The following is a 144,179-nucleotide window of genomic DNA, read 5'->3' on the forward strand; positions in this document are numbered from 1 at the left end:
TTCTGACTGAACCTTTAATTAAAGTGCATTTCGCGCGCTATTAGGGTTTGTGCCTGTAATTTGGTCTTAATCGTGTCCAGCGGGTGACCAATTTCGACAACTCGCAATCCTCACGCCAGCACCGGATGAGCATAATCAGCTTCTTTGATCCAATGCAATCTTTTCTCACAAGGCGTGATGTCCAGAGGATTATGCTTGTTTAAGACTTGATTGCTTAAGGCAACGCGACACTTCATCGAGAGCAACTTTTGGCCGAAATTTGAATTCGTGTTGATTCAAGGCAGGGACTTTTAATTGGGGAAAACATCTTACTTCTTATCTGCAAAACATTCGGAATCATTCGTCCACCCTTTACAGTGTCTCCCTTTGCACTATTTTGAGATATCCATTATTGTCTAATTGACCTTAAATTTCATCTAAAGGCGCCTGTTTGCCATTATAAATTAATTTTGAGGGGGAGCGCGCGTCAAAAAAAGCAAAATTTTTTGGTCCGAATTTTTCCAAAATTGCCTAAAAACGCTTTATTTCACCGTGTTTTTAAACAAAATTTAAACTTCAGAAATTTTTTTTGAAAATCTGCCCCTTCCCCTCCCCAGAAAATCCTAGATCAGCGCCTGATTTTTAGTGCTAAAATATTTGTTTCAAAAGTAGTTTTGAAAATTTTGTACTCAATTGGGCTTTACTTTTAGTCTTCGATTAAAAAGAAATAGGTATTTGATAAACTTTGATTTTAGATGAAGTGTCCGTAACGAAGGCGTTTGTTTGAAATTAAGTTTTTGAAAAAAATTAAGTGTATTCGTAATTGATGATTTTATAGAAAACTAGAGTGAGAAACCTTTCCTACTAAGATGGCACATTTTATTGGTGCGTACCAGCAAAGCCGAGAACACGAACAACCAGAAAAATGTAAATCAAAAAAAGTTTGGGCAGATTTCGAATCACAGATATTCTCGTAATTTTTAAGCTCAATGGAGCAAAAATGTGACAGTAGTTTTTACTTTGACGAATTCGACTCACCTTTGATCTTTGTTTGTTATTTATGTTCCTTATCTTCGAAATTTTGACACGCTGGGAAAAAAATTTTAGGACTCGACAGGAAAGTTGATCGAAGCATATCTTTTGTGATTCGAGCAAGGTTGAGCATATTTTTACTCCGCTAAGATAAAGAGACCAAACATACAGACAAGCTGCTAAGACGATAAAAACACACCTAAAATGGCCGAGGAACCAAAACAGTTCTGATTTTATTATGGAATTTTGAAACAAAAACAAAATGACCACCTTGATCCGGTGACAAAAAATGATATAGTCAAATGATTACTTAAAACAGATACTCTCTTGGTTTCGATTACCATTGAAAAATATATTTTAATGATGCTTGTTGATTCTACTCAAAACACAAGCATCAGTTTGACTAAACCGCAATGTTTTGTATAGGAAATGGTCAAACTTTTATCTTATTCAAATTTGAAGTGCTAGCTACTTTAAATGCGCCTTTAAATTTATTTCAACTAAAAAAATTAGACGATAAAAATATTGAAACCGAAAATTTTGACGCAAATTAAAATTTTATTTACAAAACAATAAAAAAAATTGATAAATTTTTTCTTGACGAGAAAAAAAATTGAATAGAAAATTCATGATACTGCTGGACTTTTTTTAATTTCTATTTGACATTTTGTTACCTTAACAGTTCAAACAGTAGCTACCTTCACTGTTTTTTTGGAAAGTTTTAATTATCGATTCAACGAGGATACAAATGGCGTGAATATCATATATCCTTAGACTCTTTCTGATGTTCAGTTATTTACGGGAATTTGCAAGGAAAAGTAATAGAAACAAAGCACACTCGGAAATCGATGACAAGTTTAATTGATAAATCCAATTACATAGCAAACAATCAGTTTTCTAAGAAAACTACCTTTTTTGATGCATTGAACCTTTTTTTGATGCGTTTGCAGCCCATTGAACTATGTAAGAAACATAGTTATTGTAATTTTATGAATGAATACTAGCGGTTTTAGTGAATGGGATATATGTGAATATTTCTTCAAAAAATTTGAAATTTAGATACTGGTTGCAAAAGTAGTAACATTGCCAAAATTGTTTTTATTGTTTAACTTCAAGCAACACTTTAACAGAAACACAGATTAAGATGTTTCTAAATCTAGTTTTGTTTTCTAAAACGATTATAGAACTATTAAACTTGCTAAGTAGTGAAGAAAATGGACCTAAAAATGAAGTTCACAATCGTACACTTTGTTTGTGACAGCTCGTTGTTGGTTTTAAAATATTTACAATTAGTTAAACTGAAAATAAGCAATTCAACATTTATTGTAAAAATTGAATTATCTGATTCAAAACGTAGTTGCTTACAGATTTTTAATAAGTTGTTGATTTTGAGTCTGCAGTTTTTTATCGGGACGTTTTTTCTTCTTTTTTAAAACTTAAAACAAAAGAAACTTTCGTTAGCAAATTTCTGTTAGCAGAAACTGCAGATTTCTGATAAAATGAGTATGATCCTGTTTGCTGGAGAAAGTGGCAGTTTCCTACCAACTTATTAATACGGTGGCAATTTGATAAATATAATTAAGCTAACAAAGGGTAGATCATTTAATTAAAAACTAATGTATCAATAACTCTAAAACAAGTAGATCAGAGCAGTCAAGTAAAAAAACAAAATCAATGCACCATTCATTTTCAAAATGGCTTCCCGCACCTAACAAAAGCTTCTTAATTGGATAACAATTTTATTTAGACAATTTAATTTTATTTTCTGTTTTCTGAAAAGTTTCTGGAAAAATAACCTAAAAACAGCTAGTTTCTAGTCTCTTTTTGAATTATTTTGACAACCAATTGTCACAAAACTTTTTAAGAATGAGCTCTAATGTCTAAACTGAAAAAAAATGCCAGCGTGAACAATTGAACAAATTTTTACAAATCTTTCTATCATGCAGATTGATTAAGTTTTGGGTCATATTAACAAAAAGGCCCAAAATCAGTATTTCTGCATCTTTAATTGAAACTAATGAGATTGAAACTAATTTGTTAATGGGCCAATCAAATGCAAACAACATAGTACGCCATTTCATTTAAAATTTGAAACATAATTTTATTGAGCAAAATGACAAAAAATATTTTTTTTTGTTCCGTTGAAACCATTTTACTGAACTTTTCTCGTCAGGTTAAAGTGACATGAAATTTTTGGTAATTTTAGCCAAACTTCTTCCGTTGGAAAGTTTGAATGGAATGCTTAACAGTGTTGTTCGAATTCAATGGGTTAAAGTTAGCCAATCAGATTCAATCGCAAAAATATGCCAATCAGATTCGATGGGCTAAAATTAGCCAATCAGATTCGATCGCAAAAGAATCGCTTATTTCTTTCACATTTTTAAATATTGAGTTGTGATTGGCTGAGAGAATTTTCTGGTATTTGATCTTTCTTAGATGATAATTTTTCTCCACAAGGGTGCAATTGTTAGAGCTTAAGATGTGTTTTTTTAGTTTGCGTCCAATCTTCCAACATGAATTTCGCGCCTCCCTCCTCAGGGATTCGACCACCTACTGACCCAAAGGGTCCTCCCCTTTGTACTATTTTAAAATCTCCATTTTTGGCAGACGGAACCTAAATTGTTTCTAAAGGCGCCTTGATCGCCAATATAGACTAAATTTTAGGGAGAAGAGCGCGCTAAAAAAACGCATTTTCGTCAAAATTTTCCAAAAAGTGCCTAAAAACGCCTTTTTTGGCCTGTTTTTTCAAAACTTGCCTGCGGCGCAAAAAATTGCGTCAAATTAGTGTCACTGTAAGGATTTGTGAGAGCTCAGAAATCAATTTGGTCGACGTAAAAAAAAACGTCCGTAAAATTTTGAAATTTTTTGAAAATCCCCACCCCTCGATAAACTCCTTAGATCCGCCCCTGATTAGGTTACAGTTACTTCGTTGGCTATTCAGTGCTTTGTGTTTTTGGCGAAGTAGCTTCAGTTCAGAAATGAGGTAAAAACTATTTCATTTTTTTTATAATTTCGCAATCATTGTGACCTGGTTTTAAGCCTTCATTGGTTTTCTGTTTGCGTCAGTAACCACCTACATTTTATGGACCTTAGCAAAAATTTAATCAGTCTTCAACCACCTGCGTTTAATATAGAAATGTAGAAATGTAGAAATGTAACTTGTCTCATATAGAAATGGTTTTTACTTCGACATAGCTCTTGAGTTCCCAGTATTAATCGTTTCCTGTAAATTTTTTACTTCTTACTTTTATTTGGGTTTCATAGACTGCTTGTACTCTATGACTTCTGAGTTGGGGACATTAATATCAATTTTCATCAGAAGCCGGCATTTTTCCTAACTGTGTGGAAACAAGCCTTTTATTCCCTAACTCAATTATGATAACAATTACGGTTAGACCACTCCAGAAATCACTGCGCGTTCTGCTTGCCTAAGCAAATCGCGCTTTCGAGGCTTCCAAAACATAGTAAAAAAGCCCGGTGATCTGGCCTAAGCGTTGTTTTCAGATAAAGTGGATGTTTAGTTGGGGGCGTTCAACAGTGCCGAAGTACAACAGTGCCGAAAAAGGCGGAAAATTTTCAGAATAATTTACACGCATTTTCTAAAGAAAATCACTCCAATTTTGGCGCCAAATGTCTGCAACTGCAAAGTAAACAGTTATATTGGCGCCAAAACGTGTAAGCTGCAAATTTTCTCGCTCAAAATCTTAAAGTGTCACTTAAGATTGTAAGCGATCGCCGTTTAATTTTTGATTGCCGCACTTAATATGTTGAAATTTGTTCAAATATTCGGCACTGTTGAACAAAGTTTTCATTTTCGGCACTGTTGAACAAAGTTTTCATTTTCGGCACTGTTGAACAAAGTTTTCATTTTCGGCACTGTTGTACTTCGGCACTGTTGTACTGCCCCGTTTAGTTTTTATGTTGACTTATCAGCCTGAGATAAGAAATACTCTGAGATAATAATTAAATTTATAAAAACTCTGGCATATGATCAATTCGAATTTAAAGCAAACTATAGTACTTAGTACAATTTTCTGTACGTATGCAATTGTATGGAATTGTATGACAAGAAATTTCCCATTTATGAGAATTGTATGATAAGCATTTTTGGTCAACCCGGGTATTTCAGCAGTTATAGCAAATTTCAATGACTGCTAAGTAGTTTGCTCCAATTTAATTTTTTGAGCAAACTATTTCAGCAATTATAGCAAACATTTCAGAACTTAAGACTATCAAAATTTTATCCAATTGAAATCGACAAACCGACTAAATTGAGCAAACATATAAGCACGAGTATCAATTTGAGTCAAAGAAAAAAAGTATAAAATATGTGTCCCACAATTTTTATAAAAAGCTCAAAAACGCAATTAAGCAAACTCAGGTGCGGTTTTGGATGACCTTGAGGCTCTTAAGGTTTCTTCAGTAACCACCAACATTTTATGTACCAAACGATCATATTTATTCCAATATACCCTTTGGAATTATTTTATTTTTGGCCAACCAACCCTAACATTTTTCTAAAGGCGCCTTTGGAGCCAAGCCAATATATACTAATTTTGAAGGGGAGCGCCGAAAAAACGCGATTTTTTAGGCCAAAAAGTTCCAAAAAGTGCCCAAAAACTGCATTTTTGACCTGTTTTTGTTTTTTGCCTGCGGCGTTGAAAATTTTGTCATAATGAGGTCTTTATAGTGGTCTTGCAGCGCTCAAAGATCAGTTTGCTCGACCTAAAAAAATTGACATTTCGAAAAAAAATTTAAATCCGTCCCCTCGAGTCGAGCAAATCTTAGACCCGCCCCTCTATAGCACCCACTTTTTATTACGGATTTGTATGATCAGCATTTTTGGAACATGGAGTTCCACCGCGGGCGTTTAACAACCATACAAGCTACAGTTCAGTCAAGTATCAAATTTCACTGTAAATTAAAGTTTGAGGAAATTCGCGGCCGATCGGGAAGTGGCAACTCCTCGAAAGCAACATTCGGCCGAAAGCGACATTTTTTACCTTTTCAAATAAGCGGCAACTCGCAGGTGACAATTTGGACCAGGCAAATATTTGTAAAAATAGATTGAGCGGCAAATATTGATTCACACGCACTATTTCTGTCGTGTCGTATGCAACTTACGGTCGCTATTTGCCAACGCCTTGTTCCGAGTTGTTGCTTGTTACGAAGTGTGACATTCTACGAATTGGTACAAGTATGATAGATGAGTCCAGTAAAAAAGCAACTATGAAAGATTGGTCCAACTATTTTGAAGGAAATCTCAAAAACGTAAGAAAAAAAACAAATGCAAAATTCATTCCCAAAAATTGAAGGGGGTCCCATTTTTTTTTTAGAAAATCTCAAAAAAGTAAGAAAAAACAACTGCAGAATTTATTCCCGAAAATTGTAGGCAACCTTTTTTTTTCATGGGGCCCATCCATATTTTAGGGACATAATTATCACACTTGTACCTACGAATCTTCGCTTTTTCTAAATACTACCTTTTGTCACTTTCGGCCAGTTTTCGCTTTTGACGGTTTGTCTCTTTGTCGGAGCCACCGACTGGTCTGTTATATACTCCTCTCCCAGTTTCTCCCGGACCAGCTGGTTATTTCTGGCTCTGTCTTCTGGGTCGGAAGGACCCCAGTGCTTGCTGGGTCTGAGGTTGATGAGCACTTTCTCTCTCAGAGAGTCTCCCTCTGTGACGCACACTTTGTAGATTGCATAGATAGGAATAGGAAGGAATTCTAAAGGCAAAAAAAATACATGAATTATGGTTTGTCAATTTGATTAATAAGTGGGTGTTAAATAGTTAAACCATTGCAAATTGGGGGGACTGGTTACTACGCTAATTGTGAGTGTATGCTTCTTCATTTTTGTTCCGAATTTAAGTTAGGACGATTTATCCACAAGCGAAAGGGCCAACATACGAACTGTTCAGCTCTTCAAAGAGAACCGCTGTTGTGCCCCTGGTTAAGATTTACATGCAATTTTTTTGGCTATTTTTCTGGGCTGGTTAATGTTGTCTCACCCTCAAACAACGAGCACGGATCATGGTGGGCCTCGAACGTCCGACCTTTCGATTGAGAGGCGGATTCGTAACCACTTCACCACCGCTCGAAGAAAGTAACGGAATATGTGTGCTCATGTGTTTTTTTCTCCAGACAAGTTTCGACTTTTTAATTTGATTTTCAATATAGTTAAATTAAGATTTTTTGGATGATTTTATATTTTTAACAAAACAAATCATTTTCATATTTGCTTGAAGTTATAAGTTAAATAGTTTTTCGCTTGAATCAAAGCCTAATTAAAGCAACTATTGCATGCTAATAGTCACCCACGCTTATCTCTACCCCACCATCCGTATATTACTGGGACTGTTCTATAAGCATGTGTGCCTATTAGCATGCGTGAATGCAGTTGACCCAATCGCTATTTTCAAGATTGGTTAGGCAAAAATAAATTTTTACGTCCCTAACAATTCTAGCAATTTTTAACGTTTAAACAAAATTGAAAATTTTTGTTTTTCGGATGAATCAACGTCTAATTAAAGCATTTACCGCATGCTAATTTGGACACTCACTACACCGCCGTTTATTACGCACAGGGTGATCATGCATTATTGTGTTACTCAGAAAAGGGCATTTCGCGATTGATTGAACTTTTCCAGGTTCTTTTTCCTACCCTTCTCACTTCACATGAGCATCAACTTTCAGATGTATCGAGCGGTTTTACAAGGTTAAGAAGGAATTTTTAAAATACGTTTGTCATGTTTGTCATGACATGATTCAAGTCTATGTAAATTTTCATAACAATCGTACAATGTTTACACCAATTTTATTTGTAACAAATCCGGTGGGGCAAAGAGTTTAGGTCCATAAGTTTATTGCGCGTCTTTTCTGCTAAAAGGTCCAAAATTATCAAATCTGTTGTTTGAGCTTCTGTTTTCATCAAAACCCACATTTATTTTTGCTGATTTTAATTTCAGCCACACATATTTGAGAGTAAAGCTCAATTTTTCAAAATAGCAAAAAGATCAGATTTTGGACCGTAAACAGAAAAGACCCTTTATTGCTCCTTTCTATATATTTTTCAATCGAACTAACCCCTAATCTCTCTATTTTTTTGTTATTTTCAACAACTTATCTACATTACGATTTCTGGAGAATTCTGTGCTACATGCCCAGCAATCGACTATTCTTATGGTTCCGTCCATTTGAAAAATCGGGAGAAACTTTGTATTCGGGTGTTTTAGTTTTTTTCGCTTTGTTTTCCACGCAAAATGAGGTATCACAAAAAATCGTCGGAATGGATTGAGTGATACATCTTATTAAAGCACTTTCAGCTGTGGTTCGAACCACAATAAATTTTCAAAAAAATTCCCAGCGTCGAGAAAAACCGATTTGAAGTTTTTGAATTTTTGTCTTAATTCAAGCGAGCAGGCTTACAACAGCTAAATTATGCCTAATTTAAGACCTTAAAAATTGAATTTGAGCAAGTAAAACTAGTTTTTTAATTCTTTTATTTTCGTTTTTGGAACCAAAAACTTCAAAAAACAGGAAATTTTTTTTTAATTTTTAAATTTTTCTGGTCAGCCTTCTACAAAAATTTTTGTCAATTTTGCCTTATGATTATGACTGTTTTATATGTCTAAATTTATAACTTATTGTATTTTTACGTCAGATCCTTTTGTCAAACCAAGCAGAAAAAACTACACTAATTTGAAAAACAAACTTTCTTAACCGTAATTTTCTAAAGACTATGGTCGGAACATTCTATGCTACTTGCACAGTTAGTGGCGATCCTTGTTTGGTATTTGTATATATAATAGAGCTCAATACAATTGTTCCAATAAATTAGGATTTGAGATTATGCCCGCTCGAAAATTGAAATAGACAAAAAATATTCAGTGTCTTTTTGTTGAGGTTTTGATTCTAGCTCAATCATATAAATTTTCTGACCGCCAAAAAATAATAGAAAATCCATTTTGCCAAAACCTTACAAAAAATAAACAAGGCAGAAAAGTCGTTTTTGGGCAATATGTGGAACACTTTGATCAAAAAAAAAAACATTTTTTTTTCAGCGCGCGCTCCTCAAATTTAATAGATAAATTTGCCAAAGGCGCCTTTGGAAAGAGTTTAGGCTCATTCAGGCAAAATCGATGTCATTAAATAGTACCAAGATTTGGCAACCAGAACTGAGGGTTTACCCTCCACTCTCAGCACGTTACGGATAATATTGATTACACAATCGCACTTGCCTATGATCATGATTGTCCAGCCCAACAGTTCTGCCCACTGTGGGAACTTGTAGTCACCCAGAGTGATGCTGCTGTACTGGACCAAGTTGACCAGCAGAACCAGAAACAACACTGAGGGCGACACCACCAGCCAGCACACCTGAAGTTCACTCGGGTCTTTTATTTTATGATAGGTTAACCCAACACCCCCCCCCCCCAACCCAACGCTTAACCCAAAATGTTAGGTTAACCCAACCCAACCCAACGCTGACGCTGTTTCGATGGAGAGTTGAACTTAATTTAAGCTGAATTTTTCAATCGATCAGATTCGAGAATTTTACTCCCAGCGCTTTGAGGGGGTCTTAGGACAGAAAGACGGTAGGACTTCAAGCCGAAAGAAGTTGAGGTCAAAATTTAAACGTTGCAAGCCTTTCACGGGTTAATTTTTCATTTGTAAAAGTTAGTTTTCGATAATTGAGGCAAATTTACTCCATAGTAAGCGTTATTAATGAAAATGCACCACTTAGGAGGGGAATCCATTAGTTATATCAGCCTGTTTTAGAAATTCATGAAAACCCCTTAAGCAATGCTTACACTTTTAACATTCCTTAAGATCGATTACTAGTTAGTAGAGGCTCAAAATTTACGAAAAAGCCAATATTTAATTTATAAAAAAAACCATAAAATTAAAAAATTCTCCAAAACAGTTTTCAAGCTAATCATATTTTATGACTTTTTGAGAAAATGTTTGGCCTGAAGTCCCTGTATTTTTTATTCGGCTTGAAGTCCCTGTATTTTTTATTCGGCTTGAAGTCCCGTTGGCCTGATGTCTGACACCGGCTTGGAGGATTTTAACTTAGACTTTCAGAGGTGCAGGGTGTTCACTTGATCCATTTTCTGTTATAATGCCCAAAGCTGATCTTTTTTTATAGTTCGATAATTGAATGGTAAAGTTCAACTTGATAGGTTGAATTTTATTTCAGCAAGAAAAAACCCGGATTTTCGATACCAACAAAAACTTAATTTCTAATTTGGTGATTTTGTGTTGTATAACCGAAGACACCCGGTCTAAAACAAATTTGATTCAGCTCAAAAAAATTGTATATCTGCAAGTTTTTCTTCATAAAACGAAAAAAAAATTTAAAGTCTCGATGGCGTTGAAATCTCAAGATTTAGTTGAAAGTTGATTGCAACCAAGAAAAATATAAACTTAGTTAACTGGTTTTTGTAGTAATTTTGAGCTTTTTTGGAGCTGCTATAAAGTTTCAGATCTGATTACTCTACAATTGAATAATTTATACAAAAATCCATTTCTGTGTTTCTTTTTAAACAATTTCAGATTCAAAAACTAGCTCAGAAGTTTTCATGCTTTAAACCAAAAAAAAAAAAATGCCAAAAAACGGCAATTTCACAACTCAACAACCAATGATTGGAAAACATAATACCTTCCAGAACATTCCGACTGGCTTCCCAGTCATAGACTCGATGTCGACAGAGAAGCGACGCACTCCGTAGATGTATGCGATCACCACCCCCTGGATCAGTTCGAGGAGGAACAGCGGGTACCATGCGGTGTACCAGTCCAGAAGCGAGAACCAGTAGATGCCTATGATGACACGAAAGAACGTGAAAATGACCAAAAATTGCATCCAGTAATTTTTGAAGTGAAATCTGCATCTAAAATGCTGTAAAAATTTTAATCAGGGGCATGACACTAGATCCTAGTAATAACTGAAACGCCAACTGATTTCAGCTAGTTCTTCAGCTCTTCAATAAATCTTAAATATTAGATACTTTATCGGAATTTATGTGAGCATTTCAGATAGTGCAAGTTTACGCAAAGGTTTTAAATATTTTGATAGACATGCGCTGTTGCCCCATTTTTTTGCATATGGTGAGCCGCCCCAATTTTACGGGATAAGCGTCTAATTTCCAGACAAAATAGTTCATGAAGACGTCTAGACAATTAATAGACGCCATTTAACGAGTCAAATCAGTCCCTACAGCTTAAATTTACGTTTTGAGTTTTTATCATTTAAACTACACCATTACCTCACTTAAAAATCTTGGAGGGACATCTTTAATGCTTGGAGGGACATCTTTAATGCTTGGAGGGACATCTTTAATGCTTGGAGGGACATCTTTAATGCTTGGAGGGACATCGATTGTATAAAATACTAGGTTATTTTGAGATAGTTATTAAAATTTATTACAAACAGTGAATCATGAGAGTAACAATCAATTAATAAATAACAATCAATAAGGCAGAATTCGGATACATACTGGAAAAAATAATAATAATAATCAAACTTACCCGAGGACGTGCTGGAAATAGGGAGAGCGATTATAGTGATGATGAGAATACACACAGCGGTGACATATTTTCTGTGGGGTTTGAGTGAGGGGAACTCGTCTAATAGGGGGGCCACTATTGTCTCAACACCTACAAACACTGTGTCCAGGCCTATGTTCACCATCATCAGGAAAAACAGGATGGCCCAGATGGGAGCGCCTAAAAATAACAGGTTCCTGTTTTCACAATCATAACAAGAGATTCCGTTACTGAGCAAGAAGTACAGAATGCGAATATAAAAAACTTTGAAAAAAAAAATGACAAAAAAATAAATCCATTTTATTCTTCGGTTCGAATTTCCTATTACTTTTTAGTGGGAAGAAACTTATTTAGATATCAAAAGCAAGAATGAGAGATAAAAAAGACCTATTTTAAAGCAAAAATTGTATTGTAGACCAAGTTTTCTCGACAGAGACATTTTTTTAACATTTTTTGGAATCTGAACCACCATCAATTGGGTTATTATAAAAATAACCCAATAACCGCTACTGAGCTGTTATATACTTGACTCTGTACGAGGTTCCAAAAAAATGCATAGTACAAATTCCTTTTGTCTTCGTGAAGTGTCCGGATTAATAAAGTAATTTTTTTCAAGCTAGACAGTTCAGCAATTGTCGAGGCAACTAGCATGTATTTTTTTTACATTCTGCCCTTTTTGCTGTGTTTTCACTAAACGGTCGCTTGCGTTTTGGTTAACTTATTCTTTGCATTGAAAAAACAAGGCTTCGAATCTTGAAAATCTTTGGATCAAAAGACTGACAAAAAACACTAATAACTCGCAAGTTTTTGCTATATCGAAGGAAACTAATGACGACTTAAGGTAGAAATTGATATAATATCGAAACTAGAACAAGATTTGTTCTATCTATCGAAAGAATTAAAGAAGTAAGAACGTTATTCAAAAAAATGCGCTATTATTGACAACTTCCTACTTAGAAGCCGAGTATCTTATGTTATTGATGCTATCAATATCTAAAAACTAATTTGCGTGAGTTTGGGTAAGAAAGGGATCTACAATTTGACCATGTCCTCAACCAGTTCAGATCATAGAATAGTCCATCCAGTGCTAAACTTGTGTCTGTTTCAAGTCAAGGATAGTGTGTGTCTAGGGTCGTGAATATATGCTGCAAGGTAAACTAAATTACTTGAACGGTATACCAATTTTTTACGCGAGTGGCTAACAAAAGTAGACCCAGATTTTATGGATATCGTGCAAGAGGACTTGGATGCAAAATTTCGTCAAGCACTTCTAAGCCTCAACTATTAGTCAAAAATAATGTGATTGTTAAATATCATAAAAATTTTGACCGCAAGGATATCGATGAACTGTACAAAATTTGAAAAAATTGAAACGAGATTAGACAAACATGAAAAGAACAAAAATTTCTTACAATTTCATTAGAAAAAAATGTAAATTTTGTTTCGAAACTCAGCCAAAATTATAGGCCAAAAATTTTGAATTTTTAATTTATCAAGAAATATGCTGAAACTACAGTGTTAAATAATTGAAAAAGCTACATCAAAGGAAGCCAATTACACAGCGCAACAAAGCTTTAGAATGGTAAAAATTTCAAAAAAATGCGTTACACGTTTGAAATTTGTTTTTAGCCAAAAGTTTTGATTTTTTTTAGTACAACTGACCTTGTCTGGCTATGAACCAAAAACACATTCTCTTATACAAGTTTTTGGAAGTCTTATCGGTCTACAAATTTGCTGGGCTGCGTAAAAGTCTTCTTTTGATATAGCTGTCTCATCATTTAATGAGGCAGTTTCAGCGCAATTCTTGATTAAATAAAAAAGCCAGAATGACCAAATTTTGGAGTAAACGTTTGGTAGAGAAGTTCGGGAAAAAATTTGCACCATACTAAGTTTGGTGAAATTCTAAGCAATTTTTGTTCTGCTTTTGTCTAATTTTAAGCATTTTTGTCTAATCTTACCCAGTTTGAGAAAAACACGTTTGTCCGGTTAATTTAAATCAGCACTGTAGTCCAACAACAGTTTTATGATTTTTGTGGCAATTTTGTGCTACTTGCAGGGCAACCGACATTTTTTGCTTTGAGTTTCAAGACAAATTGAATCAGGAACAATTTTCTTGGGAAATGCACGAGATAAACCGATGATGAAAAAAGGTGAACTAGAGTAAGAATTTTAGATTGTGCTGTTGAAAGAAGTTCTCATTCGCTGTCTGTCAGCATCATTGAAAAAATTGCTTTTTGAAAAATGTTCGGGGCTAACCGGGTAGTTGAAGAGTAACATCAGGGTATGCAATGAATGCCAAGCCGAGTCCGTCTTTCACTGCGTGTGAAACAGGTGCATCCAATTCGTAGGCCAGGAATCCCATTATGCTGAATGAACACATACCATATGTTACTATGACTGCAAAATTTATGAACTTAGATTTTATCAAGCAATAAGGAACATCACTACTATGTTTTCGGTTTTTAGCGTTATGAAAAAAGTAATCTTTGTAAGATATACTTAAGATCAGATTTTTAGAGAATACGTAAGAATAAGTAAGATATGTGATCAGATTTTTAGGGAATAGCCAATTGTAACTTGTTGTATATGCGCTGCAATTATCGGTAATTTTTAAAAATAGTCAATTCGTCGGTACTTTGTGGGTAAAAATAGCCTTCTGTTATTCAAATATCACCTGAAAATAGTGAAGCCTGCAAACACGCTGGTGCCACAATTACTCAGTGATATAATCCAGGTATCCCGTTCACAGTTTGTGGAGAACTATTGATGAGATGAAGATGTACAATTTTATCCACCTCGAAAAAGATAATGATACGTGTTCATGTAAAAAAAATGGGAAAATCAAAAAGTTTACAAAAAATTAGCTTTTCATTTTAAAGTCATTTTGTAAGTTGAAGATTAAGTCACATAAGTGTTTTCCTCGTGTTGGTCCGATAGTCGACTTCGTAATGATCTGAATAATTTTCCGTTATCGAAACAAGCTGCGAAAAAGTAAAGGTCAAACTTTTAGGGATAACTTTGTTTTTCTTCTAGTCATTTTTGGTTATCTTTGGAGGTTTTATTTAAACATAGAGGTAAACGAAATCTTTCATGGTAGCTTTTTCGGTAAAGATTTGAACAACTTGCCTGGCCGGATTTTTTTTTCAAGGAAAAACATCTGTATCTTAAGGTTGCCTAAAGAAGGTGGCGTAAATTATAATTCATCGTAATTTGTTCCTTTTTGAAACTGGAGATAGTCTGTGTGCCGCCGAAGCCGAGTCCGAGCGAGTATACAATCTGATTGGCTGCCGAGCCCCACACTGTGACGTCAGTGAGTTTGTTGAAGTCGGGCTGGATGAAGAATTTGAGTCCGTTGCTCATTCCGGGAAGAGTGAGACCCCTGATGAACAGGATGAAGAGGAGGATGAAGGGGGCGGTGGCTGTGACGTAGACGACCTTGCCGGAGGATTCGACACCTGAAATCAAAACAGGTAGTTTTTTTCAAAAAATCATAACAATGCATTCCAACTGCATTCCTTGATTCCAAGAGAAAATATATTGGCAGTTTTGCGCGCGCTTCGATTCGGCAGTTTTCAGGATGGCAATTGTACATTGCGTATAAAAGGTCCTGTAAATTGGGCTTAAGTCAGATTTTAATTCAGGCTCTTATATTCAACCTGCAAAAAACCACAATTCACAACTATTTTGAAATTCGACCACAATTCAAAAAGATTACATGATTTCCTTTGATGATTGTTTCAGTTATTGTTTCAATCATTGTTGTATCAGGTCATAAATAGTTAAGAGTCACCTTTGATGAGAACGAAATATATGAACAGTTGAGCCAGCACAAAAGCCGCATACTGGGGAGCTAAGAAGTCCCCAATCTGATCTATGCCTGAACTCTTGCTGAGCACATTGTTCAGCCAGAACTCCTCGGCCGATGAAGTCCAGTTGTTGTCGTGGTGGATGAAGAGTTTTTGACGCTCGGAGAGACCGTGGCGACACACATATTCATCCATCACTCCATCCTAGACAAAACCAACACTGTCCTAATAGATTCAAGGAACATTATTTCCTTCCTCTCCGCATTATGTTATATTTCATCTACACTTCGTATTCGGCGGAGGAACACTGTATTCGGGTGTGTTTTAGTTTTTTTTGGTTTTCCAAGCAAAATCAGATATCACAAACGATCATGGGAATGGGTCAAGGCCTATATCATATTAAAGCCCCTTCAGTCTTCGAACGACTTTAAAAAATGTTTAAAAACTATCGACAAAAACCGATTCGAAATTTTTGATTTTTAATCTAATTTCGAGCTAATAATACAAGGTTTGTCAAAATAAGGTTTGCAGGCTTACAATAGCTTATTTAAAACTTAATTTAAGACGTAAAAATTAGTTTTATCCGAGTAACGTCAGTTTTTCAAAAATTTTGGCACCATTTTGGGAATCCAAAACTTTCAGCAAAAAAATTCAAAAATTTCAGCAAAAAAAAATTTCTTAAATTTTATTTACAATTTTTTTTCCGTTTTTCGAATCATTTTTCTACAAAAACTGTTTTCCACTTGGCCTGTTTGGCTATGACTGTCAAATATACCGAATTTCTGTTTTTTCGCTCTGATCTTTTTTATTGTTTGGACAAACTTAGAGTCAGCCGACCAATTTTGGAGTTGTTCGAGCTCATGGTATTTTTGGGAGACATTTCCTATCGGGTCCCACTCCACCCAGGCATATCCATTCGGTCGCTGCGGCATCACCAAAACGGCATGAATCATAAATATTTCATTTTATCTAATTTAAATCGTCCATCCGTCCTTTTTGCCAAACATCAGCTATTACAAATTTGACTGGCTAAAATTTTGTTCAATCAGAAGGATAGATAAAAACTGTGGTAAAACGGGACTGACTTTTCATTTTGGTACAAATAAACGTTGCAACGAACGAAACTTTACCTTAAAAAGGTTTTTTTTTGTAATTTTTGTCTTAACTTCTCTAGTTCACGAAGATGGGTTATCTTTCAAAATCTGCAAGGATCCCAAAGTATAAGACAGCAGAAATGGTAGCATAGTGATTTTGCGACCAATCAAAACTGTGGACGTGATTAGCAATTACTTTCGAGATGAAAAAATCAAAAATAAAAAAAACTAAGATAGCCAGCGGTTGTGCAAGTAGCGCAAAATTGTCCAAACTGATTAAAGAATTTCAAAAACAGAGAAAAAATTTTGAAAATCTAAACAAATTTGAATGCTATTTTTATTAAATTCAGAAAATGCTTTCGAAACAGGCAAACAAATGCTCAAAAGATAGCTAACTAACAGCTAATGAAGCCTTGAAGCTTTAGAAGAATCTGATTTAGTATGAAAAACGAAAAAAAAAAAACAGAGCATCGTTTTCTCAAACTGAGACACTTTTTAAAATTTTACTAGAATCAGAATTGCAACAAATAGCACTTTAATTTGACACCACTTTTCATCACGCACAACTTTTTCAACAAGAAGTTAAGAACAGCTGGAAAAAAATTAAAAAAAAAACAGACCCCAATCCATAGTTTTTTCACTCTTTGAGAATGGTTGCAAATTTTAAGGACAATGTTGACGATCCAATTATCAGTTGTCATGCACAAATTATGTGACCTGCCCAAAGTCAGGATGTGAATCCCTGAGATTACGGGTTTTGTGAATTTAGTTCTGCATTGACTCACCGCGATAACTTTTAGACAAATGCCGCACCGATAACATGAAGTGCGGTATGTATGTAGACAACCGCGTATGCATTCTCGTCAGTTAGCAGACAAATACGATATTAACCAATCAGAGTCGAGACAAGGAAGAAATTATTAAATAATGAATATTTATTTTGTGTAATCTCATCTCGATTCTGATTGGTTGAAATAGTATTTGTCTGCTTACTGACGAGTATGAATACGCGCTTGTCTAAATACTGCCACGCAACGCGACAGCATGCAGCGAAACGTTTTGCCGTAGTCATTCGGGATCAAGTTTTAGCAGCCACAGCAACAATGTACAAGCGCATGATAAAAAGTAAAGAAAAAGGCGGGGAATATTGCTGTTAAAATGATTGTTTCTTTGAAAATTAAAAAAAAATACACAATTCACTTTCCATTTTGTAAAAATTCACGTGTGTGCAACAATTCAGTTGTAAATGACATTTTTTGTTACTCGTCTCATAGCTTATATGAAATACCTTGCTGTGTGGACTATGCTCATAAAAGTTTTCATTGGAATAAATAGATCAGATTATTTGATTTATTTATTGCAATTGATGAATTTTATGAAGGTTTAAAACGGAATCCTGGCCAAGAATAGCACCGGTCTTTAACCTAATTAACCTTAAGCCGTTTTATCAACGAGGTAAATGATCAATCTACAAGCTGTCCAGCTCGCCGTACAGCGGCATTTGAGCCCCTGATTAAAATACTTACCTGTTCGAGACATTGTTTCAGTGGTTGATTGCACTGGTCTGTGTTCCAGAAGTGATCGCAGCCCTCCCAGGGTAGTTGGGTGGTGAATGAATTGATGAGGTAATACATCACCCATCCTAGCACTACATTGTAGTATATGGCCACGAAACAGTTGAGCAGAAACATGGAGTAGCCGATGCCCTTGAACAGAGGACAGATCTTCCAGATGGCTGTGGGACCTGTAAATAAATATACAATAGCTAGGATAACTGGTATGGGGATCTCTATAACTCTAAACCCCCCCCCTCGGGTACCTAGAAACGAATATCCTCCCCCTTTTGCAGAAGGGGGATATAGTTAAAGAGATCACAAAATGTTTCTTGCACGGCCAAGGCTATTATAAAGTGTTAGATGAAAAAGAGATATTTTTCTGCTTCTCATATCTTTTATAAGTATGAACATTTTTAAATGTTCTATTTTTCTGTTTTTTTTCTAGATAAATCTGTACAGTTGAAAAAGTTATATTGTAGAAGAATAAAGAAGAGATAGCTATCTTTGTAGAATAAAATCAGATTTCTCGTTCACTTCTTCAGCTCCCTGCGGTAAATTGCGGAGAAAAAAGAATTACTACAATAATTAACAGAATAGTCAAAACCCATCAAAACTAAATCCACTGGAAAAGTAAAAAAAAAACAGAGTCGAGGTTTGCGTTTGACTCGATCAAATATCGGTAGGTTTCAACCGCCTGGACTCAGGCTTGATATGTTTCGACCGTCTCGACCAAACCCAAGCTTGATATGTTTCGATTATATTTGGCCGAAGAAAAAAAAATCGACCGAGGCAAAGCGTTTCGTCTGATTTAGATGGAGGAGTTTTTTTGACCGAAGGGAAGTTCGACTATGAAAAAAATTTTGACCATTTCAACTGAGGAACAAAATTTCCACCGTATCTACCGAGGATTAACGAGGAGTTTTTTGACCACAAAGAAGTTCGACTATGAAAAACATTTCGACCATGTCAACTGAGGAACAAAATTTCGACCATTTTTTATAGTATATAACACTACATTGTAGTATACACTACATTGTAGTCTATGGCCATGAAACCCTCCGTTGTAATATATGGCCACGAAACAGTTGAGCAGAAACAAGGAGTAGCCGATTTCCTTGAAGAGAGGACAGATCTTCCATATGAATATGGGTCCTAGAGGTAGAGATGTAATATCTAGGATAAGTGGTAGATATTCAAGCAACACAGAATTTTCTCACCACAATCAAACTATTAAAAACTTGAACAAAATAAAGTAGATTTCTTTTCAGTTTTTGATATTTAATTTTTTCAGATAATTTTATCAAATAAAAAAGGTAGTACTGGAAAACGCCATAAGCTAGACGAAAAAAGAAAACATAGCTGACGTCATATAGTAAAATTCTTTTTCTCATTCACTCTTTCAGCTCCCTGCTGAAAACAAAGAATTACCACAATAATTAACAAAACAGTCACAACCCATCAAAACTAAAACCACTTGAAAGTTTAAATGAACCCGGGTCTAGGTTTGCGTATTATGTTTTGACCGACGCGAACAATTAATTATCGGTATATTTAGATTATCTCATCCTAGGCACGATATGTTCCGACTGTCTCGACCCAACCTAAACTTGATATGTTTTTACTATATTTGACCGAAGAAAAACAATCCGACTGAGTTCGACCAGGAAAAAACGTTTTCACTGATTTCGACCCAGGTGTTTTTGAAGAAAAACATTTTGGTTGAGTTCGACCAAAAAATATTTTCGACCGAAGAGAAATTCAATCGAGGGAAAGATAATAAAACCAAACTAAACTTGAGAAGTTTTTTCGACCGAAGAGATGTTTGACGCAGCTGATGTTTGTTTCGACTCAACACTCTGAGATTAAGGTTTTCCAATGAGAGGGTTTTTTGGATTTTTTCACAGTTTTTGTGTTTCGAAATTGAGTTCAACTTCATAATTTAACTTTATGTTTCGACTTTGTGCTCGACTTTATGTTTGCACTTTGAGTTCGACCAATAGGCTTTGTCAACTGTGGATTTTTGGAAAATCTGACCTGTGTTCGACCCGCCTCGGTCAAAAATTAAATCGCAAGCCTCAACCCGGAAAGCTAAAATTATTTTACTTCAGCACACTTGAAGGCCTCTAAATAGTTTTAATTTAAAAGAAAAATTAACAGCCTCTCCCCTTGAGCATTTTAGGGAGAGAATGATAATTGGTTCTACGTTGAATTTTTCAGCCAATTGGAACTTGGCAGTTTTCACGCAAGGCTAGGTAATTTCATTGAAGGTTGGAGGTTGTAAGTAGATCTTTTCACGTGGAAATTTTAATACAACCTGAATAACGAATCAAAAATTTTCAATGTGATATATCATTCATTTTCCTATGAAGTGTTGCATGTTACCTGATATCGCATGTACAAAACTCGGTTCCATGACAATCCATCCCGAGCAAAATTTACGGGATAGTTCGGCCTGCCAATTATCGTCGGGTTTTTGGCCGAGAGTTTCAGAGCACAAAAAATAGATTTAAAGCGCCTGAAGTTGTTTCACCGAGTGAACATGCAAAAGAATCACCTATTTATGGCAAGTTTCTTTTTAAGCATTTCATCGAGATAGCAGTGGCTAGCTTATCTGACTTCACTGTAAGAGCTCGGAGTTTCGAGACTTTCTGTCGTTCGTGTTACGTTTTCTAATTCCTGTTTCAACCAATGGGGTATTGACAAGGTCAATGTTAACCAAAACTAACTTTTTCTGTACGTAAATAGTTCAATTTATGTATATATTTGAACTTTAGGGATCTCTAAATAGCACCTAACATTTCAGGAAAAAGACACGAGTAAAATAGCTGTAGCGTATCATTTTCACAGCCCTATGATTTGATTTTTTCATTCAAATCTTGAAAAAGTTTTTTTTGTCTGATTTTTTTCACGAGTCCGATCCTATTTTTTGTGAATACTCCAAATCGAATGGCATTTTCCAAAGACTTCTTTTTGTAGATGTTTGAAAAACAACAATTTTTTGAAATTGTGGAGTTAAAAAGAGTTTTTTTCTCGGTTTCTACTGTTGAAACAAAAGTCAAGTAACTGTAGATAGCAACTGTCCACTGGAGCGTTATGCTCCTGGAATTACTTTGAAAGACCACTGACCTCGACTGGAGTACTGAGCTAGAGCCTGTTCCAGGAAGTAGTATGGAATACCCACTGTGAACAACATGAACGCGTATGGAATCAGGAACGCCCCTCCCCCGTTGGCGAAAGTCCTGAAAAGGGAGGTGCAGTCGGTCACAATTTACCCTCAATTATTCAAACGAGAAACAACTGTAAACTTCTTATCAAAAGGAACTGGGACCAGTTCAAAAACCAGTCGCCATACCTTTGGAGGAAATGTCGCTTGTTCCTATACTTTTAAATGCCGAGTCAGTTTTTTTGTAGAAGTTGATAGCGGCTTGTAACAAAAGGAGGAATTTAATGTACTAATTTTGTGGGGAAAATGCTTATATTCAATCAAAATCAAATATTTACTGCTTTTCAATTGTTTAAAAACTTTGATCTTTACCTGTAAGGAAATCTCCAAATGTTCCCGAATCCGATGCAGTATCCGATCGCCGACAGGATATACTCGAAGTATGAACCCCATTGGCCTCGGTCGTTAATCGCAGTCTCGGGTTTGTCGTCTGAACTTGAAGCTTGTGAATCGTTATTTCCAATTCCTGTTTCGGATCCATTCATAATTGTTGAGTATTTTTGGTGTTCTTAGAATATCTAGTTAGTTGGTAAACGTAACCATTAAAATATTGCCGGTCTGGCTTAAGTTCTAATTTCAAAAACGAAACTTTGTAAAATCAAAAACAAAAGCATGAAACAATCGCTGATTTAAAAAGAGACAAAGTTTGTTTGCATATAATTTAATCGAGTAAAACGCTCATGCAACTGAGTTTAGGCCAGAGAATGGTCGTACTGCGATCTGCAGCTACCAGAATAAACGTGTTTTTATTGATCACACTGTTAAATCTCAATTATCGTATTTGGTTTCATGCTGAAAACGTCTTTCGTTCGCTTCGCAGGTTCAAACCGAATCCCACAAAACTTTCTGGCTCCGGAAATCTCGAGCTGCCGAATATCCATTAGCAGCTCAAAAACTGTGTAAACGAGACTTTCAAAATACCAAATCACGTTGCATTTGGAGTTGTTTGTTTTTATCTATGCGGAGAAATTTGAATAAGAAAAACACGTTGATGATTAAAAATTGGTGTCTGTAACCACCAAGTAATAGGTATGAATGTAGAATTCAAGGGTCTTTAGTTCACGCGAAGTCAAGCTCTTCAAAAAACTTTGCAATCGGAACAAATGATATATTGTTTTAGAAACCTTTTAATCGAGCTACAACAAAAAAATCCAAAAAAAAACAACAATTCAGGGATAAGTGCTTAAGTTTTTCGAAGACTAAGACTTAAGTTCTAGTATGTTTTGTTCAGGCTATAATTCATGCCGATCAAATTTTGAATTTCAATTTGATTTTTTTATTTTTTCCAAAAATCATTGCTAAAAACTTTCTGCGCTACAAAATTTTTTAAAAATAGCTGGTTGCAGCTGTCTAAAAACGCTCCTACTATGGGATGACATCCAATCTGATTCATTTTATTAATTTCTAAAATTCTAGCTTTGCTTTTTGAGTTTTTTGAGTACTTTTTTTTTACTTAAATCCCGGCAAAATAGCGGATTTTCAATTAATTTCATGAAATTTTGAATTGAAAAAATTGCAAATTCAATGCCGATTCAGCTATAATGTATAATCTAGAAGATTTATCAGATAAATGAAAAATGGAATATCTTCAATTATTTCCCCTTCTAGGGTACCTAGTAATAAATTGCCATCGCTATAAAGAAATAATTCAATGGTTAAGCATATGTGAAATTTGTACCTACAAACAAATCTTCCTCCCTTTGACAAGGGGGGAAATAGTTAGAGAGATCCGAGAAATTTTGCTTTCAGATCTATAGGTAAAGCAAATTCGAAATAAATACTAGAAAAACATAAAAGTTAAGCAAGAGAAGCAAACTGTAAAAAAATATATCAGACAAACAGTGACAAATAAAATGATAAGAAATATACTCATGAGACTGCTACATGAACTCAGAGGTTTCCAGCGTAATTATTCTTTAAGTAGTCAAAAACCTCGAAAATTAAATTGATCCTGAAATAATCGGTACAAAAAAAAATCTTCTACTCAACTAATTGCTCATCAATTTAGATCTTTTTATCAATAAGTTTTCTGAATTTGTTTATGCTTTTAGCTCAATTGTTTTATTTAAAAGTTCTCATTCAAAAAAATATATCAATGGAGATGAAAACTGCTGAGTATGGAATTGTTTGTTGCCAAGGATACAAAGATTTACTCCAACAAAAAAGGAGTACAAAGATGTAACGTAGATATTTGAAGGGGCTTAGTGGTGAGGAAAACACAAAACTGCTCGTATCAGGGCAAAGCGCTGAATCTTCCGACTGCATTTCATTTTGTATGTAGTTCGAATTGAAAAATTGACAAATTTTTCGAACAAACTCCAAGGTGACTTTTTTTGCAAATAGAAATAATTTGAAAGGAGCAAAAATCAAACCTCAACCCCATTTGGAACGATTTCTGAGACGGAATAAATTCCGCTTACGCTTTAATAGCATGAAATATATCGCGCTTAATTGTCCCAAATTGGCAAAGTTTAACTTTACAAAAAAAGATCAGAGGTGTAATTTGAGCTCAGGACAACAATACTGATTGAATGTTATCAGTTTACCGAAAAAATTAAGTTGACTTCAAACAAACGCATATGCATTTTCTTCTTCTAATGACACAAAAATCAAATAATGTTTAATTCAATTGCGCCAAAATTTTCAATGCAAATTTACAGAGTTAGATTTGCAAGAGACCTACGATCAACATAAGGTATTAGGATGCTGTGCTCTTTGAATTTTCATGCAGATGTCACACTTCTAGTCTGCCTTGGACATGCATAGTCTACCTTCTGACATTTTACCCTCAGTAATTGATAAATTTTGCGAACAGTAACAATCTACAAACAGTTGACTAGCTGGCTTTGTGCTTGAAGAAACCTGGATTTAAGGAGAGTTAAATCAAAAACAGCAGCATGCGCTCAGCTCTCTTGAATCACTTTGACATTAAGACTACAGGTCTTTTTGGTCCCATCCCTGCGTTAGAAGGCTGGTCCAGCGTTAAGACTTGTCTTTTTCAAGGCAACTGCCTTTCTTTCACCTATTTTTGGAAAGAATTCAGCTTCATTTCATTGAACTAAATAAAAATATTGGAACTTTTCACTTCGAGCTGAAGTTGACTTTACACGCATTTTCATAAGTGAGCATTGCATCAAATGCACTCTATTATAAAAATCTGAGTCCAACAAAAGGCCGATTTATGAAAAAAAGTATCTTGAACTTAATAACCTTGATCTGTTTTTAAATTACCTGTATATATTTTTTTGTTCACTAAGTATATATATTATTTGAGGCTAAAAAGATATTTGGGTTATTGTTGAATGGAACGGGACATGCAAGCAGGGGGAAAATGAAAGAGATTTTATGTCTCAAAATCAAAAATTTTACTCGTGAACCATCAAAACTCGAAAAAAAAGCTGAAAAAGAACTCTTCATAATTTCGAACTCTTGATTCTTTATCGTCCAAAACATACGATGATGCGGGAAAAAACTTCAGCTATCTAAGCTGAAAGAAGACAATTTGAAAAAGTAAATTCAAGTTGAAAAGTCGACTGGATGATTGGTGCACCATATGGAAGGGTCCAAATAGACAGGTACTTGTCTAGACGGAACACATATTGTACAGAAACTGCATTTTTAAAATTCACTCATAATACTCATTGTAAAATTATATCGAAATATACGATTGGGAATGAATCAGAGAAGCGACTGAAAAAAAAATGAGTTCACATCTTCAAAAAAAAAGATGAATTCGATGAATCAGCATAGCCTACAGTTTGTTCGTTTTTGATGTTTGTCGGTGTTTTTCAAGTTCAAAACTGTCTTTCGCTCTTCGGTTTCTGCGTACCACATGGATTTTACCAGACTCTCAACTGCCTTTTCCACGTTCACGCCATCCCAAGCCGACACTTCAAAGAACTCCATTTTATTTTTGGCAGCCAGATTTCGGCCAGACTTTGCCGACACGAAACAATGTTCGTTTCCATTTTGTTCAATTCTGCTTCTGCTAGAATCATTTAGAAATAACTCAGAAGTGTACACATCTGATTTATTAGCGCAGATAATAGCTGGTAGGTTGCTTCCAGAGTTGACTAAGCGGGATTGCTGGATCCACCACTGGATGTCACTGAAAGATCTGTGGTTGGAGCAGTCGTAGACGAAGATGATTCCGTCGGCTCTTCTGAAGTAGCTCCTGGAAACGGGGCAGAACTCTTCGCTTCCAGCTGTGTCGAAGAACAAGAGGTGCGCTAAGTACTGGTTGTCAAGAATAAACGATTTCTCAAAGAAATCACAACCTAAACACCAAAATTATGGGCGTTTTTACAAACTTTGCGAAAAGTAGCAGACAAAAACTTTGCGCGGGAGATGCTTAATGTAACTTTGGTTTGACTGATCACTTACCAAGTACAACTAGATAATCTTGTTTTTTTTTCTCTTTTTTTTGCAACGTGAATTAATTGTTCTTGTTTCCAATCTGAGTTATGAAAAATCATTAAGTGGTTTATTGGTTAAGCATATAAAAAAATGTTAGTTATGTAAAAACTCGATCAGAATTTTTACAGGTTTTTTTTTGTGCGGCAATTGATATTATATTTACCGATAGTTGACTGAACTTTTCTTTTCACAGTTCCCCGACAAGCTCGCATCAGCAGACTAGTTTTACCCACGTTACTATTCCCGACAACAACCACGCGGTAACTCCTCTCCTCCCGCGGAGTACCTGACTTGCGCAGTCTTATGATATCTCCCTTGTAAAATTCAGGCGGCGGAGTATTGATTAGATAAACCTTGTCTTTGTCTGTATTTGCGTATAGTTGAGATATTTCATCAAATGATGAATCCAGAGATCCAACATCTGCTTCGGTCAATTTTTTCTGGGCATTCGAGTTCAAAGGTGAAGCGATCTCTTCGCTTTCGTTTTCAACGACCGGCAATTCTTCGTCAAACTTGTTTTTATGCTCAACTAAAACAAAATTAATGATTGATCTAAAATATAATTTTTTGTATTTATGTCCTCGTGATTTAGGAATGGATTTGAGATCTCCGCGAAATTATTGTTGATGCTCAAATTTCAAAAAAGTAAGATTTGATTTGATTTACTTAGCGTGTTTATAATTCGACTTTTTAGTTTTAGTTTGCAAGTAAGGATTTTATGTCGAAATTGATGCTATCATTGCCGACATAAGAAGCAGAAAACTCGATACAAGCAGAGGTGGATCACATAATCACCAATACAAACTCCGACGCACTGCTATCTCGATGAAATGCTTAAAAAGAAACTTACCATAAATAGGTGATTCTTTTGTATGTTCACTCGGAGAAACAACTTCAGGCGCTTTAAATCTAGTTTCTCTGCTCTGAAACTCACGGCCAAAAAGCCGACGATAATTAGCAGGCCGAACTGTCCCGTAAATATTGCTAGGACTTACGTCGAATTCCGGGTAATTGTCACCGGAATTATTCCTAATAGAATATTTTATTCGTTCACGTCTGCGCGAAGACCGCGGCTGAATTGATTGGGTCATTAAATCAAAATTATCCTGAAAGATTTGTCTTTGTATTTTGTTTGGTGCGTTATCCATTTCGTTCATTTGATCGTTCAATTCATTGGGCGGATGGTAGGTACTAGCTAACGACATTGGACGTGCACACTCCGTCACTTTTCTAACAGTTATAGGGTTCAAATTGTTGAAATTTTGGTTTCGATTTGATTTAAGCGTAGCCGGATTTTTCGATTGTCCGAAGCTGAGCTCCGAATTGTTAGTGTCAGTTCTAAGGTCGGAATCAATTTTTTCCCGATTGTTTTGATAGCTCGATTCGTGAAATTTCGAATACTGATAAGCAGCGTTGTGATAATTAAACGAAGTATTCGGTCCCGAGTATTCATTCACGAATCGGGAACTCCCCGAATCCGAGTAGTGAATTGCTTGCTCATCGGTCAAATCCTTGCGAGTATTTTGATTAGGATTTCTTGTTTCGTGAGTTTGAGTTTTCCGAGGGCGACTATCTGCCTCGTTACTTGTTTGACTCATATTTGGCTCGCCAGTGCTCAAACGAGGCTCCGAACGGCTTCTGGCGGGCAATGAAGAAGAAGCTCGGCTCTTGATGATACTTTGAGTTTCGTTTATCTAAAAATGTCACAAGAGCTTATTTCACAAGAACTCGGTTACGTATTAGTTGATTCGCAAAGCAATGAGGCCGGTACAAGCTTCCCAAACAAAAACAATTCAGTTGGAAGAAAAGCACAAAAAAAACTGCTCGTATCAGGGTGAAGCCCTGGATATTCCGACTGCCTTTTAAGGCCTATAGAGCAGTAATAACATTTAAAAAATAAGTGTAATAAAATAAAATGAAATCTTTTTTTTTCTAAAATTTGAAATTTTTTATGAATATCATCCCCCACACGCCATATAAAGTACAAAAGAATAGATTTTGCTTCTTGTAACAAATCAATTATGGTAAATAAACTTCTTTTAACCAATTTGCAACGATTTCTGAGACGGATTAAATTTCCGCTCACGCTATAATAACGAGAAATATATCGCGCGTTAATTGTCCCAAATTGGCCAAAATGGCAATCTTTAAACCCCCATAATTTCACAAAAAATAATTACAGGTAAAATATATTTTCATATTTGGGCTCAAGACAACAATACCTTATGAACGATATTAAAAGCCACGTCAACATGGCTAGCTAACAAGTCGAAATTTGTCTGAAGAAAAAACCCACCCCGAGCACAAATATTCCGTTTCTTTCGTATCGAAAGCCGAAACAACAATGTATCATCGTTAGAAATTTTATCTTTGACTAAACCACTAACAGCATTTTATCACTTGAGACGTTAACGCTCACAGAAAACATGTTTTTAAGAAAAACATTTAGCCGACCAAAAACAAGTAACAGGAAGTTCATTGTTTTTTTTAAAAACTCAAACTTCGGTTGGACTTTTCAAAAAATGATTTAAAAAGCTTTTCAAATCAATCACTTAGAGAATTAACATTTTTGATCTCACTTGCCCTCTAGCTTGCTGTAATAGTGGTACTACATAACCATTCCAGATACAGGAAAAACCTCAAAAATGGCAAAAAAATAGTTTGGATCAACTAACTACTAATTCTGGAATGTGGGGATAAAGTTACTATCTTTAAATAACTTTTGATAAATCCTCTCCAAAATGCACATACGACAATTTTTTGGTGAAAATATTTTTATTGCAGAAAAACAAAAACTTTTAGAAAATTTTAGTGTGAAAAGTTAATGAGGGTCCGCTGAGCTAGAACAGTAAATCTGAAGCCAAGCACGACCGACAGCAAGTAAACCTATATAAAATTGGCAACAAAAGCAATTCAACTGTCGTAAACAGCATCAGAGGAAAACTTTACCAAGAAACAGTATTTTCCAATATTCTTGAACTTTTGGATGGGAAACCTGTGAACCGCAGTGTACATTTATCAATTTCTAACATTCAACATTTGTAGCGACAAAAAACACCAAGCTTGGGCTTAAAGCTTAGCAAACGTTTTCAACACTCCCACTCCCCCCCTCCATTAAACCAAGTCTAGATCCTCCACCGTAGCGTTCAATTTAAATTTATAGAGCACTTTAAACCGTTGCGTGTAAAGTGCTCTATATGGATTGGCTGATAATTCGAACTGGGAACTAAGTTAACATCCTCACCCCTAAATGACTTTAAGGGGAGGGGGAGGGTGGAGATGAGAAGATTTACTTAGTCCCAATTTTATGCGTTCTTCTTCTCATTAAATTAGCATGCTTTCAGGAAAAAAGAATATGAAATATTTCAAAGGTTTTTGGTCTTTTTGTTGACATAATCTTGTCAGCCTAATTTTTTGAAGTTTCAGTCGACATTTTTTGAATGATACCTGATCTTTAAAATACAGCAAAAAACGTTTCAAGTCAGTTTTCTCATTTTATGGTAGTCCTAAGAAAACATCAATTTTTGAGAAGAAACATCATTTGCCAAAGACAAAGTTTGGTTACAGGAAAGTTGCTCGAGCAATCAACTGGAACTATGAATTGAAGAGGTAATTTTTGGATCTCTTTAACTATTCCCCCCTTTTTCAAAAGAGGGAGGGGAGATTCAATACTTGATACAAATTTGACATATGCCTAACCATTGAATTATTTCTTTATAGGGGTGGCAGTTCGTTACAATGTATTCTCGGGGGGGGGGGCAAGTAAGAAATCTGAATTAATTTTTCTGAAGCTTTAGCAGTTTGAACTGTTTCTTAATGTTATTTACTTGTTCCATTGTGCCAATCTGCCTATGCAAGGAGAGGATGGTTTTTCTCAGTTCTTTCTTCTTTACTTGTTCCGCCGAAAGATCTGAAAAACAATTTAATCTTCAATGTTTTTTTTTTAATTTATTTTTTTCATTTTTGCCTTTTCAAGATAATGTTTTCAATAAATGTCAAAGTTTTTTCCACCGAAAATGAACTAGCTGTCAGTCAAATTTTGTCCACCGAAAATGAACTAGCTGCCAGTCAACTTTTTTTTCTACCAAAAAATGAACTAGCTGCCAGACAACATTTTTTCCTACCAAAATCGAACTAGCTGCCAGACAACATTTTTTCCTACCAAAAAATGAACTAGCTGCCAGTCAACATTTTTTTTCTACCAAAAAATGAACTAGCTGCCAGACAACATTTTTTCCTACCAAAAATGAACTAGCTGCCAGACAACATTTTTTCCTACCAAAAAATGAACTAGCTGCCAGTCAACTTTTTTTTCTACCAAAAAATGAACTAGCTGCTAGACAACATTTTTTCCTACCAAAAAATGAACTAGCTGCCAGACAACATTTTTTCCTACCAAAAATGAACTAGCTGCCAGACAACATTTTTTCCTACCAAGAAATGAACTAGCTGCCAATCAACTTTTTTTCCTACCAAAAATGAACTAGCTGCCAGACAACATTTTTTCCTACCAAAAATGAACTAGCTGCCAGGCAGCATTTTTTCCTACCAAAAATGAACTAGCTGCCAGACAACATTTTTTCCTACCAAAAATGAACTAGCTGCCAGACAACATTTTTTCCTACCAAGAAATGAACTAGCTGCCAATCAACTTTTTTTCCTACCAAAAAATGAACTAGCTGCCAGACAACATTTTTTCCTACCAAAAATGAACTAGCTGCCAGGCAGCATTTTTTCCTACCAAAAATGAACTAGCTGCCAGACAACATTTTTTCCTACCAAAAAATGAACTAGCTGCCAGACAACATTTTTTCCTACCAAAAATGAACTAGCTGCCAGGCAACATTTTTTCCACCGAAAATGAATTAGCTGCCAGTCAAAACTTTTTCCACCGAAAATGAATTAGCTGCCAGTCAAAACTTTTTCCACCGAAAATGAATTAGCTGCCAGTCAAAACTTTTTCCACCGAAAATGAATTAGCTGCCAGTCAAAACTTTTTCCACCGAAAATGAATTAGCTGCCAGTCAAAACTTTTTCCACAGAAAATGAGTTAGCTTTCTGATAGATAATTCGCTTCACAAAAAAAGTCGCAGTCACTTTCCAACTTTTGTCAAAACAGGCATTTAACATTCAGCCACAAACAAAAGTATAAAGTTTGTTTAGTTTTGACTTAACATTCAAAAAATTAACCGTTCTGACTATCTTCGAACTTGATTTGGAGACTAAACATTTCGTCTTGCAGATCCAACATGCTTCGTTCGGCTACCAGAGCGATTTCCCTCAAGTTCTGATTAGCACTCTCAAGTGCACTTAGCATAATGTCTGTTTCGGATACTTCATTCACGTTTGGAGTTTCTTCATGCTCGATTTTCATCGAGTCTACTTTTTCACGGATGTTTTCTAGTTGTTGATGCAATTTCTCTTCAATTTCTTTCTGTTTGGCACCTGCAGCCTTAAATCAAAATGCTACAAATTGGATCTTTCATATTACTTCTAAGTAATAAATCATTATTCAAGTATATTTCAATATATGACTTATTACTATTTTGATTCCAATTTTTCTTGACACTAACATTTTTTTGTGAATTTTTTTTTGGAATTCGAAAAAAGCCAATAAGACTTCAAAATTATACCACACGAGTTTTCAATGCGTTAACTAAAAATGACCGGAAAAACACGTCAAACTACTAGTTTCTGTCCACTGTGTAAAATGGTCGGAACAAAATTCTTGTTGAGTTTGGAGAAAAAATGTTTGAAAACGTATTTTTTTTTGTTTTTTTTTGTGGACAACATCAATAGTTGCGGTTTCTGCGAATCTCAGACAATCTATAAAAAGCTATTCAACTTGTCTAAGCATAGTCCATTTCTATTATTTCCCCACATTCCAAAATGAATTATTTTGTTGAGCAAAGCTTTTTTTTTGCGACTCAAGGACGTTTTTGGGGACAAGGACTTCCACGTTTTTGGGCTCTGGGACTTCCACTATTGCAGTCGAGATTGGTCAGTCGGTGGTGAACCTGAAGACAGAGGTGACGTGATATCTCGTCCTCACACACCATCATTGCCATTGTAAGAGATTGCATTCACGATTTAGCAATTTTACTATGCTAAAAGCCTCTAAAAAGAAAGTGGAGACAAATTGTATGAAACTTTCACTACTATTACCTTGTGTGCGACTTCTTTGACAACTTGTTCTGTCTTGTCAATGGAACACTGCAGCTCGTAGTGGAGTTGGTCGACAGTCTCACATCGCTCGTGAGAAATCCTGCAACAAACCTAGTCGCATGTATGGCCTCACTAAGACTCATGAGTAAGAAAAGATCATTAAGACTCATGAGTGGCTCATGAGTACTGCAAAATCATTAAGACTCATGAATGGCTCATGAGTATTGCAAAATCATTAAGACTCATGAATGGCTCATGAGTATTGCAAAATCATTAAGACTCATGAATGGCTCATGAGTATTGCAAAATCATTAAGACTCATGAATGGCTCATGAGTATTGCAAAATCATTAAGACTCATGAATGGCTCATGAGTATTGCAAAATCATTAAGACTCATGAATGGCTCATGAGTATTGCAAAATCATTAAGACTCATGAATGGCTCATGAGTATTGCAAAATCATTAAGACTCATGAATGGCTCATGAGTATTGCAAATTCATTAAGACTCATGAATGGCTCATGAGTATTGCAAAATAATCAGGACGAATGAATGGCTCATGAGTAAGACAAAAATAATATAGGAGTCTTTATTTGCGAGGGAAAAGACCAGGGGCGGATTTAGGGGGGCAGACGAACCCCCCTCACAAACCTAAGGAGGCCCCCTTTGGTATTATTTTAGGACATCCTTTTTAGACCGATAAATCGTTAAAATTGTGTCATAGTATCTAAATTTAGTTCATGTTTCAATTCTAGTCGTGTTATCTATTTCAATTATCTGTCTGGCGCTAACCGGTATTTAACCTACGGAGTTTGTCTGTCACCTTCGGATGACAGCTATCTTATTGTCTCCGACTTACTTTCTGAACTAGTGTTTGCTTATTAACAAGACATTTAATTCATACATCGAAACCGTCTTTTCACATGGCGCAGCCAACAGGCCAAAGTGGGGGGAAGAACCCACTGGGAATTACATCGTTTTGGCCCTCGACGCTCGCAGAACCACCAATGCTATGGGAGTTTTGGTTCAATCGTTTTATATGGGGGATGGTGGCCAAACATAGCATAAATCCACGGAACTTCTATTATGCCAGTACGTTAACAGCAGCGCAACTTGCAGATTTACCAGAGGAGGTCGATGGGAAAAATCGCCTGGTGTCGGAGCAAACGCTTATCTCGAATTTGTATTTGTGCCTGGGGGAGAAAGGACAGGATGAGCTACATAAAAGAAAACCACACCTGGATCTCGCTGCAACAAGGTATTCTCGAGTTTTGGATACTATCGAAACCGAATTTCGGAAGGAACGAAACGAAACTTACGAAACATTCCAACTATTGGCACGAAAGCAACAAATAGGAGAATCGCTGGAACAATTCCACTCACTGTTGAGTGGGTTAGCCGCTCGATGTAATTTTGGAGCATTGGAGACCAGGATTTTTCGGGATCTGTTCATCGTAAATATGAACAATAGGGAGGCCCAAAATGAGCTATGCCGCTCGACGAAGACACCAGAGGAGGTGTACCGTATTGCACTTTCATATGAACGTGGATTCAAATATGCTAAGTCATACGGATCGATAACCGGGGGAGGAGCTAGTGGGAATGCCGGCGGAGCTGGTGCGTTCCAAATCAAGACGGAACCAGTGGGGGCCATCCGAGGTGGTTACAGAAACAACAGACAGCGGGGCCGCGGATCGTTTAGGGGTAGAGCAGACATGAGAGGGGGTGGTGCCAGAAGATGCTATAATTGTGACCAACCCAATTTTACTCCGGAGCACCTCACAACGTGTCCAGCGAAAAATGCTACGTGTAACTTCTGCAGGAAGACGGGACATTACGAGAGGACTTGTAGGGGAAAGCGAAATAATCGGGGAAGACCGGCAGTGGGACTGATTCAAAATCAGGAAGATATGGAAACTACTGAAGTAGACGACGCGGAGGATACATATTCCCAGCACGAGAATTCCGTCGGCTGGGTTAATACGCCGGTCAAGAAACAACCGGACAAGAAACAACGATCGTGGGATTCGGATAGCTCAGGGGATTACGTTGTTATGGCCATCAAATCTCGGAAAGAAACAGATCTAAAAGTGGCCGGCCCCCGACTACCAATTAAGGTAAACGGAAAGCAAACAAACGTGTGGATAGACAGTGGATCACCGATTTCGATATTCACCATTGGGGAATTGAAACGGACATTGGGCACCGCAGGCGTCAAGGTGAAGGCACCGGCACCGGAGGATGAGGAGTTCAGGGATTACGGAAACAACCCATTACGACTACTAGGAACGATGGACGTACTATTAGAAACAAACGGATGGGTGGCCAACGCAAATATCAGAGTGATTGGAGGAAGCAGACCATCAATTATTGGACGAGACCTAATGCCAAATCTTGGATTACAGATCGTGCAGAAGGCACCGGAGGAAAATGTGATGTCGGTACAGAGCGATCAAGGCACAGTTGAGGAGACGGATGTGGAGGACTCACTAGACAACTGGCAGATCTACTTCAGTAAGCAGTTTGAAAATCTTTTTAACAGAGTCGGAAAAATTAAGAATTATAAGGTACACGCGGATTTTTTCGAAACGTTAACGCCAATTCAACAAAAAGGACGTAGAGTGCCCATCACGTTGCAAGAAAAGGTTGATAAAGAAATTGATAAACTTTTACGGCAAGGACACATTGAAAAGCTAAAGGAATGTTCGGATAAATATTTTGTTTCCCCGATTGTAATAACAGTGAAAAAGGACGGATCAGTAAAATTAGCGCTAGAATCAAGAGTTAAACAAGCAAGTCCACAAAAATAAATACCAAATGCCGAATATAGAGGAGCTTATGGATACGGTAGGACAAACGATTAGCGAACGGAAATCAGGGGACATATATTTTTCTACTATGGATCTTACGTACGCGTACGGCCAATTACCACTTAGCCCGGAAACGAGCGTTCAATGCAATTTTTTGCTGGTGGGAGGAAAATCAACGGGCACGTACCGCTTTCGTACGGGGTTCTACGGTCTTAATACCATGCCAGCTGAATTTCAACGAGTAGTGGACACGATTCTTGCGGAATTTCCGCAGGCACATGCTTTTATTGATGACATCTTGGTGGTCACCAAAGGCACGGAGATCGAACATATCTCGACAGTTGAAAAAATTTTGCGAAAGCTGGATCGCGAAAACATGGCACTTAAGTTCATTAAATGCCAATTTGCGCGGAAAGAATGTGAATGGTTGGGACACAAAATAACCCGTACAGGAATAACACCACTCGTCCGGAAAACAGATCCGATCGAATCGCTGAAAGCACCAAAAACGGTGTCACAACTTAAATCGTTCATGGGCTCCATTCACAGTTTGCACAAATATCTTCCGGCGCTCGCGGAATCATCAGCGTCATTACGCCCATTATTAAGCCGGAAAAACGATTTTGTCTGGAGCGATGAATGTCAAATATCATTCGAGAACCTGAAAAAGCAAGTGGCTAATATAGTGGAACTTCGGCACTTTGATATACACAGAGACACAAGAATTGTGTGTGACGCTAGTCATAATGGGCTCGGAGTGGTCCTTGAGCAACTAAATTCCGACGGTTGGCGGCCAATATCATTCGCATCCCGGTATTTGAACGCAGCAGAAAAAAATTACTCAACGAATGAATTGGATATGTTAGCAGTTGTGTGGGGCGCGGAATACTTCCGAAATTATGTGCTGGGAAGAAAATTTTTAATAGTTACGGACCATAAGGCATTAGTGTCATTGCTAAATGGGAACAACAAAAAGAACAAAACAGTGTTCAGCAGATTAACAAGATGGTTAGATCGTCTTATACCGTTCGACTTTTAAGTGGAACATAAACCCGGAGCAAAAATAGGACTCGCTGATTATCTTTCAAGGCACCCGTGTTTAAATCCTAAACCGATTAGCACCTACGATAGTATGTTTACGGTCGCGAAAATTAGTAGAATTAGATCCGCTCTCGGATTTAGAAATAAACTCGAGTCTCCATCGGTTACTAATAATAGACGCATTTGTAATATATCGAATAGAAAACGACCGGTAGAGGGCAAGCGATCATGCGACGGAAATTGGACCAATCACAGAGCGACGAATTGCATTCCCGGCAGGTCAATTGAGTTTAGCAAAAATTCAGTTGGGACTATTATTGAAGCTAACTTTGGTTACTCAAAATCTTTAAACTCGTCAATCAACATTAACAATTCAAGCTATTTAATCATGGAAAGGAAACTCAAGAAATTATTGGAACGACACCCCAGCATTAGCAGTAGTGATGATATAGAGGAGATTGATGTAAATATACAGGCGGTTACAACAGAAGTCCGGAGCACTAAAACCAACACCATTATTTCGATTCCGTCGGTTTACCCTGGTGAGAGTTATCCACCGGTCAATCCGGAAAATAAAGTCATGTCTATTATACCAAGAAATTATAAAGTAGTCAGCAAACAATCCGCTCTTCCCGAATTATTTAATCTTCGATTTATAGAATCGCAATACCAGTCTGATCCACAGTTACAAGCTATTATCGAGTTAATTAAATCTAAAGACCCCCAGTTACACTCGAAAATTGCAGCAATGAGTAAGTACTTCGCACAGTATACTCAGGACTTCCACGTAAGAGACGGATGCCTGTGGATGGACGAGAGGCTAGTGATTCCTAATACTGTGCAGACGGCGGTGGTCAATAGACTCCACTATTATCACCACGGGAAATCCAGCATGATCGACGCCGCTAAGGACGTCTGGTACCCTTACATGTTTGGTAGTCTCGCAACTATCGCTGGGAATTGTCCGGAATGCACATTAGCGGGTAAGAACTTGAAAAACATGTGTTCGAAGGACGATATAGGGAAAATAGCTGAACCAAAAGAGCCGAATGAATCAGTCCAACTGGATTTTTGGGGACCCATTAACTACTTGAAGGAATCTAAAAAGTATGTTTTGGTGGCGGTGGACCGGTTCTCTCGATGGCCATCAGCTATGGTCTGTAATTCGAACCGTTCGGATAAAATTATAAAATTTTTAAAAGCCTACATAATCGCTCATGGAGTTCGGCGCCAAATCAGAGTTGACCAGGGAACAAACTTTATGTCTAAGGAAGTTAAAACATTCTGTCATGAACAAGGAATTGAAGTCCTCACTTCGCCAGTGAATGATCATAGAGCAACAGGATGTGTTGAGCGCACGATTGGTAGCATTAAAAATTCAGTGCTGACGTATGCGCGGGAGGATAAACCGGAACCCTTGGATCGAATGGTTGAAAGAGCCCTCGGAGCCCTAAGATTTGTGAAAAACGCATCCCTCAATATAACACCGTTCGAAGCGCACCACGGCCGGGAAGCTAATACTGTCCTCAGGAACTTGACTAAAAAACCTACGTTACGGAATCCAAATTGGGAAAATGTAATACGATCGAAATATGAATATTTAGATGAACGAGACACGATAGCTCAAACAATGCCGAAGCCGATGGACACCAACTGGGGAATCCGATCGGATACTGAGTATGACCGGAAAAATAGACGGGGACCACTAAGATTGGCCGAGGAACAGGCAGCTAATCAAGATGATGAGCCTGGGATTGCACGGGCACCAAACGACCCTGTGGAGGTACCACCGGCAGTGGTAATGCAGAGGACCGGGGAGCGAAACATGAATAGGTATAGACCATTAAAGTCCAAAATAGTTGATCAAACTGAACATACTATTAAAATGAGTAACGGTGCGGTGCTTAGGAAATCAGGAGTAGCACTCAGGAAGGCCAAAGTTCCGAAAAAGTGGGTGCCGGGAGGACCATTACCTACACCACCAACGCCGTGGGATCTGAAAAGGAAGCTAAAATTGAGACAAAACCAACCAGGCAGCTCAAGAGGCACTAAGGAAAGTCAGCACAACATCATGGGAAAGGGAGCAAAATTCCAAATTCTGGAATCCGCAGAAAATTCCGACTCAGAATCGGAGGACCAGTTACCACTGAGTACAACCATCCTAGTGGCGAAACCAACAAGAGGGCGGGAAAACAGTGGAGAAGATGGACAGGGAACATCTAGTGGGGGACGGGATCCAGTTCAACCAGAGGCCATCGGGGTTCGTCCCAGTAATAAGGAGACGGAACAAGGAGACACGTTGGCAGGTGAAACAGGAATCGGAAATGACTGGGGGAGAACAAATATCGAAGGAGCCGAACCACAAGAAACAAATACCGAAGGAATCGAACCACAAGAAACGGAGCGCGAACCAAAGCATATATCAGTAACCGGGGGAAAGAAACGGGGCCGGAAACAACGACTTGTTTCCTATTCTAGCCAAGATTCGGCCAGCTCGTTGGATGAAACAAGCTCGAGACGCTCGGGCAGGAAGCGGACGCAGTGACCAAGATGGGGGGGGGGGGTCATGATTGACAACATTAGAAAAACGGACAAAGCCGGAGCAATCGAAGAAAAAGAGTGAAAAGATGATGAATAAAATGGAGCTCAAAACAATCTATAAAACTTTGCTAAAATGGGAAGGTCCAGGGAGAGGGCATGCTGTGTACCAGCAAAAACTCAAAAGTTTGTGTTTAAAAGAACTGTAGTTGATTTGAAAAACTTGATTTGAAAACTTGTTATTAACCCTATTGTTTACGGTTAACATAGATATTGGATATTGGATTTGAGTATTATTTATTACAAGGAGGGAAATGTCATAGTATCTAAATTTAGTTCATGTTTCAATTCTAGTCGTGTTATCTATTTCAATTATCTGTCTGGCGCTAACCGGTATTTAACCTTCGGAGTTTGTCTGTCACCTTCGGATGACAGCTATCTTATTGTCTCCGACTTACTTTCTGAACTACGGTTTGCTTATTAACAAGACATTTAATTCATACATCGAAACCGTCTTTTCACAATCGTTAAAATTTTTCTAAAGACGCCTTTGGTGCCAATATATACTTATTTTTTAAGGAGAGCGCCGAAAAAAAACGAGGCCAAAAAGTTCCAAAAAGGGCCCAAAACCCCCTATTGGTCAAAGTGGGGTCTTTATACTGTTATGGGAGTGTTCGGGAAATCAATTTGATTGGCTTAAAAAAGGGGTTTTGAACCCCTGACTCCCTGCGTAAGAACTGAATGCAATTTTTTAAAATTATATATCTGGGCTCGAGGCGAGAGCGGACCATTGAGGGCCTCGAACCACCGACCTTCCGATTGGACTATTTTTTGCCAGAGTTAAAATCATTTTCGATCATGAACCATCATTTTATCACAATTGGCATGAGCAGCGAAAACGACGGGTGTTTATGATACTGTTTGTGCCAGAGCAAAATCGACGAAATACATTAAACAATATTTGCGGGAAATCCTATCCTTCCATGAAATCAGATAGTTTTCAGATAAGAAGAATTAATCGAAGCGCAACATTATTACCAACTTCATCAAATCATGCATGAAAACAAAACGGATCAAACATCAAAGCGAGATTCAGAAACCTTGAAAATTGCAGGCTTGGCTCGTTAAGCAGTGCTTGTTGCCAGCTGTTTTTTTTTTCAATCAAAATGTAAGCTTCGACGTCCGTTTTAACCTAAAAAGATTTATTTTTTGGAAATTTTCAATGGCGTTTTGCTAAAGTCTTAATTGAAAATGGTCTGCATTATTTTCTTAAATTGCGAGTGAAAGTTGATAGATAGTTTTTTTGAATTTAATTTTTTATTGGTAGTCAATTGGGAGTGTTTCCTAGCGGTAAAAACAAATAGTTTACAGAGAATATTGCGATAATAAGTCACCAAAATTTTATCTGCTCTGAATCTTCCGACTGCCCCGTAAGACTTCTGCAGGATCAATTGAGCAATCTCTCACCCCACCCCCCCTCTCATGTGGGAGAGGGGGGAGGTGATAGCTCAATACCCGGGTTGACTAAAAATGCTAATCATACAGTTTTCATATATGAAAAAATGCTAATCATACACTTTTCATGCTATTCCATAAATACAAAAAAATCCATTAAAGGTCTATGATTACTGATTTTTAATATATGGAAATTGTATGAATAGCATTTTTCTATACACCAAAAAATTTCTATAACCGAACACAAGTGACAATACCTTGGTTACTCAAGTAGAGTAACCAAAGGTTTGCACGTCTAGCATTGAAATGCATTAGAAACGGCCTGAAATGTCATAATAATATTTTACAGAATATTTCTAACTTCATATTGGCAAAAAAATTCGACAATGATGATTTTCAAAATTTGAGTTTTTAAATGATCAGACATTGATTAACGCATGCATAAACATGCCAAACAAAACAAAATAGCAGTTTTTAGAGTTTTTGAAAAAAGTTTAAAAAATCAAAAAAAAAATTAGTTATACAGTTTCCATATACGGAAATTGTATGATTATCATTTTTTTGAAAAAAAAAGTTTTCCTTTTTTATTTGGTGTGATACACCAAATTTTATGCCAAAACAAGAAAAAAGTTCTTCAAAAGTTCGGTGACACTACTTTTGCAAAATGTATGAAATTTGTATCATTTGTGTTTTTTCATAGACTTAGTTTATCGAATTGTATGACTAGCGTTTTTGGTCTATGTAGGTCAGCCCGGGTAGGTACTTGAGACAAGTTTATAACCACTTGAAAAACAATTGATTGATCTAAAATTATAAAGCAGATTCTCTAACAAATGTCGAACGCCAAAATTTACAAAAAAGCTCAAAAATTACATTCAGAGTGAAAAAATCAAAAAAACGGAAGCTCAAAACGCCACTTTTTTTTGTTGGAAAAAACTGCTGCGTACATATTATTGAGGCGCTGCGGAGATCAATTTTGGTATCCAGATAGGATAGAGCACCAACCCTGCTAACTCGCTTTCCTGGAGGAGGCAATAAGCGCACAAACAAAAATTTGAAGAACAAAAATCCTTATAAAATTCAATTTTTTCTTTTTCAAATTTTTTCTCGATACTCATAGAAAATGAACTTCAGTCGATTAGTTGATTGCGTGCTTTTCACCTATCAACCATCTACTTGCGTTTGCTGCCATCTTTTTGTAGCGTCTTACCGTTTTTGTTTGGGAGAGACAGCTCAATTGGTCATTGCGGGGGAGGGGGGTTGATCGATCACTTGATCCTATCTGCAATATTTTGTTTCCAAAAATCTGAAAAATTTGTGGACAAAACAAAAAGTCGCAATTAAAACATTTTTTTAAAATAATTTTGAGCTAAGATTTTTTTCAAATCGATCAGGAAATCTCTGTCAAAAATAGTTAATAAAAAAACTAAAAAGGTTTTAAAGAAGAGAAATTAACCCGGAGCGTATGTTATTCCGTCACTTTCTTCAAAACTAGGACAAATAAAGAACAAAAAGACCAAAAATTGACCGCATGCGTTGAAAGATCAAAAACAAAGCAAAAAAATTCTCAGCGATTTTGTCTGAGCAGTTTTTGGCTAAGTTTGAGAGGGGCGAAGACGTTATTCATATTCATGAACCGAAGTATCAAACGAAAAAGGAAACGATTAAATGATTTTCAAGATTTCTAAACAATTTTGATTGATTTCTAAACAGTTTTGATAACAAGTTGCTTACAGCTTTATTAACGTAGAAAACCATTCTTCCGTCTATTTGCAACTGCCGATAGCTGTGACGGAATCATTGATGCGTAAAGACTTCAAATTATCTTTGCTTTGAAATTGTTTTAAAATAAATATTTTCAGTAGCTTCTTCTTGCGATAAAATTTTCGAACTCTCCACATAGCGATTTAATCACGACTATATGGGTTTCGAGTAGATAAGCAAATAGTCTTATACGGTGCAACTTTTTGAATATTTTTACGTGGATATTGAAAAAGCTGATAGTACAAACTTTTGTCTATATGTAGGCGGACGTGAGTTGATACATGATTCCAACAAAAACGAAAAGTTAAATCCAGAAGCGGATTTGAAACAAGTTGGAAAAAAGACTACTAACACCCAATTTGACCCAAATTGTCTGCGCCGCACGAAAGTTTTGAAAAAAGCGCAAGAAAATCTAAAAAGAAAAACAAAAATCATTTTGGAAATTTTTGACCAAAAATTGCGTTTTTTGGCGCGCACTCGCCTTTGAAATTAGTATATATTGGCGCCTTTAGAAAAACTTAAGGTTGGTCGGCCGAAAAATGATGTCGTAAAATATTAACAAGGCGAAGACTTTTTGTTTTGTGAGTGGGTCGAATTCCCGATGAGAAAGAAGCGTCCCCCCACCCACACTCCAACCCCTCCCCCAAATCGCCCCTGGGTACGCTTCAGAAACGCTTCCAAAACGCTTCAGTTCTGAGTTCACAAGACGAAGATCAGAACTATTTGGATCTTTGCGGAGAACCGCTGTGTGCCCCTGCTTAAGATCTAGGAACAACTTTTTATTGCTTAATTTTCTGTTACTTGTTACCTCACCCGCAGGCTATTTACTACGGTTCGTGACGAGGATTGAGCCAAAGGCCTTTCGATGAGAGGCGGAGATGTCAGCCAGCTCCTCATGGCTTCCCACCAGGGTCAAAATGTGTCACCATTTTGGTCTCCTTTTTCCATGGAGGATGCTGGATGAGCCCAAATTTCAGAAAACAAGCTGAATGAGTCCAATTTTTAGTAAATTGGGCCCAAAATTTGGTCCTTGGTTAGCCATGAAAGGGATTGAATGATTCCAATTTTTAGAAACCCTAACTTTGGTCTTTTGTTTGCCATGAAAAGGTTTGAATGAGCCTAATTTTTAGTAAATTGAGCCCAAATTTTGGTTCTTGGTTTGCCATGAAAGTGACTGAATGAGCCTAATTTTTAGTAAATTGAGTCCAAATTTTGGTTCTTGGTTTGCCATGAAAGTGACTGAATGAGCCTAATTTTTAGTAAATTGAGTCCAAATTTTGGTTCTTGGTTTGCCATGAAAGTGACTGAATGAGCCTAATTTTTAGTAAATTGAGTCCAAATTTTGGTTCTTGGTTTGCCATGAAAGTGACTGAAGGAGCCTAATTTTTAGTAAATTGAGTCCAAATTTTGGTTCTTGGTTTGCCATGAAAGTGACTGAATGAGCCTAATTTTTAGTAAATTGAGTCCAAATTTTGGTTCTTGGTTTGCCATGAAAGGGATTGAACGAGCCTGATTTTTAGTAAATTGAGTCCAAATTTTGGTTCTTGGTTTGCCATGAAAGGGTTTGAATGAGCCTAATTTTTATGAAATTGAGTCCAAATTTTGGTTCTTGGTTTGCCATGAAAGTGACTGAATGAGCCTAATTTTTAGTAAATTGAGTCCAAATTTTGGTTCTTGGTTTGCCATGAAAGTGACTGAATGAGCCTAATTCTTAGTAAATTGAGTCCAAATTTTGGTTCATGGTTTGCCATGAAAGTGACTGAATGAGCCTAATTTTTAGTAAATTGAGTCCAAATTTTGGTTCTTGGTTTGCCATGAAAGTGACTGAATGAGCCTAATTTTTAGTAAATTGAGTCCAAATTTTGGTTCTTGGTTTGCCATGAAAGTGACTGAAGGAGCCTAATTTTTAGTAAATTGAGTCCAAATTTTGGTTCTTGGTTTGCCATGAAAGTGACTGAATGAGCCTAATTTTTAGTAAATTGAGTCCAAATTTTGGTTCTTGGTTTGCCATGAAAGGGATTGAACGAGCCTGATTTTTAGTAAATTGAGTCCAAATTTTGGTTCTTGGTTTGCCATGAAAGGGTTTGAATGAGCCTAATTTTTATGAAATTGAGTCCAAATTTTGGTTCTTGGTTTGCCATGAAAGTGACTGAGTGAGCCTAATTTTTAGTAAATTGAGTCCAAATTTTGGTTCTTGGTTTGCCATGAAAGTGACTGAATGAGCCTAATTCTTAGTAAATTGAGTCCAAATTTTGGTTCATGGTTTGCCATGAAAGTGACTGAATGAGCCTAATTTTTAGTAAATTGAGTCCAAATTTTGGTTCTTGGTTTGCCATGAAAGTGACTGAATGAGCCTATCTTTTAGTAAATTGAGTCCAAATTTTGGTTCTTGGTTTGCCATGAAAGTGACTGAATGAGTCTAATTTTTAGTAAATTGAGTCCAAATTTTGGTTCTTGGTTTGCCATGAAAGTGACTGAATGAGCCTAATTTTTAGTAAATTGAGTCCAAATTTTGGTTCTTGGTTTGCCATGAAAGTGACTGAATGAGCGTAATTTTTAGTAAATTGAGTCCAAATTTTGGTTCTTGGTTTGCCATGAAAGTGACTGAATGAGCCTAATTTTTAGTAAATTGAGTCAAAATTTTGGTTCTTGGTTTGCCATGAAAGTGACTGAATGAGCCTAATTTTTAGTAAATTGAGTCCAAATTTCGGTTCTTGGTTTGCCATGAAAGTGACTGAATGAGCCTAATTTTTAGTAAATTGAGTCCAAATTTTGGTTCTTGGTTTGCCATGAAAGTGACTGAATGAGCCTAATTTTTAGTAAATTGAGTCCAAATTTTGGTTCTTGGTTTGCCATGAAAGTGACTGAATGAGCCTAATTTTTAGTAAATTGAGTCCAAATTTTGGTTCTTGGTTTGCCATGAAAGTGACTGAATGAGCCTAATTTTTAGTAAATTGAGTCCAAATTTTGGTTCTTGGTTTGCCATGAAAGTGACTGAATGAGCCTAATTTTTAGTAAATTGACTCCAAATTTTGGTTCTTGGTTTGCCATGAAAGTGACTGAATGAGCCTAATTTTTAGTAAATTGAGTCCAAATTTTGGTTCTTGGTTTGCCATGAAAGTGACTGAATGAGCCTAATTTTTAGTAAATTGAGTCCAAATTTTGGTTCTTGGTTTGCCATGAAAGTGACTGAATGAGCCTAATTTTTAGTAAAATGAGTCCAAATTTAAGTTCTTGGTTTGCCATGAAAGTGACTGAATGAGCCTAATTTTTAGTAAATTGAATCCAAATTTTGGTTCTTGGTTTGCCATGAAAGTGACTGAATGAGCCTAATTTTTAGTAAATTGAGTCCAAATTTTGGTTCTTGGTTTGCCATGAAAGTGACTGAATGAGCCTAATTTTTAGTAAATTGAGTCCAAATTTTGGTTCTTGGTTTGCCATGAAAGGGACTGAACGAGCCTGATTTTTAGTAAATTGAGTCCAAATTTTGGTTCTTGGTTTGCCATGAAAGGGTTTGAATGAGCCTAATTTTTAGTAAATTGAGCCCAAAATTTGGTCCTTGGTTTGCCATGAAAGGTTTTGAATGAGCCTAATTTTTAGTAAATTGAGCCCAAATTTTGGTCCTTGGTTAGCCATGAAAGGGATTGAATGATTCCAATTTTAGAAACCCTAATTTTGGTCTTTTGTTTGCCATGAAAGGGTTTGAATGAGCCTAATTTTTAGTAAATTGGCCCAAATTTTAATTCTTGGTTTGCCATGAAAGGGACTGAACGAGCCTGATTTTTAGTAAATTGAGCCCAAATTTTGGTCCATGGTTTGCCATGAAAGGGTTTGAATGAGCCTAATTTGTAGTAAATTGAGACCAACTTTTGGTCCTTGGTCTGCCATGAAAGGGACTGAATGAGCCTTATTTTTAGTCAATTGAGCCCAAATTTTGGTCCTTGGTTTGCCATGAAAGGGTTTGAATGAGCCTAATTTTTAGTAAACTGAGCCCAAATTTTGGCCCTTGGTTTGCCATGAAAGGGTTTGAATGAGCCTAATTTTTAGTAAATTGAGCCCAAATTTTGGTCCTTGGTTTGTCATGAAAGGGGTTGAATAAGCCTAGTTTGTAATAAATTGAGCCCAAATTTTGGTCCTTGGTTTGCCATGAAAGGGGTTGAATGAGCCTAATTTTTAGTAAATTGAGTCCAAATTTTGGTCCTTGGTTTGCCATGAAAGGGACTGCATGAGCCTGATTTTTAGTAAATTGAGCCCATATTTTGCTCCTTGGTTGGCCATGAAAGGGTTTGAATGAGCCTAATTTTTAGTAAATTGAGTCCAAATTTTGGTTCTTGGTTTGCCATGAAAGGGACTGAACGAGCCTAATTTGTAATAAATTGAGCCCAAATTTTGGTCCTTGGTTTGCCATGAAAGGGTTTGAATGAGCCTAATTTTTAGTAAATTGAGCCCAAATTTTGGTCCTTGGTTTGCCATGAAAGGGGTTGAATGAGCCAAATTTTTAGTAAATTGAGTCCAAATTTCGGTCCTTGGTTTGCCATGAAAGGGACTGAATGTGCCTGATTTTTAGTAAATTGAGCCCAAATTTTGGGCCTTGGTTTGCCATGAAAGGGTTTGAATGAGCCTAATTTTTATTAAATTGACCCAAACTTTGGTCCTTGGTTTGCCATGAAAGGGACTGAATGAGCCTGATTTTTAGTAAATTGAGCCCAAGTTTTGGTCCTTGGTCTGCCATGAAAGGGACTGAATGAGCCTAATTTTTAGTAAATTGAGCCCAAATTTTGGTCCTTGGTTTGCCATGAAAGGGTTTGAATGAGCCTAATTTTTAGTAAATTGAGCCCAAATTTTGGTCCTTGGTTTGCCATGAAAGGGTTTGAATGAGCCCAATTTTTAGTAAATTGAGCCCAAATTTTCGTCCTTGGTTTGCCATGAAAGGGACTGAATGAGCCTGGTTTTTAGTAAATTGAGTCCAAATTTTGGTTCTTGGTTTGCCATGAAAGGGTTTGAATGAGCCTAATTTTTAGTAAATTGAGTCCAAATTTTGGTTCTTGGTTTGCCATGAAAGGGACTGAACGAGCCTAATTTGTAATAAATTGAGCCCAAATTTTGGTCCTTGGTTTGCCATGAAAGGGTTTGAATGAGCCTAATTTTTAGTAAATTGAGCCCAAATTTTGGTCCTTGGTTTGCCATGAAAGGGGTTGAATGAGCCAAATTTTTAGTAAATTGAGTCCAAATTTCGGTCCTTGGTTTGCCATGAAAGGGACTGAATGTGCCTGATTTTTAGTAAATTGAGCCCAAATTTTGGGCCTTGGTTTGCCATGAAAGGGTTTGAATGAGCCTAATTTTTATTAAATTGACCCAAACTTTGGTCCTTGGTTTGCCATGAAAGGGACTGAATGAGCCTGATTTTTAGTAAATTGAGCCCAAGTTTTGGTCCTTGGTCTGCCATGAAAGGGACTGAATGAGCCTAATTTTTAGTAAATTGAGCCCAAATTTTGGTCCTTGGTTTGCCATGAAAGGGTTTGAATGAGCCTAATTTTTAGTAAATTGAGCCCAAATTTTGGTCCTTGGTTTGCCATGAAAGGGTTTGAATGAGCCCAATTTTTAGTAAATTGAGCCCAAATTTTCGTCCTTGGTTTGCCATGAAAGGGACTGAATGAGCCTGGTTTTTAGTAAATTGAGCCCAATTTTTGGTCCTTGGTTTGCCATGAAAGGGTTTGAATGAGCCTTATTTTTAGTAAATTGAGCCCAAATTTTGGTCCTTGGTTTGCCATGAAAGGGGTTGAATGAGCCCAATTTTCGGAAAAACGAGCTGAATGAAATGAATTTTTTGTAAACTGGTTCCAATTTTTGGTCCTTGGTTTGCCATGAAAAAGAATGAACTTTTGTTCCTTGGTTTGCCATGAAAAGGAATGAATTAGCCCAGTTTTCAGAAAAACGAGCTGAATGAGCCAAACTAATTTGTAAGTTGTTGCCAAAAACTTGTAGACCAAAAAGTAAATTGGGCTCAATTTTCGGTCCTTGGTTTGTCATGAAAGGGGGTGAATTAGCCCAATTTTCGAAATATTAGGCTCTTATTTGGGTGCCATTATGTCCGTTTTTTCCGTGACAGCTAAGAGACCAGTCGTACTAAAAATTGGGCTCATTCAGAATTTTATGGAAGATTGTATGCAAAGTTTTGACCTTGGCAAGACTTTTGAACTACATAAAATGATGCTATCAGGCGGAAGTCTTCCACTTCATTATGTTTAATAACAAAAAAATTATTCACTAATAGTTAGTTTCTTTGGCTAAGTACAGTTATGGCGTTCTAATTTGCTGATTGCGTTTTCAAGAGAAAACATTTTTGAAATGTCTGAAAAACGCAAGTAAGTTAGTTAAAAACTATTTCCAAAGATTGCAAGGCCAAAAACATTTCTTCCTAGATCCATCAATAATTTAGCACCCAGCGGTCATACATGTACAGAGAGTTGCAAAAGTGCAAGCTCATGGAACTATTAAAAACACAGCTCTTCCAAATGGTGGAGTTCTTTATGCAATTTCGATGATTACGACAACCTGGAGACATGAATTCGATCAGAAAAAATTATTAAAGCATAATGTCTCCGAAATAGGTCAGTTGCTTATTTTTATTAAATTTCTCCAACCCATTTTGCTGGCTGCCAATTATATATAAAAACTAGCCTTGTAAATGATTTTTCCAAGCCTCTCACGTCTTCTCCGATGGTGCTTATCTTCTTCTGAAGGTTGACTGCTTCACTTTGGTGACTCAATTTCCTCATCATACCATCAGCACTGCTACCATCGAAGCCATCAAAGTCATCCCAATCACTCTCGAAGATATCCTCCGCAAAGTCATCACCCGACATTTTTCTCAGCGTAAAGAAGAACTCACGCAAAAGTGAATTAAATTAATCAGTGAAACTAACAAAACAATCAATAAAACGTTAGGCAAAACGAGCAGCGTGCTGATCGTGGATCCATCAGACCATTTTTAAAAATAGTTGCGGTAAATTTTTTTAATTAAAAGTCTTACCCCTAAAAAAGTCTGAGCTTTGTAACTTTACACAGTTTTGATCATTTTATACCTGCGTCTGAACTCAAACTCAATATTAATTTTCTTCTTTGACATCATCAAGTTCACGCAAGAGCTCCAATACAAAGGTACAAAGCTACGAAGATTCTTGAAACTTACCAACTTGAAATGTTGAAATTTAAGTAGATTTTTTATGTCAAACTTCAAAGCAAAAATCTCTTTTATCAGAACCGGTAAAAGTATAAACGAAGATAAAGAATTTAAAACCAATTATAATAAGGAAGATCACTGCCAAATTACATCAATTTGTTGTAAAAAAATATAGGTTTTCAAACTTTCTTTTTCTGGTCACAACTACCATAAAACAGAATTAGCAAATTTAAATTAAAAATTTGAAAACACAGAAAACCACAAAATTTATATTGGAATTTCAAAATAAAAAATAAATAAATGGATTTCCACCATTCCGTAATTTCAGATGCTGACGATTATTTAGAAATAATAAACAAAACTAGCAAACAACATGGTAAATAAGATCACTTTTTATAGTTTTTCTGAAACATTTGGTACAAGTAGTCCGGCGCCAGACAGGCGATAAACTGACCAAAACTTACCATTACCAAGTTTGGCCAAAAGATACTTGAATTAAAATAAACAATTAAACTGACCGGGGAAGCTGAAAAATATTGTGACTGAAAAAACTACTATTAATGTCACGTGGAGTCTTTATTCCCAATAAAAAGACCAATGAAAGGCGTTACTATAAAGTGGCAGTTTTCATGACCAAATATAGAAGAATATAGAAAAAAGCCAAAGTGGCAAGAAAGAATATAAAATAAAAATTTTTTCAAAAGAATATGAAAAAAATTAAAACATTAATCTTCAGAAAAAAAAGCATGAAATTGTCCAGAAATCGACATCCTTCCCTCCGCGAAGAAGTAATTTAAACACATTTCAAAAACGTAGGGCGACAATTCATAACAGGCGACAATTCGGAACCTATTTCAAACCACTTCACAGTCTGTTACGAATTGTCGCTTCACGTGAAAAAGTATCTGTCTAATGTTGCTAAAATACGTGGTAAAATACGTTGGCAACATACTTGTTTTGCATTTTGCAGTAACATGATGTAGTTTAACTATTTAAAGGCACAGCGAGAGCTGACTGCAAAAACCTTGGTTTGGTTATAGGTAGCAATTTTCCAATATTATGTCCATTCATTGCGTTTAAAGTAAGTATTTTGCTGCGTATAATATTTCTGTTTGTTGAAAATTTTGCGGATTTCAGCAATATTGGGTTAGTTTCAAGTAACCTTACAGTGGAAGTCTCAAATCAACTGATATTTCTTGCTAGATGTTATCTTTTTTTGGAGTGAATTACCTCGGCTGTCATTTATTCATCGAAAGTAGGTATCTAAAGTAGGTTTCTGAGAAAAACTGAAAAAATAGGCTGAGCAATTACTTAAGAAGTTCGAAATGTACATCATTCATTCTCCCATTTTGTAAAAATAAAAAATATATATGTTCTTTAACTAACAGAGGAGCAAAACCACTGAACATGAGTGAAAATGATTTGATGCCGGAAAATACTGGAAAAATGAGAAAAGTTTTACTCCTCAAAAACTTACAAACAATTTCATACTGGTAAAAATGATCTGATACAGCACATATTTCTTTAGATGTTCCTTTTTTTCAAAAAATTTTACCATGAATTCCATTTCATCAAATATTCTGGCATTCTGGAGTTTTAATACTAATTATTATCTGGCAAGAAAAATTGAATCTCCAAATCCTTGTAGTTTTTGAGATTTTGCACTTATTTTCAAAAACTTCGAAGTTAATAAGAATTTTGCTTGTTCTAAAATCTCATTCTAAGTGCCTATTTCTTGATAGATGACTAATTATGTAAAAGTTCTTTATAATTGTAAATTTTAATCTTAAATTATTTTATTGTTCCGACCATTTGAAAAATGTGAAGGAACTTTGTATTCGGGTTTTTTAGTTTTTACTTTTTTTTCCTCGCAAAATCAGGAACCACAAATAGTTATTGAAATCAGTAGCGGATTTAGAGGTCAGTTGATTTGTGACACCCTCCCCTCTGGGATTCGACCCCTGCCGACCCAAAGGGTCCCCTTTTGTACTATTTTGAGATATCCATTTTTGGTTGACTGACCTTAAAATTGTTCTAAAAGCGCCTTTGGCGCCAATCGATACTAAATTTAAGGGAGGAGCAAGCGCCGAAAAAACGCAATTTTGTGGTCAAAATTTTCCAAAAAATGCCCCTTTTTTGGCATTATTGAAAAATTTGCCTGCCGCGCAGAATATTTAGCCAAACTAGGGTCTTTATCGGGGTTTGGGATAGCTCAGAAAACCAATTTGTTCGACCTAAAAAGAAGGTCGACAAAATGTTCTAAAAATTTTGAAAAACCGCCCCCCTCTCAAGACATTCCTAGATCAGCGCTTGATTGAAATGGGTCGAATGGTATATCATATAAAAGCCATTGCAGTCGTTATTCGAAACACATCAAAAATTATTTAAAAAAATTTTCAGTCTCGAGAAAAATAACTTGTTTTTTTTTGGCCTAATTTAAAAGCCAGTAAAGTTAGTGTACAGGCTTACAATAGCTTATTTATGCTTAACATAAGCCATGAAAACTTAGTTTCAATTGAGTAAAATTAATTTTCGGAAATTTTAGTGCCAATTTGAGAATCAAAAACTTCGAAATTCAAAAAATAATTCGGAAATTTTTTGAATTATAAAAAAAAAACTTTTTTTTCGTTTCTTTAGTCTTTTTTCTAGAAAAACTGTTTTCCAATTGGCATGTTTTATTGGACTTTCGAGCATGTTTAATGTTTATTTGTTCATTCAGTTTTTTCTATCAAACCACGCAGAAAAAAAACCACCCTAATTTAAGGAAAAAAAAACTTTTTTTTTTGTATTTTTTTAAGAGCATGGACTGAACATTCTGGGCTACTTGCACAGTTATCGTTTATCCTGGTTTCTTTACAGATTTACAAAATTTTAGATTTCAATTTAAGATTAATTGTAGTCTTAGAATCGTCGCATCAAGATTTTATAAAAACATATATTATAACTTATTTTCGTCTATTTTAGTTGTTTTGTTCCTAATACGATTCAATATAAAAAATAATTGACTTGCGTGGAGACTTTAAATAACGCAATACGCATTTTGTTTATCCTGACTGATTTTTTCTACTAAGCGTTTTGATACCAATTGCTTTAGCTAGTTGAAAATAAAGCGTCTATTATAATTTGTTTCCTAATGATTTTGGATAAACCAGCTCTTATTTTTTCTCTTTTCTGCTTCTAAGAAAAAATAATCGTGAAAACTTTTGTGTGTGCAGAAAATCATTTCGAGGACCAAAACACTAGTTTAATTTTGTGCATTGAAGAAGAAATCGGATTTTCACTGTTAACCCGCGTATTGATTCATTTTAAGTTTCATTCACTAGCTTTATAAGTTTGTTTTAAAAACTATTGACAAACAGTACCAGGGCCCGATAAAAAGAGTTTCAAATAAAATTCAATTTAATCACTTGATAATAACTGTTTTTGAAAAAACTCTCATGAATAAGTTGACTGATACTCTAAATCTTATCTGAAGAGCGTTTCTTGATTTTGCGTGGACACTTTTGCGTCGATTTAATTGACAAACATGATTCATTCTGGAAATATCGGCCGGCAAATGATTCTTAAGTTTTTACTTCTAAGAAGGCTGGGGGTGAAATAATTAAAGTTTAAGCACTAAATCCTTGTAATGAGCTTTACTTTCTGAAGTTGAAAGTTTTGCCTTTCTAATTGTTAGAAGTTCTGTTCAGATTTTAGTATCGGGGGTCTCTTGACCTTGTACATAAATAATGGCAGCTATTTTGCTTTTGTATTCTTTCTAAATTGCAACTAAATTTTTTGGCTTAAGAGGGTTATAATTGTTCGATCAATGTTTACTTGAAGTATTGTAGATCACATCGGGCCTTAGCATTATTTTTTTGCTACTAATTACTTTGGGGAGTTATTGAAAAAATATTGACTGTCTCTCTTCGTTTGTTTGCTATCAAATTAAAACTAAGCCTGAAACTTCTTTAAAAGTGTCATCAAGGCGTTTTTGAGATGATAGTGATAATTTACTTAGGAATAATGCAGTTAACGGCAATGGGGAACACGAATGACTGTGTTGAACGATACGGTTGTTCAAGGGTGATCAAATAAGGGTGAATACTTGATAGCTTTTATGAAAAATAAGAAAAAACTTCTTTTTTTCTTTTATACGGCTAGTATAGCCTTAAAAGTTATGAACGTTGAGTGTGTAAGGCTCTGGTATCGAATAGGTGCTGTTTAAAACAACATAACGGGTACGATTTATTGGTTAAACGGTACGGTAAATTCCGTTTCATAACGGTATAAATCAGCTGAATATTGAATGGAATTAAGTAATGCTTGGCAAACTGTGGGCTGTTCATGTTTTCAAGCATGATTTCAGAAATAAAATAAATCTCTTTTCATTTTCTCGAATTTTTTTATTAGACATATTTTTCATTGTAAGCCAATTTGCAACGAATCTTTTTTTATGTTGATATAGCCTACTCAGCATTTGCCTAACTTTAATCTGAAAAAAAAATTACCACGGTAGGGCTCGAACCGTCAAGGTAGAGATTAGCTATCGGCTATGCTAAAGATTATACTACGCGGCCTTATAATGAGCACTCGTACTTGCTTTCTAATAGCGACGTAAGCATATATGGTTTTTAAAAATTTATTGCATTCTAGTTTTAACACTTCAAATTTGTTAACCAATCAGGCTCAGCGTTTAAGAGCGATTATTTGAGCCCGATGAACAAACCCACGCTAAAACCAATTTGACTTAAAAAAGTCGAATTGGTATTATGGATACCCGTTTCAATGCAAAACACACAAGCATAATTGGTTACTGTGCAAGTAGCACAGAATGTTCCGAACATAGTCTTAAATTATTTAAGAAAAAATTCAAATCGCTATCGCTGTTATCTGAAACAAAAATAGAACTTAGACTTAATAGACAGTCATAAAAAAAGGAAATCAATTGTTGTTAGAAAATTGACTAGAAAGTTGAAAACCAAAATGTGAAAGCTTTTTTTAATTTCGATTTTCTTTTCGAAATTTTAGCAGACGTTTTTTGAAGTTTTGAACTGTATATATCCCAAAATTGCGCTACCAAACTCCAAAAACTAATTTTACTCGGTTAAAACTAAGTTTCCACGGCTTAAACTAAGCTCAAGTACATAGGCCAAGCTGCACTTTGCAACCACAAGCGAAAAAGCGACAAAAGGTAGCTGTTGACTGAAAAGCCATCAAAGTTAAAACCAAGAAAAGAAACACGCTGCTAGCTTCCGGAGTCAATTTTCGGACCTGCAGATTAAGAGTCAACTGTCGTAGCGTCAACGACATTTGACAATTTTCAATCACTAACCACAAAAAGCCAAATACAAAGTTTAATGCAGCGAAAGTAAAAACCAGACTAAGGGCCTAGTCAAATGTGGAGGTAACTGTTTGATCATTTTAAATGTACCGATGCATGGCTGATTCCAAACCAAAATTGGTATTATCGTCCGTGCAGGTATACCCTTACAACTCGTTTTTCGATTGAACCCTCAATCTCAAAGTGGTATTTCGGAAAACAAAATTAGTTTTTTGCATAACAATAGCTTAGCAAAATTGAGTAGAAAAACTTCGAAACACCTGTATCATATAGCCTTGAGTTGTTCTTTTCTGAATAAAATGATGCTAGGAAATACTGAACTTGGTAGGAAATACTTTATAGTAGCCGCATCCAATTTTTGAATTAACTCAAGCTAAATAAATTTACTTCAATATGCAATTATCAAATATGACATCTACAAATATTTATATTTACATGAAATCTTCGACTATAGATATCGAAAGTTTCAACTTTGAAGTGTATCATTTCATTTATTCAACTGTAGATATAGAAAGTTCCACTTTGATATTATCAACAATATTACAACTTTTTCTTTCACATCAACCCTTAATCACAAGTTTGGCAGGGTATTTTTTAATAAATTGTTCGAAAAATCAGTCAAAAAATTTTAAGTCTAAGTCGGAGTCGGAGCCAATTTTCTACAGAAAATAAGTTCTTAGCTGCTTTATGCAGACAAAATTGCTGCTTCTTTTGTTTAATTGAAACCCTTAATCTTAGCCAGTTTCATTTATGCAATGACGATTCCTAGCAACTGTACTTACCATTGAGCACTCGATAACTACAATTGAACGCCATATTTTTGGCGTTTTTTTTTCAAACAGAAGAAAATCCCAGAAACGACAACCAGTTCGAAATATAGGCATTTTCTAATCCATAACTAACTACTATGGAAACAGATGCGAAGTAGTTCATGCAGACGAAATCCCCAGTACATGTCCTTCGATTGAAGCCTTAACCCCAAATTTGTTACCTTAGAATGAAAAAAAAACCAAAGAAACTCAGAAAATTCCCCTCACTGAAAGGCCACCGAGTACAGTAAAAAAGACTTGCTCAATGTACAGTACAGGGAAGTAATCGGTCTTTCAATCTCTCTTTAGACTAATGTTGTGAAAATAATGGTTCCACCAAAAGTAGCACTAATATTTGCGACTTAGGTTGGAATGACTAAGCAATTGAAAATTGATTAGCTGCTTTGGATTAAATATAATTATGCGCACTTATACTCCTTAGCAAAAAAAACAGATTGATTATGAATTCCATACTGTTGGTAACTGTCATAATATTTGAAACAATTCATTAGTCAAAGTCTCAAAAGCATTAGATGCGCAGGAATTGTTGAGATTTTGTATGTAGGTGAAATAGTAGAAATGCAAGCAATTTTGTTTTTAAATCAAAGTTTTTGATGGAATTTCTTCAAACCCTTCAAAAGCTAATAGTGCACCTTAATGAAAATCAAAAGAATAAATATTTTTGTTTTGGTGCAGAAAAAACCAATTTCCACTGAAGCAAGCGACAATGTCGTCAAATTAGCCCAATTACATCGCCCACCAAAATTAACACTGACCAATTAACATTTTGGATGGAGAAAAGACGTGGATCATTTGCAGGAATTGGAAACTCAAAACTCCGTTTTCGATTTAAATGAGATAACTCATTTTCAAAAAAGGCCAAAGTTAGTAACACAAAAGAAGAAAGGAATATCACATTGAATTTTCAATAAAAATTGAACAATGTTTTTTTTGCAGTTTTTTGTTTGATTGATTTTTGGATATCGATGAAGAAACATCAAAAGACACTACTGATAATTAAAAATCCCATCATTAGATTTACACCAGTGAGTTTTAAGTGAACACAAAAAAGCTTTTTGTTTTTGCTTCAAGATAGTTAACTCTTAAATGCTTGAGTAAATTAAAAACCATTGTCAGGGTAGACCTTTAACGCGCACAATAGTATGCCTTTAGGCTATCCTCTCTTATTTATACTCGCTGATAGGTATCTTGAATTGTTTATATGTTCCGAATGGTTAGAATAATTTGTTAGCTTGTATTATTAGAGAAATTATTTGTTTTAATTCCTTTTATTTTAATACAGAAGAGACGTATGTAGGTGACCTGTTTTTGCGTTTCCACTTGAATACATCTTCTGAGACCACATTTATCACAGTCAGACTAACTGCAATTAAGACGATAGACAATATGGGACTTTCAGGGCAACTTCAAACAACTGTACCATCACGACCTTTTTAATTATTCTGACTTTAGTAAGTTCTCGGAAAATGCTCGAACTGACGTCAAATTCAGTGCAAATATGCATCTACTGAAAATGAAAGACTTCAACTTTCCAGCACCATTTGTTTTCTAATGCTACCTTTTTTCGCTATTAAAAGCAAGACTAAAGTTGATACAAAAAACTGCAAATTCGGACAAGCTTTCTGGACAAATCTTAGTCTTTTGCAGGGGCGGATATAGAGTTTTCTCGAGAAGGGGGGGGGGGGGATTTGTCGATTTTTTTAGGTCAACCAAATTGATTTTTCGAGCTCTCCTGAAGCACTAAAAATCCCTGTTTTGGCGAAATTTTCTGCGCCGCATGCAAAATTTTGAAAAAAAAAACAGGTAAAAAAAAGACGTTTTTAGGCACTTTTTTCGGCGCGCGCTCCCCCCTCAAAATTAATATATATGGCGACGATTCTTTTGAAACCTACTTTATTATTGAAATCTAGGGATTATTTGCTTATTTGATTTCATTGTAAAAATTTAGGTATAATTTAGTCGTAAAATCTTGAACGATAAAAGTTCAACGATTAGTCGTATCTTGAACGATAAAATTTCAACGGTCCGAACAATCTCGATGAAAAACAGAAGTTGTCTTGAACAGTTTATTTTTTCTCCGCAGTCAGTCACAAATAAATTAGCTTGAGCCCAATATTAGCCACACTTTTTGTCATGGACAATGCAATACCATATCAAAAATCTTCACATCCATTTTCAAACTTGGACCATAGTTCAACAGCGAGTTAAAGCTCCTTCCTTAACAAAAAGATAATGCCATCAAGGATATTGTAATAAAGCAGGGAACAGTATGATTAGATATCAGTTCGCTAAGTTTTAGTTTTCGACTTTTGTTGGGTCAGTACTTATTTAAACTCCTTTTTGGTGACTTTTTGGGCCAAATTTAATTCTGATTACAAAGAAACCATTTTTTGAATATTTTTGAGGTTTCAGGTGAGTTCCAGTTAGATATGTTTCGAAAACTAATACTTGACTTGATTGTGGTCAAATCCGATCCATCACAACATGCAAAATAAACCAATCAAGTTACTGCATCGCTTTTCGTTAGTTGTCTGAATAGCTAAAAATTTTATGGACAGTATTTGGTATTTTAATGGCATCATAAATTTTGATCCTTTTTTAGATTTCTATCTAAATTTTTATTTCATCTATTTTAGATCTGTTGTTTCATCTGTTATTATAGTTTTTTATTTCATCTGAGTAAAAGTAGCAGTTTGTTTTAGTTAACGAATGAAAAAACTTCAGAAATTCGAAGTATTTCTTCATTTTCAGACAAATAACTTGATAACATTTGCTTGAACATTTTGTTTTATTTTTTTTGGTATATGATCAAGCTAGCACACAGGATTATGTTTTTTATTAGAAGACATCAAATAAATAATACAATCTATACACCATCATTGCTATTTGATATTGTTTTTCAGTCTTTAAAGTTTTTTATCACCCCGTGCATGCTTGTTTTACATTTTTAATACTTTTTTCAGCTTATCAAAAATATAATCAAAGCACATTAAAGTATTATTTGCACAAATCTACACTGTATTTTTAATAAACTTTTCATCAAAAATAGATATTTTTGCTTGACCTTTGTAACAAGTAAAAGTCAAATATGGTAAAATAGAAATTTGAAACTTTAATTAATGAATGTCCAGACAAAATAGCACTCAAATCTTGATCAACATGACCTCTACCGCATTTAATGACTCTTCTCGCCCCCCATGACCTCAAAATGCCGCCAGTGCAACTGACGCAGATGTCGTGGGCTCGCTACATGTCGCTTGATCACGTGATAAAATCGAAGTCTCGGATGTTGAGGTCACATCATCATCGCCATCGTCATTTTCTTCATCCTCGGCGCCTTCATTAGGGTCAAAAGGTCGTTGACCTCTCGCAGCCGCAGAAGAATTTGCACGTTGACTTCTAGCTGAGCATTGGATATTTTCTTCAGTTTCATTCATATCGTTGTTTTGCTCATTTTCAAACTGAGTTCCACTAAGTGGTGACTCATGATTCCAGTCAGAGTATGACGTAACTGATGACGCAACCGACTGGTTCTGTCTGGGTGAGTGACCCCCTCTGGAATAATGTTGGTGGGGAGTCTGGTACAAGTTATTGGAACTGTAATTGGCACCACACCCACTCACGTTACCGTTACTCCCATAATAGCTCGAGTGGTAATAATAACCATTTTGGTCCTGGTTATTACTATTGCCCACGCTTCTATTCGTACTCAGAGGCGGGAACGCTTCGGTGTAATTATCATTGCCATAGTTGTAAACATAGGAAGCTGATGGGTAGTGTTGTGTGTTTTGGTTTGGGCCATTTGAGACGAACTGTCCGCCTCCGCCGCCGTTGCCACTGTGACTCGAGAAAAATTGGTTGCCGTGGTGGTACGAACCCACTGAGCTGGACAGTCCGCTGGCATGGTTGTTTCCTTTCGGATAATGGTAGTGGTAGTTATCGCGGTTGGAACCCTTGTTCCTCGAACCTGCTCCATGACCCTTCGATTGGTTGTGATGATGATGATGATGGTTGTACTGATAATGGTGGTTGTTACCATGGTGATAGCTTCCCCCGTTACTCGAGTGCCTCCCACTGCCACCGCCGTTATTACCCGATTGGTTATGACAATGATTATGATAATTCTGATGACTCATCGACAACCCTGTTTGGTCCACACCTCTTGATGACGTCGCAAAGCTCCCGCCGTTTCCCGCGACAAAAGAAATATTGCCAGTATGCATTGTACTCCCGTATTGTGCCGGGTGGAAAAATTGCGTCGAGTTGAAATGCATTCCGTTTGCCGAAGCTGGATGCAAAAATGTGGACCCATTTGCCGGAACGCAAAGCGCCGCGAGGTCAAAATGGGCTAAACGACTCGGCGCCATATGCTGAGCATTTATTCCGAAAACCGCGGCAGCAGCGGCAGACGGACTTGAACTACGGCTGGCGTGAGAAGTAGTTCCATTTAAAGAAATTCCAGGGCTGGAAGAACGACTGAAATGAGAAGGACTTGACAGGGGGTTCGAGACGGTCGAAGAGTTTTCGCTGTAGTATCCGGATTCTGCCATGTCTGAGCACATTTTCAATCTTTCTGCTTTGACGATGTAAACTCTGAACAAATCATTGATCAAACTATCGAGTAAGTTTAACGTGCAAGCTCTCTCAATGTTCATTAAGCAAACTGTGCTTTCGTCGATAATTCTCCTCGCGATCCACAAGAAATTGATGCGATGATGTTCCAAAGATCCGTCGTCTAAGACTCTATATTCTTTCTGCATCTGAGAGTTTGGCACTGAAATATGAACGGGAGTTGAGCAATCATTGCTTAAATTCTCCTTGTCTTCATTAGATTCGCTACTCGACGAAAATTGGTGGGATTGTTGTTTCAAATTCGAAGATGAGTTCTGATTCTGTGCATTTTTCCGCCTTGCTGATCTAGGCGCTTTTCTTAAATGGGTTCTAAGATAATTCTGCAACTTGTTCTGTTGAGAACTTGCATCTGGAAAATCGATAAAAAATCTTGAGCACATGTATCGTTCCATATTTTTGATTTCCGAATCGGCAATATTGTATCCGTTTAAAAGCAAGTTGCAGTACTTCAACAAACCCCCGCCTCTGATTTCTTCAGGCCTCAAGGTTGCAACAAGTTTGTTGTTTAAATGGAATAAAGCTTCATCGAACTTGCCGTACTTGCTTTCGGCCATAACTGTGGGATAAAAATCTTTCGAAAAGCTAACAAAATCATCTGTAATCGATTCGTAGTAACTTAAAAGCGAGTCTAGTTCGATCTGAAACGAATCAACACTAAATTCATATTGACGTTTCATTCGGTGAACAAACTTGACTTCTACATTTTCCCCGTTGTTGTTGTAGAGCGAAATAAGACTCCAGTTGTCGTTATTGTTGGACACTTTCACCATTTTGTGTACATAACCATCATCAATCACACTGTCCGTCAAAGCACTGACCGAGTTATTTGTCGTTCTGACATCACTACTCTCAGTACCCTCGTCACCTGATGCCTGGCCATTGCTGTCGTCAAGTTGTCGCCGACTTGTTTCCGTTCCACATCCAGGAAGCAAGCTGCGGAGCGTGGCGTAGAGCATGAGACGAACGGTGTCGAAGACTTGCTCGTCGTCGGATTTGAGTCCGAAGATGAGATCCAAGTCGTTGTATCCGATGTCGTCAATCATCTGTCGCATTCCGATCACGTGACTGGCAGCTCCTCCATTCAATCGTATGGAATCCAATGGCACTTGTTCGCTCTCCATATTTTTCTTGAGAAGAACAACGAAGTCTTTGAGCGTCACCTAAAGAAAACAGAAGTACTCATTAAAAAATGTAAGACCCTTAAATGTCTTGAATGCCAACGCCAACTCTTTACGTATCAATATTCATTTCTTTTAATGGACGATTGGGGCGGTCTGTAGGATGGACGTCTGCATGAAGAAAAATTCGCAAAAAAAATTACTCGTTAAGTTGCAGGTCATGAGTCCCATGTCCGTAAAAAAATTGATCAATCGCTTAAATCATCTTATAGAATATGTCTCTTTAAAAAAAAAATATGCATTAAAACTCTGCCATCGTCATATCAGCATATTTCCATTTTGTTTCCTCAATAAAAAATTTCTTTGATGAATTTCTTTGTTGTATCAACGATGAAAATAAGTAACATGACGACACGAATAATTCGTTCAAATAACACAATTTATTTGTTTCCTCATTGCGAATTAAGAAGTCTGAATTAGAGAACCTGCGGATTTAATGCGTCTTTGAAGTCCTAAAACCCTATTAAGGACCCTCTTAAATAGCCATAATGGCACCATGCTCTCTCATTTTCATTCAAAACGTATTCACAGTAATCACTAATGGGATATATATGTTAATGTCTCTTGCAAAGATGCACAAAAATAATCTGGATAAAATATCTAAAGAGAGTAAATGACCTGAGCGATATTAAACATTTTGAGCATGCAGAAAAGTATACTAAAATTCTGATGAAATCTCGGATCGTGTTCTCTAGCCCTCCCTCGTTCTATTCAGATAGAATTGAACAGTTAAGCATATACGAATTTTGTACCGTGTACCAAATTTTCCCCCTTTTGTAAAAGGGGGTAGTTAACAAGATGCGCTTTCTTTATTCAATCATGATTTAAACGCCTTTTTAATGTTTCAACCCAAAGTTGACAAACAAATTAACAAACCAAAACAACTTTAAATCAAACAAGACTGCTCGTATCAGGGCGAATTTTTCTAAAATTTGAATTTTTTAAAATTGAAATATAATTTTTTTTGAAATATAAAATTTGTTCCAATTTGGCGGCGGTCAATGACAATTTGAAATTTTGCATATTTCTGCCGTTTTTATTTTCGGCGAATATCAATATTCAGTCCCTGGAAATCTTTACTTTCTTTCCAAATTTTAGATTACTGAAAACTGATTGGCTGATTTTTATTTTCGCGCATTCGGTCCTTCGCATATGAGAGATTCCATCCGCCAGTTTCATAAGAAATCGAATGAAAAAAGGCAAAAAAAACTATAACGGGATAGCTTCCTCAAATTGCACAAAAAAGAGAACATACCAAATTTTTGTATCATAGCCGTTTTTTAGGCAACAAGCGCAGAGAGAGCGAAATTGGTAGAATTTATTCAGAGGCGCGAATTAAAACAAAAAGCGAATCCAGATTTTTTGGTTTAAAACTGTGCATTATTTCTTGCTTCAGATTTTACAATTTTCTCTTTATAATTGGGCATTTCTGGGTTCTTTAATCAATTTGAAAACTTGCGAAACAAGTGAAAAAATCAGTGAAAATTTTTGGAAACAAAATAGAAAACAAACACAAAAAAATACCCAGGTGCATATAAAGAGATAAAATTTCTTCGTTTAAGTCTGCCACATTGTATTTTCCTGTACTTCTAAATGAATATCAATTTAATGATGTAACAAAATTTTAATTTCCGGTTTATCATTTAAGGGGGTTTCCGTTTTTCATCAACAAAACCACCCTGGATTTTCATCAATAAGAGCGAAAAAGCGAAAACATATATATCTAAGAACTTCAAAATCCTTTCGCTCCTTCGAAAAAAGTGCCGTAATAATTGTGGTTGCTGTGTTTTCTTTCTGCATACCTATCTCGACCTTATAACTGGCCGCTTTTAACAAAATTTTCTATACCACCTTAAAAGTATCAAGATTCTAAGCATATATTCTCAAATTCTCCTGTGTTAATTTTTGCAAAATTATTGGGTCTTGAAATTGTCCATTTGGGACAGCTAAGGCGCAATATTTTTTGTACTATTAACGGGTAAACGATCATAACTTTACACATGCCCGGTTCAGAAAACGTTGAAAATTTGAATTGAATTAATTTATTGTTCCAACCATGTGAAAAATGTTAAGGAATTTTGTATTTGGGTGCAATTGAGTTTTTTATTTTTGTTTTCCACAAAAAATCAGGTACCGCAAACTATAATCGAAATGGGTCGATTTATATATCACATTAAAACCCTTTCACTGGTAATTCGAACGATATTAAAGTTTTAAACTTTTTTTCAGGGTCGAGAAAAACCGTTTTTTCTTTGGAAGTTTTTTGTCTAATTTCGAGCTAATAAGGTGAGCATGCAAGCTTACAAAAGCTTATTTGAGCTTAATCTAAGCCGTGAAAACTTAGTTTCACTCAAGTATTTATTTACTAGAGTAAAATAAGTTTTTGGAGTTTTTAGCGCCATTTTGGGAATCAAAAACTGCAGAAACTTTCTGCAAAAAGATTAGAAAACTTTTTTGAAATAATTTATAACGTTTTTTTTGTTTTTCTAGTCATTTTGCTACAAAATCTGTTTTCCAGCTAGCCTAGTTGACTATGAGTGTCGAATAAGCCTAATTTCTATTTTTCGTTCAGATCCTTCGCTTCGCAAACATTAACGAGAGCAAGACAATAAGCAGCTCTATAAAATGCAATAAGAAAAATTATAAATAAGCCTTGAATACGTAAAATACGTCTACGTCTGAGATTCCAACCTGCGACTAAGAGATTGAGGGTCTCACACACTAACCACTCGCCCACAGACGCATAATTGGAAGCAAACACTAGCCTCAAATAAATCAAAGAACAGATGCTATGCAATTTAAATGCTACATAGCGTGCGGGAAAAGATTTTCAAAAACAATCAGAAATTTATTTTTTTGAAAGTTTATTCTTTTGAGTTTTTTTAAAGTTATTAAAAAGATGTTATCGCAAAGTACTTCATAAACGTTAAAAAGCTTTTCCCTGATACGAGCAGTCTGGTTTAGTTTTTGAAATCACTTTTCAGGTAATACGAAATTGAGAGCATTTTCAGCAAATCAAACAAACTGCCGACAACAGGATCAGAATCTTACTTTGACCAACATTATAACTAGAATTCTTTGTGCTTCAATAAAAAAACGTCAAAGTTAAAAAATTATTATGTTTAAAAGGACGACAAAGCGCAAAATTAGATCAAAATGGGGCGAAATTAGAAATGCGAGATTATACCGAAATAAAGAGAGGAGAATGCTTGAACTATTATCATCTCATTGTCGCCTTGTTTTTAATCTTTTAGTGCGAAATCGCACCCTCTATACCATGATACATGCAATCTTAGTACAAGTTAAAAACCTTGTGCCTCAAAACTCAAATGAACCAACCTTTATGTTAGGAAACGTCCCTTGTCCGTGAATCTCAATATCCGAGTTCATCAAATTGTCCAGTTTTGAGAACTGCTCAAACGTCAGAACTTTGTAACTGGACGAGTAACTCTTGCTTCCGCTCGGGTTCTGACTCGACACAGATGCATTTCCACCTGCGACGACCGAAGCGGGAACAGTAAAACCCGCAGACTGCATTTCTATAGCTGTCGGGTGCACTTTTCCGATGTTACTACTATTATTTTGTGAGTTGGAACAGTTTCTCTGTTTATTTTTCTGTTGTTTACTCGATTGTTGTTGATGTTGTTTTCTTTTCGTTTGTTGATCTTTGTCCTCGTTGGTTGTGATTTTGTTGGCGCTGTGGCGTCGTTGTGCGTTGCTCCTCCGTCTGTGAGTATTCGCAGCACTTGTCGGGCACAGCCGAGGCGACGGTGTTTTGCTCGACAAATCAACTGTTATTGTTTCTGAAAAAAAAATCACATTTTAGTCCGGATCTACAAAAAGAGGATACCAAGGCATTTCAATGATGTTCATATATATCCAAAAAATATATGTAAAAAGCCAGAAATATATCACATTACAACTTAAGATAATAGATCAGGTTGCTTAACAGCTTCAATGATTTTTTTGGTCCGGAGATATTACGGTCTAAACTCAATGTCGGATTTCAGCGAAAGGATTCGAAATACGTAAAATTTAGATTTACCTACCAATAATGAGAAATTAGCTAATCAAATCGACCACGTATAATTAAGTTTTGACCAGAATAAGTAAGAAACTGTTGCCAGACAATGTAAAAAGCGTTGCGTCTGGGCTGTGTGAACAAATCTCTGTTGGAATGTCTGATTCTGAGAAACGCAAAGACCATCAAAATATATCTCAAAGTCTGTCTGTCTGCTTTTCTCCTGTGTATAAAAACTCTTTTTGGGGTTTTCTTGGTTGCTGTAAAATAAGAGTTTAGTAGAATAAGACAGACTCAAAATACAAAACAGAAATAGCAAAATTCGAATTTACACGAATTCCGCAAATGTTCACAAATATTGTTCAGATTTCAAGTGACGGAACGGAAGTTATTCGTAAGTTTTGTGCGTCCTTCCGGTGATAAAAAGTTCTCAATTTGGGCAAATTTGAATACTGCTCTAAGCTGGCCAAAATGCTATTCAAACATGTAGGTGTTTTATAGAGAATAGTTAGAGCTTTTCAAATTCGTCGTTTGGTAATTTGTAGATAGATGGTTTAGCGAACTCAAGCTAGCACGTTGGTCTTGTTGCGTATTAGCTCAAAATTGATTCAAATCGCATTTCTTATTCTTGGCACGATTCTTTCGAGCCTTCCAATTACCTTCTTGAGTTGAATTTATTAATAAATGTGACGTTTTAGTTACATTCTAAAAATAATCAGTCATTCTAAACTGAACACGAAACTTGCTCAAAATAGTATTTCAATTTTGCATGTAATTCTAAAAGCGAAACTCGAGCCATTTTGAACAATATTGGTAGATTACTGCGAGCGGTATTACCTTTGCCCTGATCAAAATATGGCACCATTACGATTATTATGAAAACCAAATTGATCGATAGTTTTATACTTTTCTCAGCTAGCTTGACTTAGAAGTCGAAAGATTAAGGTACATTTTTGAGCATTGACTTACTTATCAAATTTGGATTATAGTGACAGTTATTATAGATCAGAGATAGATTCCAAAGACACATATTGACTATATTATGCAATCCATTATGCAACCAACTAGCCTTCACAAACTAGAAATACACTCCTGAAATTGATGCTGATTTTCGAACTAGACAAGTGATTCATAGTATGACTGATTGAATTCAACATGCTGCAGCAGAATCATGACCTTAAGGTATTACTGAAATCAGTTGCAAAACTGTCCCTGAGCTGAATACGTTTGGAAAATGAAAACTAGCTTCCAAATCTATGATAGTAAAAAACGAAGGTGAATATAAAAATAAAGTGAATCAAAAAAGGGTTCGAACCAGAAGCCTCTCCTTGATTAGCTCAAAACAAGAAGTGCTTATGTCGATTGGCACACTTTTGAGCACAGAAAGACTTACGTTGAGCACCGATTTGTCATGTTGTTTTGATTACTCGAAGAAAACTTAAAAAAACTTTCACTAAAACATAAAAAGAACTATAAATTTAGTTTTTTATTCAGATTTTTTCTAGATGTTTCTGTATCATCAGATGCAAAAACCTTTTTCAACACTCCTGGTTTCATAGTTTTAATCAATGTTATTTATATATTTTGACATAGCCAGCAGACTGTTGAAAAGGAGTCAATGAAAAACGAATTTCAAAAAATAGATGCCATTAAAACTAATTTAATTTCTAGAACAATTAATGATTGGCACTTTTTCAATAAAATTAACCCAGTTTGAGAAAACTGTATCACTAGATGATTTTTCATTCAGCTGTGAAATCTACAAATTAAATTCACTTTCAAAACTAGAAGTCGATGACGTTTTTCGTGACATTTACACTCCTACTGCTCGATAATGGATTTTGCTCTCATTTTAACAAAGGAAATGAACTGAACTTGATAAGAAATCAAAAGTCAAATCACGAAAAATTGAATTTGAGCCTGAACAAATTTAAAGATTTTTCCTGAAAAAGAAAACAAAATAAAACCATCGCGAATTATATACGAGCCTGAACTACATTCATCGAATCTTAATAAACTGGGCCTATCTGAGAAAACTGTAAATTCAAAATGTCACATCATTAAAAATGATCAGAAAAAGAGAAATTATAAAAGAGAAAAAACACTTGTTGCGCTTCCAGGAATATAATTAATTCTTTTATCTTTCAAAAAACGATTGTTTATTTGATCAAAAACTTCAATGAAATGTTTGAGATTCTTTGAACTCTCAATTGAATATAACTACTACAGTTGAACTTCAATTGAATAAAACAACTACATCGTTTCGTACATGCTTTCATGTGGTTTTTTGGGAAAAGCACAACCAAATATCAAACGTTGCCTTTTCCGATTATCCTCGATTGTCTTTCTTGACTCTGGTTTACCGAAACAAAAAGGACAATTTTTCTGAAGCATCACTAATTTTTGTTTAAAAAAGTGAAGATTGTTCACAATGGTTCTTCTTATTTTGTTTTCAATGCAGTCAAGTAAGTAACACTTGCGCTAATTTCTATCGAATTTCAAGACTTACACAGAGAGAAAGGCTTACGACCTAGTGCGACCTAAAAAATATGAGTCTAAGTTGTGATTATAGCAAAAGCGCCACCAACTAAATGAACATTTTCCTATTTCAATTAAGACTTTTCTGTGCGAGTCAAGTTAGAAAAAAAAGAGGTTCGTACTAATACACCAAGCTGGTCGCTAGAGAATTTAAAAATTTATACTAATACGAGCAGGACCGGTTGCTGTGCGGGTAGCACAGAACGTTTTGACAAAAATGAATGAATCTAAAAACGTTCCAAAATGAAAATATATATTTATATATATATTTCTTCTCCGAGTCTTCTGTTGTTTTTGCTCAGTCCAGGCGTTCGAAATAGGTGAATAACGGCAAGAAAGAGAGGTTATCACAGCTCAAATAACATTAATTTTGTAGTAGAATTAAATTGGAGACCAGCATTTCATCGTGTCATTTAAACTGAAAAAATGGTGAATGAGAATTTTTTCAGTTTGTTTGATTTCGATTCACGGTCATTAACACCTGACCCCTGAGAGCTTGCTTTGAGGTAGTCAAAATTGGTCGGAAAAAAAACAGGAGCTAACCCACAATTCTTTCTGACCACTTTCGATGATGCGGTCGGAACAACAAGAATAGCCCGTTCCTTAGCAACAATCGCAGACTGTTTCGATCACAAAGATTGAAGTGATGAAATAAAAAAAGTAAGAAATTTACTAAACATTAAACTTGTTTTTCATTTTTTTTGCTTAAACTTCTGATGTTTTATTTTTTTATTACACGGCAATTCCAATCCAAACGCAATTATAAACACTGAGGCGAAGTTGCACTTCACATACACTAGCACGAATATGACCGATAAGGCTACTGGGAAAAACTGAATGAGTAAAACTTTGGGTCTACAAAATTTCTGAAGCGACGCACGCCAATTATGGGTCTACATAATTGCTAAGTGATGCAACCTAATTATGACGCAGTAGCAGTACCAGTCAATTTGATAAAAAATGTATCAAATAACATGCTTCAATTTATAGAGCGGACGCATTTTAACTAGTATAAGAAAAAGTTCATTTAAAACATCCGAGCTTGCCTAGGTTCGAACCCTCTTTTTTTGTTGCGGGTCTCCTTCCCTACCTCTACGCTACAGATCTATGATACTTTGAAGCTAAAGTGCTATTTCTAATATAATAGTCTGTGTTCATATCCTTAGCATTGGCTGTACTTAATAGCTGGTTAATGATCAAAATGAACTTTCAAAACGAACACATTTTTGTCGCAACAGTATTTGCGAATTAGGTTGCAAAAAAAGAGAGTTCATACTATATAATATTAAACATCAAACCCCCATTTAGACTACTCCCATTTGAGGAGACATTGGTATTATTACTTACCATTTTCAGATATGCTTTCCCTGCTATCTGAATTATGCTCCGGGAGTCTCCTCATTTGTGACGCACTTGACCCTGATGACGTCACCCCGCTGGAATGGTACTGGTACTCCGGCTCGTGATCCTCACAGTCAAAAAACTTCTCATTGTCACTACTTCCCTTCGAGTTCGCATCCGAATCTGAATTTTGATTATAACAAGTAATGCTTGGAATGTTATTACTGATATTGTGTGCTAAGATAAATTTGGCCAAAACGTTTTTGGTCGGACTTGGGTTCGAACCCGTGCCTATCTGTTGAATGGATGAGACTCGGGGACTATCGTGACTGTGCGAAAGTCGATTTTTGTTCTTCCTACGATTTTGCTCGCGTGAAAAAGAACTCCTGGCTGAATTTTGATCAGGAGTTGGAAGAAAACTGAACCGACTTTGCCTGTAACTCTGCAAAAACTCAGGGTCACAATCAAGGTCAACTGAAGCGTTATCGTTATTTGAAATCCCAGTTCCAGTAGAAGTCATGCTACTTCTTCTAGAACATTCGTCGTCTTCGTCATCGTCGTAATCATTCTCGATAGGAGTATCGATTGATTCCAGGTCACTTGGCGTGCCTTCAGTTCTGATTCGTTTTTCACACTCAATTTTATTGTCGGGTTTCAAGTTAGTTTCTGAGACAGAATCATTCGTTGCTTCTTCGGAGTCCGAGACTATTGACTCTTCGTTGCCTTTTAAGGCAGAATAAGATGAGTCAGAACTTCTCAATTTGAACCCAAAGATAGACTTGAAAGACGAGTCTTTCTTCCGCATTGGCCCGCTAGTCTTCGCATCTGTTGTTCGGACCTCGGCAGACGATGATTTGTTTCTCGGACCTTCCGTTCCCCTGTTTGTTTCATCCGATCCCTTATCTTCAGATGAATCGGCTTTCGACTCCTTAGAATCACTTTTGAAGTTTGAAAGCAAGTTGTCAATATACGATAACATTTTGCGGGCTTCTTTATTCAAGACATGAAATTTGAGGGTAAAATGGTTTAAAATGCAAGCTTGATGGAAAATTTTGGTCTGAAAACTTGAGATTTATGAAAAATTCAAGGAATATTTATCAGTTAATTATGGAATATACCTACTTAATGGTAATTTCAAAAATATATTTATTCAAGCTTCGAATTTCTTGGTTGGATGGTTTGGTGACAGAGGGAACTTAAAAATAAATGAATAAAAGAGCGCTTCGCTTGTTTTAGAATAACAATATGAAGTTAGAAATACAGCAAGTGGTGTTACGACATGTAATACCAAATTTGAAGGAGCATGAACAAATATTGGATCAAATAAAACTGATAGAATTTTAAAAAGTGGTGGTAAATGTAGGACAAATTGTGAATGGTAATGAAATATTGCGCTGTCAGCTTTATGCTTTTTGTAATAAAACCAAAGCTTTTTCTTTAATTAAGCAACAGATGCCGCCTTCTCTTGTTCTACTTTTCCTCAATTCACACTCTTCATTACTCTATTTTTAAGCGAATCTGAGCTTCAAGTCAAAAATGAGACCGGTATATTTTAGTTAATCGTAAAAATTCAGATTAATACAGGAGATTACAGTTTTGGTAGCTATTTTGGGATATTCTTAAAATATCAGTGGACGTCTTTAGAACTGTAAAATCGAACACAAATAGGCTGAAGACGAAACAATAGAACGATAGACGCTATTAAAAATCAAATTAGGATAATAATGTGTGTAAAATTGGTCAAAACTAAACAATTTTTTTTGGAGTCGGAATTTACTTCGCCTGTTAAATTAAAACAAAGAACTCTACTACTCAATGATAACTCGAAAAAATATTTTCAAATCTTGGATCAGAAATAGTAATGAAAACTCTTTGGAGCTGTAATGATTTTCCAAATGAAAGAATACGTAAATTTAATGTGTAAATTTTTTCTGTGACGTATTTTTGTAGCTTCAGTTTTTTCAAAGAAGCGATCTGAATGTAGTTTTGGGTAAATGGGCTTTTGAGCAATAAAAATTGGTAAGAAGAGGTAAGTAATGGTAAAGAGAGTTAACTTCCGCTTGTTCAGAATTAGAATGGAAAAAATAGACGTCGTTATCAGTAATTGTCGCTCGTTGTCCACAGTGTAAGGTTACGTAGGTAATTCCCTGTTTTGTAGACCTAAAACACAAGAAACTGAACTTAAATTGATTAAAAATACACTTTTCTAATTTGCACAATAAATAGAAGGGAAACTTACCGAAATAGATTATTGTTAAGAATTACAAGTAAGCAAAGCAGCAGCCCATTAAGCCAAGGAAATAGAAATGAAATTTAATTACAGTCGATATTTTTAGCACAATTGCCTGTTGCCCAAAAAGGTAAAAATCTGCCTCTTAAATATTCTTAAAACAGGATATATTTAACCATATACATACCCATCTTGGCTGATTAAAATGGCATTAAATAACTAGAGCATATTCTAAAAATAGAGAAACTTAGCCGCGACACAACGACTACAACATAAAGATAGAGATTAGTAATTGAGGCTAAAAATTGACGAAGGGACTTTGAATATGTTCATAAACAGCCGACGTCATCAGAAAAAAAAACGCGTGACTACCTTATGAAGAGAGAGGAAGTGCTTAGTGAAAATAGAAGCGAAGCACAAGACTTCATTACAGGAAAAGGGAAAGGGGAAGGACGAAGCTTTAGAAGGGCAAAAGCTTGAATGAAAATTTCAAACTGATTAATCAAAGCAGGAGCAAAAATTATAACAGGCGAAGAAATAAAACCTGAGGTGAACTTATCCAAAATACGACCACAAAAAGGATACTGCAACCCTCACTTGGTATGTTCTCCGAAAACAAGGAATTCTATCTGAACAAAAAATGAAACCAACCACAACTGACTTCTCATTTCGACTACCCGAAGGCTGAAATGTATTGCATTTTTAACCATGGATGAAAAATAATGAGCACATCTACGGAAAAATTCAATTTAAATCAATGTGACGCCTAAATATTTGCTTGATTGACAGACCAGAAAAGATACTCCGCAGTTAACGTACGCGACGAAAAACCAAATTATTAATCATTTTTTGTTTTACTTGGCATTAAATTCCACAACCTCAGCTGGGCTAGTTTATTGAAAATGCAATGCAATTCTTTTAGAATGTAATCAAAGTCGGAAATAAATCACATAGAAAATTCACCAAAATGAAACTCGAATTCTGAAACAATTCCCAGGAATAGCGATGACAACAGTCGTAACTTGCCTCTTAGAAGATTGCACAAAAAATTGCCGTTGGTAGCGTTTAAAAAACGAATTTTGTCCAAGACTAGAGCTAGAGATTGACCATTTTATAGCTAGAAATTGTGCCGACCACAAATTAAACTTTACAATAACTAACTAGTAGGTCGGCTAAACTAATCTGTTGAATAGTCGTAAAACTGAAACTTCCCGATGCGAAAATGAAAAAATATCCTTTTACCCGAAAATTTAAATACTTCCATCAAAAAAGTTAAACCACAGAAAAATTTCACTAAGGAAATGGTCGCAAGCCGATTCGAAAGCTCGACATTGAAAAAAACTGTGACAGTCGAAGCTTAGCTGGCTTTATCCAATTATTCATCAACTAACAATACAGAGAAAGCAAAGACAAAAGCCTTAAAACATTAGGCTACAAAAGCGAAGTTGCACTTCGCAAATCCGAGCAAAAAACAGAAACGAATCAAAAACAACAATACAATTTTTTTTTTAATTTATGAATTTCAGACTTTTCTTTTCACTCTTGACTGTCCATTTTCAGCGCTTTTGGCCATTTTGAGAAATGAGTCTAAATGAGTTATGTTTCAGTATTTAAGCAATCGCAACCCTTGGAGAAATTTCTTAAAAAATAGAATTTAATTACACAGTCGTAATCGCCAAGCACAAACAACCGACTGATCGTACAAGTGCTAATAAACCCTGAACGTTCTGACTGAACTGAAATGTCTATGAAACATATATTTTTAAATTGATCGAATTTTCAACAAATTGCAATTGCAGTTACAAATTCGCCATCAGGCTATATTAAATCATGAAATTAGCGTCCAGGTATGTATTAATAAGACCAAATAGCTCGCCTCATTTCAATTTGGAATAATTTTTTAGCCGGAGAACGTTGCTTACGCCGCGTTAATAGCAGAATGAATATCGCACGTTTATTGTCTCAAATTGGCAATGATGTTCAAATCCCAATAAACTCAAGAAAAAAATCACAGATAAAATCTATCTAAAATTTGAGCTCACGGCAAAATGTTATTACCTTTCAAATGATAAATAATCAATACAAAATAAGCTGGTTTATAAGCCGAAATTTCTTTGAAAACTTGAAAAATCACACCGAGCACCAATATTTCATCCTTTTTTCCAAAGTCGTAACAAAAACAACAAAAAAGACCGAAAACTTTCACCGAAAATACTTAACACCAGACTCCGCTTGTTTTACTTAAAGAAACTAGACAAAAGCAAAACAAAATCAAAAGTCAAATCGAGAGAAAAAAAAATTTGAGCTTAAAATTAACTTAAACAATATGGACTTGCATTAAAAACGTGACGCCAATCGCTTTGACAAAAGAAGTAGAACTGGAGTAAGTATGTCTGACTTTTAATAGGAGCAGGATATCATGCTGTTTCACGAAATAGAAAAAAAACTGACCTCAAAAAATCTAGACCTTCAAACCAATTACTACTGAAACGCACATGTCTTCTGATCTTAGTCCCAAGCCTTCCCCTATCATAGCAAAAATTAGCGGTACAGCAAAACCATAGCAGTACAGGGAGTTGCAATACTAAACGGAGGCAAAATTGCGTATCGAAGTTCAAATATTTTCAAACATAAACAAGAAAAGCTAGTTGCTGCGCAAGAAGCACAGAATTTTCAGGCCACAATGATTTAAGAAAAGAAACCAATAACGGAGTAAATCAATGAAACTAATCTAAACTGAACAAAACAGGCTCGAAAAAGAAAAAATCTACAATGATATAAAAACCAGCATACGAAAAACTCATCAGCAAGACTAAACACAGACCTTTGAAAAATGCTAACAAATCTTTGAAATAACTGATTTTAAGAAGCCCGGATTTTAAGACTCCTCAGCAACTAATATTTCTTTAGCTCTTTATTTCAATTTAGCTAAATATAAGATCAAAGACAACAGCCGTCGTGCAAGCTCGATAAAAAATTTCGACCGAGTAAAACCGTTCAAAACTAACAAAAACAATTTGATGTATTATTTAAAAAAAAATCCGCACGAATTCACTGTAATTTTATGGTAAATTGAGTGAATTAAACAAAATATGACGTTGTAATAAGCAAGAGGTGAAACGCAAATTATACTAACATTTCTAGTGCCATTGGAAATGAGGTGTTCAGTCTCTCGTGAATTTATATATTTAATTGAAACGGAAAATTATCTGGAAAGTTTTGTTAAATCATATGTCAAATTAAAACGGAAAAAATAGATCCGTTTTTTCTCGACACTGAAAAAGTGTTTTCGTTTTTTGAAATTTAAATCACGACTGGACAGGATTTTGCACATCGACACTCTACAAATGATCCTTATCTTATCTGATTTTGAGTCATAAAAAACCTTAGCGATAGTTCCTTCCACACTTTCAAAACTTCTTTTCACAAAACCACCTTTGAAACTTCAGCTTTTGTTTTTTTCGTACCAGAAAAAAATAGAGTAATTCAAAAAAGATTAGGTAAATTGAAACCCTCCAAAACATCCTTAACTTGACATACTGCAATTTTTCAAACTATTTCGAAAACCTCAGCAAACACGTTAGCTTTTTGTTCAGCTTTTGTAGATAAATCTTCAAGTACCTAAGTTGAAATTTTAACTCTGGTGTCATAATTTTTATAAAACAGCTTTAATTGATTTGATTTTTATAGTGTTTGAGATTTTCTGTTGTTCATTAACAAGATTCTGGAGAACTAAATTCTTTGTCTATTTTTATATGAAGCTGAGTCAAGAAACTTAGAGACCAAAAAAAGTAGAAAAAAAAATAATTTATTCTTCATTTAGCACACATGGTAGCAAAAAAAACATAACACTCATGGCTGAATTTTTGTACAGACGTACCTAGAACTCACAATTTTTAATTTCAAGAGATAAAACGAACAAACACGTTTATGCCGTTTTCTCAACAACTACTAGAGATTCATGGCTGAAATTTTGACATACGATGAATGAAACTGTATTTAAGAATCTAGCCGGATTGAAACCTATTGTTTTCAAGGGCAATTAGTTAGAAGTAACAGAGAGATGTTCTTAGAGCCAATAAACCCTGGTTATCAGTAGGAGCAGTCTGAAACTTACGATTTAAAAACATTCGTTGGAAAACTTGCGATCTAAGCTGAAGACCTCCACAAAAATGTTCCATTTCTTAAATAGAATACAAAAAGCTGCTCACCTACGAAATAAAAGCTATCTCAAATTTTGGCATTTTTAAAGTAAATTGCTGAATTTTCAGTCAATTTCTATCAAAGAACTAAACAGAAGTTGAAGTTCTTTTTCATGAGAATGCAACCTGTATGAGGGCCTAGCTTAGATCTTTAGCCTTCCAACGAATACTTGTAAGTCCAAAGTTTTTAACTGCCTCGGCTGTTTATTGGACTTTTTTGCCACTAAGAACAACTCTCTGATGTCCTATAATTGAAAGGCCACACGATGCCTTGAAAACAACTTTCATAGTTTTTATCTGGCTATTATCAAATTAACAGTTTCATCCATCATATGCCAAATTTCAACCGCGAATCTCTAATAGTTGTTGAAAAAATCTCTAGTAGTTGTAGCTGCAGAAACGTTAAAAGTTTTAATTTTTTTCATTGCTTGAAAACTCAAGTTTGCAAAAACTGTGTCCTGTGACGATATAAGTCTGATGTAAAATTTTAATCTTTGCCAGGAAAATTTGGGGATTTGATTCAAGAAAACACAAAATTGTACCTTAAGGCTAATAAAACACCTTGAAGTTTGTGACTCAATTTAAATGCTACTGCGCGTTGTATTCTTACCTTTATGGTGCGACAATTGCAACTGATTTGGCACGATTAGGGATGTTAAGTAAGCTAATGAAGCGTTTATAAAACAAAATTAGGAAATTGTACTAACGAGTGATGGTCAATCACAGCGGTACATTGGTCACTCTATCCTCTGAAAATGAAACTCAAACACCGTCTTCTATTTACAACGATAAGCTGACCAATTGTGATTTCAAAGATTCAAAGCTAAACTGCCGCTCCTAAAAAGCTTAAAATAAGCACTGCGAATTACGCGATGAATGCGTTTAATTTGGTCTTTCACTACGATATTCTTAAAATATCCAATTTTTATTCGTCAATTAACAACGTGGGAAGAAATTCGTTATCAAAAGAACTAAAGAATATTAAAATCAAAGGTGAAAAGAGGTAAAAACAGGAAATATTGAATATCTGGAAATGGCAACGTCATCAGAGGAATAGGTATACAAAAATTGAAATAAAATGAAAAATTGAAGATTGGAGCTTAAAAAAAACAAATATTTTATACTAGGCGCACTTCCGCGTGCTTAATATACCAACAAACAAGAAGTGAATGATGATTTCACAGGTAAACAAGATAGCAACAACTTTTGAATCGATGAAAGAAATTGCGTAGGGTGAAACAAAATCTGGTTGACGTCCCGATTAAATCAATTTGTTGCCATCCGTTTACATGTTTTTGTCCTTCTGCGTCTGTGAATCTAGTGCCGGTTATTACGCAATATAGTTTGGCGCGCGGGAACAAATATTACGCAAGTTCCTCTCTCGTCCTAAGGGGATTCCGATTTGGTGTTTCCTTTTTTGGAGGTTCTTACCTTTTATGAATGGAAAAAGGTAAATACATATTTTTATTCCGCCTCTATTTCTCTTATCTTTTGCGTATCTATAGTGTGTTTATCTCTACTATAAAATACAATAGCCCCAATATATCAACACTAAAAACAAAAGTATAATCGAATGAACGGTTACAGGGTAGCTTTTTCAGCACTATACGGACCTTGAACAAGAAACACGAAGGGGTTTACCTGAGAGCGAGAACAAGGTAAAAAGTCGGTGCATTATACCATCGAGTGACGCAAGGGAAGCACAAGAAAAAAAAACAAATATCCAATTCATATCGGATATTCTTGTCTGACCAAAAAAGGTAGCGCTAGAAATCAATACATCAATCAAGAATAATACAATGACGCGCATTGAAAAAAACAATATTAAGGAAACTTGGTACAAAAGACGTCAATCAGTCTGAAGAGAGAAGGATTACATCAAAGTATTCATCTAATCCCAGATAAGGTCACTTCGTTTCCTAATTTTTTCACTTTGTTTCCTAATTTTTTCCACAATTGACACAAAGGATGCACTCAAAAAAGTTGAAAAATAACAAACGCCAATTAAAACATCCTTCTAAAACTCAAAGTACACTTATTGCAAAAATCACAGAGACTTTTACCAGGCTTCATATTCTGAAAAAAAAAGATAAAAAAAAGCAAGAAAAGATTCTGACCACAAAAAATTTTGGAAAAAATTCGGAAAACGATTTTTAAATTTTGTTAGTTCGTTTTTAGGAGAAGAGATAGATACCAAAAACAAAAAAAATCTTTAACAATTTTAGTGACCTTGTTTTAGATTGTTTGAAATTTTCGTGCCGGCAAAGCACAAACTGAAGCTCCTTCAAACGTTTTTTTAGAGCAAGCAAAAACCAGCCATTCTCGAATACACTAATAATAAAAAAAACTCAATTTGAAAAAGTCAAACCAGGCCGAAGAATCTTTGATGAAAAACCGCAAATCGATATTTTTCTCAATATTTACAATCAGATAAAACCATAACTTCAAACGATTGGATTATAGCAAGCGTAAAAATTTAGGACTCAATTCTATTCAAAGCCGTCTTGTTACTAAAAAGAGAAAAATCATGAAATAAGTTGCAAATCAAAACATTCCAATCTCAACCATAAAAAGTATCACGAATTTTTTCTTCAAGTTTGTAACATTTTGTGAGTGGCATGATGAGATAGATAGACTTGAAGGAAGCTTAAAAAGTTAGTATTCTAGACATAACTGACTGTATAAAAAACGTTTCCTAATATAACACCTACTCGCTCGCTGTACTCGAGCGAGATTAGACTAAAGATCAGGTGGTATTTTGGATCCAAAACTTCTTACAAGAGTTTTTGTTAACTATCAGCAACCTTAACAATTGTGTATACTCTACTGTTGCGAGACTTCAAGTTTATGTTACCATTTGCCGTGGCAAGAACTTCATCAAATTCAATTATGTGTTCCAAGTTTAACTCCTAATAGAGCTCTGCGCAGTGGACGTGTCACATAGCTGATGATCAAGAATAAAAAAATAGCGAGGCATCCTATTTCATCCGAGCCTCAAGGTTGAACAATGATCTGCAAGATAAACTCGGTGCTGATTTTTTTTCCTAATGATGATTCTATTCAACTGTTAGCCGACTACTCACCAGAAATATACTTTACAGAACAGCTGTTCATGGACTATATGGTGATATTGCACGCTTTATATTCTTTCTCTGTGTTTTTCTTTTTGTAAATTCCCCTTAAGGGTAATTAAGTATTAAAAAACTAATACTAAAAGGCAAAACTATCAAACCGGTTCTTCTCGACACCAAGAATTTTCTTTTGAATCAAGACTGAAAGCACTTTAATATTAAATATTTTCTGATTGCACTTTATTATGGTAACAATAATTATTATTTGTGGTACCTGATATTGAATGGAAAAAAGTTCCAAAAATTCACCCGAAAAAGGATTTTTAGCAATGGACACTTGCAGATCAGCTCGGTCTTTAATCTAGCCCAGTCAAGAAAGCATAGAACGTTTTGAACTTAGTGCTTCGATGAAAATCTTTCTGCAATGATAATGGCTGAGAACATAAAACAAACAGCTACCAATGCACCACAGAACTGATCAAACGAAAAGACAGTTGGAAAAGAGTCAATGAACGCAAGTGAAAAAAAACTGACTTGTTTTTTTGAATAAATCAAATTTCAAAGAAAAAAATAGATGGTATTAAAGATTTTTGAGTTTCTAGAATAATTTTTGATCTGCACTTTCTTGATAAAATTATCCCCATTTGAAAAATTCAATCAATAGGTAAAACTTTTATTTCACTAGGAAATTCGATAATAAATTTCCACTCTCGGAACTAAAACTCGATCACGTTTGGTGAACTTAACATTTTTGCTCAATAGTGCAGTTTGCCTTCCTTTTAATAAAGAAATGAACTGAACCTAAAAAACTCAAATATCAAACCGCGAAAAACTCAACTTGAGCCTGAAAACAATTCAAGTCTTTTCCTGAAAAAAAAACTACGTTCATTGACTCTTAAATATATTGATGGAACTTACCTTCTCAAAAACAGATTTTAAATAAAAATAAACTGACTAAGGTCTAAACTCTTATTACTCTGTCCATTCCTTCTTCTATCTATCGTGCTTATCCTACAGTTCCATCCACTTATCGCTTTAAATCCGACAATTTTTTTCTCACAATAATTCATAGCAAGAAAAACCAAGGTCATAACTAATGAATTTTCTGGCGAACAAAGAACAGTCTATGAGAAAAAAAACTAAAAGTCCGAAACAAAGTTCAAAAAAATTAGGGCGCTGTTTTAAAATTGATTTACTAATGTTTTCATTTTGCGTAAATTATGACAATGATTTCTTCTTTTAAATATCGAAATTTATGTTAGTTCGATTTTCTTTGTTGACTTGTAATTTGCGATATTTATGGTTAATTTACGCATAAAATGAAGTTTTGCCAATCAATCAGCTAACTGAAACCGATGTACCTCAGAACCGAAACAAGGCAGAAATAAACTTCGACTCAAAATTCTTAATTGTAAAATCTTATTGCTGCCCAAATTTGGAACGAAAAGGCTATGAAATGATAGATGACTCCATTCCATTTGACGTTTATGGGCCCTGATTTTAGCTTAAGTTGGTCGAACATCAACAATAGCTTCGAGGGAAAATTTTGCTGACAATTATGTTATCTGAGAGTGTAAAAAAATGCTCCGGATAGAAAATTAAATGAAAAATAAATTGAGTCCATAACTGAGTTGCAAATCAAATCATTAATTATCATTTGAAAAAGTACGAAGTAAGGAGGTATACAAATCAATTGAACTAAGGAGGAAACGAAGGTAAACAAACCAATTGAACCGATTATGCAGTCACGGGACAAAGAAGTTGTAACTTTTTGATTTCAACGAGCGAATGATTGATTTTTTTTTCTTCACGTTTTTGTCATTTTCTTTGCAACTATGAGAAACTTAGGGTTCAACATTTGTAAAATGATAGATGAAATTATTTGGAAGGGTTTAGCTGGGTCAAAATTCGAGAAAATTGTTTTGCAGGCGTAAACTAGCCAGTATATAATAACTAACTTTAGAGGTGCTCTTGCTGAGGAATCATGCCCGCAAACAATGCAAACATTTTAAATTTTGGGATCAAATTCATTCTTTAGATAAATGATGAGCTTGGCGTACTGTTTATGCCGCAAATAATTATGCCACAAATAATAGAATTGAAAGAGTTACAAGATCCGGCGTCAAAAAACGGCCAGATAATATGAATAACTATGCGCTGATTATCGAAATAAATCATTAAAAACTGTTGCAGCAATTTTTTTGGAAAAAAACACACTTCTCCAATCTATGCACTGGATTCTCGTTAGCAGTTATGTTGCAAGCAAATTTTGTTAAACTTTCTGGTATAAGTTTTTAATTTATTTGTCATCAAAACAGATATGAACGTTTTTTGACGCCGGACCTTGCAACTCGTTCAATTCCATTATCTGTCGTTTATCGACTGTCTTTTATCGTAATCAAGCTCATCGGCTGTCCAAAAAATTAATTCGATCCCAAAAATTCAAACTCCCAACATTGTTTGAGGAAATGTTTCCTTAGCAAGAACGGCGCTAAAACTTGTTATGATATACTGGCTAATTTACGCCCTCAAAAGAATATTCTCAATTGTTTTGAAGGCATAAATTCTTCAAATTGTTTCACCTACCATTTTGCAAAAATTGAACACTATATCTTTAATAGTTGCAGAGCATATGATAAAAACGTGAAGAAAAACTTCGTTCATTTGCTCGTTGAAATCAAAAAGTTTCAACTTCTATGACCCATGATTGTAGTTTAACAGCTGAATATACAAAACATTAGCAACTAGTACTTAGCATTGACAAAAAATTAGGCACAAATCAACACAATTGAAAACAAAAGGCGGCTAATTAATATATACTTGGCTACCTTCCCAAATGGCATAATTCCCAAATGGCATAAAGATGAGACTTTTCCCAAATGGCATAAATTTCAAGTTTTGGTTGTAATTCAAACGTTTTCTATCAATTTCGAATTCTAAAATTTTGCCAGGAATGAAAATATGTGAAAAAGATTTGGAATTAATTGTTTCCAAACAAATTTAAGCGACAATTGACCACAAGAAGCTTATCAATAACCGCAAGCTTATGCTTTTCGCTTTTGATTATAAAAAAATTCTACAAATTTTTCAAGATAAAATGTCAATCAGTATTTGAATTGACAACTTGACCCATTTTCGTATATTGTTCACGAAAAATTTTGTTTCGATGTCCTAAATGCAACTGTTGCGTGAAGTTTATGCCAATTGGGAATTATGCCATTTTAGACGTAATCATATACTTTGCTCAATTTCAGTTTGTTTATACTTCGGCTGGTGTATTCAGAACCCCAGTAAACTTTCTTCGAGGCTGGAGGAGAGACGTAGAAAATTAAAATTCTAGCATAAATTCATTAAAGTTACCGCCATAGAAAAATATAATTCAGCCTAAAATCACTTAAATGCTTGCAAAATAGTCACATCTGCTGAAAAAATTGATCTGGAGGTTGCTGGAGGACAACTCGATATAGTGAATGACACCTAACTCAACTTATTGTACAAAACTTACGAATTTTGTTCAAAAACAGCTTTTTAATCTTCAAATCATCCAGCTAAATTCAAAGTTGAAGTAAGAAAGAGTATAGCGTCTATTGAGTTCAGAGTTATCAGTACTTACTTGATTGATATTCGCGAGAAAAATGTTCAATGCATTTTCTGTCGTTGAAAAAACAAGAGAGAGAAGAGTTGCCCGTCAAAAGATGTCAAAACGGAGGAAATAAAAGTACAATTACCTGATTGATTCCAAATGGGGTTTTATATGAAGAAAATTGGACGAAGCAGAAGAAAAGACAGCCACGTTTTGTACCAAATTTACATTATTAACACAGAAGAGATTAAATAGATACTTCTTCTTGCATTTCTATTTGCGTCACCAACAACGTCAATCGCAGAGGGAACAAATGCAGCAAAAACTGAACAGGAAATAATGATGGCTAGCGACGCAAAATTAGAATTTAATTCGGCGAAATGGCAAAATGTATATTGAAAAACAAGTTAATCGATTTTTCACGAGATACGTGGGGACCCAGCGAATGATTAGTTTCGGTTCAAAGAGCTAATCTTGAATCAGATTGTTTTTTTTTGCAATAATAGATCAAAAAAGGAAATTTGACCAATCTGCAGTAAATGAAAACAAAAACAATGTTTAATATTATTTGCAATCAGAACCACAACTCTTTTTATTGGTCGAATTTTGATTTTCAACTCAGCGTGACGCTTGGATTGCCACGCAAAAGGTCATTCACTTTCAATTTAGCTTAAAATCAGAAAAAAAAACAATCTAAATGAAAAGGTTTCGGGTTATTAAAAATTAATCGTTATCATAAATAGCTTAGGCATTGGAAAAAAATTACAAAAAAAACTAATGGTACTTTTTACCACACTAAGTTCAATATAAATACAATAATTTAAGTTAAACATATTTTACTGGTTCTGACAGCAGTTAAAAAGGGGGTTTATGAGGATATTAAGTTGAACTTTTTCAGGGTAAAATCACATGAACAAACTTTTCTGAAAGCGAGGTCAGGTAGTTAAGAACCGAAGGAAGCTACTTCACTTTTTGATACTCCGAAACAACTGTGTTTGATGTTTTAGACTTGGAAAAAGAAGTTTTCTGGGTAAATTAACAATTTTATTCCAACTAATATAATATGAGTTCAATGACCTGTTTTTTAGTCGCAACTGGGATATATATTTTTCGATTTTTTTTTCATAGAATAGTTAAATTATCGACGCATATTTGGATGTTAGATGTTACGTGACTTTCTTTACCTGCATGCAGCAGCAAAGTATCACCTGACAGTTCAATTTATTTCCTCTCAGATTCAATTCCAGAGTTAATTTACCAATTAGAAAAGAACAAAAAACAAATGTAAAGAAAAAATGGTTTGAATTTGTTGCGTGGGAGTGAACAAAAAATAGACGAACAATCTCTGATTGTTCAAATCTCATAATTTGCAAAAAAAAAAAAGTCTTACCAGACCCTGAACAGATGAAATTTCACTCTTTTCAAATAACTGTTCACACCAGCAAGCCGATAATATTATCAGCCAAGTTGATATGATTTTTTAGATATTAAGATGAATAAAAAGTGTTCTGAACATAAATTTGACATGGTTCTTCAATTGTGAAACTATAATAACCAACTGCAGTTATTCATTTAGAACTACAATTCTAATTAATGAAAGAAATTTTAGCATTTTCGAAACAAAAATGGACTCAAATAAGATAGCATGAGAAGTGACGAATAAAATGACAACTATCGATCAGAAGAACAATTTGATATCAACCAGAAGATTTATAAAACGAACACCAAAATAGCAGACAAAGTATGCGAACTCGACATTACATGTGCAACTTGCCGTCAGATTAAGCTGTCTTTTTTCTTCAGGCTGACTGAAAATAGAGGCGATTCTAATGAAAGCACGCATTTTCTCTATCTGATAATGAAATTGGGCGATAATTGCGCATGCATGCATAATTCGAATAATCATTTTTTTCGAGGTGTCAATCTATAAGAAGCTGACAGAAAAAAGAACCCAGGATTTTATTATTTCGGAAGCGAATAGCAATGGTACGAAACCGAGTTAATTAAATTTTTAATAATGTCAGATCAGTGTAAAATTGTGATGCAGCGTTTCCTGTAAAATCCAAGTGGGAAAGAGGGTCTGGTAGTAACTTCCCATAAAACAGTTTTAGAAGCTTTAATTATGATTAAATAAAGTTGCCTCCGGAATCTTTTTATATTGTGGGCGACATTGAAACTGCATCATCAAGAAATTCGCTGAAAATTTTCTTTAAAAAAAATAATTTAAAAAACTGTGAAATCATACAAGCTACCGCTTTTGAAGCAAGCTTTATCACAATTCAGCAAATAATTTACACATGATTCTTTTCAAAATTTGAATTTTCTTGCAAGTTTGAAAGAAAATTATTCCTGAAAATAAACTGAATTATGGTACTAAATTCGGTGAAGTCCCATTTGAACCAACGTTCATTTGTACCAAAATTATTCAACTCGTTTTCTGATTGGTCGAATTGTGAGCCAACAAATTATTACATTAACTTTCTACTGTTCAAACAGAAGAAAACTAAGCAGCAGAGTAGTGATCGCCGCAGTCACGCCAACATGTTGCGAGCTTGCCAACAGAGGGTAGGACTCTATACGAAAATTAGAGCCGGTTATCGCCGCAAAGCGGCGACGCGCGCGTAGTGCGCCCACCGGCGACCTTAAACCAAGAGCTTAAAATAGTCGGCTAAGTAGTCTTTGGCCAATTGAATATTTTTGGTAGTAACACAAATGATTTTTTATTTTGGTACAAATGGGACTGATTAATCATTTTGGTAGTTGTGAATAACCACCCTAAATTCAGTTTTATGAAATGAAAATATAGCCATTTTACACTAACTTTAACCAAAAATTTTTTTAAAACTTAATTTCCAGGAAATTCAGCAAATTTTATTGCCATCTATCAGTGCAAGCCAACGGTGGAATCTCTCATACGCGAAGGACCGAATGCGCGAAATTGAAAATCAGCCAATCAGATTTCAGTAACCTAAAATTTGGAAAGAAAGTAAATATTTTTAGGGAATGAGTAATAATATTGGCCGAATATAGAAAAGGCAGAAATATGCAAAATTTCTAAATTGTCACTGACGCCACCGAATTGGAACAAATTTTGTATTTCAAGAGTTTCGTTATGAAAGAAGCAAACTATTGCTTCATTTAATTGAATGTTAATTGCTTCTTTTTAAAATTTGACTTTCGGCTAATTTAATTTTCGGTCATTCGCTCACGAGCTTTTTCGCGCATTCGGTCGTTCGCGCATGAGAATAGCCCCCAAGCCAACGAATACTGTAAATTCTCAATAATACACCTCAAAGAAATGATTGGCCTAGTGAAAGTTTGCAGTTGCCTTCTCAATGCCGCCCAGTATAGAAAGTCAGAATACCTCATTGGCGTTCAAATCACAACTGAAACGTCAACAGCTGATGCGTGGCAAAACTTCAATTTCGGTACCGGTATAAAAACTTCTAGACACCGAATTTTTCCTTTCAAATTTTAATTTTTGTAGCATAATTGTACCCAGATCAGAGAGAAAAACTTATCATTAAAGCAAATTTTCACTATGCAATCGGTGAAAAACTGTGAAAAAAAAAACAAATCCAAGAAAAACAGCCAAAAAGTGCAAGAAATTACCGAAATTAAGCTTGAAGGAAAACCAACTTAAAAAGTAACAAGGATAGCCGGTTTCTGTGTTGATAGCATAGAAGGTTACATCGGATTTTTCAGCGCGTAGGGAGGAGAAAGACAAAACATGCCTGGAAACTTAAATTGACGTCAGAAAACTACAGTTTTCATATTTTTTGCTGCAATTCAAATCAGAATCGAAATATATTTTTTTAAAAACAAGAAATTCATTCTATAGCTTATGCCATGCTTTGTGCTCTCTGCTCGCTTGCTTTATTTAATCGAAATGAGACTAAAAGCAAAAATTCTTAAAAGAGTTCAAATGCCGTTCGAATCATGACTGTAATGGCTTTACGATGATATATAATTCCACCTATTCTGATGATTGTTCGTGGTATCTGTCTTTGCGTGGATAAAAGTTTAAAAAATTACACAGAACTTCATCACACCCGAAGACAGAGTTCCTCCGCACTTTCAGTGTTAGGAACAAGAAAAACTAAACAATATTAATTTTTTTTCAGAAAGGAAGAAAGGAACGGAATAATTATGCTCGGAGTGGTTTTTTATTGAGAAAAACTTCGAATTGGTAACGGAGCAATTTCGACGGAATATATTTTAGTAGAGAACATTTTTTGTACAATTTGAAAAATGCTCATATGGGATACTCATCCTTAATGGATGATAAAAATGCTCGTCCTCAACGGATGATATATTTCAGTTTTTTCCAAACATGTCTTTTGCAAAAAATGAAAGTCAGATGTGTTTATATACGCTTTTATAACCGGTTCTTATACCGGCAAAAAAGTTATTTATGAAGATTTTCACATCTCCACTTGGCGACATTTTAATAAAAAGTACCTGTGAAGAATTTAGACCGCAAAAAAAAGCATTTCAATAGCAAGCTGGGTTATTTTGTGACAATCACTTCTTCGAGATGTTTCGTTTTTCAGCCCTCTAATTACTTTACTTAACTCAAAGTCGAAAACAGAAAATCGAAATAACACGGATTCAATCCAGCTAAAAAATCGTTGCCAATTGAATTGGTTGGCTTTTTTCATTTTTTTCCTAGCTTTCACGTCTCTATAGCAAAACCTGGGGCGATGCATTTAATATGGAGTTTGGGGGATGATTTCCGAAATTTCTCTCATTTTTGAAAACTATTCCATGCACTTCATACGGCAGTCAGATCATTCGGGGCTTTGTTCTTGTTTATAGGGTTGGTTGGCTAACTAAGACATTGGTGTTTCACTGCAGATCGCAGCTGCACGGATAAGAGTAAGTGAAATATCTTAAGCATTTTTATACAAGAATTAGTTTAGGTTAAGCTTAAAATTAGTACAAGAATTAGCATTACCTATTTCCTAATGTTCCTTATCCTGGCAAAGCTTGCTGAAACATCGCTGAAAACGTGTCATACGCATTCAAGCCCAGCAGCGTACCGACGAACGCGATTCGTCATAGGTAACATCAGGAAAAACACGTTGAAACAACCCAATCCAAATTGTAGTAAAATTGAAAACTCCAGCATCTTGTAATTTCTCTTGCACTAACAAGAATTTCCTGTAAGGAATTTTAACTGTTAAACAAAGACACTTGAGGTGGAGCCATCCCAAAAATACCACGGCAAACAAATTGAAAAACCTTTTTTTCGGATAATTAAACGAAAACTACCAGAAATACAAAGAACTTCTAGCGCTTTTATTTAAATAATAATAGATGAAGCAGACTAAAATATAACGACTTCACAGAAGCCACCAATTTTAAGCACAGTTATTAATTAGCAACTGTGAAAAAATGAAATTTAACTATCTCATTTTTGTGGGTTGATTATTTGATTATACTTTCTTACAATCGAAAAGATAAAGATTAACAAAAGAAAATACAAACACAGCAATTACATTGGTAGACTTTTTCCAGTGAAAAAAAAAAACTTTTTAAAAGTTGCTTTCTTTTTGCGCCTCAACAACTGATAAAAACCATTTAAATAAACTAAAAATAACAAAACAGGAAATCAAGAGGAAAACAGGAAAAAAGGCAAAGATTGTGGCATCTGAATTTAAATGCCATTTTGCATTTGCCCAGAAAACTATTTCTGAGCAAAGCAACCTTTAAAAAATTATACAAGAACAGGCTTCATAGCAATTTTTGGTTTATTGTCATAATCGATATAATAAGTATTGTAACGAGAGAGGCGGATTTTTTTTTTTAGATCTTGTAAAAAAGGCTAATAACGCAATCATCATGCAGAAAAAAAAATCAATTGATCAGCAGTACAATAATTCTTTGAGAAATACGGTCATTCTGCGATTTCGACGGAGCGCAGAAAAGCAAAGCGCCTGAACTACAAAAGAGGGCGAAAAATGGAGGTCAAATTTGAAATTCAACTTTTCTCATCATGTAACTTAAAGAATTTTGAGAAGTAAAAAGTCAGGATTACTGTGGCAGGGCTGTTGCAAACTTAGTCTTCTCACCTCTGTTTTTATTCAGTACCATTTTTGAGATTTGGACAAGTTAAGTAAAAGGCAAACAAATGCCTCAAAAATCATCCGAGGAAGATTGTTCACATGGCGCTAAGTTTCATTTGTTAACTGATCAGAAGCTACAATTTAACAGTGTATTTCTAAGAGACCAGGTAGATGCTTACTTCTGATAAACAATCCAGTGTTGAGGACTTAAATTATCCGGACGAAATGAACAGAACTGGAAACTTTGATTGAAAAAAAATCTAATTGGGTTGATATTAGGCCTAAAGTGCAGAGAACAAAAATTGCTTAAGATCTTACTAAAATTAATTTGGTGCAATTTATTTTACAAAATTAGGGCCAAAATTTTAATCCAAAAACGTGTCGATTTGTTTTAGTCGGGAAAAAAATTACGCCGAAAAACGGATGACCAAGTTGTATCAAAGTGAATCTCATATGTAGCCCAAAAAAGTTCAAGAAGGGTGCAACCCCAAAAATTGGCGCAAAACATTCATAAATTGCTTTAAAAATAGTATTTTATTGTAAAAATGACATTGTTCGGCAATCAAACGAAAATTAATTTAGTTAAACAAATTTTAGAAGATTATAGCCTCCCTAAACTTTGTTGTGCTAAACATGAGGTTCACTTTGATATAACTTGGTCATCAGTTGACCGAATCTTTTCGGCGTTATTTTTGATTGCCCAAAAAGGCCAAAAATGACACGTGCCAAAAAAAGCTAAAAATGACACGGTTTGGGCCCGACTTTTGCTTAATAAATATCGCCACGTTAATTCTGGTAAGAGTTTAAACAATTTTTGTTATCTTTACTTTTTGCCTTATCTCAATCCGATTCCAGAAAAAAAAACAGTTTAAAGTTTACAATTCTCTGCTTTGCAAGAAATTTAGAAACACATCAAATAAAAATTTAGAAATTGAGCAAAATTATTCCCCACAGTAACGTATTATTATCACATTTGCTTTGAAGTTTCAAAATCATTAAAGCAACCAGACCGAAAACTAAAGGTGTTTACCAATAAAAATTATAGATGTACGTGTCATTTGTCTGCCAAAAAAAAGGTTGTAAATGATGGCCGAAGAAAAAGCATAAACAACCTGGAAATCAAACAAAAACCAATGCGTTCATAGGTGCTTGTAGGAGTTCTGAGGCACGGATGGATTTCCGATAACTTCGTCGACCTTTTTTGAAGCTCAAACGAAAACAACTGAATCGAATCAAGTTTTTCATGGCATCGACCATGCTTATGGACGCGCTTTCCGCTCTCAATTTTAGTATATATAGAATAAAAACATAGCCAACAGACAATCGGAAAATTCTAGACACATAGGCGAAGCTGAGCTTCGCACCACTTGCTATACAACTAGATCTATCAGAATCAAAGCTGCTGTTTGAAAAAAGAATAAAAAAAAAATTGAAAACTTTTTCACATAAATTTTGAAAATTGATTTCATTTTTGACGCGTGGGAGAAGCACTAACAGAAGTCTCAAGTACTTGCTCATAATAGCTTAATTAACTTATAAAAAAAGTCTATAGAATAGAACGTCATCCTTGAAGTCGTGAAGTGACTCGGATTCGTCACTTTACCTGCGTCTATTCTACGCTCGTCTAAGTTCGATTTTTTACATCGCTCAAATCACTACTTAGAAGGCTTTAAAATGATGTTTCACACGGCTCCATCTGCGGAAAGACTTACTTCATATTAAGACGAGAAAACAATAACAACACAAGCAATATATTGTTTCCAATCAAATTCAGTGTTTGAAATAAGTCAGAACAAGATGAAGGATTCGAAGTTACGTAGGACAACAGTTAAATTTCGGTGGCCAAAAGTTTAAAAGTCAATCATGCATAATTTATTCAATTCAAAACTCTCCTGTAATATTTTGATTTGACATTTTATGTTCATTTAAACTAATTGTTTTGATAGGTATTGACATTTTGTGTTCTTTTGTATTTGTGAAACTTGACTCTTCAGAAAAAATTTTGTTGGCCCTTTTAGTTTTCGTAACTTTTTCGTCTAAAATGCCAGATCTGTAAAAACAAATTTCGTCTAATCTCGTTTTTGTAGCATCCGTCTAATTTGCGTATCGTCTAATTTTTTCTTATTGAATTATACTTTGCACAAAAACCTAAATTTCAAGTCAACAATTGCGAATTCCAACACTCAGCAAACTGGTAACATAATAAAACTCTACACTTGGTAACCCATGATGACCACTTGCAATTTGGTAACCCGTGTTGACGCGTTACAAACAGGACAAAAATTTGACATGGAAACAAGTGCATTTTATCTATGAAAAAAATGGTATTGATACAATTTCCGTACTCTGGTGATTGTTTGACTCTTTTTTTGAGATAGTTTTTAACTATGCTAGCCACGACCTCTCTTTTTGAAAAAAGCTTGTGGTACAACTATCGTAGTATCGGAATTGTATGACTAGCTTTTGTTCAAACAAGCTCAACGGTCAAATGTGTTAATTCTCCGGATTAAAATGCGGCGGATAGAGAAACTTGGCCCTTGAGGGTGATAAAATGAGCAAAAGAGAATAATGAGTGAACAAAAAAAGTTGAAAAAATCATTAGTTGTTAAGAAGAGGTAGCTACGCCTGCTACTCCCAAACGAGGGTGCTCCAAAAAGCCAAGCAGATAGAGGATTCAAGTTTATATCAACTTGTAGTCCATCCCCCCTTGCTGGGGTTCAGAAGTACAGGGCACTAAGCGACTAAAGAGATTAAACAAATTTAGTTTAAAACAAAACCAAACACCTTGTTTTAGGTTATAAGGTATTTTTTTATCTTATCTTTTTGGATAGTTGTTCCGACCATTAAAAATGGGGAGGAATTTTGTATTGGGGCGTGTTTTAACTATCTTCTGTTTTTTACGCAAAATCAGGCACCACAAAAATATTGGACTGAGTTGAAAGATATATCATATTCAAGCCCTTTACAGTCGTGATTATAACCAGATTAAGAAATTTAAAAAATTCTGAAGCTGAAAAAAACTGGTTTGAAATTTTTGATGTTTCGTCTTAATTCGAGCAAATGAAGCAAGCGAGCAGGCATACAACAGCTGAGTTATGCCTAATTTAAGACCATTAAACTTAGTTTTAAGCAAATAGAACTAATTTGTGGAGTTTTTAGCTTCATTTCTGAAAAAAAATTTGGAAAAACAAAAATGATTTTTTTTCTAATTTCTTTTAGTTTACCTACTCAAAAATTTTCTACAAAAATTTGTGTCCAAACTGCCTATATTTTAATGATTTTCTAATATGCCTAAATTATATATCTACTTCAGATCCTTTGATCCCAACAAGCACAAAAAAACTACACTAATTTGGAAAAAAGTTTTAACCCTAGTTTTCTAAATACTATGGTCGAAACCTTCAGTGCTACTTACACAGTAACCGGCTTTCCTTGTTTTCTATTCGAAATTGGTGGATGGAGTGACGTCGGGTATTATCTTATGTTGATGTTTTGTTTTCTGGGTTAAAAAAATCGTATTTCAAATTTCAATCTTTTTGATCAAGATGTATTATCGGTGTTAACTAAAAATAAGCTAAAAGTTTCGTTGAGACGTGTAATAAATATCCGCATTTCCAGAACAAGTTTTTCTTATCAGTTTCACTCACCGGCTCTTTTTATTTTCAAAACAATTAATTTGTGATGCTATATTTGTACTATGAAAAATACCAATCATTACGAGGCCAAACTGTGCTTTTTGGGAAATGTAAGCGGATTCCGCAACAAGGACGCTCATTTTGTTCTTCTCTTGTTCTTTCATTTTCTTTGATCATTCTGACAAAATTTTAGCATGTTTAAAGACTTGTCCCTGGAACCCAGGATTTATCCAGTGCACAGTATGGCCTCGTAATGACTAACTTTTTTTAAACCATAAATGAAGTGAAATGCTCTAGGGTGATGTATCGACGGAAGAAATTACCAGTTCATGAGTAGTTCGTTTTTTTTTTCATGGAAACCAATGCTGCACCCCTCGCTAACTACGATATGCATCTTTCCGAACCAAATGTATTATAAGTTTTTTTCTAAATGAAGTATTGTCTGCTCGGTTCTTCACTGAAAACCGCGATCGCTGGTTAAAATGTTATGCCATTTTCTAATTGTAACTAATTTCAATATATTTGGCCGAATGAAGGTACTGGTTTTTGGAGTCTACACTCAAACCTCCCCCCTTTCCCGTTAAGGGTTGATATGTATTTTTTTAAATCTAATCTTTAAAAAAAAAACTAAATGAGGGATGCCGACCGTTCAGCTCTTCTCGGAACATCAAAGCCTTGATGTTTACCTTCTCGGTAAAAATGATACCCGGATTGACCGTCATACAAGAAAAATTTTATTCTTACAATGTCATGCTATGAAAATTGTATGAGAGGCTTTTTTCAAAAGTAACAATTTCTTCTACAACTAAGTATGGGGCTGTTTAATTGACTCAAACATAAATTTTGGCAACACTAATTTTGGGAAAACAAACTCTAGGAAAACCAATTCCTGAAAATAAACGTAAAATGATGCTAGACATTAAACTTCATACATTGAAAAATTTGCAAGAAGCTTTTTTCGAAAAAATTTTAAAAGTTTTCAATTTTGGGAATTTTCTAGGCACAAAGAATTTTAAAGTAACACAAAATTCGAACGATTGTTTTGTTTAAAGCAGTAGCGGATTTAGGAGGAGAAACCAAAAGGATACCTCTTTGTACGATTTTGATATATTCATTTTTGGCTGACGGAATCCTTTGGCACCAATATATACTATATTTGAGGGTAGAAATATTTTTTGGCCCGCTTTTTCAAAATTTTGCCCTTGGCAGAAAAGTTAGCCAAAATAAAGTATTTTTAGTGCTTTGTGAGAGCTTGGAAAATCGATTTAACCAACCTAAAAAGTTTCAGGGTGAAAAATATTCATGCACCATAATTCCGTGCCACACTTCCAGTGGTTGGAACACAGTCATTAAAAACTGGAAGCTCTCGCAAAAATGAAAAACAATTACTGTAAAGTTTGACCTTTTTAACTTTCTTTTATGGGTTGGAAATGAAAACATTTAAGATTACTAACCGTTGACTTCAAGTAGTTATTTGCCCCACAACTATTAGCGCAGAAGAAACTGCATCTCATTAAAGTTTTTCCGTATTTTTAAAAGATTGATGTCCTTTTACCAACCAAATCGCGCTGAACTAACTCCTGGGTGCATATTTATTCACCATGCTTCAGTTCAACGGAAATGGTTTATTAGCTTTCGCCCGTGGCTAGTTAATTAGTTGTTTCTAAAAGTTGAAATGGATTTAAAATGGGTACGGTTGTACATACATTCACACTGAGCTGCTTCCAATACTAAAGCAAAAGTTGTAGCAACAAATAAACTAGCAGAGCGATGTTTACGGTGCAATGGTGAATTGGTAAATGGTATAAGGGTATGAAAAACTATTCTGACAAATTACTGAAGCAGAGTCGATTGGAAAGAGGTGAATCTATTCTCATCAATTCATCTCCACTCGAATGACAAGAGTGAAAGACTGGTAGAATTCGGTACAAATAAGGAAATATTTCCTTGCAGTGGGAAGGGATTGTATTTTTCAATTATGTCAGTATATCAAGTCGAAAACAAAAAAACTAGCTAGCAGCGAGAGAACAGCAGTTGTACATTTCAGTTCAGTTATACCTTCACTTTCATATTTGATGACGTAGGTGAATTAATCTCAGCATATCGTCACTACGAACATCAGTGAAGGTGGTACAGAAGTTGCCACTATCATATAACACTATGCGAACATCGAGTTGATAACCCAAAGGACAAGACGCAAAATAGATTCAACCCCCTCCCCTCATTAGGATAGCCAATATCTGTCTTAAGTCAGACGCCGCGTCAGATGACAAGCTTTAAAGCGTCAATAAACCTACGCACGATAAAATTTACTTGTCTTTGATTGCGCTTGGAAAGTACTCATGTTTCAACAGCATCAAAAATTTGATGTAAAATAGAGTCCTTTGAAATCGCAAAGCAATCAATGGAAAAGGTTGTAATATAGTTTAAGGACAAAAATTGACGTCACATCAGATTTTAAAGAAAACAGGCGCGCCGATTAATCTCTCGGGAGATACTTTGCGGAAGCAACCTATTTTAATCCGATTTTAAAAAACCTGCTGTGAGATTCGCATCATTTGTGATACAGAAAACGAAAAAACTATTAAATTTATTTCAAAAAAAAATTACCAAAATAAAGAAACTCAAAATTTCAAGCAACAAAAAACTTAAGCAAACCTGGAAGGTTCAAGTAACAAAGAAGGTTCCAACCACATCAAATTAATATATCTCTCTCTATCTCTCTCTGATACATATACATACATATATGTCTTGATTTATATATATACATATTTACTCTTTATTCATTATATATATTCAAAAAGATGAGCAAATTCAGTTCTGTAATCCGTTTGCTGAAGTGATGGCAAACGCTTTTACATAAAACTGAAAAAACAGTGGCTGTTTCAGAACCACAATTTTCCGAACAGTCATTTTCCGAAAAAAAAAATCGAAAGGTAACCAATCCTTATTTTAAAGAAGTTGTGTCGTTTTTTGGAGATGGAGACTTCACGGTTAGCTTATCTTAACTACTTCTGATAAGTTAAAACTGCTAATAGTTATTTATTGATCTCCTCTGTTACTGCTTTTTTTTATTTGTGAGCTGCAAACCAACAAAATTTGAATCAACTCAACAACTTTTCGCTCCAAGTTGTCAAAAAGCATTAGTTTTAAGAAATCTGGACCAAATCTGACATTCGCTTATTGCCAAAGGGCCATACGAAACAATCAAAGCCAGCTTTCTTTTTGGTACTTTAAAAGTGAAATAAAGTTAAATTTTGATTTTACGATTTTTATTCGATCACTATACTCGCTCGACTGGAAACCCGCTTTTCTCGACATTGGGAAAACTTTTTGGGACAACAATTTTTGCGTGTCAGTCGAATCACGAATGAAAAAAAATTTAATTTGGTATATCACTCGAATCATTCTGATTATTTATGGTACCTGATTTTGTGTAGAAAACAAAACAAAAAACTAAAACACCGGAAAAAAATGGTCCTAACCAAAATGGTCGGATCAACAAGTGTTTACCAGCAAAATTCTCCAAAAAGTGAAGTCAGTTTCAATTTTTAAATAAAGACGCGAGCAAAGCTCTGCAGCAGCGGCGTTACAACACAAAAACAGCATGACAAACTAGCAGACAGAAACTTGAGACGAAAGCCGCCAAGTCGAAAAAAAGTTTTGAAAAGGTCGAGAAAAATTAAATCTACCAAACTTGCCAGATCTTTGTCTTCATTAAAGCTCACTTAAAAAGCAAGGCAGAAAAACTAAAATTTACATTTGCATAGAAACAAAACCGTTTTAAGAGCGACAATTTTTCTGAAAACGTTCTCATAAAACCTCTAAGCTTTCAGAAAAATTTAAATTGCCCCCTCAAAAACTCACGTTCATAAAAAACTTATTTGGCTCATCAAAAAGATGCCACTAAGCCATATAGGTAGAAAACCGAATAATCTTTAAGCCGCGTAAACAGAGAAAAAAACGAACAAAAACAACGAAAAAAAATGAGATTATACCGATACTGAACTTAAAAACAACCTATAAAACAAATATTTACACATAGTCGAAGCTGCAACATTGCAAACACCAGCGATAAAGCGGCAAAAAATACGTGACATTAAACATCACAAAAAAAACAAATTTTCGATGTAATAATGTGGAATGTAATAAACTAAAGGCAACCACACAAATTTTGCATGAAATAAATTGGAATTTAAAAATCAAAATGCGTATAAATTATTTATTTCAAAATCATCGCGAGAAATATTAACTACAAAAATTTCCGAAACAGAAATTTCCTTGTCACAATGTTGTATAAAAGAAATAACTTTGTATATTTTAGTTAATGAACTAAAAATTTATCAACTAATTTAATTTATTACTAATCAAACGCCAAAGCAAATGATATTGAACTGCCAATCAATCTCTTGACTCGAGAAATAGCACTTTGAGTTCTTGCTACTCAATGTAGCTTCTCTGTGTAATTAGAACATGTATTTGAAATGCAAACAAGCTCAAAATATGTCTGAGAAAGTGAATCAGTGATTTTGCTGGACAAAATGTTAACAAAAATAAATATATGTACCGAACAAATGCATACGTTATATGTCATTGCACATTAATGCGTAAAAAAGTTCACTCTTTAAAATGTATTTTCCAAGAAAAAAAATTTGAAAGACTTTGCAAAAAAATTGAACTAAAATTCCGGAAAACAACCCTGTAACTCAACTACCTCCACCATTGGGGCTTTAGAAATAGTAATCAGGAACTCAGAAGAAAGCTTAACCGTCAAAAAAATCCGTGCTACGGGAACTAAGCTGACAAAAACAAACAGACGGACGATGGTCCGAAAATGAAAAAAAAAACAGGTTCCGACAGCATTCAAACTACAAGCTTTTGTCGTTTCTAGCAGGATCGATATCTCTATACCAGGTGCGGTAGGGTATCCCAAACCCGGGAGGGTATCCCATCTAGGAGCAGAAAAACTGCGATTTCAATCCTCTGCTGACGGGCGGCCATATCCACTGTGGAATCGGCTAGGGGTCGGCGCGCCAACAGAAAGTCCAGGTTTTCCTAGCACCTAAAGCTTAGGTTGGAGGTCAGGCAGAGCAGCCGCTCCGTTCAAAAATCCGCTTCAATCTCATAGCAAAGTCTTCAACAGAACCCCATATAGGCGGCTGTAGCCGCGCTAAGCGGAATGCAGGTAACGTCTCGGGCTTGGCTTCCTCCAGGGTACGTGGGTACCTTGAAAACTAGGTGTGCTGAAGGAACGTTACCTTACCCACACTGACCCGCAAGACCGTATGTTATGGAGAGCTGCAGTTCGATAATTTCTGGTGCTACCAACACCATCTGATGGAACAGGGACAGCAGCATAATCAAACATCGGATACGATGATGATGATGATGAAACATCTGCAAAGTTATCACAACAGTAAAAAAACTGAAAGAAAATGATGAAAACCGAATTATTGCATCTCTGTTACGTAATAAAGTCATCTAGCCGAGATTAAGAGTAAAAACTAATAACTAGACAATTTTTGGTAATTAATAGAAAATTACCTCAAAATTAACCGATGAATGCAAAAAAAAAATTATGAGATAGTTGAACACAAATACACTTATCTCATGATTTCAGGCGGACAAATTTTTTTTTTCAATTTTGAGGAACAGCAGGCGGCAGTTAAAAAGGCATTTTTAGTGAAAACCGTAGCAAAAATGCGAGCTATCTAAAAAAACCCGAAAACTTCGAAAAAAAATTTAACAAAGAAACGTTTTTCTGTTGCTAATTTTCATTGACAAACAAAATAAAATTAACCGGAACTGTAATTATCAAAAAATTGTCCAGGGCACCGTCCTATCAAGGATCTAATTCATCGTTTCAAAAAAAAATCTTTTTTGAACACTTTCAGCTCTGTTGCGTTATTTGAACCTCCGATATTCCAACAGCACTCATAATACTTTGAAGTTGGCAATATATACATATTCAATTTCCCCATGATTCCAAAATATTGAATGAAAAAAAAAGTTTGACAGAGTGAGTTTATTACAGAAGTGAGCAAGACATTCGATAAAAATTATTGACTGAACTTAAATAAACGCATCTAATTGATTAGTCTGTTGAAAATTGCACCAAAGCAGACTTTGAAAAAATAATGGGAAAAGCTTTGTTTGAATTGAGCTATTAAACTGATAATGAAAGAAAACTGGTTTTGGGTTCAGAAGTTCCCTTTCTAATTGTTAATCTTCGAAAAATTCATTTTCAACAATCATCTGGCAACAATTATATTACAGGTACGAGCCTTTGATTTTTTAAATGAAATTGCAGCTGATTTCAAAGTCTCTAGCAGCCCACTCAATTTGAGCTGAAACTTATGAAATATCATTATTGATTTAGAATTAGGGTTAGTCAAAAGCATATTCGCATATTTTCAGCCTAATTGGCCCAGGGGAAGATAAAATGTATGTAGCCAATTTCACAGACGTACGCATAACAGCACTCATATTCTTCTGACCACTCAAAGAGAAGAAAATGGCATAGGAAGGATGGGCATTTTTTTTGCGCGATTTCGGGCATCTCAAACTCAAAACAAGCTCGAGGTGATCGAGTGGGGCATTTTTTTAAAGATAATTCAGTCCTGATTCTTATTCTCAAACGACGGTGGTATATAAACCAGCCATAGTATCAACCAGCCGAAAATACGTAAGTGTTATTTAATAGTTATGTAACAATTATAAAACAGTAACAAAAGTTATGAAAATTTGATTTATATCATGTAACTTTTCGGCTGGTTTATATACTCCGCGAATTTTCGGTTAATTCATACTTCGGCTGGTTTATTTACTTTCTGAAAGGACATTAACAGCCCATTTGCGCTTACATACTCGATGCTTTAATTGACATCACTGAAGCACCCATTTGAAAGATTTGATGCACTGTTTACATTAAGGACCCTGATACTTTCTTGGAACACTCTATCATAACAACCAAAAATGGGCCTGCCAAATGAACTATGCGTTACCTAGTTTTTTTTCTCACTGCTATGAGAACAAGACTTCAAGTAATGTGTCTGAAAAAAACTTGTTAGTCTTGATATGCAGTTCTGATGCAAATCATCCGGACAAAATGTATGAAGGCGAAAATCGGGCCAAAAGCAAAAGTGTTATTCCAAAAACGACCATTTCTGGCTTTCTTTAGTCAATCAAATTTACTCCAGAACTTCATTGCTGACAAAAACCAAATCAAAGTGAGCCTCTTATGAACCTCTGCAAAACTTAACAAGGGTATCATCTCCAAAAATTGGTGCAAAACGCCTAAAATTTGTTTACCTATAACAGTTGGTAATCTATAGAGTAAAACTGACATTTTTTTGCAATCAAAAAATGAATTTAATTATACAAAATCGAGAAGATTATACCCTTCTTAACCTTTGTGGAGCTGCATTAGAGGCTTACTTTGATTTGGTTTTGTCAGCAATTGAATAGATAGTTTTGGCGTAATATTGATTGCCTACAAAAAATTGAAAAAGGTCGTTTTAATAGTTAAATTTTAGACCCGAAATTCGCAAAAAAAAATGAACTTTATTAATTTGGGTGAAATTCTAATTAAATTTTGGGTTCATCAGTTTTTGGGTAATTTAAATCAAATAAATCAATGTGATTCCAAATGTTGCCATCAAAATTCTCAGAAGTGTCAGATTTAAAGACCAGATTTAAAGAGTCATAAAGTTCCCATATCAGTTTTAATTACTGTAATTACAAGTTAATACACACCTGGCATCACCTGAAATGCGAACCTCTGATAATGAAAACGAATTCAATTGGACTGCAAACTAATCAGAACTCAAAATATGATACCCTTTCTAGAGAAAGTTCAGATATCAGTTTTAACATAGGCGAAGCAAACACAAGCGAGGCAAATTCAAAAAAGATCTCTAAACAGGCAAAAAAATAAGGAAAAGATACATCTTAAATTTTTCGAATTGAGACAAGGAGTATCACTTTCTCACATCTGCTCCACGACCGCTTGTAATTTTAGTAACACTAGCCACTAATAAAGCAGCTACAATTTCTATCAAATTCCCAATGTTATTCAGCAAAAATTCGAGCAAAACAAAACAAAATTTTTCAAATGTTCTGGATTTGCATATCCGACTGGTTGATTAGGAGTCTCATGTTCTCGCATCTGCGCCACGGTCTCTTGGAAATAAACGAATGTCCCAGCGAATGCTGGATGAAAATCTTTTTATATTTTCAATCATATACCGTAATGATACGGAAATGCGTAGTTTTCAAAATTTCAAACAATTGATTTTACTATAAACCCTAGTGTTTCTCTGCTGACGTAGAGAATTAACTGCTTATTTAAAGAAAAAAAACTACTACTTTTTCTTTCAATTGAAGTCTTTATCTCAGATTTAGCTGTGTAGTTATCGAAAAAAAGTGAAAAAGGTTCAAAAAAACGATCAAAACTTGTTTTTTCCCAAATCCATTAACTTTCTCTACTAAAGCATGAGAAATGTCTCTGCTTTCCACCTTGCTTTTGGGTTTGAAAATTTCCGCACCCTGATTTTTTTAGTTTGTAGTTTTCAGTTTTAGTAGTTTTCGAGAAAAGTGACGAAATTTCTATAAAATAGGTGAAAATTTAGAAAAAGAATTGTTCCGAAGTCTGCAAAAAAAACAGCGTAAAACAAATTACGCAGTGAAATTCTATGCACCATGTTGTTTTTCATCAACCTCAGAATCAGCAGGTTAGTTTTTGAAAAAAAAACATTAACTTTCCAACAACGTGCAAAATTTCAAAAATTGGACATTTTCTAAGGCCATATTTCTGTTCAAAACGCAGAGCATAGCCACTTGCGCAGGTAAGATCGTATAACTTAATTTTTTGTTTCAGTTAAACCCTTAACCTCCGATTTGGCAGGGTAGTTTTTGAGAAGTCAAAAAGTTTGAAAAATTAACCGAAATGTCAAAAAATGGGCTTGTTTGAGGCAATTACTTTTTTTCTGCCGAATTAAGTGAATAACCACTTGAGAAAAAAAATCTCGTAATTTGTTCTTTTGATTGACACCTTCATCTCAAATTTTGCAACTGATATACAAATAATTCAAACTAGCGTGTAACGTACATCCGGTGCTTCGAAATTTTAACAACTCTTTAAAGCCGCATATATTGGAAATAAGATCTGCATCCTTTGAGTGTACTCTGATACTCTGACAGCACCAAATTACAGTTTTCGTATTTACAAACTTTGCAAAGTTTTGTAGAAGTTCTTTCCAAAAATTTAAAATGAACTATGAAACGTCATATCTTAGAAACTAAAAGCAATTGAGCAGTCGCATTTGGACGCAAGATTTGCAACTCCGGAGAGTACTTCTATAGTACCCAGCTACAACGTGGGGTAATTCATATTTTGAGAAACTTCAAACTTCAAGTTTTCTAAAAAAAGATATTTTTTGAAAACCAGAAAAAACGTCACACCTCAAAAACTACCAAGATTTGAGCAGTCTTGGTTGAAGGCAAAATACGCAATCCTTGACAGTACTCTGACAGCACACAACTACAGGTTAGGAATTTCAGATTTTGAATAAAGAGGTTTAATTTGAAAAAATGACAAAAGACGTCATATCTGGAAAACTAAAAGGTTTTGAGCTGTCATATTTTGAGGCAAAAATCGCAATTCCTGAGAATACACTGAGAGAGCCTCATATAGAGATGGGAACTTCATATTTTGTGAAACTTTTTACAGCCTGGGAAAGCCCTGTCAACATCCCACTATTGGTTTGCTTATTTCAAACTTTATGAAATGAACACAAACTGGAAAATCGAAAAAAAACTTAACCATTGTACTATACGATATAGCTCATTGTGCAAAAATTTTTTTGTTAAACATGCAAAAATAATACGTTGAAAAAGCTTAAACATGGCGAGATAGTGAAGCCCGCATTTAAATATATAATAGATTCAAAACAAATAGGCCAAAAAGCCCCCTTCTGAAACTTTCTAAATAGGTAGAACGTGAGATAAAATAATGAGACTACCAAAATGAGCAGGCACATGGAAGAGCAGCCGTTTTTTCCACTGGTACCATTTTTGTTAAATCGGTAAAGCAGTTTTTGAGAAAAATTGAAATTTTTGCGAGAAGTGCAAAAAATTTCCAAAGCTCCTCAAAAAAATGAAAAACAACAAATCTCATACATTTTCATAATACGTGTTTTTTTTAAACAGGGTCTAACCTTAGCCAAAAAATAAAGCAGCAACGTATGCCATTAAATTGTTTATGCTTAAATAAGCGTAAATATGATTAAACTGAAATATACCAAAATTGCCACCAAACGAGAACTTGTATTTGCGACTTAGGTTAGAAAAAAAATTCTTCGTCATAAGAGGCTACGTTTCGCGTGTGTAATTACTGTTCAAACATGCCATTATTTGTAAGTGCGGTTGGGCTTTTGTTAGCATCTAAGTTCAAATTGATTACTCTGCTTTTCTTAATTGTTAGTACTCCCACAACCCCCCCCCCCCCCCCCCACCAAATTAATCGACTTCTTCATAGACAGCAAGCACCCACGCCCTTAAATTTTGACTCATCCAAATTTCGGAGTCTGAATGGACCCCACCAAAAAAGATTGTTTTTGAACGCAAAAGAGAGTCGCCTGGATTAATTAACTAAAACTGTATGTCAATTTTCATATTCAAAAAAATTTTAGCTCGATTTTGTCTTAATATTTATCAGAAGTGATCCGAAGATGCGACACACCCATGATAATTTTGGATCCCCCCGCAATGAAAAACGCTTGTTCAAAACATGTCCAAACCCCCGTTAATTTTTGACCCCGCGAGTTATGTACTGCAGAGTACATAAAATGAGACTACTGGCCATGTTGTTTTCATCATAACCACTCTTTGTTTTGACAACCCTCTCGTGGACAGATGTATTTTCATTTGATGGTATAATTTCAAGTAGTAAATGACGTCTAAATTGATAAAACTATTGCTCCATATCACCAAACACTAGTCATTTTGCAAATTGAGGATATTTTCAACAGCTTCGCAAATAGTCTCAAAGTTATCGTAGAAGTGCAACAACCAACCTTTTCTCTTCATTGGGTCAAGTTCTACTTCTTCATCAAATGTGATTAAAATTGAACTTAGATCATCACAGAAACTATCGCTGACTGTTTGAAAGAAACTGAAAATTCACATACCCTGGTGAAAAAATTTCTAAAAGAACTGACGAAACGGGTTCAAGATAGAAACCTACGCGCATTGACGTGTTTTCATGCATTCAGTTTGTTTGAATAACTTCCTGATTTAAATATAAATGAACAAAGTTTAAATTAATTGAATAGATAAATCTATATATTCAGTACTGGTCCTTCGTCAAGTCAAAAGGCGCCTTAACCGAGTCTATGGGTGAAGAGTAGTCTGCTAGATAGTTACCTGGACAAATTTATGTGGCGTGAGCGCAACCCACTGTTCATTATTGAAGCTCTCTTCAAAAAATTCTACATTTCTGAATTAATGGGTAATTATACATATATTTTTTTGTTTTTTGTTTTCCCCAAATATCAAACCAGATTTGAAATATGCGCTAAAAAGCATTCACAAAATGTATGGCTAGTTGTCGGCATCAGGTTAATTGAATTTCGCCCAAAGCCTAAGGTACAATGAAGAAAATAACTTTTTGAAGAATGACTTTTTAATGCTCGTTTAGTAAGGGTTGGTTGATCGTACAAAATCGTTTTTTTCAATAGCTCACTCCCTCTTTATATTTCTTTCTTTCTCCCCATCCTCCGTTCTGTTAATTACCCAGTTACGCCCCTTGAGGGGCCTTGGTTAGATATTTGAACATATGATCTCGTGTCTGGTCAGGTTGTTGACTGCTAAGCTGGCTCAGCACTTCCCACTCTTTCCTTTTTCTTGTCCCTATGAATCTGTTTGTTTCTATAGTGGTTTCTACCACATCCGTTCTCCGTTCGGCCTTACAACTTTGTCGGTGGCGGGCCATATTACTTTCCGATATAATTTTTTGACACACTCCACGCATACCCCATGCTCCTCCCCTACAACTCTTACTGTGATTCGTTAAATTATGGTTCCCCCAGAACAGCACAGCACATTTAAACACTCGAAGCTCTTGGCTTGTTCTCTGTGCATTCACCTTTCATGTTTTACCAGCGCTCCCTTAGTCTTACACTTTTCCACAGTCCTCCCATCTGCAACTTAACGTTGTTTCTTGTTTTGCCCGGCTTCTTTGGTTTACCCGCTCCTCTGTGTGTGCACATTTACACCTCCCATTCTTCAAATTCTTTTCTCCATTTAATTATGATGTTCTTCTATTTCTTTCTCTGCCCCAACAGATTTTCTACGTTTGTCCAATCCTCACCCGCCTCTCTTAGTAACCGCCTCCAATCATGCACTACTCCTCCTGTTAGCTTCCCCTCCTGGGTTCTCTCTTCGATCTAATGTCCTAACACTACTTTTTTTGTTCTAATGCTGTTCATGCGGAGGTTGCGCTAGTCTTTCAAGTCAAATGCTCGCATCTTTACTTTTGTCCATATGGATGTCATTCCTAATTGTCTTCTCACTTCGCAACTGTTCACTCCTTCTTTTTCCATCCGGATTAGTGGGAGCCCCTAGCCGTCGCTCCACACCCACAGGTAACATGTGCCCGCGACGCTCTGCATACTGGCTAAGTCTATGATCGTCCACGCCCTTGCGCTGGAATCAAATAGCATCATTGACTCCTGCCTGGATAATTATAGCTCTGGTTCTGCTCAGTTTTCTTGTCGATAACCAACCTCTGCCCTTTGCCCAGGCCCCGTAATCTCTCTCAACTTGTGCTATACGGTCTTCCTTTCTACCAATCAGCGTGCTCAGCATACTGGTTGATTTTGACGCTTCAATCACGAAAACAGCGAAATATTTTTTGCCGTCGTGGCATTTTTCTTCGAACATCATTTTCTCCCTTTGACTGTTTCTTTGCTTGGAATGAAATCATCTGTTCAACCCAGTAACGTAGAATCGTCCGCAAAACGAGAGTTCTCCGACGTGAACACTTCGTTGGTGACAATCCTAGGGACCCTCTTTCTTGTTGAGGAAAAACTTTTCCTGGTACCCAGGACTACGTCAGTTCACTATTTCCCGTGTTGTCTCGCCTCCTCTCGTCTTATCTTCGTGGCTCGTCTCATTGCTTGCGCGTGATAGATGTTGAGCAAAATAGTCGACGTCGCGCATTCTTCCCGCAGTCCTTTTACTGGCTTCCAATCTACCTTCATGCCCTCTCGTCCTTTCACTCCGGACTTTGCCTCTTCGTGCAGTCATTTTAAAGCATCTAGAACTTTCGCTATCATTCATATGTTACTCAGTACTGTCCATAAGAGCCGAAATTTACACGGGGTAGGCTTTTGTAGTGCCGTCCAGTAGCACTGCTCCCGGACTTTTTCCGGCAGTATCATTGCTTATGATTTGCTCCCAAAACTCGAAGTATTATCTGCGTGGCATCATAAGTTGATCGTATTTCTCTTAACACAAGCTGGATCTTTCCAGGCGCCTCTACCATTTCCGCCCAATTTCTTTTTCGGTTGGCTAACATTCTCGTCACTATTCTGCTCATGAGGGGCAGCAGGCATACTATACTCCCTACACTTACTTAGTTCATTTCTAGCCCCTTACTTGTGAAGGGGTATAACCCACCCTTTCTTTGCTGGCTCTGGTAATTGCTCAATGCAGCTCTATATGTTCCCTCATAAAACAGTAAAGTTCCCTTCGTGCCTCCTTATTCATGGCTTTACCGCTACCACGTTCACGTCGTCATTTCCCTGTGTGATGTCTTTTATTTTCGCCAGTTCCTTCTCAAACTCTGCTAAGATTATGTCCTCCATCTTCTGCTGCTATTCATGCCTCCAGGCTATTTCTCTTCACCGTCTCTTCTGCTGTCACCATAAGCTCCGCTATTTCTCTCTCATATCGTTTTTGCTATACCCTTATGAAATGTTCACTGAACTCGGCGGGGGTGAACTGTTCTCCTTCAATGTTCTGTAGGTCTTTTGCTCCTTAAACCCGCAGAGTCTTGTACTCTATCTTGTTGAGGAAAAACTTTTCCTGGTACCCAGGACTACGTCAGTTCACTATTTCCCGTGTTGTCTCGCCTCCTCTCGTCCTATCTTCGAGGCTCGTCTCATTGCTTGCTCGTGATAGATGTTAAGCAAAATAGTCGACGTCGCGCATTCTTCCCGCAGTCCTCTTACTGGCTTCCAATCTTCCTTCATGTCCTCTCGTCCTTTTACTCTGGACTTTGCCTCTTCGTGCAGTCATTTTAAAGCATCTAGAACTTTCGCTATCATTCATATGTTAATCAGTATTGTCCATAAGAGCCGAAATTTACACGGGGTAGACTTTTGTAGTGCCGTCCAGTAGCACTGCTCCGGGACTTTTTGCGGCAGTATCATTGCTATAATTTGCTCCCAAAACTCGAAGTATTATCTGCGTGACATCACAAGTTGATCGTATTTCTCTAAACACAAGCTGGATCTTTCCAGGCGCCTCTGCCATTTCTTGTGAAGGGGTATAACCCACCCTTTCTTTGCTGGCTCTGGTAATTCCTCGATGCAGCTCTATATGTTCCCTCATAAAACAGTAAAGTTCCCTTCGTGCCTCCTTATCCATGGCTTTACCGCTACCACGTTCACGTCGTCATTTCCCTGTGCGATGTCTTTTATTTTCGCCAGTTCTTTCTCAAACTCTGCTAAGATTAGGTCCTCCATTTCTTCTGCTGCTATTCATGCCTCGGGGCTATTTTTCTTCACCGTCTCTTCTGCTGTCACTATAAGCTCCGCTATTTCTCTCTCATATCGTTTTTGCTATACCTTTATGAAATGTTCTCTGAACTCGGCGGGCGTGAACTGTTCTCCTTCAATGTTCTGTAGGTCTTTTGCTCCTTAAACCCGCAGAGTCTTGTACGTCTTCCTTATGTCTCCTCGACTCTTCGCCTCTTCAGCTTCTCCGAGCACTTCAATACACCAACCCTCTTCCCGTCATCTCTTCGCCTCTTTCGTTCTCTTGCGTGTCCCCCTTCCTCTCGGTTTCGACCGAACTAACAGACTTCTCGTTTGAAGTCTTCTATCTCCTCCATGTGTAGGTCCAACCATGTGCTCAGGGCCATCTCCTTTTCCCGCACACTTCTTTACCTACTTCGTTGATCATTTGTATCATAATCTCCCCCGACGTCGCTTCCGCCTCTTGTCTTCTCTTCACCAACTTTTGCCCGAGCTGCTGCCTCCTATTTCCATTTCTCAGGACTTCCCAGTTCTCGTTTCTCTGAACCTTTGTTGTTGTTCGTCGTTTAGGCTCATTCAGTTGCCAGCACTCCGTGTACTTTGACTTGACTGTATTCACTAATCTGCTTCTCTCTACCTTTCTAACTATGAAACCGTCTTTTTCGTGCAACGTTGCTCTTGCTGGTCTTTTCCAGGTTAACTCCGGCAGGAGTTAACACAAGCAAATCTTGCTTGTGACACCTTTCTGTCAGATCTCTGCCTGCCCCATTTGCCTCCACCAGCCCAAAAGGGCCCACATCATCCTAATCTCTTTCCGGAACATCCCCTAGCCTGTAGTACAAGGAGGTTGAAACACCCTCCTGATATCATTTTCATTTTCGTGTTGCATCTCGTATTCATTTTCGTGTTGCAATCAGCCGATAGTTACTCGCCTCAACGGCGGTGTCTCTGTCTACGCAATCTCTTTCGCTACTTTGGTACCTCCCTTTGATAGCCTAAGTATCTTTCAGTGCTATACCGCTTTTTTCCATGGATCAGTACCCCAAACATATCTTTCGCCTTGATTCATTTAATTCCTACTTCTTTCTCTCGCCATGCCCTTTCCTTCCCATTTTTCCACTCTTATCTTTTGTCTGCTTTCCCTTGTGTCCTCCTCGTGTCCTTTCACCTTTCTTCAATTTTTTGTCTCGTCCTATTTCTACGCTACACAAATAGCACGTCCGCAAATGTAATCACCTGAGTAGTTCTTCACGTTCTCCAGATTCCTACATTTCTTGTGCACCCATCCCCCAAATGGCAATAAACGCTGATTTGTCTGTTGCAGTTTATCTTCTCTGGACGACTTTTTTGGCCCGGGGATGAGTTCAACATCGCCTGCCTTCACAATCAGCTGGGCCCACAAGGCCGGCAAACCTGCCAAAAGCCCGCCTCGAGATCTTCCTCCGAGAAATTTTATAGCCTTTGAATTACTAGCAAACACTAACAAGAACACAAAAAGCAGCTCTATAAAGTGCAATACGAAAAAGTAGAAATAAGCCTCGAATTAGTGAAACTTTAGCTACGTGTCGGATTCAAACCTGGAAACCTCAAGATTTGGAATCTCAAGTCCTTTAAACTCAGCCACGGTCAACTAACGATCGGCGAACACTAGAATAAAACAAAGCAGAGAACAGATGCTATGAAAACTCCAATCCTACAGATTGTGATTATAGCAAAAGTTCCACAAAAAGATTACTTTTATTTGCGAGCTAGATTTGAAAAATCAAGATTCATACTAATAATCTACGCTCGCTAGTGTATTAAAAATGGCACAGAGGCGAAGCTGTGCTTCGCAAACACTAGCCAGAACACGACAAAAAGCAGCTCTATAAAGTGCAATACAAAAAAGTAGAAATAAGCCTCGAATTAGTACAAATTAGACTACGTCTCGGATTCGATCTGCGACCTAGAGAATAAGAGTCTCACGCACTAACCACGGACGCTAATTAAATAGCTAACACTAGCCACAAATAAAGCAGAGAACAGATGCTATGAAATTACCAATGCTACAGAGCGTGATTATAGCAAAAAGCCACCAAATAAGTGAAAACTTTTAATGAACATATTTATTTGCGAGTTAGGTTAGAAAAAAAGAAGGTTCGTACAAATACACTACACTGCTCGCGAGTGTACATACAACAAAATCAGCATGACAAACTATCAGACAGAAATTTGGGACAAAAGCAAAAAAAACGTGTTCATGAAAAAACTTTCAGAACAATTAAATTAACCCCTAAAAAGACCAACAAGCAAAAGAAACTTGCTTCGTTCATACCCGGAAAAAATTCAAGTCGAGTTATATAAATCAAAAAATCCAAATAAAAACGAAATATACCAAAGCCGAAAACTAATATTGAATAGAACGGGTATTTCAAAAGCTAATATGTACAATATAAGTCTGCTAATTGACAAAAGTGCAGATTTGATTCAAAGGTGAGAAAATTACCAGTTATTTACAAAACTGAGACAAATATACAAAATGATGATCGCGAGCAAAATCATACATATTAGTTCAGTGTAAATCAATGAAAGAAGCAAAAAAAATCATTCAGAATGTTTTATTAAAAGTTAAAAAACTAAATTAAAATTCAGCTAAAAATCTGGTAACTGAACTACCGCCACCATAGGGATTGGAAAGAAGCATTCAAAAATTTAGACAGAAGCGAAACCTTCAAAAGTGTCTGTGCTACGGAAATAAAGCCGACAAAAACAAACAGAAGTACAATATTCCGAAGATGTAGAAAACTTCTAGCTTAAAAAAGATCTCGGCCGGATTCGAACAATAAACCGTTGTCGTCTCAAGCAGGTGTGTTGCGATAACGCCAGATGCGCTGGTTGGTTGACTGATTTTGAATTCAATACAAAGCAAAATGAAACATCTGCGAAACCTTGTGAACAAAGTTGTTTACAGGAAATACACGGTGGAACACCCTTGCTTATAGCAGGAGTAAATTTGTCTCTTAGCTGTTTTTTATACTTCAGAAATTTTATTATATCTGCTGAATTTCCCGTTGTATTTTATTTCAGAGTCCGTTTTATAATTTGAAACTACTCGCTCTTTCAACTGATGACTATCTCAGATGTCGGTAGTTTTCCAAAAACTATAAAAATTCAAAAATTAGACTTTTCCTAAATCCATGAAATTATCTCTGATAAAGCATGAGAATAGTCTTTTATGCAAAGAAGACATCCACGCCCTGATTTGTGGATTGAAATTTTGATATAAGATTTAGCTTGTAGTTTTCGAGAATAGTGATGAATTTTCTAAAAAAAAAAATACGGTAAAAATTTCAAAAAATGGATTTTTCCGAAGTTTATATCAGCTTTTTACCAATGACTAGGCAGATTGTGCAAGGAAAATCTAAGCACCAGGTTAGTTTGAACGAACTATCAACCTCAGAATCAACAGGTTAGCGTTTGAAAAAAGTTTCCAAAAAAATGGGCAAAAATTCAAAATCGGACATTATCTAAATCCATATTGTTTTTTTTCAAAATGCAGAGCATTGGCGCTTGCACAGGAAAGAATCCCATAAATGATAGTTTTGTTTCGATTAAACCCTTAATCTCCGATTTTGCAAGGTATTGCGAAGTCAAAAGATTTTAAAAATTAAAAAAATAACAAAAAAAAACAAAAGGCGCTTGTTATAGGCCATGTTTTTTCTACCAAATTTAGGTAATAGCTGCTTGAAAAAGGCACATCTCCATAATTTGTTCTTTTGATTGAAATCCTCATCTCAGATTTATGTATGTAGTATATTTGAGACTATGTAAAAATTCAAATCATGTCAAAAATCCCTCTACTGAAAATTTCAAAGGCCGTAGAACGTGCGGTAAAATGAAAACAGCGAAAAATGCAGGCACATAGAGAAGCAAATTTCTGCGAAAATGTTCAAAAGAGTCGCAAAAAAAACAAAACAACAAAAAGCCATATACTTTCATAAAACTTGTTTTTTTTTCAAATAGGACCTAATACTAGCCAAAAATAAAACAGCAGCATGTGCTTGTAAATTGATTATGCTCAAATGAGGTGAAATATTATTAAAGTGGAATATACCAAAAAAGCAAATGAGCACTTTTATTTGCGATATAATTAGAAAAAAAACTTCATAATAACTTTATTTTGCTTGTGTAATTTAAATTCGAAACAAACATCACAAAAAAATTGCGACAAGTCGGATTGTGCCGGCTAAATGGCTGTTTTCCAACCCAATCCAGGACTAACTGAGGGGGATAGGGGATGTCATTCATTTCACCGTAGCCGATCCCAGATTGAGGCCGATGACACAGGGACCAATCCAACCGTAACCTAGTGGGATCCAAACACACGACCCTCATGTTGAGAGACTCATGCCGTACCCTCTGCTGCAGGGTCTTCATTATTATCAGTTGAGAAAATGTTATTTTTTAAACAGCCAACTGACAGTTAGAAAAGAGTCAAAAACGCAAGGGAACAGAAAACATATTGATTTGTACTTTGAAAAAATTTCAATGCTCGAATTTTAAAAAAGTATATATGGCCTTAAAGCTCTTTGAATTTCAGAAACAGTTTACAATTGACATTTTTTTGATAAAAATTAACCCAATTTGAGAAAACTGGATCATTAGGTAAAAAAAGTTTGCTGATCGATAGTTAAGTTTGCATTTTTAACGAAGGAAATGAAGAGAACTTAAAAAAAATCTAAGTCAAACCGAGAAAAATGAATTTTTAGCGTGAACAAATTTTAGACCTTTTTCCTGAAAACAAATCACCAAGACCTATATAAGAGTATTCACCACGTTCATAACTCTTGCACCTTGAAAACTTGCAAATTATGTTTATATTGAATTATGAGTATCTTGAAGATCTTGACAAGATACACAAATGCCTAGTCATAAAAATTGGTTATCGAATACGGAACCGTTAAAACGTCATATTATCAATTTTTCCTACGCATTAAAAGACGTTTTGCTGTTTAGTTCATTTCAAAAATAATATTTACTTCTACTTATGACGAAAACAGTAGAATTCAGATATGATTTAGACAGCGCCTGATTTGAAATGTCAAAAATGAATGGGAAATGGGATAACATTTTTTCGAAATTATCTGTTATGCGATTGAAAAAACCGAAATCACAAAACACAATCGCTGACGCATGTTTTTGTAATTTCAATTCAGTTTTGAAATTGATCAGTCAAATTGCTTTTCCTAAGGGACGCGGCACTCATGTAAATCCTAAGCCAAATAGTTCGCTGGAAACGGAGACACTGAATTTTATTAAGCAACCGCAGAAATATTAGTATTCAACTAAATATGTACATCTAATGTAAAAACATTTGCTAGCTGTCGGCAATAAGGCTGCGTTTTGAACGGTAGAAGCAAACGTTTAAAAACATCGATATTAATGATCTAGTACACATAATACCACCAAGTTATGAAAATAGATGTTGAATATTTGAACACTAGGGTCAAAATAGAGAAATTTAGATTAGATTAAACTAGCTTCATTGTTTACCTGTAGCATAATGTAACATCGAATGGGAATATGACTACTGACATCCACATCACATTATCATCAATTAGATCTAAAAGCGACTGAAACTTTACTATTTACTAAAATTTCAGCAACTGAAACGCTAGTGTTATTGTTATTATTCGAAGAGTCCACCATAAACAAGTCCATGAAATGAACATTCACTGGTTTGTTAGCCAATCTTCCCACGTGAACAATCTTCGCCTCCAATTCTACGTTTTCCACCATGGAGGCGAATAATCTGGTGGCACGTGCGTCCCACGAAAGTCCCCCCACTGGTTTGATGTTGTTCAGACATCCCTTGTAAAATAGCCCAGGTATGTTTCTCAAGTCGCGGGGACATGGATACACGCAATCGGTTGTTATGATACATTTCTCTCCCGTTTCAAGCAAAATCACTTCTAACATCGTACTTTTATCCGAACTATTCAGAGCTTGATTGTTTACATTGTTGTTTCTACTTCTGTTTCCAACGGTATTACTTGTACCTCCAGTCGCCGCAACATTAGCTATTACCTTCAGCACATGCGCTCTGCTAAGAATTTTATCCGTGTGAACAATAACAGTATGACCCGCTTTTAACGTCTGGTTAATGAACGTTTCTCGATTACTAGCTGCAATTTGGTGCTGACCCTTGTTTATAACCTGTTTCAACTGGTTTACAGATATTTTAATCACTTTCTGAAAGTATTCGTCTGTGGTTTGAAATATGAAGCTAGAAGGCGTTATCACCGAGACTACTTTAATCATTATTGAGGAGCCTTTCTCTATCTCTGGCAATTGAAAGTCGTGGTTAAGGTTTAGTTGGTCCAAGTCTTGACTGATACCGCCAATTCCTCCGGTATCGCCGGAAGCACTTTCAGAGTCGATACCACTCACTCCCAGTCCATGGTTACTATTGTTCTCTAACGTCGAGATATTCACTGGATCAATGACGTTGAACAACTCGTTGTAAGGCCTGTCGTTATAGAAAGCATTCACCAATATCGTCCGCCTGGGGCCGTTAATACATCTCACTTCCGCTTTCAGAGTAATCGGTTGGGTTAAAACGGGGGGCGCAGTATTACAAGGACAGCCTCGTAACTCAAACGGCATGCAAAGGGGGCAAATCTTCATCGCTTCGTCTTTGATTTTGTAACACTTTCCCAAATCTACATGGTCTATGTTGCCCCAATCGAGGAAAAACAGTCTCGCCTTTCGGGTGTCACGTGATATGATATAAGCCCTGCAGGGACTGTTGTCCAATAAAGCAAAGCAGAACGTATCGCTTAATGAGATCGGATTTCTAGGCGCACTGCTTAATCGTTGAACAATCGCCATCATTTTCGACTTGTTGTCTTCCGTTTTAATTAACCCGAAGAGAAAATTAGCGTCCGGTTGATGCATCACAACAATTTCATAGGTCCCCCCTCTTGGGTAAAATTTGGTGTCGATTTTATAAGTCACGTGCATCGTAATAAGCATTCGGTTAAACATTTCCATCAATTGTTTCGTTTCTTCCGACAGCATTTTGTCCTGGTAGTCGTTGTAGTTGCGAGCATTCGTGTGATTTGTCGAGTTCGAGTTGCTGTTCATCGCCATTTGCTGGTTGTTTGAAGACCCGCTGCCATGAGTCGACTTCACATTTGATTCATTATTTGACTTCATTGTTACGAGTTATTCATCTAACGACTGAAAACATGTACTATATAGTCTTTAGTTATTCCAACTTCACAACTAGCAAACTGGATTCCAAGTTTTTGTAGGTGAAATTGTGGAGCGTTTTGACGGATTGAACACGTGGATTTTTCCAATAGGATAGTTTTACCGCTTTAAGTTTTTCTAAATTCGCGCAAGAGATTTAACATTGAACTACTTAAGACTGAATATCACCTGCGTTTTTGATAATCCATTTAAAAACTCAACCGGCAAGAAATGTCCTCTCAGTTTAAATAATTCATGGATAATTTCTTATCAAAATGCACGTAGATATAATAATTAATTCTCCATCAATCAAAGATACTTTTTACTGCTATACAGAATTTACAACATCGAAGAAAAAATCTGTGAGATAATATATTACATAATTTGAGAGCACCTTTTTTGATGTATTGACACGAACGAAGCAAAGCTAAGAGGACAAGAACATCCAAGTACAAACAAACTTACCAAATGGGTTGATTTAAACTCGAAAAATAAATAAACTGTCTGTTAAATAAGTTGTTATCTTAACAACGAAGAACAATAAACGATTTCACGATGACAACAAAAACAGAAACTGCAAAAAAATTTTAAAACAAAATCAGAGAGGCGAAAAGTAAGATAGTTTTTCATTAAATATATTCAACTACGCATAGCCGAGAATTGTACACGCATTTTTTGGTGATTCGATATATATTATATAATTTATATCGTTCACAAATATTTGTTTTGCTTACTATTCACCAAACATGGTACACTACAAGTGCTAGACTGACTACCACTGTAATAGTCGCTTTTAATTTGAATTACAGTCTGCAGTTGGTCTAGTCTCGTTTCAGCTTGCACGTGTTCGGAGGTACTCGGCTTGAACTGCTTCGAAGCACACTTTGAGGTCTTGCAGACAGGCCACTGAGAAGGCCTTGATCTTCAGCATCTCCTCGTACTTGCTCAATTCTCCCCCTCCCCCTCCTTTCTTATGAGAGGGGGCCTCTGAATTGAGGCTCTGGTTTGGATTCTGCTGGGTCTGTTCTTTCTCCTGGTAACAAATATTAGAGTAAAACTTACCAGAGGGACAACTTGAACCTAATGAACGTGAATTGTTTTGTTTTTATGATAGCGAATAGCGTCCCTTATGATGTTCCTTGTTGTAGCACGAAGAGCTGTTTTTGTTAGTTAGAAACTAGTAAGTTCAAACAGCCGCATATCGTACCAATGATAGCCGGTTACTGTGCAACTAGCACAGAATGTTCCGACCAGTCTTAAAAAACTACAACTAAATTATTTTTCCGCTTGGTGTGATAAAGAAATCTGAGCGAAAAAGAAGAGCTTAGGCATTTCGTCAGTCATGTAAAACATGCAAATTGAAAAACAGTTTTTGAGGACAAATAACAAGAAAAACAAAAAAAAATCAAATTTTTTGTTATTAATTTTTCAAAATTTTGGAAGTTTTTGATTCCTAAGTTGAAGCTAAAAACTCCAAAAACTTACTTCAATAGAGTAAAATTAAATTTTCAAGGCTTAAATTAAGCATAAATAAGCTAACGTAAGCCTTCTCACTATCTTGAAATTGGACGAAAAAACAAAAATTTCAAATGAGTTTTTCTCGACACGGGAAAAACTTTTTTGAAATATTTTTGTCGTTCAAATCACGACTGAAAGGGTTTTTTTAAGATATATCACTGAACACAGTCCGATGATTATTTGCATTAGCTGATTTTGCGTGGAAAACAAAAAAAAGACTGCTCGCTCGCTTTAATCGCTCGAATTAAGACAAAAATTCAAAAAATTCAAACCGGTTTTTCTCGACTATGGGAAAACTTTTTGGAAATCTTTAAATAGTGGTTCGAATCACGACTGAAAGGGCTTTAATATGATATATCACTAAACCCAGTCCGATCATTATTTGTGGTACCTGATTTTGCGTGAAAACAAAAACTAAAACACACCCGAATACAAAGTTCCTCCCCATTTTCAATGGTCGGAACAACAAGGACAACCGGTTATTGTGCAGGAAGCACAGAATGTTCCGACTATAGTCTTAAAAAATTATAACTCATTTTCGTCAGTCAAAGTAAAATGTGCACATTCGAAAACAATTTTGAGGAAAATTGACAAGAAAAACAAAAATTTTCATATTTTTTTAAAAATTATTTCCCAAACTTTCAAATTTTTGATTCCTAAGATGGCGCTAAAAACTCCAAAAACTAACTCTATCTGAGTAAAACTATTATTTCAAGGCTTAAATTAAGCATAAATAAGCTAATGTAAGCCTGCTCACTCGCTCGAAATTAGACGAAAAATCAAAAATTTCAAACGTTTTTTCTCGACACTGGGAAAACTTAAAAAAAATTTAAAGTCGTTCGAGTCACAACTGAAAAAGCTGTAATATGATGTATCACTCAACTCAGTCCAATGATTGCTTGTGGTACCTGATTTTGCGTGGAGAACAAAGAAAAAAAACTAAAACAGACGAAAACAAAGTTCCTTCCCATTTTCCATGTTCGAAACAAAAATATACCAAGGGGGGATCCTCTGGAAAAATTAGGCAACCAACCCCCAAAGACAACTAATGCAAGTTAGAAACGGTTTTAGAATTCATGAGTAGCGGCGATGAACTGTTTAAAGTGGACGAAAACAACCCATGGTAGCTGCCTGTAGATTAAGCAGCAATTCGCACCCCCCCCCCTCCCCGGCAGGCTACTGGTAGCATCTGACATGCCGAGGAAAGTTTGGCCTCAATCAAGGATTAAACGAGAATTTTTGTCTAAAAATGAACCAACGTTTTCTCACCCCTTAAATAAACGTCAATATATGATGTCAGTCAGCGTCCAAAAGCTAGATTTTTGGGTTGAAAACGAATGCTCTCCGCCAAACTATCTTTGATCTTTCTTTAAATAGTTTGATGGGGAGATTGTTCGTATGGCTTAGAAAATATATGATCAATAATGGCATCCTAAATATTTTGTTCTCAACACAAAAATTCTACGAGGATTAATATGAATTTATAATAGAGTGATCTTGATTCATTTGATACATATCAATGGACTCCAGCAGGTAACAAGTCAGGGGAGGGTCCTGGAGATTCACAAAGTATTCATCCAAGTTGATGTTATTAAGGGAGGGGGTTACCTATGTTGACCTGGCGGTCCTGACTACGACTTACAGCTCTAGAAGGGGCGATGACCTTGACAGGGTAGCTGGCGATGATCTCACTCATCTCGTTCAGGGCTGTCTCTGCTGCCGCTATTGCCTCTCTCGTGTTCACCATCTCTTGTGTGGGGGGCAGGAATGTGCTCTTAGACGCCTCTTGCACTTTCTTCTTCCTGGTATCACATTTAAACATACTCAATTTGAAGCCATTGAAGATAAAATAAACGTGACACAAAACTTTCGAGCGATGCCGAAAAAATGGAGTTGCATCCTAACATTTATAACTAAAAGTCAAGGCAAAGAAATATCGGCCCGGACCATTGAACTATAATATCCCACTGTCAATATAAAAATAGAACATTTTGTTTTACAATTTCACAATAAAACCGTAGCTAAACTGATATCAGTAATATCACCTGAAATGATATTTATTGAACACAATAATTTCAAATTTACAATGTTAAAAGAAGAAACTTCAAACCAAAATTCGACGCTACGAAATACCAACAATAAAATCAAAACGGCTTTTTTCCAACCTCTCCCTACAATTTGAACTTTCTGCATTCGAAGACATTTTAGGTAAATTATGGCTAAATTGGCGATATTACGATATGCTATGAAACAAAAATATGTTAAGGATGGTTTATTTCTGTCACGATACTAAACTGCTCTATGTAACACAGAAAGCGTATAATTAACTTTCGTTGCAATTTTCGAAGAAAATGACGGAGTCTATATACGCCTTGATTGGAGCAGTCGCTATGATGCTTGAAGTAAACTAATTTTTGTTCCGACTTTCGAAGAAAACTGAATATTTATACTTGAGGTCGATTTTTTATTCAGTCAATTTTCGGTGATCGAAGTAATAGTTTTCGACTATCTTTTTTATACCCCATTGAAGATAATGACTCCCCAAAATTAAACATAAAAAGATACTTTACCTCCGAACATTTCTAGCAAAGTTCTGGGAGTTTGAAAATTGGCAATTTGGCCATGCTCTGGACTAATTTAAGCGTGTTTTGAATATTTTATTCATAATGTTGAAAGCGTAACGCGAATTATTTATGCGTGGCGAATTATCCCGCACAACAAAGTCACTCCAAATTGAATTGAGGCTAGCTAGTCGGCCGTATTATATTCGTATGACTCAAATTTTGACACTTGATCTTTGATTGTCCAAAACTTATAGTTTTTCAATGATTTCTTTTCCCAAAAACTATTCCATATGGATTAAAGGGGCAGTCGAAACCTTCAGGGCTTTGCCCTGCTATACGAGCAATCTTGTTAAATATTGGATAGTGTTTTTAAAAGATGTTTTCTTTCTTTGTTAATCTTCCCCCAATATCCAATGCTTAGTAAAAACCGATTCTTTTTCTTCCGACTTTCGATACGAAAGTAACGGAATATTTGTGCTCAGGGTGGGTTTTTTTCTTCAGACAAATTTCGACTTTTAACTAGCCATTTTTGACGGAATTTTTTATATCATTCAAAAGGTATTGATAACCTGAGCTTAAATTTGAAAAGATAATTTAACTGTGATCATTTTTCGTAAAGTTATGGGCCAAAGATTGCCATTTTGGCCAATTTGGGACAATTAACGGGCGATATATTTCGCGCTATTAACGCGTAAGCGGATATTTAATCCGTCTTAGAAATCGTTCCAAATTGTTTAAATAAAGCTTATTTGCCATAATTGAATTGTTACATTGAGCGAAATCTATTCTTTTGTACTTTTACATGGCGTGTGGAGGGATGATTTCATAAAAAAAATTCAATTTTTAGAATTTTTTTGTTCATTTTATTTTATTTCATTTAATATGTTAATGATATTTATGTTTTTACTGCTTCATAAACCTTAAAATGCAGTCGGAACATTCAGGGATTCGCCCTGATACGAGCAGTCTTGTTTGTTTATATTTACAAACACATCGTGCCTCAAATCGATTTGGAATGTTTCTGCGCTGGATCAGTTTGCCGCATGTGTTGTTGCACCGCTAATATGCGGCGAACTGATCCCGCTCAGAAATTATTCCAAACTTATTTGAGGCACGATGTGTTAGTTAATAGAGTTAATACAAAAATATATACAAAAATATCACTGTATTTAACATTGGATGCTGGTAAAGATTAACCAAGAAAGAAAACAACTTTTAAAACAATATTCAATCTTTAAAAGTAAATTTACTTCAAGCACCATAAATGATTACTCGTATCGATATTTAGACAGGTGAATGATTCATTTACTGAAAGCTCTAGAACTCAACTTCAACAAAAAAAAAAACACTCGAATCAGGTTCAACCCTGATTTTTCCGACATACTATCAACCTAACAAATTTATTTAGGGCGAAAAAACAATCTTTACAAAAAAATTTTCTCCCAAAAGTTAGCAAAATAATTGCAGGTGAAAAATTTGTTATTAGATTGGAGCTCACAGCATCGACATGTTCAAAAAGATGTAAGAAAGCTCATCAAAACTATTACGATGAATTGTGCACAAAAACTGCACAAAAATAAGCGGAATTAGTTAGATAAATGGACTGACTGTATAAGACTAATCTCGAAAGATCGCTTGTTTCAAGAATTGAAATGATATAAAAAAAAGATCATACTTTTTGCCACTGAGTCCTCGTGATGGTTCCTTGTTGGGCAGCTTCACAGCCAGGGGGTCAATTGTGGCCTCGTTCAGTTTCTGCACTGCCGATCTGATAGCATCCACCCACTTCTGTCTGTCTTTGGCAGTGTCCGCCTTCAGTTGGAACACTTCACCACTGGCGCCGAACACATTGAACGACACACTGTCTTCTTCTCTGGGCGCCACCTGAATAACAGTAACATGAATTTATCAAATTTCAACAATCCCATCAGCCGTACAATTTCCCCCTATGGCGCATCGGTAGTGATGGTGCCCAGTAGTCATATGATTGCGGGTTCAAATCGCACGTTTGCTGCAATTTACAAGGAGGGCTCTTGGAAGATAGCCATAGCTTAGTTAAACTTAAATAATTACCCTTCGGGTAAGGCCTCTGGCTGGTTAATTAAAAAAAAGGGACCTACTGTATTTTATCTCCACCCAAGCTATGTAATAGTTCTGAAATTTGATTTCGTTTAAAGCATGCATTTCAAAGAAGCACGCAGAAAATATTACTTGATATGGAATAGCTACCATTGAAATTTCGAAAAAAAAATTATATTCGGCAGATTAAAGCGCTCATAGAACAGAATCCTCTTGAACACATTACGACCATGTAGCCAAATTTTTCTGATATCATCGATACCAGCCGATAACCATTATCATGAAGGAAATCAGTCTTAGGATATACCACAAACGATCCATCAAATAAAATTCTACTAACATCAGCATGATATAGTAATCATAAAATCATACCAGTCTTGAAACGCATCACGTTTGACATATAAAAAGAGTTCTAAGAGTTTAAACATGGTACAGTTTTCACGAATCATACCCCTTTTTAAACACAAGCTAAGCTAGTGAACAAAATTATTGGAGTAAGAATTGAAAAATATCGAGATTAAAAAAATAAAATTTTCAGCAAGGTATAGTAATTATGAATCATACCCGTCTTGAAACACATCAACTGACACAATGAAAGCCTTCAATTACAGGTAGTTATCAGACTAATTCATCTTGAAAGCAACCCCATGAAACACAACACGATCGACATATTCAACTTACCAAATAATGTTAATATCTAACGGGTTTGAAGTATTTATGTAATATACGCATTTTGAAACCCTATTTTAAAAAATTTCGAAAAACTGAGCAAAAAAATAACAGGTTCATCTTCTTTTGTACCATGTCTTGAAACATCAAAAACCAAGTACTGATCTCTCAAAACATTTGGATACTGACCGGATAGTGATCATGATTTATACACGTCTTTAAACAAATTATGCTCAGCCTATTCAATCAAATTCGAAAAAATATATATATTCAGCTGGTTCTAAAGTACAAACAGCATAACTCTCTTAATGATATAACCTCCTGTTAATTATATTAATGATGTGACACATTCGAAACAAACAATGACAACTAGTTTTCAGCATGTTAAAATGAACATGAATCATAGCATACTTTAACTCACAGCAGTATTAATATGGGAAAAATTACTTGATAACACTTTTTCAGGATTTAGTAGTAATCACGAATCATACTCTTCTTCAAACACATCACGGTTGGCAAAGGTAAAAAAAAATTCTTTAAACACTGTTAATCAGGATTTAGTAGTAATCACGAATCATACCCGCCTTGAAACACATCACGGTTGGCAATTGGAAAAAACTTCATTAAACACGGTTATTCAGGATTTAGTAGTAATCACGAATCATACCCGTCTTGAAACACATCACGGTTGGCATAGGAAAAAACTTCTTTAAACACTGTTAATCAGGATTTAGTAGTAATCACGAATCATACCCGTCTTGAAACACATCACGGTTGGCATAGGAAAAAACTTCTTTAAACACTGTTAATCAGGATTTAGTAGTAATCACGAATCATATTACTACTCACTCGAAACAAGAACACGAATCATACCCGCTTTGTAACACATCACGGTTGGCATAGGGAAAAAACTTCTTTAAGCACTGATTTTCAGGATTTAGTAGTAATCACGAATCATACCCGTCTTGAAACACATCACACTTGGCATAGGGAAAAAACTTCTTTAAACACTGTTATTCAGGATTAAGTAGTAATCACGAATCATACCCGTCTTGAAACACATCACGGTTGGCATAGGAAAAACTTCTTTAAACACTGTTAATCAGGATTTAGTAGTAATCACGAATAATACCCGTCTTCAAAAACGTCACGGTTGGCGTATGGAAAAAAACTTCTTTAAAAACTGTTATTCAGGGTTTAGAGATTATCACGAATAATATGAGTCTTGGAACACATCACGGTTGTCATCTGGAAACCAACTTCTTTGAAAACTGTTATTCAGGATTTAGTAGTAATCACGAATCATACCCGTCTGGAAACTTATCACGGTTGGCATATGGAAAAAACTTCATTTAACACGGTTATTCAGGATTTAGTAGTAATCACGAATCATACCCGTCTTGAAACACATCACGGTTGGCATATGGAAAAAACTTCTTTAAACATTGTTATTCAGGATTTAGTAGTAATCACGAATCATACCCGCTTTGAAACACATCACGGTTGGCATAGGGAAAAAACTTCTTTAAAGACTGTTAATCACGATTTAGTAGTAATCACGAATCATACCCGTCTTGAAACACATCACGGTTGGCATATGGAAAAAACTTCATTAAACACGGTTATTCAGGATTTAATAGTAATCATGAATCATACCCGTCTTGAAACACATCACGGTTGGCATATGGAAAAAACTTCTTTAAACACTGTTCCTCAGGATTTAGTAGTAATCACGAATCATACCCGTCTTGAAACACATCACAGTTGGCATAGGGAAAAAACTTCTTTAAACACTGTTAATCAAGATTTAGTAGTAATCACGAATCATACCCGTCTTGAAACACATCACGAGTGGCATATGGAAAGAATCTTCTTTTAACACTGTTCCTCGGGATTTAGTAGTAATCACGAATCATACCCGTCTTGAAACACATCACGGTTGGCATATGGAAAAAACTTCTTTAAACATTGTTATTCAGGATTTAGTAGTAATCACGAATCATACCCGCTTTGAAACACATCACGGTTGGCATATGGAAAAAACTTCTTTAAACACTGTTCCTCAGGATTTAGTAGTAATCACGAATCATACCCGTCTTGAAACACATCACAGTTGGCATAGGGAAAAAACTTCATTAAACACGGTTATTCAGGATTTAATAGTAATCACGAATCATACCCGACTTGAAACACATCACGAGTGGCATATGGAAAGAATCTTCTTTTAACACTGTTCCTCGGGATTTAGTAGTAATCACGAATCATACCCGTCTTGAAACACATCACGGTTGGCATATGGAAAAAACTTCTTTAAACATTGTTATTCAGGATTTAGTAGTAATCACGAATCATACCCGTTTTGAATCACATCACGGTTGGCATAGGGAAAAAACTTCTTTAAAGACTGTTAATCACGATTTAGTAGTAATCACGAATCATACCCGTCTTGAAACACATCACGGTTGGCATATGGAAAAAACTTCATTAAACACGGTTATTCAGGATTTAATAGTAATCATGAATCATACCCGTCTTGAAACACATCACGGTTGGCATATGGAAAAAACTTCTTTAAACACTGTTCCTCAGGATTTAGTAGTAATCACGAATCATACCCGTCTTGAAACACATCACAGTTGGCATAGGAAAAAAACTTCTTTAAACACTGTTAATCAAGATTTAGTAGTAATCACGAATCATACCCGTCTTGAAACACATCACGGTTGGCATATGAAAAAAACTTCATTAAACACGGTTATTCAGGATTTAATAGTAATCACGAATCATACCCGACTTGAAACACATCACGAGTGGCATATGGAAAGAATCTTCTTTTAACACTGTTCCTCGGGATTTAGTAGTAATCACGAATCATACCAGTCTTGAAACACGTCACGGTTGGCATATGGAAAAAAACTCCTCAACCCTATTATTCAGGGTTTAGTAGTAATCACGAATCATAACCGTCTTGAAACACATCACATTTGGCTAGGGAAAAAGTTTCTTTAAACACTGTTATTCAGGAATTAGTAGTAATCACGAATCATACCCGTCTTGAAACACATCACGGTTGGCTAGGGAAAAAGTTTCTTTAAACACTGTTATTCAGGAATTAGTAGTAATCACGAATCATACCCGTCTTGAAACACGTCACGGTTGGCATATGAAAAAAAAATCTTTTAACACTGTTCCTCGGGATTTAGTAGTAATCACGAATCATACCCGTCTTGAAACACATCACGGTTGGCATATGGAAAAAACTTCTTTAAACATTGTTATTCAGGATTTAGTAGTAATCACGAATCATACCCGCTTTGAAACACATCACGGTTGGCATATGGAAAAAACTTCTTTAAACACTGTTCCTCAGGATTTAGTAGTAATCACGAATCATACCCGTCTTGAAACACATCACAGTTGGCATAGGGAAAAAACTTCATTAAACACGGTTATTCAGGATTTAATAGTAATCACGAATCATACCCGACTTGAAACACATCACGAGTGGCATATGGAAAGAATCTTCTTTTAACACTGTTCCTCGGGATTTAGTAGTAATCACGAATCATACCCGTCTTGAAACACATCACGGTTGGCATATGGAAAAAACTTCTTTAAACATTGTTATTCAGGATTTAGTAGTAATCACGAATCATACCCGTTTTGAAACACATCACGGTTGGCATAGGGAAAAAACTTCTTTAAAGACTGTTAATCACGATTTAGTAGTAATCACGAATCATACCCGTCTTGAAACACATCACGGTTGGCATATGGAAAAAACTTCATTAAACACGGTTATTCAGGATTTAATAGTAATCATGAATCATACCCGTCTTGAAACACATCACGGTTGGCATATGGAAAAAACTTCTTTAAACACTGTTCCTCGGGATTTAGTAGTAATCACGAATCATACCCGTCTTGAAACACATCACGGTTGGCATATGGAAAAAACTTCTTTAAACATTGTTATTCAGGATTTAGTAGTAATCACGAATCATACCCGTTTTGAATCACATCACGGTTGGCATAGGGAAAAAACTTCTTTAAAGACTGTTAATCACGATTTAGTAGTAATCACGAATCATACCCGTCTTGAAACACATCACGGTTGGCATATGGAAAAAACTTCATTAAACACGGTTATTCAGGATTTAATAGTAATCATGAATCATACCCGTCTTGAAACACATCACGGTTGGCATATGGAAAAAACTTCTTTAAACACTGTTCCTCAGGATTTAGTAGTAATCACGAATCATACCCGTCTTGAAACACATCACAGTTGGCATAGGAAAAAAACTTCTTTAAACACTGTTAATCAAGATTTAGTAGTAATCACGAATCATACCCGTCTTGAAACACATCACGGTTGGCATATGAAAAAAACTTCATTAAACACGGTTATTCAGGATTTAATAGTAATCACGAATCATACCCGACTTGAAACACATCACGAGTGGCATATGGAAAGAATCTTCTTTTAACACTGTTCCTCGGGATTTAGTAGTAATCACGAATCATACCAGTCTTGAAACACGTCACGGTTGGCATATGGAAAAAAACTCCTCAACCCTATTATTCAGGGTTTAGTAGTAATCACGAATCATAACCGTCTTGAAACACATCACATTTGGCTAGGGAAAAAGTTTCTTTAAACACTGTTATTCAGGAATTAGTAGTAATCACGAATCATACCCGTCTTGAAACACATCACGGTTGGCTAGGGAAAAAGTTTCTTTAAACACTGTTATTCAGGAATTAGTAGTAATCACGAATCATACCCGTCTTGAAACACGTCACGGTTGGCATATGAAAAAAAAATCTTTTAACACTGTTCCTCGGGATTTAGTAGTAATCACGAATCATACCCGTCTTGAAACACATCACGGTTGGCATATGGAAAAAACTTCTTTAAACATTGTTATTCAGGATTTAGTAGTAATCACGAATCATACCCGCTTTGAAACACATCACGGTTGGCATATGGAAAAAACTTCTTTAAACACTGTTCCTCAGGATTTAGTAGTAATCACGAATCATACCCGTCTTGAAACACATCACAGTTGGCATAGGGAAAAAACTTCATTAAACACGGTTATTCAGGATTTAATAGTAATCACGAATCATACCCGACTTGAAACACATCACGAGTGGCATATGGAAAGAATCTTCTTTTAACACTGTTCCTCGGGATTTAGTAGTAATCACGAATCATACCCGTCTTGAAACACATCACGGTTGGCATATGGAAAAAACTTCTTTAAACATTGTTATTCAGGATTTAGTAGTAATCACGAATCATACCCGTTTTGAAACACATCACGGTTGGCATAGGGAAAAAACTTCTTTAAAGACTGTTAATCACGATTTAGTAGTAATCACGAATCATACCCGTCTTGAAACACATCACGGTTGGCATATGGAAAAAACTTCATTAAACACGGTTATTCAGGATTTAATAGTAATCATGAATCATACCCGTCTTGAAACACATCACGGTTGGCATATGGAAAAAACTTCTTTAAACACTGTTCCTCAGGATTTAGTAGTAATCACGAATCATACCCGTCTTGAAACACATCACAGTTGGCATAGGGAAAAAACTTCTTTAAACACTGTTAATCAAGATTTAGTAGTAATCACGAATCATACCCGTCTTGAAACACATCACGGTTGGCATATGAAAAAAAACTTCATTAAACACGGTTATTCAGGATTTAATAGTAATCACGAATCATACCCGACTTGAAACACATCACGAGTGGCATATGGAAAGAATCTTCTTTTAACACTGTTCCTCGGGATTTAGTAGTAATCACGAATCATACCAGTCTTGAAACACGTCACGGTTGGCATATGGAAAAAAACTCCTCAACCCTATTATTCAGGGTTTAGTAGTAATCACGAATCATAACCGTCTTGAAACACATCACATTTGGCTAGGGAAAAAGTTTCTTTAAACACTGTTATTCAGGAATTAGTAGTAATCACGAATCATACCCGTCTTGAAACACATCACGGTTGGCTAGGGAAAAAGTTTCTTTAAACACTGTTATTCAGGAATTAGTAGTAATCACGAATCATACCCGTCTTGAAACACGTCACGGTTGGCATATGAAAAAAAAAATCTTTAAACACTGTTATTTAGGATTCAGTAGTAATCATGAATAATACCTGTCTTGAAAAACATCACGACCAATCTATTGAAAAATTTTTTGATAGGAACCATGAATCATTAACGTCTCGAGCGACCAATTGAACTTATCACTTTCAATTGAAGCAGCTTCTGAAAAACATTCAGTAGGTTCAAGATTTCATGAACAACAGTGTTTTTTGGCCTAAAGCCCAGAAACAAAAATTCGCCAATATAATTGGTTACATAATTATACTAAATTATTAAAACTTACTACATATTATCATAGAAACACTCAATAATTAAAATAAATTGAACAGCTGGATGAACTACTTCGAAATAGTAAATTTGAAAGCAGATGCTAAAATTTCCCATCAAAGAATTTTAAGAAATTTATTATCTACAAGAGGGTAAATACTACACAATGAGGTGTGAGGGAGGACAGCAGCGATATTTTGATTCATCTGTTTTAACGAGTAATTGTTGATCTTTTACCGATCAGTCATATTTTCCCTCTACTGTGACTAGAAGTCGCATTTTAATTTGAAAAAAAAAAACACTGAGTTTAGAGTTCATTTAATATTCTATCTCAAATTCCCGAAAAACCTTCGATCTCATTAGCATCTTCTTCCATCTTTTTAGCCGTGGTTTTCTTTTTGTACATCATTTCCAGTTTTTTCTCGGACCACCTCAGCATTTTTTCCGCCGTATGCAGTAAAGATATAACACTTAGTCCCAGCCACATTCCAACCAAGCCTCCGATATTGCTCAGAAAAGTCGGGAAAGTCAAAAGAGGACTAATTTTGATCTTCTTCACTAAATTCTCCTCTTTCAGATAGACATTCAGCTGTGCTACATTCTTTGCCATTTCTTTCGCTGAGATTTCTCCCGACTCCAGCTTTTCTAACAACCGTTTAGCCAGCTCATCTTCAGTTCCGCTGTCCAAAACATTTTTCAACTCTTTGACCAAATAATCCGGAGTTGGTGAGCTAGTCGCTCTTGATATTTGTAAGTCATAGTCGCGACTAAAACACTTCCGAATACAACCATCCAGGCACTTGACCAACGTCGGCATTTCGGAGTCCACTCTTACGTCATTCCTGTAGACTCTCGAGATGCACTCGCGCTTCTCCTGATCTTCCAGACATTCACTGTAAGTTATATTCATGCCCCAAATCGGACTACAGTTACACATGCTGTAATACAACTGAGCAGTACACATAGATCGGCATGACACGGTCGAATAAGTGACTTCGAATTCATCCCCCGTGAAATTATAAGCTTGTAAACCATTTTTGTTGGTACACGATGACTTTTCTAATGATCGCTCTTGTTCAGTTATGACATTATGAGCTGAGATTGTCAAGTATTCGTTCGGGGCAAGCGAAATTCCGTCTGATTTAGAGAACTTATCCTCGCTGTGATGTCCAATAATAATTTCAGCTCCCAACGCCGCCGTATATTTGCCCAGATTCACTTCGGGGTCTAAGTAAAGAAGAACCGAAAAGGAATTGAAAGCACCAACTTGCTCCATTGTTTTGAACCTTGTTTTGTAACATCCTCGGAAGTCTTCAAGAACCCATTGAAACTCCTCGGAGCAATTGGAGTATCTAGGTCCATCTCCACACGCAATCATAAATTGACCCATATCTAGTCGAAACGCATTCGCAGTTCTTGAGCTCATCAGAAGTAAATTCAAAACAGGCGTATCAAAAACGAATCCAGAATCATTGAAGTCATTTCTATTGATCGCTTCTCTTATAAACTTATAAGACTCTTCTGGTATGACATCATCCTTGTATTCTAGAACTTTCTTTGGATCCAAGAAGACGTTGTTGCATATCTTAATCGAAGGCCTCGAGAAATCTTCTCGGTCGACGAATGTCGTAACAGTTACTGGATCGCCCGTTTCGTATTGCTTGCCAATGTCACCACCAAATTTCAACATCCAACCAGTGCAAAGGATCCAAGCAAAAAACCAGCTCAATTTATGCAGGACAACTATCAGAACAGTCTGCCAACTTGCGTCCGGTTCCACTTCAGCATCGAGGAGTGTTGCAGTTCGAACCAAATATGGGGTCTTACGTTCTGTTGCATTTTCGCCAATTTCACAGTTTTCCTGCTCTCTGCTTTTCTTGCTTCCATGACTATCGCTTTTCTTTTTCTTGCTTTTCTTTTCTTTGTTTTTGTGATGTTCATTACTGTAATCTTCATTTTCTCCGTTGGCGGTTTCGTTCTGGTTCAATTTAAATGAAGTTCTGTCTAACTCTGACTCAGGTTCTGACATTTTTTATCGGTTACTTGACTTTGATTCCAAAGAAGTTGGCGAAAGGTAAGATATAACTTACGATAAATCAGAAACGAAACAAAAAAATCAGTTGGAATATGGATGCGGTTAGCTCGATGCGAAAATAATAAAAGTTCATTGAAATTTCCCAAATTCCATTATTTGGAGTTTGAGCTCCTGATTTGCAATCCAACAAAACTCCCTTTCAGAAAACCGAATTACAAATGAGCTAATCAAAACTTGATTTTGTTTTCATACCATTTAATCTGATCCGCTGAGAAGAAGATTAAAAAGGATGTTCTCTCTATAATCACCAATCAACTAGCGCAGAAAAGCTCGCGGCAACCCCTGAAATTACATTGCACCATCCAAATTGGTGCTTTTTGATGGTATAAATTTACAATTAGCGCCATATGTGCGTACAAAGTAATATTAGTGCAACGGAAATGAGGTTGCCGGGCCACATATATACCACAGATTTATTCTTTCTGTCCAATATATACATATATTTTCATGTCATAGAAATGATCAACTCTTAGAAATTTGACATTCATAGGAAGAATATTAATAGGATTTTCAGCACTAAAAAAAATGAAGAAGAGAATGAATGCTGAACTTAGCAGCTTAAGATTGTCAAACGGAAATGAACTTTTCTTTTGAGAAGAAATTTTCTGTCGCGAAATGCGTCCCATAAATCTCGAAATTAGTCGGATCTTAACATGCCGCTAACCCGCTTAAAACACATACAACAAGACGGTTCAAACTGAATCACTGACGTTTAGTATCCGGCTAACTTCGTGATTTATCGAATTCATGTCAACTTAACGGCAGTGACTTTTGACAAGTACAAGCGTCATACTCGGGTTCAATTTTTTTTTAGTTTCAGTTGGCAGCAATAACAGCAGAGAACCTAACAGACAAACCAGTATGCGGAAAAATTATCCAAATAAAATTCAACTTATTTCTAATCAAAGTTATCTCAAAAAATCAACTCAATTTGATCTTTTTAATAAAAATAAGTAACTTTTTGACCAATTTAGTCTGAATGCTTCGAAACACGATTCGTGATTTTTTTCGCCTACTGACATTCCATTATTGTCTAACTTTCTACATACAGGCGAGTATGAAACAAAGGTTGCCTGCTTGCTGCCCTCACGCCGACAAATCAAATCAGAATTAAGATACCGTTACTACTATCAACAAAACACAACCCGTAAAACAAAAAATTCTTGACATTTGGAAAAAGCAATATTACTCAAAATAATGCGAGTTGTTATTTAGAATTAATATTTAGAGCTCGCGTATCCAATATTCACAAGAATGTAAGCTGAACAATCAAACTTTTTTTTAAGATCATTTATCTAAGAGGGATAGGACCAACATACGAGCTGTACAGCTCATCACGGCGAACCGCTGTTGTGCCCTGCTTAAGAACTACATGCAATTTTTTGGTTATTTTTCTGGGCTGGGTAATGTTGCCTCACCCTCGAGCAACGAGCATGGATCATAGTGGGCCTCCAACATCCGACCTGTCGATTGAGAGGCTGAGACGTAACCACTTCACCACTGCTCCCCAAATAGTAACAGTTTGAAAATAGTAATAAACTTAAGGAAACTGAAAAAAAACTGACTTGTTTTTTCTAAAGCCTTCAACTTTTGAATTTCGAATAAAAAATTAGAGGGCCTTTAGGCTCTTTGAATTTGTAGAACAATACATGAGGGACACTTTTTTGTTAAAATTAACCCAATTTGAGAAAACTGGATCAATACGTAAAACTTTTATTTCGCTGGGAAATCTGATAATTGATTTCCATTTTCGAAATCAGAAGTCGATCACGTTGTTCGTGACCTTTACACTTTTACTGTTCGATAGTGGAGTTTGCCCTCCTTTTAAAAATGGAAATGCTTTGAACTTAAAAAGAAATCACAAGTCAAACCGCGAAAAATCAAAATTGAGCGTGAACAAATTTTAAAACTTTTCCTGAAAAGAAAAAAATCAGCAAGATCTATATAAGAGTACTCACTACGTTCATTACTTCTAGAGTTTCAATAAACTAACCTCTGCTCCAGCTAAGAGAATGCATCCTCTGTAATCATTGGGTGTGTCTGTGAATTGTCCTTTGGTCAGAAAATATTCCAGTCTACCATGTTCCATGTTTATAACGAAGAAACGCGACTGGTATCCCTTCAGCGCATTCGCGTGTTTGTTCAGGTATCCCTGACCAGTCGGCGCCACTTCCGACTGCTTCCTTGAAGTAGTCGGCATTATTTTGATCACGCGACAATCTGGCTGGGTTTAGTTTAGCACCATATATGGTTTGATATTTTCAAAGAGAATGAGGGACCATAATCTGTTCAGATTCCTAATGTAATGATTGAGGAGTGCAGTGATTTATATCAAAACAGACATAAGATCGCTTGGTTTTCAGTCATCGAGTCTTGGTAACTTCGTGGTGTGTCGACATCTATGCATGCACGATCTAAAATTCCAAAATGAAAAAGTTGACGAAAGAAGCACGCAGAAAAATTTATACCATGTGACCGATGAAGGCTAATGAACTAACTTGTACCTTGTAACTTAGCTTTAAAAACTTTTAAATTTGAAAAGCATCCCCTAACAGCTCTTTGAATTTAAAAAAAAAATTCATGATTGACACCTTTCTGATGAAAGTTACCCAATTCAACATGGTCAACAGAAAATTTGAGAAGTGTCAATGAACTCAAGGAAACGGATAACACAATGCTTTTTGGAAAACTTTCGAATTGCGAAGAAAAAATACATTTTAATGTTGACACTTTTTTTTCATATTAAAATACAAATTGAAAAAACTGGATTCAAATGTTATTTTAATTCCGCTAAGAAATCTAAAACTCAAAATCCACTTTCGAAACACAAATTCATCAACTTTTTTCGCGCCAAAAAGAAACTATATTGCATATTGCAAGAAAAACAAACAACAGACAGTTGGAAAAGATTCATTCGACGCAATGAAAAAGAAAAATACTGACTTGTGTTTTGAAAACAACTTTCACTTTCGAACTAAACAAATACAAAACATATGGACTATAGAAAGCTCTTTGAATACAACAAAAATTTGTGGTACAAGAAAAAATTAAAACTAACCCAATTTGACATTAGCACTTTCGCTGTTCGATAGTGGATTTTGCCTTTTACTAGAAGAAATGAACTGGACCTAAAAAGCAATCAAAACGCGAAAATGAAATCAAATAGGTCTTCACTACAATCATATACTCTTTAATACAGAAATTGATCACTGATATTATATCCCAACTCTGCTTGTGTAAACTCTCGGATTTCAAAAACACATAAATGACCTTTAGGCTTTTCTAATTGCTAAAACTCTTTATGATTGATACTTTTTTGTACATAGCCAACTGAAAAAAAAACTTACATGTTTTTTCAAAAACCTTCAACTTTTGAATTTCGAAGAAAAGAGATGCCCTTCAACCTCTTCGAATTTGTAGAGCACTTGATGATGGATACTTTTTTGTTAAAATTAAACCAAGTTGAGAAAGCTAGATCATAAGGCAAAACTTTTATTTGCTGGAAAAACTGATAATTAATTTCATTTTGGAAATTAGAAGTCGATCACATTTTTCGTGACCTTTAAACTTTTGCTGTTCGATAGTGGAGTTTGCCTTCCTTTTAACAATGGAAATGCACTGAACTTCAAAAAAAAATCACAGGTCAAACTGCAAAAAATCAAAATTGAGCGTGAGCAAATTATAAGACTTTTTCCTTCAAAAAAATCAGCAAGACCTATATAAGAGTACTAACTACGTTCATTACTCTTAATAAACTAAACCCAATTTAAGAAAAGTGGATCAATGGGTACAAAACAAATTTTACATACAGCTGGAAAGTCTTCAAATTAAAATCCACTTTGGAAACCAGAAGTCAGTCAAGTTTTTCGTGACCTTTACAAAACTGCTGTTCGATTGTGCAATTTTCATTCCTTTTATCAAGGGAAATGAAGTGAACTTGTAAGAATCAAAATTGAAACCGCGAAATATCAAATTTAAGCTTGAACAAATTTTCTGAAAAACAATAAATGATCATCACCTATATCAGAGTGTTGACTGCGTTAATTGATTCGTAATAACTTGACAAAAATGGTCAAAGGTGAAACATTTCTTCAATTTGGAGTTCAATGCATCAATATCTCTCAAACCCAAGAACAAACCCTGTTCAATAAACATTGCTAACTAATTAGTCGAAGTTTCTCGAAATTTGTCAAACTGGCGAAGGAACAAAACAACTCACTTCTCTGAGTGAATCCTACCTCTAAAGTGCTTTCTTCAAGCTCAAATTAACCTCAACTTGACCTAATAAAAACAGTTAGTGTTATTACAAAACTAAAAATTTAAATTAAAACTGTTTACAATCAAATCAATCAACTGCATCATTGCATTAACTAATCTTACATGTTACGTTTTGATCTCCCATATCAAATCCTAAAAACTCCGTTTTCAACTTGGGTCTTTCACATTTAATATATTAAAAATCTTGGCTTTTAAAATTGATCCTCTTATAATTAAATGTATGAGCACTGTTTAAAAAATACTGAAAGATGAACGCCTTAGATAGACACTCTTCTTTAGTGCTCAGCATCCAGCAGTTTGTCGACGTGTCCTTGGAGCGACTTGTAGGTCCTCTCGTCCATTGTTTCTCCATGCGTCAAATCCATGACCTTAATACTGACCATGTTCATCAGGAGTTGAGACACCTGAAAACATTAAAAACTTTTCGAATCAACTTAAAACAAAATACACATTTAATTAATTATTGAAACTCTAATTTTCTCTCTTACTCTTCTCTTTTTATGCCTATGGGTGGCTCGCAAGAAAATATTTTTAAAAATAAATTTACGGTGATTGTTTCCTCCACATATCGATAAGACAATTGCACCTTGTTCAACTTTGAATTTGCCAGACTGCTTTACGTAACTTCCCTTAATAAACTTTTTACTGTTTTTTATAAACGATAAAAACAGTCATCAAGGGAGGCCAAACAACATACAGACCTGAGGATCCTGGTTCTGGGAATTGATGGCACTAGAGCTGAATCGGAGGCCAATCAGTTTCTTGCCTTGCTCGTTTGCATACTGCATCTGCTTGCACAGGGCCTTCGATCTCAGGTATGCAGGGGTCAAGCACACAATCATCAACTGAATCAGGGGCAATTATAGAACATTAGGCTTATTTGTACCAAAATTTAGTTATTGTAACAAAAACAAAAAAGTTACGGATGTTTCAGTCAATTCGCTATCACTGCACAACTTAATTTCGATTTTTTTAAATGCAGCCCTGATAACTTTTAACCCAGACAACAGCAGAAACTTGAAAACGTTGAACCAATTGAAACCTCTAATCTGTGTATTCTAGGAGTATCTAGGTGAGAAATTGTACGGCTGAAACAAGGCATCGCTTGACTAGGCCTTTCGATGACCTTGCATATCGGAGGGAACCCTTTGACTCTGATTGAGGGTTGTAATTCACTTGAATAGGTCTTAAGCATTTTCCTATCAATATTTTGATGCTCACTTTGCAGTTCTGGATGGCGAGTTCAATCTGTTCGTTGATCTTGTCTCCTGCTGTGAGGTACTTCTTGTCGAACCAGACGCGGTAGTTCTTCTCCAGACAGTCACAGAGAGTGTTCACATTGGCCTGGTTCTGGTAGTCATACGACAGGAACACATCCGTCTCCTGAGAACAAACATTGAACGTAGAAAACAGTCAAGCAGGAAATATCAATTTTATCACTAAGTGTTTTTCGAAAGCCTATCTAATATAAATGATTGTGCTATTATAAATGTCAATATGCAAAACTTCATAACATTTTCTGCTGCCCAAATGGTAAAAAAAACTCACCTTAAACGTGAAAGTTTATGTTACACAAATCCAAACTGATCCTGCCGAAAATGAGCCCAGATTTTTTCAAGAAACAAACTCCAAAACGAAAAAAAAAATCGGACAAACCAGCATGATGTTAACTAATTATCTGCAGTTTTCAGATATCAAATTTCCAAATCAATCATCAGAAGTCTCAGGTCAATGGAAACGTGTAGCGACTTCTATTTTTAGTTAACTCACCACTGGATCATTGATAGACAGATTCCTCATTCCATCTGCATTGTCCGAAACTGCAGTTGCTGAAATAAATCAGTTGTGATCTGAGACATCAATAATTCAAGTTGCCCAAACTTTGAATTGAAACAATTATTGCCTCACAACATGTCTGCCCTAATGACTAATGAATTATGGCAAAATTGCTTCAATTGTTGTAAGATGAATTGTATTTCGAAAAAACTTGATACTTAATAAGATTAAGCATGAAACCACAATGCGGCTGAAAGGTTAAATAATCGGTCAATGAGCTCCATGCAATTCACTTAAATTTCAAAAATCTGAGCCTACTTTGGTTGCGCTGGGCCAGAATCTTCTGTTCCAGCTTCTCTATCTTTGTAATGAGCGCCTGGTCCAGGTTTGAATCTCTGGCCATCTGGAGAGGAGTCTTTCCTTTCGCTTTGATTGTCACATCAGGCGCTGGACTTGCGTTGAGAAGTCTGTGAGCGGCATCCAGCTTCTTCCTCTTAACGGCCAAATGGAGGGGTGTGTTTTCAGCTTGTGTCTGGGCATTGATGTTTGCCTTCTCTCGTAACAGATACTCAAGAACTTCAGGGTGGTTAGTATCTGCGGCCTCGTGTAGTGGCGTCCACAAATCCTAAAAACAATTAACATTTGTAATGGCGGTTCAGATTCTTCGTTCGATGTTGCATGAGACGACTAATTGCCGTAACAGCGGGTAGTAACTTACAGGAGTCCGGACATCCTTGTCAAAACCGTTAGTGATTAGGAACTGAAGAACCTCCTTGCTCCCATCTCTTGCCGCCAGGTGCATAGCTGTACTGCCTTTCTTAAAATGAAAAGAGTTCTCACTTTTCTTCAAATGCATTATCTACCTCAACAAACTCCTGTAAGCAATCATAGGCAACTGTTTACCTTGGTAGTCTTATAAATATTTGCACCTCTCGACGCCAGCTCTTTGATCACGAAGAGATGGCCATTAGTGCACGCTCTCAATAAGGGCGTGAACCCATCAACGTTTTCTGCATCTTTCTCTGCTCCGTGCTCCAAGAGAATCTTCACTATCTCAAGGTTCCCTTTTTCGCACGCTGCGTGCAGCGGAGTGTTTCCCTTCTCATTGATTGTGTTCACTTTTGCGTTCTGGCGAAGAAGGAAGTTAACCATATCGATCTTGTTGTTATCGCAAGACTCATGCAGAACAGTCCAGCAGTCCTGTGAAAATAGGCATTCAAGACTGATCTGTATGCATTGTCTCCATGCACTATGCTATGTTATTTGTTGCCGGTCATTTTTGATTTAATTTCATTGGCATACTAGAGCAGAGGAGGGGTGAAATAATAAAATTTCTGGCCTTCAATATTTTGCTTGAAAGGCTAGCTTACTGTGGAAAGCATTTTCATTTCAAGAAAATGAGTTATTTGTATTTCGGCCTCAATTCAATTGCAGAATTTTCTTTAGCATCACTCATTACAAATTAGCAGTTAACTTCGAATTTAGGTTAGTATACCGTAGTTCTGCTGTCAATGCTGGCTCCATAGTCGATCAACAACTTGACTATTTCCACGTGACCAGCTCTTCCACCCACGTGAATTGGCATACTCCCTTTCTAAACAAATACTGTCATCAACTTTGATCAAGGGAATCAAAAAATACAACCCAGAACATGGATTAAGATTTTGTTGTAACATAAATTCGCAAATCTAACCTTTGTAACTCCATTGACAGATGCTCCATTATCCAGGAGAAACTTGGCAACTCTCACTTGTCCACCGACGCAAGCTTTGTGAAGAAGTGTGAACCCATCATCGTTTTTTGCATTAGGGTCACCTTGCTTCTGGATATAATCCTGGATTTTGTCGAAATCTCCAGACTTAGCAGCAGTCCAAGGATCAGGAGAAACCTCTGAATTTTCAGGCATATCTTTTCTGAAATATGATAAATCAGGAATTATCATGGTAATCAAAGTTGCTACACTTGTCCTTCATCATTTCGCCCAGAAACATTTTTTTTGAAATTTCATAAATAAGGAAAATGTAAAGGAAATATAACGTGAATAAAAGTAAAGAAAGTCGAGATGGTAGGAAATCAAATCAACCAGGTTTAAAAAAATTAACACCCGCACAGAATAAACCGGAGAACGGTGTTGAATAAACCTCAGAACGGTTGATTGATATGAAGCTACGGGTCTATCAAATACTCATCCTAGGATGCGTCGACGTACCCTTGGCTCTAAAAACAAAAAAATCATCGACAGTAAATTTATCATTCATAGTGCAGTGGCAGCATTGTCAACCGGTTAGCGAGGGAGATTTCAGATTTCTTCGAGAAAACTACCTGCCCTGTGCGCCATTCTGCCAGTCGGACATTCGAACCTTCTAGGCGAAGATAAATATTGTATGGAAGGCCGTAGCGGTTTAAAAAGTACGAAAAGGAAGATATAGAAAGTTCGTTAATCTAAATTTTCAAAATTTTGATTTAAAACTGCCATAATTGGAAAAAAAACTGGCAAAACCAACACAGCAACCGAATTGGCGATACGAAGCAATTGAAGAGCATATTAGAACTGTTACTCGGCGTGGTGAATGTGTTGCGGAATGTACATACCTCAAAGATGTAGTGGCCTCACGAGAGCAGAACTGAGGCGCCTACATCAGCTCAATTCCTGTACCTACTTATGACGCTTGGACGGGAAAATGTACCTCTTAGGAAACATAGGCTCTTGATGATGAAGGAAGGTAGTTGAATTTGGGTGCTATCACATTTTGTGGAAGAGAAAATAACCACAGTTTTTGTGTGTGAACCACCTAACCGAACTGGCCTACACACGAAAACGGATTTGATGCTGAGGCAGAAAGTCACTCCGACCCAAGGAGCAGTGATTGTTGAAGTAGACTTCAATGCTCATGGTTGGTGGGATAGCTGGCAGGACGAATACGAGAGCAAAATATGGAGCTAATTAGCCTAATTGTTGTGATAAACTTATTAAATAGTTTCAGGATTACTTAACTAATCGACAACTCTACTGATTGATTCAGTTTCCACTCTCCAAACATTGTGATAACCATTGGTCGACACATCCAAGATCACGGTATTTTGAGTCAGTTTTAGTGTCTTTAGATGTCTGGCACAAAACGACCCGTGGAAGAAAGTTCCACCTGATTTAACGGATCGAACAGCAAACCGGGTACTGGACGCAAACGACCCGCAGATCCTGGTCGAGTGGAAGCCTGGCAACCAACAATGGTCTTCCCTTCGCCACGTTCGCGTGCAAGACGATGGTCGCGTTTTCTGGCGGAAAAATCAGCGACCAACGGGTTTGCTAGTGGAGCGAGCTCCAGTTCAGTCTCATAGCATCTTTACATAAGGCATGAAGGACCTCACGATAGACGTTCAAGCAGCCATCCCGCACACTAGCCTCACCCAGAACATGGACGCTCTCAATATAGACTCACCGCCAAGCTACGGTTTGCTTTCAAACTCTATTTCTGACAATGCTAATCTTTCTAATGTTGTTTCTAATGTTGATTTTAACGGTGCTTCTTCTGTTGATATTAACGGTGCTTTTTCTGCTATTGAACCCCGCATGGGGTGCTCCGTGTGTCTGTTGCAGGTCGGAGTTTGTGCTTCGGGGTTGGTCCCACAAGCATCAGGGTTCGAAGTGTGATGGCTCCCGTCACAGACCCCGGAATCTTGCCACCAAGCTGCCTCTTCCTTCCTTGGCAGACATAGAGAAGTTTTCAATCCCAACTAGAAAGCACGTTCCTGTCAGCTGTCGCAACCTGTGGGCCAGAGTAGTCTCTTCGACTTACGCAAAAGTGAAGAACAGTCCTTCAGTTACCGACAACTGGATTGAGTTGTTTATCCTCAGCCACTGTGTTTTGCGTTCTCCTCCCCGCGGTGGGTCTAAGCACCTGCGATACGAAGAAAACAATGTTCAGTCCAGGTTGAACAGGTGGCTTAACGGCGAAGCTACCCAGTTATGGTTTGAAGCCACTTCTTCCGTTAAGCCTCTCGTCGTTAAGCCCGTCCCATCCGGGGAAGTCGATGTTAAACGCGCAAGGCAACTTGGCCATGAAGGAAGTTACCGTAAAGCCATTGCCGCGCTCTGCCCAGAGAGTTTGTGCTTTGATGACGCGGCTTTATCGGTCCTGCAAGAAAAACATCCCCCTGCAGACACTGCCGTGCTGTCTCCCGAGCCTCCTCCAGATCTTATCCCGTGCAGCCTTTCCCGTGACATATTAATCAACTGTGTTAAGAGTTTTCCAAAAGACTCTGCTGCAGGTGTCTCCAAATTTTATGCCAAACACTTGTCTTATGCTTTTCTTTGCCCTTCACCCGCTTACGCCGATCAGGCCATCTGTGCCGTTCTCAACGTTGTCAATCTTCTTGCTCGTGGTGATGCTCCTACCTCCATTGCTCCCTACTTATGCGGACCCAGTCTTCTTGCGCTGAAGAAAAAAGATGGTGGCATAAGACCCATAGCAGTTGGTGAGCTCTTGCGCAGACTTGTTGCCAAGTGCCTTTGTCGTCTTTCTAGCCAGAAAGCCGCCTCTTTGCTCGTTCCTCTTCAGATCGGAGTGGGCGTTCCTGATGGCTGTGAAGCCGTTTCTCACGCGCTGAACGGGATCATTGGTTCCGTGGGTGACACTACTTTGTTATTCTCCAGGTCGATCTGAAAAACGCCTTTAACACCATCGGCCGGTCCTCTATTCTTCGGCAGGTTGCCGCCCAGTTTCCACAGCTTCTCCGGTGGGTCGAGTTCTGCTACAACCAACCATCCTGGCTGAAATTAGGTAAGTCCCTTAGGCTATCCGCGTCTGGCGTCCAGCAAGGTGACCCACTGGCTCCTCTCTTGTTTGCCATTACTATTCATCCCATCATTGCAGCTCTTAAAAACCAATTTCCTGATCTCGCCTGTAACGTCTGGTACCTTGACGATGGTTCCCTTGTCGGCAATGTTAATCTTCTTGTTCAGGTTTTTCCGCATTTAGTTTCGTCTATGGCTAAAGTCGGCTGGAGGTCATCGTTGAGAAGTGTGAAGCTTGGTCTCCCAACCCCAACCTGGATTTTAGTGCTCTTCCTAATGTCATTACCGTTCGGAGCAGTGGCTTGAAGAACCTGGGCGCTGCCATTTCGACTAACGACGACTTTATCCAAGCCATGTTTCTGAAAAGAGTAGTAAAGTGCAAAAACCTTATGGAATCCGTCTCTTGGAAGATCCTCAGTTGGAATTACATCTTTTGAGAAGCTGCGCAGCTCTTCCCAAAATCACATTCAGCATGCGAACTTGCGATCCCTTCTCCATTAGCACCTGTCTAAATCAGTTTCTCAATGAAAACGCTGACATTCTTTTAATGGCCCCCAAAGCACAAATGAAACTTTCAAGCCTACTTGATTCCAAGTCTTGGTCCGAGCTCACGTCATCCGCCTCTACGCCCCGAGACAGAGCCAGACTGCTCTCCTGTTCGCTCCCAACAGTGGTGACTGGCTTTCGGCAGTCCCTCTGAAGGCGCTAGGGTTAACCCTTCCGGCAGCCGAGTTTCGGTTTGCAGTTAGCTATCGACTCGGAGTTCCCCTACTCAACAGCGAGTCTACGTGTCCGAAATGTTCCAGGACTCTAGATACGTTCGGCGATCACGCCCTCGCTTGCGCCGCCGACGGAGACCGCATATCGCGCCATGACAGACTGCGCGATGTCGTTTTCAACAGCGCCGCTAAGACATCTCTCTCCCCCATTTTAGAAAAAACCAATCTCACTTTTTCTCGCTCTCACCCGGGAGACATTTATCTCCCCTGTTGGTCTCGAGGTCGTCCAGCCGCTCTGGACATGACCGTCATTAGTTCCTTGCAGTCATCTACTTTGCAAAGTGCTGGAACTAGTGCCGGTCACGCCCACGAAGTATCCGACGAGCGAAAGTTCACAAAGCACCTTTCCGCATGCGAAGAAGCTGGCATCTCGTTTGTGCCCCTCTCTGTCGAGGCCCTTGGCGGGTGCTCGCCCATTGCCGCTAAAACTATTCGTCGCATTGCTTCGATGGCAGCAGCGCGCTCTGCCTGTGCCGACCCCGGGCAAGCTGCTTGCTATCTTATGCAACAGCTGTCAGTTGTCCTGCAAAAAGGGAACTCCACCGTCCTCATGTCCCGGTACTGCTCATGAGTGTTTTTTTTCTGTTCTATGCAAATCTGGTAACGTTTTTCTGTGTATCTGGCGTCATTGCAAACTTTTTTCTGTTATTTTGTATATATGGCATTTTATAATCCCGCGGGTAAACGCCAAGCTCCTGAATTTACCTTTGTTCCAAATATGGAGCTGTGAGTAGTATATATAAATGGCTAGGAAATTACACCTGTTCAACCCCCCCCCCCCAAGAAATCAGCGTGGCATTACATTATATACTTTTAACCCTCTGAAGGGTTAAAGCTCCTACATTTTTAGCCACTCATGTGTCATGGGGGGCTTCAGCCTAATTGCTGTGATAAACTTGTTGACTATAACGACAAACTTGACCGCCCTAGTTTCATTACCAGAAGTCACACAAGCAATATCTAGACAGGCCAACAGCAAAGCTCCAGGACCCGATATGATAATTGTGATTTCTTATTTATCTTTTCTGTGTAGTAATCAGAAGGTCCAAAGTGTCATAGTAACCAAGGTTACAGTCAGGAATCCCTTCATCACATTATCCAGTCGGAATCCAAGGATTTTCTAGTGATTGTCTGAAGCAAAGCTTTGGCTTACTGAAGCAAAGCAATTCATTTGTTTAGCCTAATTGTTGTGATAAACTTAATAAATAGTTTCAGAATATTACCTCATCATGCGGGGACTGTACTATCACACAACCTGGATCTGGACGACAAATTGTAACGTTAAATTCAACTTGTACATTTGGACATCGTCAATCCTCAAGTTCAACTTTTCAATTCTTGAGGGTGCATTTTCGATCAACCCTCTCTGTTAGTTATTTTGCCTGACAGATTACGGCCGTTGACACGTATTTTGGGATCCGTTTGGATTGGCTACTAGAGATGTGACCGGATCGAAACTTACCGGATCCGGATTGAATCCGGTAAAAAAAGAACCGGATTCCGGATTCCGGATTTCATTTAATTGTTTGTCAGTAATTTGAGTGCAGCTGTTGAAATAAAGTATTACTGCTACTTACTGCTATTACTCTACCAGAATTTTCCGAACAGCTTGTTTTGATTCATGATAACTTTTTACTTCTTCAATAATTTATACATTGAGTAAAACTTCTGTGTAACAGCTTGAATAAAAACAGTTGCAAACTTATTTTTTTACTGAGAATTCAACAAATTTTAGGCGAATCAAATCCGGTAAAATCCGGTTACTTTTTACCGGATTCCGGATCCGGATTGACATCCCAAAATTGCCGGATTCCGGAATCCGGTACATCTCTATTGGCTACTAGTATTAAGAGCGTGTAGATATTACAGCAGTCACCACACAAAAAAGAACCAATTCTGTGGATCAAATCAGTCCTGTCTTATCTGTCACGAAGTATGGACTGATGTTCATTTGCCAAAGAATTTGACAGCAGAAAAAGTGACAGTAGCAGAGGATATATCATTTGTATAGTATACGGCTATTGATCATGGAAACAAGTGTAAGAAATGAAGCAAACCATATGTGACATGAGAAAAATTCTTCAAACAGAATCTGATCAAAATGCACATCTGCAAGCAATTAAATAAAAGATGCCGAAAACAAGAAGCGCCCGACTACGTTGGTGATTGAGATGAAAAAAAACTACATAAATGTGAAAAGAGAGCAAATAGAGTGCTGCACAATGTAGTTACCAACAGCGACCAATTTTGGACGAAGTTTGTCTCTAAAAAATTTCAGATGTCAAAACTAGGGAAAAAGCTTGAGGAGTCGAAGAACAACCAGGTGTACAAGCTGAAGGAAAAGCTGAAAAAAAAAGAAATGAACAATCTGCGAATGCTGGTAAAAAGCTGGCTGAGAAAGTGATTAGAATGAACGAAAGGTGTAAGCAAAATGTGATGATACGTGGGCTGGAAGAAATTGGATGCGATTGTGATTCTGAGATTGAAAATGACCATAATTTTCTACAAGAATTACTTTCAATAAAGTAGTCCTTTTGTGCCAGCAACTTTTACCTAAATTTCACAAAAAAATTTGGTTTTGAACACTTTTATGGCACCTGCTCTGCTCCTTGCGTCCATCTCCAACGACTTTTTCAGTTTTGCTCTTATTTCTTTTGTACCATAAAAATTCTGTGCTCCCTGCTAACCAAAAACAATAAAGAGCCGAAAAAAATTTATTCCCAGATTGCCAAAAATCTAAATCCATGAAATCAAAGCTATTAAGCATAGAAATCAAAGCTATTAAGCATTAAAAAAAAACAAGATAGTGTAAACATTCGAAAAAAAAGTGTGCCTAAACCTGCTAAGAATTTGCCTTTTAGTCAAACTAGCGTGTAACACACCTTCGGTACTCATATTAAACCGCATAAGCCTAATTGTTGTGATAAACTTTTTGTGATTAAATAGTTTCATATTAAATGTCTGGAAATTTTGGGAATGGGACCAAAACGGAACATGGGACCAAAACGGAGAGAAACCGCTAAATGCGAAAGTGAGACCGAGGCAGAAGGAAGTGAACACCTCGTGGAATGCCCCGGACCCAACTCTGTTACTTCGAGAGAAGTTTGATTACCTAAGAGAATTCTCTGCGGTTTCTGCGCGGCAGCGAAAGCTAAAGACCTAGAAACCTAGCAACAAAGATTGCGACTCGATCAATCAATGAAAAGGAAGAAAAAACGAGCGACTCGCATAAGCCAACTTTCGCTGCAATCCTGAAACATATCAGATCTGAAGAAGACGAGAAGAAAAAGAAAGCAACGAACCTTATCATCAGAGGAACAAAGCCAACAGACGATGACAAAGACCTAGTTTCCAAAGGTCCTAATTGTTGTGATAAACTTATTAAATAGATTTCTTTGTTTAAAATTACCGCTTGTGTGTTTTCATATCATATGCGCGCTGGGCTTTCCTCTTCTGGTTTTCTTACCAAATCTCGCCGTCCCAGCCGTAGGCGAGTGAAGTTTCCCTGGCGTAACTAGACGCAAAAAAGAGTGAGCTGGTGAATCGACCTCCAAATCGACGTCAGGTTGTACCACTCCTTTCTTTTTTTTCATCACCTTTGCCTCAGCAATTTTAAACCCTAAGTGAAAGTATTCATAAATCACCCCAAAGTGCTTCCTTTCTCGCCCCAGTTGTCTGTGTTTCAGGTTGATGCCGCGATTCCAGGCAAGACGCATCCCTGAGTTCTAACAGCAACTAGTTATCGGGACTTCAAGGACCAAATATATCAAACCAGCTCTAGTAAAATCAACAATTCACCCCTAACAAAGCGCAACGCTTCATGATCTGTTTGAAACAGTTTTACAATACAGACCAAAGCGCCTAAATACAGTAACAATAGTTGCTGGATACAATGACAACAGGCTGCATCCACAAGAATTAGAACAGCAGTGGAAAAACTTGATTAACCTCGTCACTAACAAATTTC

General features: G+C 36.2%; 6 protein-coding genes across 11 annotated transcripts in view; 1 reads left to right on the plus strand and 5 right to left on the minus strand.

Moving 5' to 3' along the window:
- Positions 1 to 6,408: 6,408 nt before the first annotated feature.
- LOC134847698 (sodium- and chloride-dependent glycine transporter 1-like) lies at positions 6,409 to 21,964 on the minus strand. The gene is made up of 11 exons (XM_063864873.1): positions 21,556 to 21,964; positions 21,147 to 21,259; positions 17,991 to 18,208; positions 15,355 to 15,574; positions 14,781 to 15,019; positions 14,239 to 14,324; positions 13,821 to 13,930; positions 11,547 to 11,744; positions 10,678 to 10,838; positions 9,254 to 9,392; positions 6,409 to 6,740 (listed from the first exon to the last, which is right to left on the minus strand). The coding sequence occupies exons 1-11, from the start codon at positions 21,726 to 21,728 to the stop codon at positions 6,484 to 6,486; spliced, it is 1,914 nt and encodes a 637-aa protein (XP_063720943.1). The 5' UTR covers positions 21,729 to 21,964; the 3' UTR covers positions 6,409 to 6,483.
- A 2,820-nt stretch (positions 21,965 to 24,784) lies between these two features.
- Positions 24,785 to 48,347, minus strand: LOC134847995 (ras and EF-hand domain-containing protein homolog). The gene is made up of 7 exons (XM_063865325.1): positions 48,114 to 48,347; positions 31,825 to 31,924; positions 30,850 to 31,111; positions 29,487 to 29,569; positions 26,510 to 27,353; positions 25,823 to 26,188; positions 24,785 to 25,520 (listed from the first exon to the last, which is right to left on the minus strand). Exons 1-7 carry the CDS (start codon positions 48,296 to 48,298, stop codon positions 24,985 to 24,987), a joined length of 2,376 nt encoding a protein of 791 aa, XP_063721395.1. The 5' UTR covers positions 48,299 to 48,347; the 3' UTR covers positions 24,785 to 24,984.
- A 9,069-nt stretch (positions 48,348 to 57,416) lies between these two features.
- Positions 57,417 to 93,156, minus strand: LOC134848540 (uncharacterized). Of its 5 annotated transcripts, none has more exons than XM_063866046.1 (4): positions 92,974 to 93,156; positions 68,485 to 70,638; positions 63,918 to 64,381; positions 57,417 to 60,560 (listed from the first exon to the last, which is right to left on the minus strand). In XM_063866046.1, exons 2-4 carry the CDS (start codon positions 69,455 to 69,457, stop codon positions 57,972 to 57,974), a joined length of 4,026 nt encoding a protein of 1,341 aa, XP_063722116.1. In that variant the 5' UTR covers positions 69,458 to 70,638; positions 92,974 to 93,156; the 3' UTR covers positions 57,417 to 57,971. The 5 variants fall into 5 exon arrangements, with proteins under 5 accessions (XP_063722116.1, XP_063722117.1, XP_063722118.1 ...); XM_063866047.1 differs by lacking the exon at positions 92,974 to 93,156 and adding an exon at positions 92,722 to 92,936; XM_063866048.1 differs by lacking the exon at positions 92,974 to 93,156 and adding an exon at positions 81,710 to 82,063.
- Positions 93,157 to 111,299: 18,143 nt separating this feature from the next.
- On the minus strand, positions 111,300 to 130,995 carry LOC134847980 (oxysterol-binding protein-related protein 11-like). Of its 2 annotated transcripts, XM_063865296.1 has the most exons (5): positions 130,578 to 130,995; positions 119,020 to 119,228; positions 116,423 to 116,582; positions 113,728 to 114,295; positions 111,300 to 113,250 (listed from the first exon to the last, which is right to left on the minus strand). In XM_063865296.1, the coding sequence occupies exons 1-4, from the start codon at positions 130,782 to 130,784 to the stop codon at positions 114,095 to 114,097; spliced, it is 777 nt and encodes a 258-aa protein (XP_063721366.1). In that variant the 5' UTR covers positions 130,785 to 130,995; the 3' UTR covers positions 111,300 to 113,250; positions 113,728 to 114,094. The 2 variants fall into 2 exon arrangements, with proteins under 2 accessions (XP_063721366.1, XP_063721365.1); XM_063865295.1 differs by lacking the exons at positions 116,423 to 116,582; positions 119,020 to 119,228; positions 130,578 to 130,995 and having other exon boundaries at positions 113,728 to 114,091.
- Positions 130,996 to 132,882: 1,887 nt separating this feature from the next.
- The window catches only part of LOC134847846 (ankyrin-1-like), a 287,174-nt gene continuing 275,877 nt past the window's right edge, over positions 132,883 to 144,179 (minus strand). The window contains exons 2-10 of the mRNA XM_063865079.1: positions 136,332 to 136,553; positions 136,134 to 136,232; positions 135,542 to 135,838; positions 135,357 to 135,455; positions 134,957 to 135,263; positions 134,633 to 134,691; positions 134,084 to 134,245; positions 133,564 to 133,707; positions 132,883 to 133,266 (exon numbers count right to left, since the gene is read on the minus strand). Of these exons, the coding sequence (XP_063721149.1) occupies positions 133,138 to 133,266; positions 133,564 to 133,707; positions 134,084 to 134,245; positions 134,633 to 134,691; positions 134,957 to 135,263; positions 135,357 to 135,455; positions 135,542 to 135,838; positions 136,134 to 136,232; positions 136,332 to 136,544 (1,509 nt within the window). The 5' untranslated portion in view covers positions 136,545 to 136,553 and the 3' untranslated portion in view covers positions 132,883 to 133,137. The remainder of the gene's footprint in view (positions 133,267 to 133,563; positions 133,708 to 134,083; positions 134,246 to 134,632; positions 134,692 to 134,956; positions 135,264 to 135,356; positions 135,456 to 135,541; positions 135,839 to 136,133; positions 136,233 to 136,331; positions 136,554 to 144,179) is intronic.
- Positions 143,583 to 144,179, plus strand: part of LOC134847847 (transmembrane protein 135-like) — a 138,061-nt gene continuing 137,464 nt past the window's right edge. Inside the window, exon 1 of the mRNA XM_063865080.1 lies at positions 143,583 to 143,599. The gene's annotated coding sequence lies outside the window, so the exon portion shown is untranslated. The remainder of the gene's footprint in view (positions 143,600 to 144,179) is intronic.

Source organism: Symsagittifera roscoffensis, chromosome 6 (genome assembly GCF_963678635.1).
Source record: "Symsagittifera roscoffensis chromosome 6, txSymRosc1.1, whole genome shotgun sequence".
Lineage (NCBI taxonomy): Eukaryota > Metazoa > Xenacoelomorpha > Acoela > Convolutidae > Symsagittifera > Symsagittifera roscoffensis.

Excerpts from the sequence above, each read along its gene's own strand:
- LOC134847698 (XM_063864873.1), bottom strand. The coding sequence starts at position 21,728 with ATGAATGGATCCGAAACAGGAATTGGAAATAACGATTCACAAGCTTCA. Across the intron at positions 18,209-21,146 it reads AGCTCAGTACTCCAGTCGAG|GTCCCACAGCCATCTGGAAG; the intron begins GTCAGTGGTCTT and ends ATTTATTTACAG. Across the intron at positions 11,745-13,820 it reads TGTTACTCTTCAACTACCCG|GCGCTCCCATCTGGGCCATC; the intron begins GTTAGCCCCGAA and ends TGTTATTTTTAG.
- LOC134847995 (XM_063865325.1), bottom strand. The coding sequence starts at position 48,298 with ATGTCGGGTGATGACTTTGCGGAGGATATCTTCGAGAGTGATTGGGAT. Across the intron at positions 31,112-31,824 it reads TCAAAGAAGTCGCACACAAG|GCTGCAGGTGCCAAACAGAA; the intron begins GTAATAGTAGTG and ends TTTTGATTTAAG. Across the intron at positions 25,521-25,822 it reads AAAAGTTCAGTCAACTATCG|GTTGTGATTTCTTTGAGAAA; the intron begins GTAAATATAATA and ends TTTGGTGTTTAG.
- LOC134848540 (XM_063866046.1), bottom strand. The coding sequence starts at position 69,457 with ATGTTATCGTATATTGACAACTTGCTTTCAAACTTCAAAAGTGATTCT. Across the intron at positions 64,382-68,484 it reads GGAAAGCATATCTGAAAATG|AAACAATAACAGTTGATTTG; the intron begins GTAAGTAATAAT and ends TTTTTTTTTCAG. Across the intron at positions 60,561-63,917 it reads GGACGTTTCCTAACATAAAG|GTGACGCTCAAAGACTTCGT; the intron begins GTTGGTTCATTT and ends TGTTTTCTTTAG.
- LOC134847980 (XM_063865295.1), bottom strand. The coding sequence starts at position 113,226 with ATGAAGTCAAATAATGAATCAAATGTGAAGTCGACTCATGGCAGCGGG.